Source organism: Triturus cristatus, chromosome 1_2 (genome assembly GCF_964204655.1).
Source record: "Triturus cristatus chromosome 1_2, aTriCri1.1, whole genome shotgun sequence".
Classification (NCBI taxonomy): Eukaryota; Metazoa; Chordata; class Amphibia; order Caudata; family Salamandridae; genus Triturus; species Triturus cristatus.
The window spans coordinates 615,001,537-615,145,715 of record NC_140580.1 but is presented as its reverse complement, the minus strand read 5'-3'; the positions used below and the strand labels follow the sequence as shown (position 1 = coordinate 615,145,715).

The 144,179-nt window shown below is 43.1% G+C and overlaps 1 protein-coding gene across 1 annotated transcript; it reads right to left on the bottom strand.

Annotated features, from left to right (window-relative positions):
• Nucleotides 1-66,712: 66,712 nt before the first annotated feature.
• Nucleotides 66,713-120,003, bottom strand: LOC146867727 (zinc finger BED domain-containing protein 5-like). The gene is made up of 2 exons (XM_085623721.1): nucleotides 119,024-120,003; nucleotides 66,713-66,869 (listed from the first exon to the last, which is right to left on the bottom strand). The coding sequence occupies exons 1-2, from the start codon at nucleotides 120,001-120,003 to the stop codon at nucleotides 66,713-66,715; spliced, it is 1,137 nt and encodes a 378-aa protein (XP_085479847.1).
• Between the last annotated feature and the right edge of the window lie 24,176 nt (nucleotides 120,004-144,179).

Genomic DNA, 144,179 nt, shown 5'->3' with positions numbered 1-144,179 from the left:
TTGCAAACAAGTAAGAGTAGCGGCGTACCCCAGGGATCATCACTCAGCCCGACGCTGTTCAACATCTACATGGCCCCCCTCGCACAAGTAACCCGCCAGCACAACCTCAACATCTTCTCCTATGCCGATGACACCCAGCTCATCCTCTCCCTCACCAAGGACCCCCACACCGCCAGAATGAACCTCCACGAGGGAGTGAAGGCCGTCGCCGAATGGATGCAGAGCAGCCGTCTGAAACTGAACTCGGACAAGACGGAGGCCCTCATCCTCGGTTCCACCACCTCGGCCTGGGACAACTCGTTGTGGCCTACAACGCTGGGAACGGCACCCACACCTACCGACCACGCACACAACCTCGGATTCATCCTCAACTCCTCCCTCTCCATGTTGAAGCAGATCAACGCTGTCTCCACCTCCTGCTACAACACCCTCTGCATGCTCTGGAGAATCTACAAGTGGATCCCGTCCAAAACAAGGAGAACTGTTACACAGGCCCTCGTCAGCAGCAGGCTGGACTACGGCAACGCACTCTAGGCAGGAATCCCAGCCAAACACCTGCATCGATTACAACGCATCCAAAACGCCTCTGCACGTCTCATCCTTGATGTACCCCAACGCAGCCACATCACCCCGCACCTGAAAGACCTGCACTGGCTCCCGTCGACAAGAGGATCACCTTCAAACTCCTCACCCACACACACAAAGCACTCCACAAAACAGGACCAACCTACCTGAACGACAGACTCAACTTCTACACCCCCACCCGCCAGCTCCGCTCAGCAAACCTCGCCCTCGCTGCTGTCCCCCGCATCCAACGAAAGACCACCGGCAGCAGATCATTCTCCTACCTCGCCGCCAAGACATGGAACACCCTCCCCAAGACATCTCAAGACCTGGCTCTTCGAGCAGTAGCTGTTCCCCCCTCCCTTCAGCGCCTTGAGACCCTCACGGGTAAGTAGTGCGCTATACAAATTCCCTGATTGATTGATTGTTAAGGAGTTAAATGTGAAAATTCTCCCTATCGTGAAAAGCCCCATTACATTTAATAATGCTAATTTGTGGAGCATTATTTGTTCTTCTCCATACATATTCATATATAGAGAGAAGATGGATCCGTCCACTAAGTTTGAACTTGGGCCGAAGGAGATTTCTGATTGCACTAAGGATCCCCAAATCAGACACATGAAATATTTTTTTTTGTTTTCCTTAACAGATATTTAAGCTAGCTTTGGTCTTTGAAGAAACAGAAGATAGGCATACAATTATAGTTTGATCAAGTGACCATCACACTGTATTTTAATTTGATCATGCTTTATTTATCTAACCTTGTATTGCTCTAAACTGTATTTCTATTATTTTAGCTAAATTTGCTGAAATACATATGAACTCTACATCTACTTAACTTGAAAATATGGCAATAGTCAATATTGTGAAGACAAGTGTAAGTAGATTTTAAAAGTTGATATTCTGGTAGAACTTCTCTATGATATAGTGGGTACAAAAATAATGTACTAGTAGGAGAAATTTCCATTAAATACACACAATGGAATGTTGCAATATACATGAAACAAGTGAAAGAGAAAAGGTAGCAGGATTATACTCACTTCCTTCAATAAATATGGGTAAATTTCTTGCATTTTATGGAAACACCAGAGTATTCTATAAAGCTTTTTTCAAACCATATTGACACCGGTCAAAGAAGCACGAGAAACAGAGAATGAGAGATCAAGATATACAAAAGGAAATAGAGAAAGAAACAGAGTGGGGCAACAGTGGCTAGTATTGTTGGAATTATTTTAGACCTGCTTCCCTTTTGGGAGTTTTTTCATCATCGCCACTTCTGATATTTTTTAAAAAGAACTAGACATACATGCATCTGCGCAATCATTTGAGGTGATTCTCATTCACGCAGCACTGCTGAGAAGGCTGCTGCTGTAGTCTTCTTCCCTTCCACTCCAAAGAAAAATGATGCTCCACTAGAATAAGTTCAGAAAAGCTGTAAGCAGCTGAAGAGAGCACCAAGTGTAATGATGCCGAGTGACGTGTAGTAAATGCTCACAATGGGGCCGATTCACAGAACTAATCTGAGACAAAATCCTAAACTTACTACTTTTGGTATTCACAAAAGGCATTTAGTAGTAGTAAAGTTAGGATTCCTAACTTTACCAATACTAAACTGAGACTAAATCCTAACTTTACGACTTTCGGTATTCACCAAAGGCATTTAGTAGTAGTAATGTTAGGATTCCTAACTTTACTAATACTAAAGTGAGACAAAATCCTAACTTTACGACTTTCGGTATTCACAAAAGGAATTTAGTAGTAGTAAAGTTAGGATTCTCTACCTAAATTCCTGGAAAATGTAATTTTTTAGATGAAAATGTGCTTTTTTTCCACTAGCCTTTTTTGGCTGGTGCTGTTTACAACACGAAAGAAATACACAACAGAAGCCTCTGACTTGCTTTAAAGTTCCTCGAAACTTAATTAAGGATAAAATAATAGAAGGATTGAGTGTAGTCAAACATGATTTTTTTTCTCGCTAATATCTACTTAATATTTCATTTTAGTATCTCTAAGACTCAGCTCATTTATTTCTCACCAAATTACTCTTGATCACGATCATCCTAGTATAACACATTTCTCTGCTATTATGCTAGCCTAAGTAAGCTGACTTCACGATAATACCTAGTTAAAGTGTGGCACACATCAACACTTTTCAACAAATACAAGAATATTATTCTTTCTATCACAGTATGCAGATGGTTATTAAATATTTAAGTTGTAAATATATGTTCTAAGTACAAAGAACACCAGAAAAATAAACAACATGTGGTATACATTGTCTTTCACTAGATTACACTAGCATATCACTTCTTCTATACTTACTTATTCCCATGTTCCTTTGAGAAAGGAATACAGAGTCTGGTTTGTGGTGTAGGGCCAGTTTGGCCTTATCATTTCTACAACAGCTAAGAGTAAGTGCACAAGCTTTGTTAGACATTTTAGAGTAAGTAATTCTAACTGTAATTTAGTGCATTGAAATCCTATCTTCAGTTGTATTGTTGCATTAATATTGCAATGAATCCCATTTGCTTAAAGGTTGCATTGGTATATTTCTTTCAGAATATTTTTACCCTTGTATAGTTTTTGCATGACTTCTTTCTTACTAAGACAATGTTTACAATAAAATATTATTTCCATTGGCCCACAACATCCTTTATTATGTTTTCTCAACTACTACAGATTTAGAAACTTTTTTGTCACCACCCAGTGACGAAAGTAACCTGTGTAGCTTCAGGTAGGTCTCTGTAAGAGCTCAAGACCTAAATATTAGCCTGACCCTCTCCACTGTTCAAATTTACATCACGTTCTAGTAAATGTACTCTTGGAAATAGCACTAGCCAAAAGTAGTACATAGTAAATTTGCACATGTAGATTCATGTGCATATAGCTTCATGCTTAGTTTGATGATATAGTCATGTTCGATACCCTGCATTTAATATTTTGGAAGGATGCTATTCGACATCACAGATTGTAGTAGTACCCATTTCTCCAACTCTAAAACCCAGTTTTACTAACAAATGTCCCTGTCTCAAAGTCACACAAATTCATGCAAAGCCGTGAAAAGGAATGGCTTGAGATTTTCTTTCCAACTCAAAGGGTATTTTGTGCTGGAAAGGTGTAATTTTCTCATGCACAGGATGTATGAATGTTGACTCTTGCATTTTAGATAGAACACGTCACTGTAAAATAGAACAAAATGGCCAAAAAGATGGGCAAGATAGTGACGTATTTATAACTGAATTCAACAATACCCCACTGTCAGGAGTGCAGGCTGGAAGGAAAGTGCTAATAGATTTTGAGATCTGGTACACAGCCTCTTCACGCAACCGGAGTACAATTTGCCACTACTGTGACCAGATAAATGTCAAAGAAATAAAAGTTTAAATGAAACTGAGAGAAGGAGACTATGATGCATGGAAGTTTAAAATCCGTAATTCGTTTTAGAACTAAGGGGCAGATTTATGAGCCCCTTGCGCCACTTTTGCGTCACTTTTCCCATGTTAAAAGTGACGCAAAAGTGGCGCAAGGGGCTCATAAATCTGCCCCTAAGTACTTAAGGAGCACTCTTCAAATAGCACCATAGGAAAGCAGCAGGATGTAAACAACACATTCTAAACTTATCCTCCAACAGTAATAAACATGCTCTGATTAACCTCTCAAGTGCTGCCTTCAGGAAATTGCAGTTGACTGCACTATCCGTACGGTGCTTGTGATAGACTCATATTAACAGCCTAGCCAGCAGTGATGGAACTAAAGTGAAGTTTTATTGCATATGTGAATCCAGCAGATCTTTTCAACAAAGACTTGTTGAAACGTATTCTACAGGTTTAAATGTCGACTTTTTGAGCCTAAGTGGCAAACTCATGCGCTACCACGGAAACCTGAATTAGTATGCAGTATAAGTGGCAAATACGTGTTGCACAAACATTCACAACAAATTTTGTGTGAGGTCATTGCCAAGTGTTGATATGCTGGAAATGTTGCCAGTTTTTTAAGTGAGACTGACAACCCCAGTCATTCATGCCTCTAACATGTGACAGTGCCTCTACTGGACCTTCAATACACACTCAGAGAAGCAATATGATACTGTTTCATTGACTACTGAGCCGCTTATCATGATAGTGATATATTTATTTGCCTTCTTGCAGGAACACTGGTATAGCTTATTTCGACAGTCACAGGTTTTCAGCATTCTTCACAAATGACATATTCTTTCCGACCTATTTTAATGATGGAATAATACAGTTACAGAAAACGCACTGGTGACAAAATGTGGTCCCAAATTGTGAACCAACTTTTTGCAACTAGTCTTTAATTTTGCCATGAAACCTATTTAATAATAGGTCATGTCCCAAAATCTTCAGTCACCAGGTGTTGCAAAAGTCATCCTGTGCCCTGGGAAGCCCCATTTTCTTCAGACTGGTACTGGTGGGAACTGACTCTGACCATCCCTGGGCTCTGCCTAACCAGGCCCGGGGCCCGGGGCCAGTGCTATGGTGACAACACAGTGAAAACACACATAAATGAGGGTACACTATATTAGAGTACACTTATAATTGGCATGATCTATCCTATAAGTCCCAGGTACATAATAGGGCAGGGAGATTACAATTACATTTAACTCCCGAAGTATATAATATGGCTTGGAATTGTAGAGGTCAGCAGGCCTTTCTGCACTTGCATGTGTGCACTGCTGTGAGCCTGGGGTAATTTCAAAAGCAGCCCTGTGTTGCAGCACTGCTTTCAAATGTAAATTGTGCCAAAACTCGACTTTGGTGGTAGGGACATTTAGAAATTGATAAACTACAATATTCTGGCATATTACGTACCTACAGGGTCTCCCCTAGGTGTCTCAGGGGTGGGGTGTCATGTAATTATAAGGAGACCCTTATAACAGAGCTTTTCATTCCCTGGGGATAAAGAAATGGCACATTTCACTTCACCCATTGTTGTAAAGTGCTTCCCAAAATCGATATTTGTGCTATGAGCACTGTGGAGTGAGGAGCTACACTATCTTCCCATATTCAGGACCCTTAAAGTCTCCCCTAGGTGTCCCAAGGGTGGGGAGACATGTAGTTATAAGCAGGGTCCTTATAAAATATGTTTTATATGCCCTGATAGTGGAGAAATTGCACATTTCATTTTTCCCATTGTAGATCCCCAGCCACATAGGTTAACATGGCAATAGTTTAATAATGAATAACTATCACTAGGAATTAACAAAAATATAATTCAAGGACTTAGGAGAATGACATTCACACATCCAACAATATGCCATTGTTGAATTTATCCTAAAATATTCAGAAAATAAGTTATAAGACTTGCTTGTCTGTAAGCCAAAATTCATCCTTCATGTGGTCTCCCCTTATTGGGCACAGTTAAGAGGATTAGCCAGGCTGCTTTGATGAAGTGATAAGAGGCACACTCAGTGAGAGGCTATCTCTTAGGGAGAGCTATGCTAAACAGGATTGCCAGAGTAGGGTGGAGGGGTTGGCATGGCAGTTCGGGCTGGACTGTTCCCATGAGACATAGGGTCAAGACTGATTTGCATATAGCTGGGTCTGAACTGAGGTGGGAAAGTGAGCTAAAGAATGCTGATGGATTAAACCCTGATCTGTGACTGGGGGTGAGTGTCTGAAAGGTTTCAGCGCTCCGTCCATCATCTCCTTGTGTTTGCTTTGTTCGCCCTAAGTTGGCAGGGTATAGCCAGACGTGGGTCCCTTGCTCACTTTGCCACTGGTTTCAAGCTAGCCCAAGGCCTCTGACCCATCCAGATGGCAGGCTTAAGGCAGGAAGTTGCAAACAGTAGGGGGAGCTCCTTCGGGCCAAAGCTGGAAACGATCCACAGAATTCAACCCATAATCTTCACAGTTGAATTCATCAATGAGATAGGGCGATAGCAGTGGGGGTCATTTTTTGCGCCCTTTTTAAAAATTGGAACAATGGTCGCATCGGACCAGTTCTTTGGAGGGCCGGTCAGTAGAGCTGCATTCAGGACATTTGTCAATAAATGAGCCACAGTAAGATATTAGTTTTAAACATATCTGAGGGAAGTCCGTGCTGGAACAAAACCTCGCCGAACCGGACAACTAGCCACAGCGCGCATAACCTCTTCCAGGTCAATGACTGGGCTTGCAGGACGCTCTGCAGAACACTGGGACACATTTAGGCTGCTAGTGACTAAAATATTGTCATCAGGGATCTCTTAAGTTCCTGAATAAGGGTCAGCATAAAGCTCAGTAAAATAGGCAACCCAGGATTCAGATGGAATAACAGTATCAATGTCTAGTTCTCTTTTTGCCTCAAAAAGCTGTAATTAACTGTTTCCCAAAAAGCCTTGCAGTCCCTGAGTTCACTTGCCTGAACCAGTGTTGAGATTGCTGCCGCTCTGTTAGTGGTCTTTCTGGCTTTGAGGGTGTCCCTATATGGAGATCAATATCTCTGCACCTTGTCCTGATCCCTGGGGGATTGTCTTAAAGCAGCATGTTGCTGGTTGTGCGACTGGGTGCAATTGGTGTCAATCCACTTTGTAGGTGGCTTGCGTCTCCTGTTATGCTGGACTAATAGAAGATCGAATGCTGCCCCACAGATCTGATTAAAACTATTGAGGAAGGCTGGGCTCCACCCCTGTGGGTCACAGCTGAGAGACAAACCAAGAAGTCTGGGTAAGTGGAGACCACTAGCTGTACTAAAAAAGAGGGTTATCAACCTTGGACCATGCTTTTATTACCCCATGATTCTTAGAAGATAATAAACGCGTATGGTGAACCACTTTAGGGATCCTGGTGATCAGTGAGCCGTGAAAAAAAAGAGACAGCAGTCTGTGATTACTAAGGATATAGTCAGCCAAACTATAGTCCAAGAGCCAGGCTCTTAGTGAATTAGAAAAGAGAATAAATCCGATATGACTAGGTGTACCTAGCCCCACAAATTTCACTTTAGTAGTTGTTGAGCTTAAAGTATCAAAAGAGGTACACCATAGTCAAGTTGATTTTATTGTCTTTCCTAAATCACTAAGAAACATTAGATTTAGACAAGAGAATAAAATCAATTTGAATAGGTGTACCTTGCCCACAAATGTCGGTGTTGTAATAGCTGTTGAGCTTAAAGTATCAAAAGAAAAATTGAGATTAAGTTTAGCCAATAGCAGATTCAATTAATCACCAAGAGGACAATGTGCAAAATGGGTGATAGTGACCCCATCCTCATCCTCCGGCTCGCAAATATTTTCATGGGAATACTGACAGATTTTTAATTTGAAATCCCCTTATAGAAACAAAGCACAATCACCATGTATGTTGCTGATATGATTCTCAATGTCATTAAGTAAAGAACAATCTAAGTCAACCTTAGAGTGGTCAAAACATTGCTGCATAGATTCATTAGCAGCACCCTAGTGGCAGAACACTGAGACAGAATCATCTGAAAATATACAGAGTCACACTTTGTCCAAAGTATCTTTGAAAAAGAGGATAGAGAAACAAGCTTGATCAGACCACTCTTGGCCATGCCCATATTACTAGTCAATGCTGGCGTGTAGTAGGTGGCATACCCATCCACACATATAGGGTTAATAAACCATGTCTCTTGTAGGCAAATATTAGCATGGCATTCGATGAACTTAAGTCTGTCTGCCCTATCTCATTTACTAGCTATACCACTGGTGTTCCAGGAGGCTATGGACAGTGTTTGTATAGGATGACTTGTGCTAGCCCTAGTGGGAATGAGACTACACCCAGTGGGCTCATAGAGTCTAGATTCAATATGTGTTTCGGGTAACACAGGCTCAACTGATCGATCGCTTAGACCCAAGGGAGTAACTGCAGCAGGAAGTCAGTCCTTTAGGTCCAATTGGGTAAAAGAAGAAAACCTATTACAGGTCGCCAACGTTGGCTCTGGAAATAAAGAGGTGGCCAGATGCCCACGGGGTCTGTAAAAAAAAAAATAGCCCAATGGAAGAGCTTCAATAGCAGTTTGCACAAAACAGGAAATGTTTAGCCGGTAGAGCATGTAATTAGCCATTCTGGGATCTCTAAAATTAATCACAATACAACCATTGCCATCTGATTTTGGAGTATTACCCACCCAGGAAACTCTGCTCACGAGATTTATCTGGTTGTGACCTAGCACAAGACTACCTACAAGAGTATTAACTCAATGTACAACTTTATTGACCAATTGCTCATGATCTTCATATGAGATCTTGCTTAACGGAGGGACATTCCTTAGTATCACAACAAAGGGGGTAGCCTGTGGGGGCAATTGCAACGTGTAGCACTTATAGGGGCCAGAACGCTGAGTGAAGCCTATAGGCATGTTTCCAGGGGCACCTGAGTTGACTGGCTGAGCCCAGTCCCCACTAGTGTATTCAGAAAGCTTCTGTGAACATGCCCGTGAAACGTGGAAAGGCTGTGGCGAGCTAGAGCTATAGGCGATATCTCTCGTAGCCTGAGAGGAGGTGGTCACTCCACCAGGAACCGAGGGAAGTAATGGGAGATGTATTGGGTGGGTCTTGTCAGAGGTGCAGCCAGAGGGACTAGGCAAAGGAGGCCTTCCAAAGTTTTGCAGCAACAAAGTATCACTCAGTTTCACCTTGACGTCCCCAACCTTCCCTAAACTGTCAATTATAGGAACCAAAATTGCAGTAAGTGAAGATAGTACATTTTTGCATAATGCGCCGGTCAGAGTGACTAAAGAATCTTGTATGCAGCTCAATAATTGAGGTCCAATATCCCGGTATGGATCTGCGGCTGGGGTAGGTGGAACAGTAGAGGGTTCTGGACATAATTTTTTTGACTTAAGATTCAGTTCCAGTCTCTTTCTCTTTCTCTTACCCCCGCTATTACTGGTGATTTCAGGGTTAAATAAAAAATCGTAAATCCGGTATTTGTAAAGCGTGAACTACTCACCCTTAAACACCGTTCTGCCACATCAATTTCTCTGCTAATAACCCCCATAGTTCTTTGCAAAAAGCCATCTAGTGTAGAGCCAGGAATACACTTCCAAGGGGCTGGTGCAGTCTTCCGTTTCCCCATAGGCACTCAGTGGGAAGCTCAGGGTATATTAAAAAAAAGGAATCACACATGGGGAGCCTAGAAGTCAAGAGAAATAAAAGCAATATAGCAATAAAAATCTGTACCTTTTAAGTACAGATATAAAGGGGTTGGCCCAGTCCCAGCTCATCCTGGTACTGATAGGTGCAGATGGGCCCGCTCTTCACCCAGGTCACACCCTGGCGTGGCTCACACGTGTCCCGCACTGCGGGACACCAGGCCAGAATTTGAATAGCGCCTTCGGGCACTGCAGGATGTCAGAGCACGTGGCTTCCTGCTTGTGATTGTCATGGGGCTTGCGATCTGCCCTCACTGGGGAGTTAGTCCTGCACTGCTGGACCCCCAGATGGAATTTGAATAGCGCCTCCAGGAACTGCAGGATGTCAGCGGTGGCGGATTCCTACTGCTGAGTGTTTTGGGGCTTCTGGTCTGCCCCCGCTGGTGAGTTACTCTCGTGCTGTGGGATCCCTGGCTGGAATTTGAATAGCACCTTTGGGTGCTGCGGGATGTCAGAGGAGACGGCTTCCTGCCGCTGAGTGTCCTGAGGCTTGTGGTCTGCCCCCTTGGTGACTTAGTCCCACGCTGTGGGACGCCCGGCCGGAATTTGAATAGTGACTCAAGGTCCTGCAGGATGTCAGAGACAGCAGATTCCTGCAGCTGATTATCCTGGGGCTTGTGGTCTTCCCCAGCTGGTGAGGTACTCCCACTCTGCGGGAACCCAGGCAGGATTTTGAATAGCACCTCTGGCGCTGCAGGATGTCAGAGGCAGTGGATTCCTATAGCTAAGTATCCTGGGGCTTGGGGTCTGCCCCCGCAGGTGAGTTATTAACATGCTGCAGGACCCCCAGCTGGAATTTGGATAGTGCTTCAGGTGCTGCAGGATGTAAGAGGTGGCAGAGTCCTGTCGCTGAGTGTCCTGGGGCTTGTGGTCTGCCCTCACTGATGATTTACTCCCTCGATGCAGGACCCCTGGCCGGAATTAGAATAGCGCATTCGGGCACTGCAGGGTGTCAGAGGCGGCAGCTTCCTGCCACTGAGTGTCCTGGGGTTTGTGGTCTTATCCCGCTGGTGAGTTACTCACATGTTTTATTCACATTTCAGGACACTTGTCGATCATCACTTTCCACATCCCATTTATCCACTATAGCGCTAACTTATAAACTCTAACGATTTTTTCTGGTGTTCATTTTCCAGCCACACCCACAAAATATAAGTTGCCTCCACCAATGGAAGCATTTGAACTGAAATCTTTATTCTTTAGACAATTCAAATATGTAGCAACAGAGAGTTATGATTCTAAGGGGCCGATTCCGATCCTGGAGAAACCGGGTACGAACCGTCGGTCGGAGCGTTTTCTCCGTCCGTCTCGTACCCGGTAAAAACACCATACAAACATGCAAGTACGATTCGTACGGAAACACCATTTCCGTACGATTCGTACAAAACACCGACCGACACAAAAACACATACAAATGTGATACGGGACGGCGCGTACGCGACATGCGGACGGAGTCAGGCAGCTTTTTACGTACCAGCAAGTACGATTCGTACTGACAGCACTCCGGACGGCTATATTTTTATGGCACACAAAAAGTGCCGGAAAAGCTAAGTACGCCGCGAAGCGTGAGGAAAAGGGGGCCCGGTACGTGCCAAACACCCCCCCAGCCCCCCCCGTATGTCCGCGCCGTACCCCCAGCCCCCCCGGATGTCCGTGCCGTACGCCCAGCCCCCCCGTATGTACGGTGCGGACCCCCACCCCCGTATGTACGGTGCGAACCCCTACCCCCGTATGTACGGTGCGGACCCCCACCCCACCCCCGTATGTACGGTGCGGGGGTCCGCACCGTACATACGGGGGTGGGGGTTCGCACCGTACATATGGGGGTGGGGTGGGGGTCCGCACCATACATACGGGGGTGGGGGTTCGCACCATACATACGGGGGTGGTGTGGGGGTTCGCACTGTACATACGGGGGTGGGGTGGGGGTCCGCACCGTACATACACGGGTGGGGTGCGGGTACGTCGCGGACATACACGGGTGGGGTGCGGGTATGTCGCGGACATACGGGGGGGCTGGGGGTATGGCGCAGACATGGGGGGGCTGGGGGTACGCCACGGACATGGGGGGGTGTTCAGCGCGTGTGCGGGCACATGTTTGGACGTCTCCATGGTTGCTATGGAGGTTCGCTCCGTACGGTGTTTTTACCATACGGTTGTGGATTCGGACGGACGGGACAGACCGTACTTGCGCGTTTGGACGTCGGTTTACCGAGTCGTACGTAAAACCGTCCGGGGACGTGTCGGACACTTTTTCCGACCCGAGGACGTGTCGGGGTATATTCCCAATGCAATTCGTATGGTGTTTTTTACATATGAATCGTACTTGCCAGTTTGTACGGGACTTGTACGATTCGTATGTAAAAAAATCCGGATACGATTAGTACAGGGAATATTTCTCCAGGATCGGAATCGGCCCCTATATATCCATTCCTTATTGCACTCCTACAGATACAATCACTGTATATTTGCACTAGTCCTTTAACAAGAACAAATGTTCTATTCTCGTATTTGCATGCTTGACTCCCTCCCCGATGATCTACACAGGTCAACGGGGTAAAGCGACAAGTTCCCAATAAAGTGTTTTCCCGACTTTATTGCAAATCAACTGTTTGTTCCATACTTGTTGTGAAAGTAAAGTGCTTATGCATAAATGAAGTGCTGAGATTCCTCTAATTGACTTGATGTGCACTACTAGCCCCATAGGGTGCTTTCATTCCTTTATAAACTTTATTCGGTAACTACGACCATTAAAGTGCGAGTGCTTACAATACAATGATCCAACATTATACATAAAATAGAACATCATTAAATAGTACAACTCTATAAAAAAAAAAAAAATCTTCACTGTTGGAATATAAGCAATTTTTGTTTCAAATCTATTTATTGACAATACAGTTCAAATAAAGACAGAATATCCATCAAAATTAGCAGGATCATAAAAAGATGAAACATATTAGTATTTTTAAAACATGTACCATATTAAAAAGGAAATCTGAGAAATGTCAGAATTTGATCGTTTTACAAAATATATAATTACATAGCTGTTACAAAGCATGGAATAACTATTTTAAGACAGTTACAGGAAGCAGACTATCGCATCTTGCACGCAAACCTTCTGATAATCCACATTTTTCCAAGGAATTTTGCAACTCCACATGCTACAATAGGCCTTCAATCTGATTTTAAGATGCGGAGCGCTTCCTGGTGGCAACGAGTTCCTAGTAACTTGCAAACAGGGGTTAACCACTGGTGTCTTGGGGAGTTGTAGAGAGGACAAGCAAAGAAAATGTGGCCACTTGTTTTAATCATTGTGGGGCAGCCCGGACAATGCTGTGTAGTGGACAAGGGCTGACGCCAAGCAGCTGTAAAGGAATTCACAGGAAGAGAACCTAGACTAAACTGGATATAAAGTGTTCTGTCCTGTGGGATGGCGATATAATCCAAGAAGGCTTCAAAGGTGTATTGTAGTTTGAATTCCATGAATTCTATCGTAAGTCGACCCACTGATGATTTTGCAACAAAAAACTGTTCTACCTAACTCCAGTATTGGGTTTTAACCACTTCTTTTCTTGGCAATTAGCCTACATCTCTAGTTTCCCAAGAACTTTCCAGACCTATTGCTATTAGTAGTGATCTACCTTCGTTGAGCCACCTAATCTTTTTAAAACAATCAAGCTTGGAAACCTCACAAAGCGCTGCCATATAATGGGAGAGCTCGGGGTTAGCCGAAGACGCAACCAAAATAGTAGGGAGGGCAGCCTAGCTTTGTCCAAAAATTGAGATCCTACCCATATCCAACTGCAATGGATAAAGTGGTGTACTCAGGGGGAGTTAACTAAAGAGCTTAAGTATTTATTTTCTATAGTAAGCAAGCTTTCAGTGTTTTCGAATACCCAGAATTCGGCCCCATAGAGGGCAGAACTCACTACCTTCTGGTCATAGATCTGCAAAGTAGCGGCTATTGGCTTAGTTTGGGAAGTTCCATGTTCCCTAATCAGCATCCCAATGGTCTATCTCTGCTGAAGGGTCCGCTTCATAATGTGATCGTTCCATAACATTTTCTCGGATAGGGTAATACCCAAATATTCAAAGGTAGCCACTCTCTCAAGCGGTATCCCCCCCAGTAGTATTTTGCTCTTGAACGTTCTGTGTCGATTCATTAACATAAGTTTAGATTGTGAGGCATTAACCTCGAGACCTCTCTGATCACAAAAGGCCTTGAAACGATTCAAGAGCAATTACAGACCACTGGGAATTTTGGACACTATCAATGTGTCATCCTCAAACAGAAGTGTTGTTACTTTTACTCCCCCCAGCGCCAGGACGTCAGCTGGCACTTCTGCTAAGTATTGGACAACACCATTGATAAATAATAAAAATAAAGTGGGGGCCCGCACACACACCTGTCTGACCCCCCTTTCCACACTGATCGGGTCTGACTACTGCCCCTGGTCTCCCCAGTGGACCCTGGCATAGTTGTCCTCATAAAGACGGACAACCAACGCCAGGATCTCAGGGGGAATACCCAGCTTCTGCAGGACATACCACAACTTACACCTGGGGATGAGATCAAAAGCAGACTTCAGATCAATGAAAGTGATATATAAACTTTTCAATACTCACAGCTAAAACAAAAGACCTGGGCAATCGTGCTAATCCTCCTTCTGAACCCTGCATGGAAGGGGAACATAATTTCTTCCTCCTCCATCCACGTGGTGATTTTTGCCTGAGAAAAAACTTTCTGTGCACCATCAATCAGACTGATGGGCCTATAGTTGGTTGCTAGTGTGCGATCACCTTTCTTACAAACTGGGATCACCTCGGTTCCCTTCCACAAAGGTGGAATGTGAGCCCCTGCAGCAATACCATTTGCCAAAGCACAGATGTATTTGGACCAATTGGGAATGTCACTTGAAAAAACATCAACAGGGATGCAATCAGGCCCTGGAGCCTTACCCCTTATGATGGATTGTATGCTAAGTGTAATTTCAGCTAAGAAGAATAGTCTTGAGGTCCGATGGCTGCTATGGACAATGAAAAAAGCTTCATTAGCCATAGTCCCATATCCAGTATATACCGCAGAAAAATGGTCATACCAAGTGGATATAGAAATACTGTTAGAGGGTGGATTTGGTTTTTCCGCCCCCCCCTTTTCACTAGAAGCCAAAATTATTGTGAGTCTTTCCTCATACATGCACTACTGATATGGAGCCATCGGTCTTCCTCCCAAGCTCTTTTCGCCTTGATTATTGCTGCCTTGTAATTTCTCCATACTTCTCTTATTTCTGGCAGAATGTTTGCTCTTATGGCAACAGTTAATTTCAGCTTTATGGCCCTACACTTCTCATTGAACCAAGTGGAGCCTGCTCTGACCGGTATGGGTTTGCCCTTGGGCCAATGGGGCATGATAAAGTAGGATATCAGTTGTTTGAAAAAAGCTGAGTGGCACTCCGTGATCTTGGAAAGCCCATCCTGCTGCTCAAGTAAACTTCCCAACTCACTGTAACTATCTAAAAGTTCAATCTTTATATTTTCGATTTTCGCTGTGTCAATTGCAACTCCCATTTAATTTGTCTGTTGGTATTTGAGAGGTAGAGCTCCCTAGTTATAAGCTGAATACTTGGGGTAGTGGGAACCAATGCATGAGGACATTGTGAGCTCAAGAGGGTTATGGCCACTGTCAATGGTCGTTCCAACTGCCATATCCAAGACCTGAGGCCACAATTCGACATCTAATAAGAGATAGTCAATGTGACTCATACTAACTATCCTATTGTAAGTATTTGCCCCCTTCCTATCCGACCTTGTCTGACCATTTGCTACCCTGAGCCCATATTCAAGCATTAATGCATGAAGCTGCAACGCTGTACATGTCCATCTTTTAATGGGTGGTAGATCAAGCGCCGGTAAACACCATACCTCATCGAGCTTGCCACAATCAGTTATATCCTCTATGTCTAGGGGTTCATAGGTGACATTAAAGTCACCTGCTATTATTAGTGGATCAATGTACTCCCTCCCCTCCAGACAGTCTTCTAGCAATTGAATGGTAAGTGACATGCCGCCAGCTTTAGAGCCTTGGGCATAGACATTAAAAAGATCTAGTCCTACACCATTCCTGCCCCTAATGTGGATGGCTAAAATATCCGGGCTATGAATAATAATCTCACGTAGAGTTAATTGAAGATCTATTTTGACCCAGATCACTAGGATCTCATCAGGCAGCCCTTGCTTATTGTCAAGTGCTGAGCGACAAAAGGTTACATACCCAGGTATAAAAACTGGAGTGGTCGACCAAGTTTCCTGTAAAATACATATGTCATATTGTTCTATGATTTGGACCCAGTGCTCAAGTGCCATTTTGGACCTCACTCCAGCTATATTCCAAGATACCACCCTAAGCTTTGTTGTGGGGCCTCCTGTTGACAAACGTAAGGAGTAATTCCCTTCCAAATCACAACTTGGATGCGGGTCTAGTGCTATCTCATGTAATAGACAAGGGTCTTCTTTGACTATACCAGTACCGGTCTGTGAATAGTCTTGGTGTCCTTCACCTGTGCCTGTCTCAGATGTTATCATATGATTGATTATAGGCCTAGCTTTTTCATAGGTCAGTCAATCAACAGTGGCAAGTGAAGAATCAGACCCCATTAGAGTATCAATACCACTGGTGATTTGTGACTGGGGTGAGGTACGAGGGCTATATTTTATTCGGATACTGGTAGCCGTCAGGGAGCAGCATCTAGGCTCCAGAGCTACAAGGTTGTGGGCAATATTCCTATCTTTAAAGTGTAACTCAATGTAATCCATTTTAGAGGTGTGATCAGCAAGTCTTTTAGCCCATAGAAGGTCCTCCCTGATAACTGATCTGCACCCCCTCACTTTATGGATCCAATGTATGGCTTTATTAGTCAGGGTGGGCCCGATTCACAAAAGTAATCCGAGACAAAATCTTAACTTTAAGACTTTCGGTATTCACAAAAGGCATTTAGGAGTAGTAAAGTAAATTTTTTGTCTTAACGTTTGTCTTAAGTTTTGGTCTTAAGACAAAATCCTAACTTAAGGTAAACTTAAGTTAAAATTAAGATAAACCTAAGTTAAACTTAAGTTAGGATTTTATCTTAAGTTTGTCTTAAGTTTTGGTCTTATGACAAAATCCTAACTTCAGTTAAACCTAAGTTAAACTTAAGTTAGGATTTTGTCTTAAGACCAAAACTTAAGACAAACTTTTGACAAAATCCTAACTTTACTACTCCTAAATGCCTTTTGTGAATTCCGAAAGTTGCAAAGTTAGGATTTTGGCTCAGATTGCATTTGTGAATCGGGCCCAGAGTCTTTATATTCATATCATATATGTGAAGCGATTTTAGCCACGTTTGTCATATTATATGCTCCTAGCCAGGTTTTGAGCCTGGTGTTGGCAATAATTCACTTTTTGTCAGTTAGTAGTTGGCAATCTGCCATGGTTTTGCAAACCATTCTTGTTTAGGGCAGAGACAAAAGGGCGTGTGGGAATAGACATTAAGGGAACTATAGGATTTATGTTGGTAACAGAACCTTGGGTACAGCCAGTTTCTGGCTTAAAATGAGATATTATAGGATTGCTTAACTTGGTCAGTAAGTGCTGCAATTAATGTCTTAAGAAAGGTAACTTCAGCCCTTAGATCTAACACAGTTAAGACCAGATCCTGACCCCCTATTGGTAATACATCTGAAGTGCCCTTAGCCCTTAGGTCACTTGTTCTTTCGGTCAGTGTACTCCCCGCAGAAGAAATGCTTCCTGATTTACTTGCTCCATTTTGTTAGTCGTTGCCAGATTCTGTAGATGGAGAAAGCTATTTGTCAAAACGATATTAGTGTCAGTTATTATATCAATGTTATCAATAATATCAGTGGTACCTATAGTTTTATCTGTAGAGTTAGCAACATTAGTGGCAATAGACGATACCCTTTTCCCCTTTTTTTAGTTACAACTGTGTTAACACTATCATTAAGGTTAACTTGGGTGGCTGTGGAAGGGTTTCTATCGCTGTGTGTATTCTGCTTGTTAAAAATAGCGGGTACACGTCTCGCAGGAATAGAAGAGGGGTTGGGATCCGGAATAGGATTGACAGTGGAAGTATAGTTGTTAGGATGCAATACCTCCACTCGAGGGTACTAAGGGGCATATCAGCAACAACCGGCGATAATTATCGCTAAGCGCACTTAGTGCTAGGATAATTACCGCCGGCTAGTGTGGATTTTTATCGCTGAGATAGCGTGCTATTAGCAACGCTTATCTCAATAGCGATAAAAAGCCTCGCGCTAACTGCCTAACATGAGATTATCGCTGGAAACCCAGCGATAATCTCACGCAATGTGGCGTTAGCTTGTTGATAGGGCCCCACAAACTTAGCCATGATATCCACCTTTCATAGGATATCATGGATAAGTCAGTCCTGAAGCAGGCGTAAGGAAAGTAGCGATAACAGGGGTTATCGCTACTTTTCTTGCCGCTATGCTACATAGCGTGGGGCTTGATGATAGGAGAAATGCCGCTTAGCGACATTTCTCCTGTCATGTCAGGTCAGGAACGCCCACTTTGCATCTCATTAGAGATGCAAAGCTGGGTGTTAGGAGTTCCTGTGCTAACGCAAGTTTTCACGCGTTAGCGTGAGCTTGCTAATTAGGCAAAAAAATAATCGCCGCTTTTCGGCCGAAAACGGCCACAAAAGCGGCGAAAATTCTATTGAAAGTGCCTAGTGTATCGGGAAGAGTGAGAGGACTCAAGATTTACTCACATTCCACCAATAAATGATCAATACGATCTAAAACACCATTGGTCGCTACTGATTTAAGATCCAATTTTCGTCTAGTGGCCTTCAGGTAATGCCCTTCAGTCCCTCCCCCCCCCCCCCCCTTGCTGATTTTCTTTTACCCATTAACTTTGGATATTTTGTAATATATGAGTAAGAAAAGACAGAGGATAGTAATACAAGATTAGTGTTAAAAAAGACAAAAAAATACTATATTCAATACAATCCATACGATAAATATGTACAATCAGCAAGCATCTTGGAAGGTTCAGAAAAACTAAAGATTAAAAAAGCCAAGAATAGGCTATAACAATGTCTCAATAGGAGTCCAAAGGCCCTAGGACTAGCCTATTAGCACTAGGATATCAAAAAAATGAAAGCCAGAAGAGAACTACCAAGACATTTTATAATAAAACTCACAGCGATACTACCCCGGGTCGCAAAACCAAGAGAGATGGCCCTGCTCTACCTCTTCCTGGCAAGGACGGGCCCGTCCGCGTGCTTCCAGCGCTGCGGGAGCCCGGTGATGTTTTTATGCGCCTCCGGGCGCTGTCAGGGCACGTCGGCGCCTTCCCAGGTGCTATGTCTCATGGGGGATGGAGTCCCCCGGTGCTGGCCACGAGCAGTAAACTGCAGAGAATTGGCTCCCGTGCTGCAGGAGCCCGGCAATGTTTTTATGTACCTCCGTGCGCTGTCAGGGCACGCCGGCGCCTTCCCATGCGCTATATCTCTTGGAGGCTGGAGTCCCCCGGTGATGCTACAAGCAGGAAGCTGCAGAGAATTGGCTCCCACGCTACAGGAGCCCGGCAATGTTTTTATGCACCTCGGGGCGCTGTCAGGGCATGTTGGCGCCTTCCCTGGCGCTATGTCTCTTGGGGACTGGAGTCCCCCGATGCTGGCCACAAGCAGGAAACTGCAGAGAATTGGCTCCTGGGGTGCTTTCATAAATATATTCCACCACAGCTAATCATACGGATGTAAAATGCCTGTGCATAAGGAACACATTGCTATATATTTGCCCCAATTTCACAGCAAGTAAAGGGAAACATGTAGAGTGATGTACTTTCACAGCTTACAACATACTAATTATTCATACTAGAGTTTAAGATAAAGTTTATTTCACTTCATAGATATATGGCACAAGGACAGAATTTACATGTCTATGCATAATCAATAAGTGCTTTCCTGAATATACTGCACATCAACTCTCTTTATTAGGAGAGTAAAGTATCTGTGCATGATTGATAAAGTGCTAGATAGATGTGTGTACACCAAGGGAAGTGCCTGGGGCAAACTAGTGTTCTCTCACAGACCTACTGTAATAGGTCGAGATGTCACTCAAAATGTACTTTATTGCACTTCATGAATATATTGCACAACAGCAAATTCTACTGTCTTCATGCAGAAATAAAGTGCCTATGCATGATTAATAAAGTTCTGGATGTTTCCTACAGTTGCATATCAAACTAAATGCCTGGTGCAAAGATTGAATTATTTGGCAAACATATTGCACATCGCTTTTGAGGTGTTCCAGCACCTATAATTATACTGATATAAAGTGCCAAGTGTGTAAATAAAGTGCCCTGTAATCAGGAATTGACAAACAATTGGGATTCTAAAAATTAAAAACTCCTTGTCCATTTGAGGTATCCACTGATTTAAACTTATCCCTTTCCATACAACCTTTTTCTAGCACAATTATATGTCTCTACATTCCACTTAACATTAATTTTCCTTCTATATCAGACACAAATCAGAAAAGTATATATTGGCACATGAGCTCTCAGACTATGTTTCAACCTACAAATGTACATGCAGTTCTGCATCTATGTTATGGCCGTATGACATCTGTGTTCCCTTTGATGATACTGTTCAAAATGACTGACCATCAGAAAACTGTTATCTCCATTTGTGATTGCTCTTACGTGTTGAAGAATCCTTACTTTCAATCCCTTGTTTGTGCTGCCAATGTAAAGTTTACTGCATTCACATTCTAATACGTAGACAACATATTCTGTGTTACATGTTATTTTGCCCTGTATTATAATGTTCGTCCTTCAAATGTCTTGTATTCTGCGATGCTTACAGGCTTTGCAGACACTACATTTCACAAATCTCTTTGTGCTTACCGATAGCCAGTTCTGTCCTTTTTCGGGATCATAAAAGTTCTGCTTTAAAATGTTACCTAATGATCTTATTCTACTGGATGTTATCAATTGGCAAGAAGCAATAAACTGTTTCAGGAGCTCATCATTTGCCAGTATGTGCCAGTTATTTAAAAACAAAAATCCATTTATTATTTGATTGTGCTGGTTGCATTTCAAAAATAATCACTGTGTTTTACTATTATCTTTTTAGATGACCTCTCATTTTGTTTGTAAAGTAGGGAGTCCCTCCATGTTTTACTAGCTCTCTGCCAGGCATTACTGGAGAAATTTAGTGCGCACCCAGGTAGGATGAATCTTTTTTGGTATTCTGGTAACTTCCTTCTCATATTCCTCATCTGAGGAACAGATTTCCCTTGCTATTGACATTTGTTCATACAGTATACTTGACTTTAATACCATTGGATGCCTACTATTGTCACGTAGCATCGAGTTTGTTGCTGTTGCGTTCCTATGAATAGTTTGGCAAGGTTTTTGTTATTGGTATTCAATTCAGTGTCCGAGAATTCACAATGTTATTCACAGTGTGCCATGATGAACTTGATGCTGAGATCATTGGCATTTAGTTTTGATATGAACCTTTCAAATTCAAGTTCCTCACCCTCCATAGTATAAAAAGGGTAACAATAAAACTAGTCCAGAGCATGACGTTTTTAATAAAAGGTTATTTATCCTCTTCACAGCCACCTTCTTTTCCACCAACCCCATGAATTAATTTGTGTAGGTTTGGGCCAAGGAGGCGCCCATGGTCCTGCCTTGTTGCTATAAATAGATTTAACTAATGAAGGTGAATACATTGTGAGTCAGACAGTACTGCAGCATTTCTCACATCATTTTAGTGTACTCTAACAGCTCGATGGATCTGTTCCTCAGAAAGTAACTGTGCCACTGGATTCAAGCTATCCTGGCTGAAGAGGGGTGAAACGCCGAAACCAGTCCTAGGGTGCTTGTTTCTGGTCCAGGAAGGACCTGGCTTGGCAGTTCGGGCTGGACTGTTCCCATGAGGCACAGGGCCAAGACTGATTTGCATATGGCCAGGTCTAAACTGGGGTGGCATGGTGAGCAAAAGAATGGTGGATTTAACCCAGATCTCTTGACTGGGGGTGAATGTTTTGATTGGTTCTGCATTCCGTCCATCAATTATGTGTCTTTTGCTTTCTCGCCCTAAGTGCACCGGGCATGCCCAGACGTGGCTCCCAGGCTCACTGTGCGACTGGATTCAAGCTATCCTGGCTGAAGAGGGGTGACACCCCGAAACCATTCCTAGGATGCTTGTTTCTGGTCGAGGGAGGACCTGGCTTGGCAGTTCGGGCTGGACTGTTCCCATAAGGCACAGGGGCAAGACTGATTTGCATATGGCCAGGTCAAAACTGGGGTGGCATGGTGAGCAAAAGAATGATGGATTTAACCCAAAGCTCTTGACTGGAGGTGAATTGGTTCTGCATTCCGTCCATCAATTATGTGCCTTTTGCCCTCAGAAAGTAACGGCATGCAGTCAACCCATCCTCATGGTTAATTAAAGTATACAACAATACCATGTCTAGTGTGACCATGATGTATTCTGACCTCCAGGGAATACCATACATGTTCTCAAAAATTCAGTTGAGTCCTTTAAGTACTATGGTAAACTTGTGACATACGATTGTTAAAACAAGTCAAGGTATCTTGAGGTTTTCTCTCAAAAAGATCCTATGAAACTAACTATTGGTCTTCCGGTGGTATTTTTGTATTCTTATGTATTTTTGGGAGAAAATCCAATGAAACCATCTTTGCACGTACAGGTCTGAGGTATTGGTATTCCTCCCAATCCAAAAGATCTCTATCATACCATACTTTTAACAATCAGTGAGATTCAGTTTCAATTTGTTGCATGGAATTTTGTGATAGATGCATATAATGAATTGTATTCCCCTAGTGCTGTTTTGCCTCCATCAGATAAGTTCTTTAATCCATCATTACAATGTTTCCCTCCATCAGAAGTTTTGATTATTAGTGAGTTGTTTCTTTTTAGCCCACTAATGTCATTCAAGTTCTTGCCTTTGAAGTTTCCTTCATTCTTCATTCTTTCTGTATGCTATTTTTTTCCAAGAATATTTAGATCTTCTACTACTATTTCATGGAACAAATCCGCTTTATTGCCTGCTGGGAAATATATTTATTTATAGTTTAATGTCAATGTCAGTCACGTTTTACACCCAAAAAAACACTGAAATCCACCAGTTATAATTCTGTGAGCTAACTTTAACTTAGGCCCCTGCCATACATTGCTTATGACATCACATGTTAGTTACATCATGCATGATTGGTTCACTGATAACATTGATGGTATCACTGATGACATCTCACATTACATCATTGATGACACAACTAATGATACCACCAATAAAATCAACCAATGAGTATCGCTTTTGCTAAACCCTTATCACACTGAAAAGTATTTAGTGAGCTACAACTACAGTACATTTCCTATACCTTTTGTACTGCTAATGAGTGTAAGCATTTTCAATGTGCTTGGCCTCTTAATGAGGCTTGCATTTCTGGAGGTAGTGGGTTCGTCATGAACAGTTTCAGAAAGGATAAAAGCTTCCCTAGTACTTGCTTCACCAGCTAGCAAGATTCGAGAGTCTGGAGGTAGGTGCTCTCCATGATAAGTTGTCTGCAGGCAAAGTCCATGGGTAGTAGGGGCTTGAACAGCTAGTGGAGCTTCTGTGTCTGGAAAGAGTAGGCTCTCTGTGAACAATTGTGTGCAGGGCGAAGGCCTTATGTACTAGGGATTGACCTTCTAAGGGGACTTGGGTGTCAGGAGGGAGTGGGCTCTACATGAACAATTGTGTACAAGGCCAAGGTTGTTCATTAATAGGGGTGTTGCCACCTAAGGGGCCTTGAGTATCTGTATGGAGTGGGCTCTCTGTGAATATTGAGTACAAACCAAAGGTTATACATAGCAGAGGGTTTTTCGAGTAAGGGAGCTTGACAGTCTTGATCAAGTGGGCTACATGATAATTATTTTAGATATGTATATATGGTCATTTAATTTCTGATTTGCATGATTCTGCACCACTTAACACTTTCTCTGCCAGGCCTTCCCCCTCCCCTTTGGCACACCCTTTTATGGCTATTTGGTGTAGTTTGCGCACAGACCCCCATACCATTTTGTCCACATAAGGCACCCACACCACATTTGTGTCCTTTTCTTCCAACATGTTGAGGATTCTAAAGGTACCCAGGGTTTGTGGATTCGCTTAAGGGGGAACCGAGAAATTAGACAAAATATTGGGGGGTTTGGGGAAATTGGGGGAAAAAAGTGCTGAAGATGAAAGCATCTGGTTTTCCCCTGCAAATGTTATCAACAAAGGGTTTGTGGTGCTAAAATCACCATCTTCCCAGCTTTCAGGAATAGGCAGACTTTTGTCAGAAAACCAAAATTTTCTAGACAATTTTGGCATTTCACTGGGACATAGTCTATTTTTCCTATTTTTTATAGCTTCCAACCTCCTTCTAGTTAGTGGTAGAAATTGGTGTGCAACCAATAATGGACTCCAGAAAGGTCTACATTTCTGAAATGTAGACACAATTCTGTATTCATTTGTTTAGATCCTACAAGGTTTTCCTATACAAAGTAACATTTGAAATAAAAATATTATATTGAAAAGTAGTCGAAAAAAACAGCCATTTGAGCCTACATTTTCACCTGTAAAATCTTTCAACTATGTTAGATCATTGAAAGTAATATACTGTTACATCTGCTGGACCCTTCTGGTTGTGGAGATATATGAGGCTTGTAGGTTCACTAAGATCCTGAGGTACCCAGAGTCAATAACTGAGTTGCACCTTGCAACGGTTTTTAATTGCGTACCGGGTATACAACAATTCATTTATTAAAATATAAAGAGTGAAAAATAGGTATCAAGGAAACCTATGTATTTCTGAAATGGGAACAAGATCTGGAGTTTAGAAGAAGTAGTTATTTGTACATCTCTGAGTTTGTGGGTATCCATATTAGCATGTGAATTAGAGGGTATTGCTTAAGGTGACTTCTTTTTCACACACTGTCTTACAATTGGATTGCAGAAATGCATAGAAAAACAAATGGTAATAACACTTGTTCTACTATTCTGTTTTCCCCTAAGTCTCTCCATAAAAATTGTACCTCGCTTGTGTGGGAAGAGCTACACTCCTCGGCAGGAAACGACCCAAAACGCAATGTGGACACCACATTTTTCCACTTATAACGGACCCTTTTTTGCAATGTGCCTACCTGTGGATTTTGGGCCCTAGCTGAGCCGGCACCTATGGAAGCCTAGCAAACCTGTAAATTTGTATAAACTAGAAACCTAGTCGAATCCAGGATGGGGTGACTTGTGTGGCTCTCATCAGGTTCTGTTTCCCAGAATCCCCTGCAAACCTCAAACTTTGTAAAAAACACATTTTTCTCACATTTCTGTTGTGGAAAATTTTGGAATCTGGGGGAGCTGCGAACTTCCACCCACCCAGCCTTTCCCCAAGTCTGCAGATAAAAATTGCATCTTACTAGTGCAGCTAGGCCTAGTTCCTGCTACAGGAAACAGCCCAAAGCGTAAAGTGGACACATCACATAGTTCCGGTGAAAACTGACCTTTTTTTTGCAATGTGCCTAGCCGCGGATTTTGGGCCCTAGCTCAGCCAGCACTTAGGGAAACCCAACAAACCTGTGCATTGTTTAGAACTAGACACCCATTGGAATCCAGGATGGGGTGAATTGTGTGACTCTCTCCAGGTTCTGTTACCCAAAATCTCTTGCAAACCTTAAACTTTGTCCAAAAAAACACATTTTTCTCACATTTCTGTGATGGAAATGTTTTGGATCCGGTGGGGACCCACAAATTTCAATGCACCCAGTATTACTGCAAGTTTTCTGATAAAAGTGGCACCTTACTAGTGTAGGTTGGCCTAGTGCCCACAACAGGAAATGGCCCAAAACGCACTGTGGAAACATCAACATTTTCCACTGAAAACTGACCCTTTTTCAGCAATGTGTCTAGCTGTAGGTTATGGGCCCTAGCTCACCCGGCACCTAAGGAAACCTAGAGAACCCATACATTTGTCAAAACTAAACAGCCAGAGGAATCCATGATGGGGTGCCTTTTGTGGTCTCACCAGGTTCTTTTACCCAGAATCCCATGCAAACCTTCAAATTTGCCCCTACAAAAACACATTTTCCTCACATTTCTGTGATCAAAGTTCTGGAATCTGTAGGGAGCCACGAACTTCCACCCATCCAGAATTCCCCTAAATCATCCAATAAAAATGATACCTCACTTGTGTGGGTAGGCCTAGTGCCCATTACAGGAAACAGCCCAACACGCAACGTGGGCACCACATTTTTCCATTAAAACTGACCCTTTGTTTGCAATGTGCCTAGCTTTGGATTTTGGGCCCTAGCTCATCTGGCACCTAAGTAAACCTAGCAAACCTGATTCATTCTTTAAAACAATATAACCAGGGTATCCAGGATGGGGTGACTTGTGTGACTCTCACCAGGTTCTGATACGCCGAATCACTTGTGCAAACCTCAAATTTTGCAAAAAGAACACATGTTCCTCAAATTTCTGTGATGAAAAGTTCTGGAATCTGTGGGGAGACATAAACTTCCACCCACCCAGCATTCCCACAAGTCTGTTGATAAAAACTTTTCCTCACTTTGTGGGCAGGCCTAGTGCCTGCAACAGGCAGGGGCCCAAAACATATTGTGGAGACATCAAAATTATGTATCACAAAACAACCTGGTTTTGCAAGGTGGGCACCTGTGATTTTGGTCCCGGGCTAGGTGGCCGTCTAGGGAAACCTATCAAACCCAGACCTTTCTGACAACTAGCCATCCCCCAGAGAGTCTAGGGAGGTGTGGCTTGTGTGGATCCCCAAAAGCTTCCCTACCCAGAATTCTCTGCAAATCCCAAATGTAGTTACAAAAATCAAATTTCTCTTACATTTCTGCCTTGAATCAATGGGTGAGCACAAATGTACTACCACCCAGTGTTCCCCTTGGTCTCCTGATAAAAATGATATCTCACTTGTGTGGGTGACCAAAGCAGAATTGCCTAAAAACGTATATAACAAAATAGTGCTGAGATTTTTTTAGTTCTAGCCCCTCAATCTCTGTTTTTAGCCCCTCCCAGTTGGAGGCCCTTGGCCCACCCACACAAGTGAGTTATTATTTTACTCGGGAGACCAAGGGAAATGCTGGGTGGTAGGAAATTTGTGCCTGTGCGGTGATCCCAGAGAGAAATATGAGGACATTTTGGTTTTATTAGCTGAATTTGAGGTTTGCTGTGTATTTGGAACTTTTCCCCGGGTCCCGAGGCTGAAAAGAAAAAAAGAAATCCCTCTGCTGTTTACAGCAGAGGAATATCTGACTGCTGTGCCGAGGATGTAATGGATTAAGGTTACGTGAGGGACAGGGATGGAGTTCTTACCTTTGAACTTGAGGAAGTTATTACAGCACTTTATCATTGTTGTAGGGGCAAAGACCGTGCATCAGATGTGGTGCCCATAAACACCTTTTGTCCTGTTTTGACTTGTGGGACTCCTGCTTACTAATGTCTCAAATGCTGTCTCTAAAGTGGACCCTCCTATGTCCTGGAAAATGTCAGTTGTTGTCCTCATTTTTCAGAAAGGGAATAAAACTGACCTGTCCTATTATAGGCCAATTTTCCTCCTAGATTCTTCCCTTAAGATGGCAGGAAGAATACTTTCATCATGATTAGAGGATTTGGAAACAGAAAGTAATGTAGTGTGTAATTTTCAATATGGTTTCAGAAACAGCATCGCCACTGTGGAACAATGCCTGACTCTATCACTTCTTATTAGCAAGTATTTGCAGGCCAAACAGGAGCCACTTTATTTTTCCTTCATGGCTCTGTACAGTGCAATTGACTCTGTTAAGCACTCCCTGATATGGGAGATGTTATCAGAAATGTCAGTTATGGCCATAGGGGTGAATGCCCAGAGCATTTTGGAGTCATAAGGGGGGGGGTTCAGACTAGGTTGTATGTTATCCCCATTTCTTCTAACTTTTTATGTGAATCATATTAATAAATATGTGATTGCAGGGCTATAGATGTGGCATACATAGGTGCTTGTGCTGCTCCAATATTGCCCTATGCTGGTGCTGCCACACTGTTGGCTTGCACAGGCAATGACAACTTTTAGACATTTATGGAGAGATTAAAGTTAAAAGTAAACAGGAGGAAAACTTATACATAATTGTGGATACTGTTAAAAAAAGGCCAATACATATTTTCAAACAATGGGAAAAAAACTAGATAACTCTTCTTCTATGGTTCATTATTTAATTCTTCAAATTTTTTGGTCTAAGCACGTGTCTTTAAAGAAAAATGAGGGGAGCCCGTGTTGAGCGTTGTCTGCCGCACAGCCAGCCCGCATTCCTTGGTGGGGACTGCATAGACCAACGTGCCAAGCGGGGCGACAACACACTTGCCATGCTCCAGGAGCCACATCATGTTGATCGCTGTCTGCCGCACCGCCAGCCCGCATTCCTTGGTGGGGTCTGCAACCCCCATAGACCAACGTGCCAGGGGAGGCACCAACACATTTGCTATGCGCCAGGAGGCACATAAGAGGCGGCCGGGGCTCCCGCAGCACGGGAGCCTGTGTTGATCGTTGTCTGCGCACCACCAGCCCGCATTCCTTGGTGGGGACTGCAACCCCCATAGACCAACATGCCAGGGGAGGTGCCGACGCACTTACCACATGCCAGGAGGTGCATAAGAGGTGGCCGGGGCTCCCGCAGTCCAGGAGCCCGTGTTGATCGTTGTCTGCCGCACTGCCAGCCCTCATTCCTTGGTGGGGACTGCAACCCCCATAGACCAATGCACCAGGGGAGGCACCGACGCACTTGCCACATGCCAGGAGGCGCATAAGAGGAGGCCGGGGCTCCCGCAGCAAAGGAACGCGCGTGGGCATGCCCAGGTCACACCCGGACAAAGCCCAGGCCAAAGCGGGCCCGTCTGCGCCCATCTGCGACAGGACGAGGCTGGGCTGGACCGCCCCTCTTTTACCTGTCATCCACCTAATTTTTTTGAGGTGAGTTTTACCCAAAACTAAAGTTATAAACGTTACCACATCAACTACCAACTAGCCATGGTGAAACGTATTGGGATATCTTGCCCCCGTCCCACAACAAGTATAGGCAGCATGCTGGAAAGGGCTGTCAGTATAGTTGCCAATGAGATCGAATTAACTGAAAGGCGCTTGTCCCTGGGAGTTGTGACAACACAATTTGATTCCACAACAGCGGTAATTACAACTAAGCCAGCAGCCTGCCCCTCTACTCTTAGCGTTCAGTCTATTGCCTTGAGCACCCTACCACCTTCTATTGCCTCAGGACTCATAATAATGAGGACTTATCTAATCTACAGTGTAATGGAGTAAGTGTTGCTGAGTCCCACCCAAACTCGGATTCAACGCCAATTACTGAAGCCCTAGGGGCCAAACACAAAAGGAAGCCGGTTAAAACAACCTGTTGAAAAAGGAAGTAACCTTCTTGTGCTAATTTACCCCGCACTGCTCCAAGTTCATGGGTACAGGGCCCCTCACTTCCCGTAAATGCAGGCACAGTTGATCCTACTGTCGAACTTGTCCCTACAAACGTATTAAACTGAACAACTTCCACCCAGACAGAGCCAGTAATTATTGGTTCTGCCCGCAGTAATCCTGGTGATTCTTTTATTGACACTGAATCTATTGTGGGCACTGTATGTGAGCACATTAAAGATCTAATTGATGGGAATTTCACTGCACTTTGGAAATGTTAAGATCGCTTGGACACTTTGACTAATAGAATAAGCTCACAAATCAAAGTTCCCAAAACTGCTGTTTCCAATGGGGTGGATTTGAATTACAATTTGATACCCAGTGATCAGTGATGTGTCTACTTCTAATCCATTGATTGTTACTCCTAATGGGATAAATTTGAATACTAATTCGTTATGTAGTGATGTGTCTAATACTAATTTACAGTCGCAAGTGCCAACATCCATTCCACTTACTGGTACCTGTGATACTTGCAGCAAGGTTAAGGAATGTTTTTAATCAGAATCCACTATTGTTCATGATAATCTACCTACCGTTGGCATCACTAACAGTCTCCCTGCTACAACTTTATGCATGCCACCAGTTGTTAGTGCTACACAGTGGAGTGTCTCAGAAAGAGCTAATTCAGGTGGGGCATGCAACATGGGAGTGTTTCAGCGTCTATGAGTATGGAAATTTATAAACCAAGCAGGGAGGTATTAAGTCTACCCCCGGCAACATGCCCCTATGTCTTGGTACTAACAGGGGTACCTATTCCTAGAAAAAAGCAAGTTGAGACATGGGACCAATTGCAAAATAAAAGTGTAGATTGGCTTGTAAAACATAGGGGGTTCCGGGTTACACATACTAGCGACATCATCATTGTATGCAGGATTGGGTGGCTTGGCTCATCTTTAAAGAACATTGTGGGAGACTGCATTGTTATTAATTTGCGTAGTCCGTTATTGGTGAGATCGCTACTGATGCCACAGGAGCCAAACAATACTAAATCAACTCACATCTGGTCATTGCCGTTTGGCTATTTTTACAAACCACGCCCAGGGCCAAAAATGAAGGATGCTTTCATTTTAAACATGCACAACAGGTTCTCTCTATTATCTGGTCTAATCAGGATTGACTGGAACACTCCCCGATATTAGTTGAGCCCACCTTTATATTAAACATGTCGGTTCTCTCAGGCCGTTATATCCTAGAGACCCACCCTATTACTCCTCCACGAGAGACAACTCTTAATTTAAATATATTAGGCTGGAATGTTTCCGGTTTGGCATCCAAAATAAATACACCGGACTGGATAAATATAGCTCATAAATACGTCATTATCATGCTACAGAAAACTTTGGCCACACAGGAATTATATTTAGAAGGGTTTGAATGTTATAATATTGTTGTCACTATTCCTAAGGTCGAACGTCCCTCGGTGGGCTTTCAATTCGGGTCAACATTAATGCAGGAGGCAGTACGAAGGCTCTTGACACAATAAATGATACATTTCAGGTCTTGAGCTATACATGGGGGGCTTCCATCTGTTTTATTAATTTTTATAATAATGACTTCTTTACAATGCCAAATATGAATTGTATTCATTTGTTTGACTACATCGCTACCTTACAGACCCAAAAGGTTTATTACAAATTAGCTGGAATCTGTTTGGGTGGTGATTTTAACACCAGGATTTCCGGAGGTAATACATTAGACATAGATTCTTTTTTCAATGTGCCTCCATGTAATAGGGGGATAGAATTACTGGATCATCTGTCCAATACTAATCTATCTAATGCCATGGAAATTGAGGCAATACCACATAAGGATATACAGGTTGTGCCAACATATAGAGGCCGAGGCAGTGCTACCATCATTGATTATGCCTTTATATCTCCTACTTTAGAAGACTGCTTGATAAAAGCTGAGGTTGTCCCTACCACTCAAGGTGATCAAAATCCCATCACACTAATGCTAAGATTTGCCCCGAGAAGGGAATTTGCTATAGAGTGTGGGGAAAGCAACCTAGTTTCTTCTAACGACAATTTAAGATTGGTTTGGAGAGGTGTTGACAACAACGATTTATTTCTCAGAATGGTAAGAGAAAACCTGTCACTTATTAACATTTGTTTGTCACTAACCAACCATAACTATGAGGTAATTACTGCTTTTAATAAACTTTGTGGGGGAATTAAATCTATGATATCTAGGCCCATGGTTGAACCACGTCATGGACCAAGATGGTTCAATAGTGAGTGCTCGCGTATAAATTGAAATCTCCGCAAAGCACTTACAAAGAGCCCGAGAGATCTGGCTCTAATCAAATCCTTCAGGTACCAATATAAGGCTACAATTAGTTTATGGAAGGATGAGATTTTAAAGGAGCATTGGGACAACCTTGCATGTACTGCCAGATCTAAGAATGGGAATGGTTTCTGGGAAGCAGTCAAAGATATGAGGTCTTTGGGCCACACATTAACTCCCATAAGCTGCAATATAACAAGCAAATCTTGGGAATCCCATTTTTCTAGAATCTATTCAGCCCCATCACAAGACAATTTCCTCTACAACCATCAAATTGCTTCTAAGATTCAGATATCTTTGCTAGAGGTAGAGGATGCCATCCATCAAAGTTTGGGCAACAAAGCTCCTGGTCCTAACGGGCTCCCTATTGACCTCATCAAACACAAACCAGAGTTTTGGGCGCCCCTTTTATTAAATGTTTTTAACAACTTAACCAATGCTATGATCCCGAGTACATGGTCTACCAGCATCATCGTTCTGATTTTTAAAAAAGGTGATATATCTAACCCAAGATGCTATAGACCGATCTCCCTGATTGATAATACTCTGAAAATTCTCGGGAGGATCCTGTTTAACAAGATTAGGTCATGCACTGAGGAAGAACACATTTTAAATTCTTGTCAGTTAGGTTTTAGAAGCAAAGTTGGCACAGTTGAACAGTGCCTAAACCTTAACTTGATTATGGGAAAATATACCACAACCCACAAATCTCCTATTTATTTGGCTTTTATGGATCTTACCTCGGCCTTTGACTATGTTAACAGGTCACGCTTATGGTCGATTCTTTTAAATTATGGGTTGGATTACGTTTTAGTCCACTTTTTAGCTTATTTACATAGGGACTTAAAAGCTCGGGTGCAGATCAGCAAAAGCGTGGAGGTTTCAGGGGACATCAATATTGGTAGAGGGGTCAGGCAGGGGTGTGTCCTGGCCCCTGTCCTCTTTATTCTATATATTAACGACCTCCACAACTCTTTGATTAAACTTACAAACGATTTTCCCAGAATTAATGGCAATATACTCCCCGCCCTGCTGTACGCTGATGATGCGGTCCTTATGGGCCGCACAACCAATGCACTACACACTTTAGTTCGGGGAATTGTAGATTTTATGGCTGGTTTAGATCTTTGTACCAATTTCAAAAAATCTTTTTTAATGACCTGTGGCCCAAAAAAGCACCTTATCAATACAATTACTATAGGCTCTAAACATTTACACCGCACTCGCACTTTTCCTTATTTAGGGTTGGTATTTGCAGCTAATGGTTCCTGGGCCAATCACATTGCACATAGTAGGAACATGTTTTCAAAAACCATTAATTCTATATTATCCCTCCCTCAACCGAAAAGGGCAGAGGTGATTTTAGCTATCATTACAAAAATGTAATTACAGTGTATTCCCACCGCAACATATGGTTCTGAAATTTGAGGTTTCACAAAGGGCAGTAGCATCCAGGTTGAGGAAAAAAGATTTTGCCATAAACTTCTGGGGGCCCAGATTTCCTCTTCACAGTATGTTTGCCACAACAAACTGAAATTAACATACATTGAGGATAATATCAGGGCTCGCCCAGCTATGTTTTGGCTGTCAATCTGGAAAAACCCGGCCGCGACTCTCACTAGAGATTTAATATTAGATTGCCTCAAATGTGAAAAGTGGAGGGACATACCCTGGCTTGTCGCTGTGAGGGAGAGTTTAAACAGCATGAATCTGGAACATATCTTTTCCAACCGATATAGAGCACATAAATAAAACATCCATTCGGGAGGCTCTGTATACACAGTATAGAAATGTAAGATATGAAAAGGAGGTTTCGAAATTCTCCGTTGCCAGGTAAATGTCCTTAGTCGACGCATCCCACTTGTCGTCAAACTTACCATCAAGTTACCTTTTAAAAACCTTAGGTCGTTTGGAGAGAGGATTGCTCTTCTGTTTAAGGGCAGACACTTCAAAATTTGTACTTTGCTTCCCATTAGGGTACAATGATAATCTCGACCATATGCAATGTCCCAGCAATTATCATAGTACCCAATTTATGTTGCATTTTTTATTTTTCTGTAATTTCTATCAAAAATATACCAAATGGTTTCTGATTCCATTCTTTTAAGAATATTGCCATAGTTGACTATAAGGTAGCCTACATGAAAATTCTCGAGCTGGAACGGGACGATTTAACTTTTTGTATGGGATCCTTTATGAAGGCATCGGTTAGTGCGCGCGCCTCAATGGGCACCCATTGAAGGCAGTCTCCATTAAGTGTACTAATTTGTAAAATTATGATTATGGTTAAAGTATCAGGGTTGCCGCTCCAAACTGTTAAATATTACACTTGTTGAGATGGCATTTATGTGTAATTTTATCTTTTGGTACTGTACTATGTAGCGGGACTGTCATTTATTTGATTTTTTACTAACAGTTCAGTGTATTTCATGCTGCTACCTCATCTATGTTTACATGTCCCTATCGGGAATTTTCTACCTTTTTTATGATGCTGTTGTTTTTATTGTAAATGCACTTTTATTGCTCAATGTATTTCTCTGCTGCTATTTGACCTGTGCTTTTATGGATATATTTATATCCGAATAAAGATTAAATTGAATTGAATTGCAAAAAAACTGTATTTTGAGAAATCAGTACTAGCAGTGGATAAATTCAATCCAGAGTTAGGTCGGAAGCAGGTAAACGAAATTTTGAACATATATAAGTGTAGAGCTGTGTCTCGGGCCCGCTATGGGGCTGGGGTTTGAGGACACACCTGTGCTGCCATCTTACAGGTGGTGGAAAACAGGTTTCTCAAAATATTATTAACTGTCTTGTCAAGATGTGTGAATTATGTCTTCCATTCGCAGTTGGGTTTGTGATTTATTGAGGACTCAATTTCTATAGCTTTGTTATTAATTTTGGCACATAGTTTGGTCTAAACCATCTGCTAAATTAATCTGAGAAATTATCAGTGACTGTTTGCTGTTTGTTTAAGTCCCTGGTTAAGTGTCATTGAAAGCTTATGATCCTAGATAGCTAAAATCACTGATTTTACCGATCATTAAGTACTGCAGACTATTAGTGAGAAAGATTTTAAGTCATTATTGGAGTTCAGGGAGAATGCAGTAAACACCATCTTGTTGAGCCACTGAGGTGTGTGTATATGTTTGGTGGCCATTTTGTCTTTGTTTTCCTTGCCTCTATGAGCTGCCAACCACCATTCACTTATGGCTAGTGTGTGGTGTAAGTGTGCGTTATATTTCTTCACTTACACTTTTAAAAGCAATTTACTAGAACCTTGATAGAAGAGGCCTATGGATTTTTTGCTCATGCTTTTCTTTTTTACTGATATATTTATTTGGGATTTTAACTGTTTGCTGTACAACGTTCCTATTTTGTATTAATTTCCTTGATTTTTGTCTGCTACCATGCCTTCCATAGAGACCTGATGTGCCCTGGAGGAACAACAGCAATTATTTATGTATTTTCTTTTATTTTTGCCTGCCTTCCATAGGGTCCCGATGGGCCCTGAAGGAGCACCATCAATTAATAATTCATTGTTTTAATCGTTGCCTTTCACCCCTGACTCTCTTAGAGATTCCATAGGCCCAGGAGGGGCACCAGCAATTCTCTAATTTATTTATAGGTTTTTGCGTGCTTTTCCCTGTCTCCCATCGATGTCTCAAAGCACTTAATGGATACTAGCAATTAATTAATGTTTTCCCTTCACCCCCTGTCTACCATATCGATCACATGGCTTTGGAAGGACACCAACTAACCTTTTCTGTGTGATGTTGGCATGAGAAAACAAGTTTATGCATGATGTGGGTATTTTAAGCATTTGAGATGATGATAATGATGATGACTTCATGTGTGTTACATTGAATAGAGTCTGATTGTCCAAGCTTCACTGACTTTTTGTTGCTTGTAGATTCACAAGACATCATACACAGTACTGGTGCAGAGCGAAGTCTACAAATTAGCTGACGGTGACACCTGAAACATCCGGTGCTAAGTAAATCTGCTCGTAGTGGTAAGTGCCAGCTTCTACTGCTAAGAAGATGTAAAAATAAGAAAAAAGTTCCTGCCAAGAAAGTGACCAGTGGGGAGGAAAGGAAATAACCTGTTGCCTCCACTGACATCCAGTCCTTGTTCCTTTTCAGGAAGTGTGACGTACCTACTGCCCCCACTCTGGGCATAAAAGATGCTGAACCTAACACAATGTCTCTCAGAGCTGGCGTGACTGAAGTCATGGAGAGCAGTCAATCCAAAATGGAATTGTCTTAGATGTAAATCGAATCATCACAGGAAAGTTGACAACAGGAGCCACAGTCAATAGTAGATCTTCCGGAAGTAGGAGCAGAATAGGAGGTTGAGGCTTCTGCTGAGCATGATGTTGTTGTGAAGACCTGTACCTTTGCCTTTGCAATCTCCAGCAAGGAAAAGAAAGAGTACTTCCACATCTTCTCCAAGCCTCCGTCTGATAATCTGGACATGGATTGGATCCCAGCTGAGTCGGAGAGACAAGGGTAAAGTAAGCCTGCTGAAAGTCTTGCAAGTGAGAAAAGTTGTGATGATGATGATGGCAAGCCTGTGATCGTCATTGTGGAGAGTGACATAGGGAAATACTGGCTCACCTCTATTCAACCAGAAAGAAGCAACAGAGATGCAGGGAAGAGGGGTGAAGAAAGAGGCAAGAGAAGTGCATAAAGTAGCAACAGACATGCAGAAAGGGGAAAGAGGGGTGGAGAAAGAGGCAAGAGGGGTACAGAAAGAAGCAAGAGAGGTACAGAAAGAAACAAAAGAAGTGCAGAATGAAGGAATAGGGGTGCAGAAAGAGGCAGGAGGTGTACAGAAAGAAGGAAGATGGGTGCAGAAAGAGGCAAGAGAGGTGCAGTAAGAGGCAAGAGGGGTGCACTTAGAAGCATGTGAGGTACAGAAAGGCAACAGAGGGGAAGAAAGAGGCACACAAAGTAGAATATATATGCAGAAAGAGGCACAAGAAGTACAGAAAAAGAAAGAAAGGTGCAGAAAGAAGCAACAGAAATGCAAAAAGAGGCAAGAGAGGCGCAGAAAGAAGCAAGAGAGGCTTGCACACCATTAGTACCAATTTAACACCCACATTTAGCAATAAGCAAGAGGTGACCATTCTAGGTTTACAAAGGACCTTCCACCATGCTGTAACACTTATCGCTGCATTTTTGTAGAGTTTGAGCCGTTTGAGCTAGAAACAAGGCTTTTTTTGTACAAATCTACAGATTAGGCAGCAGATGATGAATTGTGTGGCTTATGCGGAAAATGCATAATTGTGAGAACGTTGGTGCAGCCAAACAGTCGCATAATTCCAGTAGCCCTGCTCATACCTCTGACTAGGTCCAGAAGTGCTCCTCAGTGATTCCTTCATTTTTTTGTCTCATTGAGTTCGTTTAGCTTCGATGGAAACGAGGAAGACTAAACCTGAGGTTACCACTCCACAACACAGACTACCATACCACATACTTACTCTCCATAACACATAATCCCACTCTACATAATTCCTATACACTAATTACCACATACTTTCTATCCACATAATTTCACTGCACAACATACCACATAATTCCACTACACACAAACTACATCCACTCCACTTTAAGAAGCATTAATAAAACACTTTTAGATTTACAGCGCTAATGGCACTAACTTTTGCAATTGCGAGACCTATTACATTACAAATGCTTCTTTAACTAGTAGTCGCGTTTGCAGAGTGGTGGAAAAAGGGGGCTGGGCCTCCAATGAGCACTCAGGAATTCTGCTGCATAGGACTTACAAGAGATACCAGGAGGGCTACTTGGCTGCCAAAGTCCCTCAGGAGTAAAGTGGACTACATCCCCCAAACCATAGTGTGCCAGGAGGTGCGTTTGCAGAGTGGTGGAGAAAGGCGGCCGTGGCCTCTAAATTCCTGTCAGCAATCCCACAGTGTGGGATTTACTGGAGGTAACAGGAGGGGTAGTTATCCCCTAAGATCAACCTTGAGGGCCAACTACCCCTCCTATTATCTCCAGTAAGTCCCACACAACAGGATTGCGAAGTTCTCACAGTAGGCCACGCCCCCTTTGCCCACCACTCTGCAAACGCACCTCCTGGCACACTCTTGGTTGGGGGATGAAGTCCCCTTCACTTGTGCGGTTCCTCAGGGGCAAACTAACCTATCTGTTACCTCCAGTAAGCCCCACACAGTGGGATTACTGAGAAATGAAACCCTTAGTCTGCCACATATTGTACCATTCATAGGTACACATATACCCAATACATGTATTTTACATGCACGCACTGCATAGCACTGGATTCTTTATGTACTGTACCACTCACCGGCATATATATACCCAGCAACTACAGCCATGCACAGGCCATGCCCCCTTTCTCTACCACTCTGCAAACGTGCCTCCTGGCGTGCTCTTGGTTGGGAGATGAAGTCCCCTTGAACTCCTGAGGGTCCCTGGGGGCTAACTAGCCCTCCTGTTATCTCTAGTAAGCCCCACACAGCTTGATTGCTGAGAGTGGTCCGTGGCCACACTCCCTTTTTACACCACTCTGCAAACGCGCCTCCTGATGCACTGCTGCTTGGGGGATGAAGTCCACTTTAGTCCTGAGGTCCTCAGGAAACAAGAGGACCTCATCACCCCACCAGCAGTGCACCAAGAGGCTCTTTTGCAGAGTGGTGTAAAAAGTGGCATGGCCTCAGACCACCTCTCAGCAATCCCACTGTGTGGGACTTGCTGGTGATACCTGGTGGGGTAGTTGGCTCCTAAGGACCGTTAAGGACCTATGGGACTTAAGCCCCCAACCCACAGTGCGCCAGGAGGCTTTATTTTAATCTGCGTGGGGGCGGCTCCTTCCCCCCCATGCTGCCCCGGGAACTGCCACATCCCCAGGGCATTGTAAACATAAAGGCGGGAGGCTCATGGCTTAAGGGCCCCGCATGCCCCAGGGGCCACCACCTCCCTGGGGCTACAATATTGAGATGTGGGGGCATATAGCCCCCCCACAACCCCGAGACCACCACCTCCCCAGGGCACAAATTATGAAAATACGGGGATCCATTGTGCCCAGCCATAACAAACCCTGCTTTGCTTCTTTTGCTTTCGGGCAAGGGGAGATGCATGTTAGCAGCTACCCTTGCCTAAAAGCAATGCCGGCTTGCAAAGTAGGTGGGGAGCCGGCAGGGACCTTGGGGGCATTTGGGCTTCCCCACCGGTCCCCAACTTGAAGGCCGGCTCTGCGGGTGGGGTCCCTGTGACCAGAAGTGGCCCAGGGGAGGGGGGCCACGCGGTTCCCCTCCTGCGCATTGTTTCTTTTTTTTAAATGTAGGAATGCCTGTCCCAGGGGATGGGGTACCCGGGGCCACTAGTGGCCTTAGGAGGGTGTTCCCAGGGCCGAAATTGACCTCGGTAGCGGGGCCGCGTTGGCCCTCTTCCCGTCCTTTTTTTCAATGCGGCAGGCCCTAGAGGGTGGGGTCCTTAGGGCCAAAAAACATTGAAAGAACAGGGGGCCACACAGCCCCCGTCTAAAAAAAAAACAAGCTGGCATCTCGCCGGTGGATCCGCCCCCTCCCTACACCACTTTGCAAACACGCCCTCTGGCGCGTTCTAAGTTGGGGATTTAAGTCCCCTTGAATACTGAGGGTCGCTGGGGGCCAACTAGCCCACCAAGTACCTCCAGTAAGCACCACTCAGCTGGATTGCTGAGAGGTGGTCCTAGGCCACGCCCCTTTTTACACCACTCTAAAAACGTGCCTCTTGGTGCACTGCTGGTGGGGCGATAAGGTCCTCTTGTGTCCTGAGGACCTCAGGACAGCAAGGCGATAAGACAATATCAGCCTTTTTTCCCAATTCCTAGGGAGGGAGGGAGGTCAATCTGATCTCCTGGAATGTGACCTCCTACAAGATCATTTGCCTACAGGAGACCTGGGAGATGGAAAATCCATTTTTTTGAACTGCTGTAAATTATTTTTCCTCCCGGGAGAAGGGTCGAGATACGGGTGAGCCAAGGGTGGTTTAATTATACTTATTGCCCTTGATATTTGTGGCTGAGTGAAACAACTGAACTGGAACACTACAGTGGCGCAAGGTCTAACGTTGGTAATAGGAAGAACCAAACAGCTCACATTAATCAACTTTTATAATGCCAAAAATAGGAATCGGGGTTCATCAAGTTTGCCAGTCTCATATATCAGCTACAGGGGGACGATTTTTCATTGAGCAACCTTATTGTGTTAGGTGATTTTAACTGTCATTTATGCTCAGACATTGGACAAAACACTAGGGATATTTCCTCATGCATGATAGCAGAAGAATGGCACATGGAGCACTCTGCAGAGGGTCAGGAATGAAATGTTCTTTTAAACACCTATGACCCAATGTTTACTCTAAAAAATGCAGTAATGGCACCCAATCATCTTTATCCTCCTACCTATAAAGGATGGGGTTGTGCTACCACTATCGATGTTATCTTTGTATCTTCAGCATTGGCGCATATCATACTGTTCTTCAGAACTATTGAAAGCCCCTTCAGCTATCATAACCCTCTGACTTTGGGTATGCGAGCAGCCGAAACTAGATCAAAGCAGTAAGATGAGATGGACTTTAAAACCAACAGACCAGAGGAGACGCCTGCGGTGGTCACAGGTGGATAGCAACGCTTTTTATTTTTCCTTTATAAAGAGAGGCAAGAGGAGATTCTGAAGTGCCTGTATATCTCACCTTCAGAGGAAGATGTACTAAGATCCTTTGACACCATAGCAAAGTCAGTGTGAGCACTCTTAACTGTTCCACGAGTCACAGTCTATTCGGATCGACCAAGGGGGTTTGACAGTGAGTGTTTTCAAGCACTGAGAAAACTTAAAGTGGCTCTAAAAGAGACTCCCTGTAACAGACCCAGGGTAGCTAGTTGTCGAATCTACTATAAAAAAGCACTAAAGGAACGGAGGTCTACCTTACCAAAACAGCCTTGGGATGAACTTGTCTAGGCCAGTGCTTTAAAAGATAGTTCTTTCTTTTGGAGAGGCATCAATAGACCCTGTTTCTCTGAACCCGATAAACTCAGTCTATGACACCACATTACACAAAACCAATAGAAGAATCATTTGCAGGCAGTTTATAATTATGGGGAGGGTGAGCACTGTAATAATGCCTGAAAGCCCCTCCCATGTGATTCTCATATTAACTTTCAGATAGATGAGGTAATAATAGGCATAGAGGGAGTGACCAATAACAAGGCTCCTGGCCCTGATGGGTTTCCCCCTGACCTGTTTAGAAGTAATATTGAGGTGTGGGCTCCAATTTTAACCAGGGTTTTGAATGCGGCAGTGTCAACTGACATGCCCGAGTCTTGGTTTACTGCCACTATCGTACCCATTTATAAGAAGGGGGATAGGGATAACCACAATTGCTACCGACCTATTTTGTTGATAGACTTGACCATCAAGGTTATGGGTCGGGTCATATTAAATAGGCTAGTGGAGTGGGCAGACAAAAATTGAATCATCTTGGAGGTCCTATATGGCTTCAGAGTAGGCAAATCCACAGTGGTACAATGCCTGAACCTCTATCTAGTGATAGCTAAATATACAATCACTAAGGCAGGATCCATTTATCTAGGCTTCATGGATCTCACTGCAGCATTTGATAGGGTGAATCGCAGTAAATTATGGTCCCTGCTACATAAATTAGGAGAAGAGCATTCATTACTAAATGCCCTGATGTTTTTATATGCCCATACCTCAGCCACAGTACATTTTACACAAGAGGGGGATCTCACCGATAGTTTTAAATGCTCTAGAGGGGTGAATCAAGGCACTATTCTAGCCCCTTTTTTATTCACGCTGTATATTAATGGGCTGAAATCTGCCTTGATATCCCTGCAGGCTGACAACCCAAGAATTGGCACTAGACCAGTGCCAGTTCTGCTGTATGCAGATGACACGGTAATTATTAGGGGTGGGCGGAATTTGCGAAAGCGACTTTCGCATATTATCGCGAAAATGTTTAAAATCTCCGCAAACATGCGGAAATATCGCGAAGATGCAGAAGTTTTTTTCCCGCCCGTTCGCGGTATTTTCTGCGTGTTCGCGGCTCGCCAACTTACCCATGCGGTTGCTTGCGGGCGCGGCCATCTTGTTTTCACTCTTCTCGCGGTGCATGATCGCGAGAAGAAAGACGTGATCGCGCGACGCATGACGTTACTGCGGGCGCGAACTGTCGCGAGACAGCGCAAATGGCTACCAACAATCCAACATCTTGTGGAGAACGCAACCGGATCGGAAAAACTTGTCGGTGAACGCGGGGATTCAGGTAAGGCGATCGCGCGCGCGCGAGAATGTATTATTTTACAGCGCGAGCAAGAACCAAATTATCGATAAACTGCGGAATGCGGAAATTTTGACATTTTCGCGCTCTCCGCGGAACGCGAAAATGTCAAATTACTGGCCTTCCCTATCGGTTTCGTAGCACAAGCCGAAGATAGAGGGCCCTGTGGCTGCGACAATAGGTCTCCACAGGATATTTTACATTTTGTCTTTTTATGTAAATATTTTATGTATCCCCGGCAACTTTATCTTAAACCATGTCTAAGAGACATGGATTTTAGGCAGGCTTAAATTGCACTTTTGCACATGCAGCATCTGCAGAACGAACACACTTTATTCGTGGTTAAACACTTTTTAAGAGCAATGGTTAGATCTAGGAAAACCAGAATTGGTCAAGATTGAGAGGTGTATTTAAGAATAGCAACATGTGGATATAGGCACTCAGGGTAACCAGTTGGCTCTTATAGTCATGTATAATTTTTGGGTCCTTGAAGAGGAGAGTATATTGCGATGTAATTTTAAAGTTGTTATAAAATGGATTATGCTTTTTATTGAATAAGGTATTTTAATGCATTGTATCTTTTATGGCTGTATGCTTTGCCGGCTAAAGATTGCTAAATAAATTACAAAAATACTTACAACTAAACCCAGCACTTGATATCGGTGTTAATCAGGGGGGAACTGAGCTTATCGTCTATGAACGGGGGAGTGCCTGGATAGTTCCAGAGAGGGTGTACTCCGACAAGTAATCTACATCTAGCATTTTTCCAATTTTGTACAGCACTTCAGAGAAAGCTTGCAATACCTTCAATCACACTCTCTTGAAAACTACTATGAATTCTAAGCAAATGGGCCAAGTACCCTTTCAGCACTTGGCTCTCAGGAATAACGTGGTCCGAACAGTCAAAGGTTCCTTTGAAGGAGGATGGATACTGAGAAGTGGACAGGGGCTCACAAATCAAAGCACACACAGTAGCAGCAATAAATGATTGTTCAGTCACTTTCAGGATAAACAAAGTGTTTTATTTTACTGCTAACAACCTAAAGGGAAATGCAACATTCACAAACAACTACACTGTTCCCCTGAGGTCTGAGTTCTACAGTTTCCTAGGCAATTAACTATGTCCCACTCCCTCCTTACTCTAGCAATAGTGGTTATTTCCCATTGACTATATTCAAAATTCAGGGTATATGCCACTGGTAGTCCCAGTCTCAAGAGTGCACTCGAACTCTACTTTTAAGTCAAAAGTGTTCGAGCACTACAGCACTATCTAGCAAGCAAGTTCCTTCGGGGCTGACTGGCCCAAATTCAGTATTGCCTTCAGCTTCAAGATCAGAGCATCCAGAGTTCCTGAGTGGACCCCCTCTCTGGGCACTGGAGTGGCTGGCTAAGGTGAGTTCATGCACACAGCCCAGGTGGGCTGCACTCAATCCTCAAGTTCCTCACATGTGGTCTTACAACCACAGTGGCCAGATCTTCCTTGCTGCTTCTCCATGCAATGTAAGTCTTTGTTCCATCCATGGTGTGGGGGAAGGTGGTGCGAAGGTCCTGATGCTGATCCCTCATCCCAGGGTAGGTGCGTCGGGTTAGCCAGATGGGCAAAGAGACACCAATGGCTCGCTTCATGGTGGCCCTCTTCTGGCATACAGGGTTTGTCAATTTTGCCATTGATGCAGCAGCCATTTCCTCACACCTCGCTCAGGGAGTCATCTAGACAGGATTCCCCATTAGACCTCGCTCCCTCCAGCTCTCTCCTAGTCCTCATAAGGCACTCGGGTCTGGCCAAGCAGGCAGGTGCTAGTGACCTGATTCCCTGGGCAGGTGGTTCTGGATTCCCTGAGTGAGGCCCCTCACTCAGCAGGGTGACTAGCAGACCTTGAACCCTAAACCTGGTCACAGACAGACGTCTTTCAGAACATCTCCTCGTCACACAGCGCAACTGGCTGCTTGACAATTTTTCGGGTCTTAAGCTCCCCTTCTTATTGTCTATTTCCAGACACCAAATGTGATTTAGGGACTGAGTGTTTGAAGTTTATGTTGAGGGTCTGCTTCCTTTCGAAATCCCATTCCCCTGCGCTCACCGACTCTAGAGAACAGTCTGTCACAACCAGGATGATTCCCAAACTGATTACCCCCTACACATGCCATGGGAATGACTATGGTTCACACCTGGCTGTCTTTCACAGTGATATGTTCATTAAAAGGTTAGCCAAGGGCCTCATCCTACTCTTTATGATTCTCTTATCAGACCTGTCTCCTTCTGGCGATGTTACCAGGCCTCTTCCTTGTGACTGTTCTCTAAATCAAAGAGCACCTTTCGAAGTTTGAGGGAAGCATGGCTCTACCCTCTCCAGTGTGTCCTACCCAGTTTGTAGGAATGCAGCAACACACAGATCTGTCTGAGGATATTCCTCTACTTCCTCTCCATGTTTCACCATTCAGATCTGGGTTTCCCAAAATGGAACCCTTAGTCTGCCACATATTGTACCATTCACAGGTACACATATACCCAATACATGTATTTTACATGCACACACTGCATAGCACTGGATTCTTTATGTACTGTACCACTCACAGGCATATATACACCCAGCAACTACAGCTATGCACTGTTCAGCACTCCACATCAATCTGATGTAGCCCAAGTATTGAGTTAAGCACACAGCAGTGTAACTTTGAGTAAGTGAGCATGTAAGCCTCATTCCAGTGACAAAGGAAAAAAGTACTTGTTCACTTCTACTGATCACTGCATGGTATGCTGCCACCACCGCTATCATGCTGGTTAACTCCTGGCAAAGGCAGTAGCCTTACACCACCATGAGGGTAGTGCTTTAGGTGCCCCTCCCGGTCCAACAAGACTGCAATCAGTGAGACTGCCTATGTCATGGCACACACTCAAGATCTGTGTTTGCCTATGAAAGCAAAAATTAATATTAGGGTGCCACACATCAGTACAGTTGGGGCAATCAGGGAATAAAATTGAAAAATTTGCAAAAACATTTCAGACTTGAAGCCTGTATTAGAAGAGTCGGAAACACCTAGGGCCCGATTCACAAAGGTATAGTGAGGCGAAAATTGAACTTTACGAATTTCATATTCACAAAGGGCATTTACTACTCGTAAATGCCCTTTGTGAATACTGAAAGTCATAAAGTTAGACTTTTGGTATTCACAAAGGACATTTACGAGTAGTAAATGCCCTTTGTGCATACCAAAAATCATAAAGTTAGACTTTCGTTTAACTTTACCTTTGTGAATAAGGCCCCTAGTGTTTTAGAACATTTTGGGCAAGGAATTCACACAATTGGAAATTGGATTGCCACAGCAGAAGGAGGTATTTTAAAGGCTATGCTTATACCAGTACGAGAGATAGGGCTTTGTTTATTGTGCCTGTTTGCTTTATTTATGTCATGATTCCTGCCACTGCTCCCCTCTTGTGACTATCACAATACACCGGCAAGACTCATGAATGAACAAACATCTTGTACCCCGAATTCTGACCATATAACATGCTGTTGGTAATTGTTAGGTGCAGCTGGTGTTCTCCAGTTTGTTTGAAACGACTTAATAGCTTTTACAAATGTTTTACCATGCAAATGCAAGGTCAGGTTTCAGGCGCCACGAAAACATCCAGAAAATCCACCAGAATAAGCATCAAGCAACCAGCATAGATGACCTCGACTTGCACCTTCTGGAAGACAGTCCTTATCAAATTAATTCCCTGGCCTGTTCCTTGCTATAAGCAATTATAATGCAACCTTTGTGAACATTCTAAAACACCTTCTAGAACACAGCCTCATCAAATGATTCATCTACGCCTGCTCCTTGCTATAAGTAATTATAACATGACCTTTGTGAACATTTTAAAACACCTTCTAGAAGACAGCCTCATCAAATTAATCATCTGCTCCTGTTCCTTTCTATAAGCAATTAAAATGCGACCGTTGGTAAAAACTCTAAAGCACCTTCTAGAAACCAGCCTCATCAAGTTTATTATCTGCACCTGTGCCTTGTTACGAACAATTAGAATTTGACCATTCTGAACTTTCTAAAGCAGTCTTATTTAAAGACCGTCCACACTTCTCCCCTTCGCTTAGCCTCTTCATCTGCCACTTACCAGTTTCCCAGCTTCCAGGACTCTGTCTTGCCAGCTCCTTGATCCTCCCACTTCGATCTCGCCGCAAAGAACGTCCTGCATCAGTCTGTCACCTGGATGGGAAAAAAAGAGAAGTAGAGACACATTAATAGACTTGATTTTGCCACATGCTGAGCTCAGTCGCAACATCATGCTGCAAACAAAGGTAAACAGTGTTTTTGTTCAACTTGTGCATACCGTTGGCAGGGCTCTGCCAGAGATGACTTGGGTGAAGATAACCCCATCCAAATTTGCTTGTGGGTTTGAGGCTGAAATCATAATCACTACAGTTTCGAAAACTTTCATAAAGGAGCCTTCTACGGTCAATCTAAATTAAAAAAAAATGAAGGTTGGTTGAGGTTTGAAAAGCTTTTGTGAGGTGATACCTTAATAGATAGAGTTAATACTAGACTAAAGTCTTATTATTTGTTTGCTTATAGGTATCAAATCTGCTGGTACCATTCATCAGACTGGTGAGAATGTCTTCTGCACTTTTGCTGTTCAAGTAGACGAGCCAAAGCATCATTGACTATTTGTGCTCTATCCATCCCAACCCCCTTCTCCCTGGGATTTGCCACTGGAGCAGTGTCGCCTCCTGTAAACTGAGGGACAATCTCAGGAGGATTCAGGAACTAGCCTCGCCGTCCCATTGGAATCATCTGGAATCCAGATAGGTGTCTTAAAGCAATTTAAAGGTTGTAGATATTACTTACACAAGAAAAGGGAAACAGAAATGAATAAAACATTTGAAAAAGGTATAACATTGAATCACATCATGAATGATGACTATAAAAAGTCATTGACATTTCAAAGTTTAAAAAGAAAGAGAAGGGATTCAATGGATGATGAGAGTGCCTTTTGAACAGAATTTATGTGAACCCATGATAATGTGATGGTTAATATAACCATCAGATGTGGGACTAATGAAGACCATTAGTTAAAATGAAAAATGTATTAATTTAGAAAGATGAATGTACAACGAAGAGTGTAAAACTTAATGTTAAACTTACACTCATTTTAAATGTGCTGATTCGCAATAGTCAGTCATAGTTGTCCGTGTAGGCCATAGAGAGGCTATGAAGCAAGCTTTCTTTAACTAGATGTCAATTTTATATTGCTAAAATGTGCACAGCATGGTTTAGGAGCTTGACCTCAAGAAAACATGCTGAAAAATGTTGTCATAAATGTAGAATATTCTTGTTTCACAAATGTAGTAACATATAAGCAACATTTTATTCTTGAATTTCATAAACTTCCTTTTTTAATGTTTCATATCAGCAATTGAATAGAATAACTATTGCATTTTAAATAACAATATTTGATTTGTAGTAGGAAGAATTCATTACCTAACAGAGATTTTCCTTTTAGTTAGTATTTAATTGTTCTCGCAATGGAGTCAAGCTATCCTGGCTGATGAGGGCTGAAAGCCCGAAACCAGTCCTAGGATGCTTCTTTCCAGTCCAGGAGGACCTGGCCTGACAGTTCCGACTGGACTCTTCCCATTGGGCGCAGGGTCAAGACTGATTTGCATATGTCTGGGTCTAAACTGGAATGGCATGGTGAGCAAAAAAACTATGGATTGAGGCCCAGATCTCTGTACTGGGGTGAATGTATGACATTGTTCTGCATTCTGTCCATCAATTGTTCTTTTTGCATTTGACAACCCGAGTGGGACGGTTATGCCCAGACGTGGGTCCCGTGCACTCCATGCCACTGGAGTCAAGCTATCCTGGCTGATGAGGGCTTAAACAGAGAGGGGAAGAGAGCCATGCCTGTTTTTGTGGCGCACCACTGGGGACTGCAATTCCTGTCATCCTCCTGATCCTGATAATGCACTTAAAAGCGCTATGCCGGCCTGTGGCTCGTGTGGTGCCAATTAACCTGAACTACAACCTGAGCACAGAGAGGGGGAGAGAGCCGTGCCTGTTTTTGTGGGCCACCACTAAGGACTGCAATCCCGTCATCCTCCTGATCCTGATAACGTGCCTAAAAGCACCATTCTGGCCCGCAGCGGAGGGAGCATGCTGGGACATGCCCGGGCCACGGGCGGGACCGTCCATGCCCGTCATTGCCCTGAGGAGACTGGGCTGGGCCACCCGCTAACATCTGGAGTTTCAGAGTTAGTATATTTCCACCATAGGAATGGGAAAGGGGACATGGCTAGACGCTAGCGGCCACGGGCGGCAGTCCGGGGGTGTTTCTCTACCATTGGAGAGTGTGTGAGCAGAAGTGCGATGAAGCGGGAAGGAGCGGGGGTGTTTGGAACACGGCGAAGGTAACGTTCACTCGCTGCGTCTGTAGTGGAGATTAAGGCACCTACCGGCAGTAATTGAAGCTGCTGGGCGCTGGGCAATACTCAAGGAGCCCAGGTGTATGCCAGGAAGACACTGGGGAGCACATCACGTAGTGCAGCTGACACGCTGGGGAGAGGTAGCAGGGAGCCTCCAGCGGATCTGGCGGGCTGGAATTGGGGGCAGAGGCAGAACAAGCAGGGCTTGCCTGCATCAGGTGAAGGAGGTGGGGGCTGAGAGGAGAGGCTCAATCAGAGCTGAGGAGCAGATGCGTGGATCAAGAGAGAGGGGAGGAAGTTCTCTGCATATGGAGACAGAGACCCTCAAGGAAGGTGAGGTCCCCTCCAGGTACACGCTGAGGACCAGGAATATCGAAGGTAAGGCAAGTTTTCTTCCCATTTCACCAGACTCCCTGCCTGATTTACCACAAGGGGTGAAGACTGTAATTAAGGTGAAAAGAGGGTGACAAACGGTGTCCTCGCAAGGCAGAGGGACTGGGGGAACCATGAAGAAAACCAGTGAGGGAAAGAATATAAAGAATTCCTGCCTCCAAACTGCGAGAGTAAAAGTGACTCCTTCACTTAAATCCTTTTTTCGTGTACTGCCAAATATGCAGAAAGATAATGCAGTAAGTGCAAGTTCTAGCCCTGAAGAGTGCATTTGTGAAGATACAATGGTGAGTGCTTGTAACTTGGGGAAAGTCAATGATATTGAAGCCACTGCTGGAATGGGCCCTTCCAGCATTTTGAGTAAGTCGAGCATGTCGGGAGGGGAGAGAAGGGCCCCGCAGCTGGATATAATAACAGTTCCAATTAGCAATAGATATTCAGCTTTAACAGCAGCTGAAGAGCCGGAAGCACCTTCACCATTACAATCACCAGCACCAGAATTGCATGGGGATAACCAGAACTGTACAATTAGTCCAGAAGGAAGAGCATTAGAGACAGAGATTTCATTGGCTAGTATCTTATTGGAGCTGAAGAAGGATATCAAAGAAAGTTTTGAGGTATCAGAGGCTAAACAATTAGATATACAAGCATCTTGCTCTGAACTAGCTCAGAAGCTGGACGAGGTTACCACCCGCACAAAAATTCTGGAGGAAGAAGTTAGTGCTGTTAAACAGGATGTTGTGAAAAACACAACTGAGATCTCTAATCTGGGGAAACAAAACCAAATGCTAAGAGATGATATAGAGAGAATTGACAATCATTCTCGCAGGAATAATATAAGATTCTTAAATATTCCTGAAAACGAAGAAGGGGCAGACATGAAGACTTTTATAATCTCTCTTCTTCGCAAAACGATTTTGAAGGACAAGGAGGAGATAAACATTCAGAGTGAAATATAGAGGGCACACAGAGAGCCGTTTTGACGTACACAGAGAACCAAACCCAGAGAGATCTTGTTAAATTTCCTTTCCAATAACATCAAGGAGGAGAAACTTAGTAGTGCTTTAAAAAATGGCCCATACGTGGTTAATGGCTACTCCTTTCTGGCTAGGTCTGATGCATGTAAGGTTACAGAACCAAAGCAGGGGGAGCTAGGCGGAAAAATGGAAGAGCTTAGAAGGCTGGGGGCGAAAGTGCAGTTAAAATTCCCCGCTATGCTCCGTATAATGTGGAATAATAAAATGTATAACTACCGCTCAGTGGAGGACGTTGAAGCATTAATAAGTAGAATGAGCAATGAGAATGCGTCACCGTAAAAAAATTGCTCTCTAGCTCTCCAGCACTCTAGCAATGTATAAATAAGTAGTGTGTTAGTAAATTCCCCCGGAAGGCACGCCTATAGGCATTATTAAGCCTAGTAAGGTAGGAAGGGTTCCTCAGGGGGGCACAGTAGTGGAGGGGAGGGGGAGTGGGGGAGCATGGGTGGGGAGCAATGGGGAAAAAAACAAAAAAATTCTCAACACATTTTATGCAGGAATGTCTTTTCAGTGCAGGATTGAAACTAGGAAGGGAACCTATTAAGAAAGATGATTTCAATTAACATCTCGAGTATCAAAATCATTACTTGGAATGTGAATGGCATGAGGTCTAAACCTAGGCAGAGGAGAATACTTGATTATCTAAAAAATAGCCAGGCACAGGTAATGCTGTTACAGGAAACGCACCTTATAGGAAATGAGAGTAAGGAGTTGTTTGGGAGGTGTGGCTGGGTTCAAAATTTTATTGCCTCAGACCAATTATTTTGCTGTAAGGGAGTGGCCATTCTGATTAGGAGCGGTTGTGGAATAGAAATGAAAGAGTCAAGCACAGATAGTTCAGGTAGATGGGCATCAGTCCGGGTAAGGTGGGCTGACATGGATTTCTTATGTATGGGATATTATGGTCCTAATGAGGATAATCCTCAATACATTGTAGACCTAGGATTGAGGATGGCAGCAATTTCAGTTCCCGTAATCGTAGGTGGCGATTTCAATGTTTTGTTAGACCCCATGTTAGATCGGTCTACAAGAAGAGAGAGTATATATGTCCCTAGAATGAGGAACGCTCTGAAAGGCATGATATGTGATTTCAATTTAGTCGATGTATGGAGGCATTTGAAGGGTAAGACAAGGGGCTACACGTACCATAGCAAAAAACATCATCACTTTTCAAGACGTGACTATTTTTTTCAGCAAATATTAAGAAGATCAAGCATTTCCCTGCTCATATCTCAGATCACTCACCTGTAATGGCAACCATATAAGCTCTGAGACCACAACCACCTGGGAGATGGACTTTAAGGTGTGCACTGCTTTTAGAAGAGGGGGTGGAGATAGCTTTGAAGGAAGCAGCGACGGAATATTTTGTTATTAATCAAGACACTGCCCCCTCGAGTATTGTTTGGGATGCCGTTAAGGCGTATATCCGAGGAATCCTAAAAAGCCTAAACTCGTTAGAAAATCGGAAAACACGTATAGAACTAGAGAACAGTGAAAAGGAGATTGGGATCCTAGAGGAGGCTCTACATTCCGTGAGTTCAGGGGAAGAAAAAGCGAGGATGGAAGAGAGGTTGCATGAGGCACAATTGGATTTTAAAATGAAAATAGAGCAAAAGTGTAAAGCTAGATGGCAAGCGGCAAATATAAAAGAATTTGAATATGGTGAAAAAGCAGGTGCCCTGCTTGCCTGGAAAGCGAGAGTGGAAAGGCCAAGGAATGACATAAAAGAGTTAAAAAGTGAAAAGCCGGATATTCTCTCAGCTGTATACGGAAAATATTATTGCTGACCTCACAAAGACCAGATGCTGGCTTAGCACACTTGATCTTCCATCACTGAGTGAAGAAGGAAAAGATATTCTAGAAGCCCCAATAACAAAAGAAGAGATAAGAGGAGCAATAAAAAAGTCTAAAAATGGGAAGGCGGAAGGGCTTGATGCTCTACCGGCAGAAGTATATAAAAATATAGCTGTGAGATGCTGTTTAATTTGATATATAGAGGGGAAGTGCAGGCTCCAGAATCGTGGCGTGAAACCACTGTAGGTTTAATTTTGAAACCTGCTAAGGACACCGCTAAAGCAGAATCACATAGGCCAATCTCCCTGCTAAATGCTGACTATAAGATCTTTGTCAGCATTTTGGCGGGGAGACTATCCAGAGTAATACCTCAACTAATACATGAGGATCAGAAGGGGTTTATTCCTGGAAGGCAAATGTGTGAGCTAACCCAACAACTAATAGGATGCATCGACATAGCGACAGAAAGATCTATCCCCTTGGCGGTGGTCACATTGGACGCCGCTAAGGCATTTGATCGAGCATATGGGGTTCGGGCCTCACTTTATAATCACATTAAAAACATTATATAACAGCAAGGATTCTCTTAAACGTAGCCCTTACTAAGAGTTTTAAGATCACGAGAGGGACACGACAGGGCTCTCCAATTTCACCCCTGTTATTTAATTTATATATCAAGCCATTTGCTCAGGCGCTCCGTCATGACAATCAGGTGAAGGCCTTCCGTATAGGAATGTTCGGAAAAAAAATCTCATTATACGCGGATGACCTAATCATCTATACAACAGACCCGGTCACAACGATCCCAATGGTAGAGCAATTGGCGGATGATTATGGGGCCCTGTCTGGATACTTGGTAAACAGAGAAAAAAACGGGATTACGTGTTGGAACATCCCGGATTGGAGGGGGAGTGTACAGAGAGAGATTAGATATTTAGGTATTAACATTCTCAATGCAGTGCAGGATGTCCCACAGCATAAATTGGAAAGAATTACAAAGGAAATTGAAAAAACTTTAGCTAGGTGGAAGAATCTTCCGCCGATGGTATACGGAAGGGTCAATTTGATTAAAATGGTCATTCTACAGAAGCTTACATTTCTTTTTAATTGCATACCTTTAACGTTCCCGAGTAGGCTAATAGATAAAATACAGGGCAAACTGGGCAGTTTTGTTTGGGCAGATAGGGGAGCACGTATGTCCTGGAAGAAACTTAGGCGTAGATTGGCAGAAGGAGGGCTTGCACTACCAGATGTAAAATTATATTGCATGGCATACCAGTTCAAAAACTGTAGGGTCTTATTATGCACAACAGGGCACAGGGTGTGGGGAGGTTTGTGTGAGGAGATGATTAAAGAGTGGGAAGGGAAGGGATTTTTGTTTATGCTTGGCGCACAAAATCTTTTCAAAAAAGTAAAATTAAAATGTAGAAGGCAGCTTTGATTTTGTGGGTAAAGATCAGGAACATATTAGGAATCAGATATTATTCAGGAGAGGCTCCAATATGGAACTCACCTGGTACACACAAATTTTTGCAGGATCAACTGAGTGTCCCACTTATAATAGAGGTTTGGGGGGACCTGATAGTGATGGATGAACTGGTCCCATGGGAAGTATTATGGAGTAAGACGGGGATCTCTGTCTCGGTTTAAATTCCTCCAGCTAAAGTCTTGGGGTGAAGCGAATATATGTGAGACTAAGAGTCTTTGGGAGTTTGAAAAAAAATTAGAGAACGAAAATATATCAAAGAAGGAAATAAGCGGATGGTACCACGCACTACTGACTTCTGAGGAGAAAAAAATCAAAGCCCCCTATGAAATATGGGACGAGGTGATGCATACTCCTGATCCACAAAATGTATGTCAGCTCTCCTTCAGGTTACTTTACAAAACAGTCAAACCATCAAGCTTGAAGAGGAATCATTTCTTTACGGCAAATAGACTATATTGGACTCCAAAAAAGTTAGCAAAGTTTGTGACTGATGCCCCCCCGCCAAATGTCGCAGGTGTGGATTGATTAGTGCTAATGATAAGCATATGTTTTTGGAATGCCCTCAGTTAGAGGAGTATTGGTCTGAGGTCGAAAGGAAAATTAATGAAATTCTTGATACAAACATCGAAGTTAGCCTCTTACTAGTAATGCTGGGGGTAGTAGATCAGCCATGTAATGACATCACTGGGGATAAACAGGCCTTGCTATTCTATCTAATTCTTCTCGCTAGGTGGGAAATTTGCAAGAAATGGACTGAACCCTCCCCACCACAAGGGATGGACTGGCTACAAGCAGTAAGAAGAACGGCGAAAATAGATCTTGACCTGGAGTCCAATACATATCCTAAGATATGGGTGGCCTTTAAGAATTGGGATGGAGACATAAGTGTATAACCCCCTCTGTCCAATGATTACACCTGTGTTTTCTGCGCAGCCAGGACACTGGAAGGGCACGAGCGCAGGAGCTATTGAAATATCGCATAAGCCTGGAGAGGTACAGATCGGCTGACAGGCTATTATTTGCATATAATGGTGATATGAGGACAAAAAAAGAAAAAAAAAGGAATGGGAAAGGGGAAAGCCAAAACTGCTGAACAAGGTTGAGAGATCATTAACACGTTAGACTCCTTTCTGAAGAGAGCAGCGGATGTGCTCTCGAAAGGGATTGAACTCACGGAGCGTCATCTCTCGTTTGAAGAGGTAAGGATTATTCCCGACCTAAATAGAGTGTGTACCCCCGAAGACTTTGTGAATCATAGCACAATGTCTAGCATTTATGCATTGGATGACAGGGCAAAGCCCTCTGAAGCTGATGGCAGCCCTATAAAGGAACTCCTGGGCAAAACAAAAGGGGGAGGGTAAATAAACCAATTACAATCAAGCCTCAAAAACCCACCAAACAAGCCAACATTTCTCACTTGGATATACATTTGGATGCACACATGGCTACTGTACCCAGAATACTCCCACCGCTGTCTGATGATGACTTATGCCAGAAGCTGGAATTGATATTTTCAACACTCCTCCAACTGGTTTTGAGTAGACTAGACAACACAGACAAGACTTTAAAATCACTCTTTAAAATGGAGCTGAGCGAGGGATGGGGCATGAGGTTAGTCAATCCCAGTCCCAACTACTACATGAGCACTCAGTCTCTTTAACTGCTCCCACGCTGTCTCCACAGGAAACCACACAATCTAAACTAACTGAGAATTCATTTGACCCCTTTAACATCCAAAGTGATTGCCATATGATGGAGCGCATGCAAAGGAGGTCTACCATAGTCCACCAGCCCCCACACACTCATTCTAACATGGTAGAAGAAGGATCCCAAACAGATAGGATGAGAACTTACAATGTCCCCAATGTGAACATCGAACGTGAAGGCGGTGGGGTTGATGACGATTACGTCTGAGGGCCTATAAACTCTCAGAAGCCACAGACAGCCAAACAATGAGGAACATTAGACATGCCTCCGGCAGCTTGACCATTTGTTATCATCTAAGCTAATACCCCTGTACTGAATCCACTCAACAGGAATCCACGGAACAGCCAATGGACAAGGTCTTACACTTGTTGACTACATTTCATACAGGAAGAACTAAGCTATATAACCATCTAATTATGGCTAGAAGAGTAAACTGGGTGGGACATGTGCCTAAAACTATAGGGGGGACTGTATAGTTATAAATATCAACAGTCAACGATTGGTAGGAGAATTATTGAGTGTATTACCTAACATACCATCGTTCGACACCCAGATTGTTGCACTCCCGCAAGGTTTTTTTCTATAAACCTTTAAGATCCACTTTAAATATGCAGACTAGGGTGAAGTCTGTTAACCCTTTCTACTTTTCCAATCTTGATCTAATGAGTCCTACAATATCTGTTACCAACAGATATGGGCCTTTGGGAGAGCTGGAAGCGTGCAATTGACTCGCAAATTAATTTTCAAAGAAATGATAGTATGGCTTTCGCACAGAGGGAAATTGTTTCAGTCGGAGATGATTTAGAATCCTTAAAAATAATTTTGGCCGGAAAAAAACAAAACCAACTGGCTAAATTTGGTGATGCATTTTGATATTTTGTGTCTCAAAAAAACCTTGGAAATTGCTCAGATCAATATAGATGGGTCCCACTCTTTTCAGACAGAGGCAGTACCCTCTAGAGCTGTCCATCCCAGTGGGGGTATAATAACCCTAGTAGCTAACACTGTTAATTTTAAGGTCATCAAATTATTAAACTCCTCACCCTACTAGCATATGCTCCTATGCAAAGGCCATAAAGGACAGGACTGGATCTTGATTAATAGTTATAATATCAACTTTGAAGGTAACTTGGCAACCGTGTTAGAACCAACAGAGAAGGACATTGGTCACTTTATGAAGCTCCATCATAAATCCCTTGATATTGGTTGGATGGACGATTTCAATGCCCACAGATGTTGTAGGGCTGATTCCACAGTGTGTGGTTTGACCAATGGTCAGGGGGACCTTATCCCTCATTTCAAGCACTACGAATATGGTAACACACTCAACAGACTATTGACAGTCAACGTCCCTGAGATAATTAACTCACATGACCCTGAATCGAGTCACCTAGATCATAGGTTTTCCTCTCGGTCATATTACTCAACCATAGATCACGTTTTGGTCTCAGAATCCATCAGTCTTTTTTTTGTTTTTTTGTTTTATAAAAGCACAAACTAGACCCAAGACATCGGGTATCAGAGCGCTTTACATGAGCACCAGTTTCGTTACAGATGAACACATTCATTTTTTTTTTTTAGGCACAGGGAGATCAAGTGATTTGCCCAGAATCACAGGATGTTGAGCGTCATGGCCAAGACTCGAACCCGGTTCCCCAGGTCCGAGGTCAACCACTCTAGCCGTAAGGCTACATCCTCTCCTAATTTTAACGCCTTTAGCGATCATACAGCCACCACCTTTCAAATGCTGTGGGGACAAAGGAGAACTTCTCCTAAGACATTTATACCAAAGCCCGTAATTGTTAGAAAGATGGAATTGTTCTTGAATGGGAAAAAAATTGACACCACAAACTGGGAAAATTTATGGCAAAATGAACCACAAAATCCTACTTTGCCTAGACTTAGACGTATCCCGTAAAGAATTATTGATAGCTTTTGATCAGATTTTAGCAGAAATTCACCTTCAAAATGCTTTGAACAAATTGCTATAAGAGCCCCGTGGAGAGGTATGCTGATTCGATGATGCCTGTGCAAAAGCTTTGAAAAACCTTCACTCTGCGTTGAGGACCAAACTGAGAGACATTGATCTGGTTAGATCATTACTTCTCTCATATAAAGAGGCGAGAGCAGCTAGGGTGAGGGACCTAAAGGAGGAGACTTGGGACAAATTTCAGCAAGTGGCTGTATTAAAGAACAGTAGAGAATTTTGGAATGCAATTAATACCCCTTTTTTAAAGGATGAAACAGAGATCATTCTAGAAATACATATGACTGAAGAGGCCTGGGTGACACACTTTGAAGAGGTCTATGGGAAATCAGGGGATGAAAATCAATCATTATTTGGCTCCTCCGTGATTATCGCTGATGACATCACCCTCTTTGCTCTGGAAGAAATTAGATGTGCTTTAAACCAATGTAGTAGATTTAAAGCACCGGGACCGTAATGGGTCCCAATTGACTTCTTTTTCAATCAGTAGTTGTGAGCGCCATTACTCACAAATGTTATTAATGCTATAGAACAATCAGGTGTCCCGCCTTCCTGGAAAAAGACGGTCATAATTCCAATTTAAAAAAAGCGGGATAAGGCTATGCCAAAAAATATAGGATAATCTCAATGTTAGCAGCACAACTAAACTAATGGCCTGTTTACTCCTGAATAGGTAAGAGACTTGGGCTCCAGAAAGGAACATAATAATCCCCACTCAATATGGTTTCAGAAAAGGAAAAGGGACAATCGACCAGCGCCTTAACCTACATCTGCTAATAGCATAGCATACAGTGACTAAGAAAGGCAATCTTCATGTGGCCTTTATGGATTTATCGTCCGCCTTCAATTGTGTGGCCCACTCAAAGTTGTGGGCAATAATGTAAGGTATGGGAATTGAGAGGACAATAATTCATTTTATTTGTGAGATTTATTCTCATGGTATGGCCTGTGTCTATTATGGGAGAAAGGGTGAAAGCACTAGACACTTTAGAATTACCCGAGGCGTTAGACAAGGGTGCGTCCTTGCCCCTTACTTTCGTTGTGGAACTGGCCCTGGTTAGGTCCACCACAGATGTCCCCTTTATTAACTCATCCCCTGTCACTATACTCCTCTATGCAGATGTTGCAGTGTTGTTGGCACGTACTGGCAACTCACTGCAGAATCTCATAGAGGAGTACACACAATTTATGAATGATGTGGACTTGCGGGTAAATGAGTCCAAGTCTTTTGTAATTGTGGCAGGAACTAGATTAAAAAAATACCCAAGAATGCATATAAAAGGCAGAAGATTGGAGGTGGTGGATACCTTTTCTTACTTAGGGGTGCTATTCGACAGTAAAAACACATTGCAAAATGTCTTGGCTAAGAGAGGGCTATTAATGGAGAAGAGTATTGAAGCCCTATTTAGATTCACACAAAAAACTTGTATCCAAACCAATAGACACAATAAAAAAGATTTATGAGGCAAAAACAATATCTGTTGCCATATATGGGGCAGCCATATGGGGTATGATAGATATATCAATTCTTCAACAAATTGAGGAAGGCTTTCTGAAACGATTGGCGGGTGTACCGCAATCATGCTCCACCTATAATTGCCACTACAAGTTAGATGTACCCTATATTACTGACCAGGCCAGAGTTGAACTGATCCTCTTGTGGCACTCAGTTTGGAGAAAGGAATCATTAAACTTAACTAAAGATATTGTGAAGGATTGCCGGAAGTTAGATGGCATTGGCAAGATAAAGTGGCTTCAATATATTAAGACCACACTGCACTCTATTGGCTTACATTAACTCTTTAAGAACCCTAATACATGTCTGACTGTTTCAAGGAAGGACCTGAAAGGACAATTACTAGATAAATTGGGAAGAGAGAGGTGGGATCTCAATTGCAATAAGTATATGTTTAAACAATATCATTAAGCTCCTACCATAAACAAAACTGCAACTTCATAATTATCCTTTGTCTCAAACCTTCAACATAGACATGTATAAATGAAGTTTCAGTTGAAGTACATCTTGCTCATGCTAGGTCATCCTTCCAACATCTTTGCCATTGATGCTCTCCTTGTTTGTCCATGTGATGTACGACCCCCCCCCCCCCCATTGTGATCTCCATTTAATAATCTTCCGTAAGCTATATACTGAGGAAAGGAATAGCTACATTCTCCCGCTTATGTGCAGACTTAATTTTAGACGATGCCGTCCCGCTCTCTATTGCCTCCAATTGTTACCTGACCCCTTTACATGTTATTGCTTGCATATGTTTTTTTAGACAGCCATAAAAAGCAGGAGAATGTTTCCGTAGTTTGGAAATACAGGGAAGCAACGGGGCAAGAAGGCTCAGCTACGTATGTATACACCTATCTATGAATTGTGCTTTTTTTCTTTTTCAGAGCCGATCTATTTTTATTCTCCATTTAAATTCTTAACTGTATTCTTTTATGAATTATATACAATCATGTGTGTTTTAATTGATAATGATTTTAAAAAAATTATTATTTGTTTGCATTTAGAATACTTTTTATGACGTGTCTGCTTCAGCGAAATAAAGTTTTGATGACTGACTGACTTACTTTGAGGCAGGGCCGGACTGGGAACTGAAAGCAGCCCTGGCAAATTTTGCCAGACCAGCCCCCGCCTGGCACGCAGCGAGCGAGCCCGACTGCTACTAGGGGGATTGGGGGGGGGGGTGTTCTCCCCCCCGAAAATTTTGGAAAAAGACAGACCAAAATGGTGAATTTTACAGCACCTTTTTCATTACATATTCAATTGTATCAACTTTCAAAGCACAGTAAATAGTAGATGATGACCTTAAAGAGCACCAGGTTACCCACCCAGTCATATGTACCCATAGACATTCTTTCAGAGAGCACCAAAAATAGACACAAGTAGGGAATCAGAGAGAACAAAGTAAAAGTGAGACCAGCCCCCACATGGTGTGTAGCGAGCAAGCAACCCCTTCTAGGGGGAGTTGTCCCCCGAGAAAATTTTGGAGACAGAAAGGCCAAAACAACACATTTTTCATTACATATTAGATAGTATTAACTTTGAAAGCATAGTAAATGATTACCTTATGGAGCACCAGGATACTCCAACATAAATCATAGACATTCCTACAGAGAACACTAAAAAATGAAATGTCTAGCACGAAACATGAATTTAAATACAACCAATTTATTCTTCATATAAAATAGCATTAAGACATTTAAAAACGCACTTAACCTCAAACAATTGTGCAAAGGTTCAGAGTAAAAAGTGTACAAGACAATGTGCAAACATTAAAGGATTTTTATATCCTGAGTTTTGTAAACAGTGCTCAAATGAAGCATCTTATGTGAAGTGAGGCCTGAAACTGGAAATTCACACATAAGCACCGAGGCACTAACCCAGGCCTGATCACAACAGGCCAGAAAGCACGGAAACGTCACACATAAGCACCCAGGCCAGTAAGCATTGAAATGTCACAAATGAGCCTCCAGGTCACTGAGGCCAGAAGCTATGGAAACTTCACACATAAGCACCCAGGCCAGTAAGCATTGAAATGTCACAAATGAGCCTCCAGGTCACGGAGGCCAGAAACTAGGAAACGTCACACATAAGCACCCAGGCTGCCAGAAGGCATGGAAATGTCTCACATGGTACCCTAGCCAGAAAGCATGAAAAATTCACACAAAGGCACCCAGGCCAGTGGCACTGGAACACTTTTCAGAGTGTGGGTGCTGCCATCAATGTTGCCTGTACATCACTGAAGTCATGGGATTGTGAAAAATTCAAGAATCACACAGGCCTTGCCTATTCCGGGACATATAAAACTTAAAAGTATATGCCAAACTATTTAAATACACTGCACTCTGCATACTGCATCCTGCCTTATGGAAAGGGCTTGCACTAGTGATGACATCCTGGTGACATATGTAGTAAAAGGGAATATTTTTAGGCCTGGCAAAAGGTTCCTTTTGCCAGGTCAACGTGGCAGTTTTACAACTTCACAGGCAGACTGGAATGACAGGCCCTGGCCTTGGCACATGTTTTTAATAGGCTACTTACGTGGGTGGCACAATAAGTGTTGCAGTCCCACTGGCAGCCTTTAATTTACAGTCCTTCGGTACATGTAGAACCACATTTCTAGGGACTTACAAGTAAATTTAATTTTCCATTTCGGAGTAAGCCAATTTTACCATGTTTAAAGGAGGGATCAGCTTATGCAAATACGATTTCCGGAGTCCGTGACAGAGTGCAGAGCAGCATCTAGAGACAGCACGGGCCTCACTATCACCGACGAGACGCGAGCCTCTGATGTTGCAAGAGCCACCAGGTTGCTGTTACTGTTAGTGACAACAGGGCAATGTTCAAAATGATTTTAATAATGCTTGAGTTGAAGGCGAGCCAGAGCATCAGGTATAAATACAGCACACAGATCTGTCTCAGAGAAGGAGCCGATAAATGGGTGAGCCCACTTTGGAATGAGAGGGGGTTTGGACAAGTTTACAAAGAATCCAAGATGACAGAGCACCTTGCATACCCGAGAAGTGACATTCTGCATGATCCTTTATGAATCATCCAGTCTTTCAGGCATGAATGGACAGAGATCACCAGCTTGTGGAGAAATCCCATGAATGAGCTCAGAGACTTGGTGAAGACACAGGGCAGATTTAAGGCTGGTAAATAGGACCCAAAATGAAAGTATAGCTCCGCCACACCTGCCGAAACACCTTAACCCAATGTGTGCGTTGTTTGTTACCACATTATATATACAGAAAGGAGAAAGCACTACAACATGTACAGGTAGTGTAAAACAAAATATAGGAAGGACATTGTATTCAATTAGAAATCATCTCATTTACTCATTTGTTTGTGGTGATTATAGTTATTCTCTAGCAGAGTTTCCTGGTTATATGACTTACATTTTGAAGGATCAACTCTTGCATTTATTCCAATGTAGTTGAGTAGCTAATGCCTTAAAGAGGTCCACAGATCACATCCGTGATTATGAAGACAGTGCCAGTGCATCCTGCTCCAAATGCTTCGCTTACTATGTAGAGCTTCTAGGGGGTTCCTGAACTGAATCCGCCTGACCTCCATGATAAGTTGTTCTGCAGCCTCCTACTCAGATCCCCGCTTAGCCCTCAGCATTGTGTCATGTGACTGGGGCAGCCCTCAGGCCCCTAGGGGTCTCGCAGAATGTGGTCAGAAGAGACAAAGCTTTGGGCTTCATCTTGAAGACTATAGGGTTGCCTGAAGACCCTGTAACCTGAGGAAGAGCTCTCCGGGACGAGCCTGTGGGAATTATTTCACCCCTAAGAGATAGCTTTGCTGTCAGTTGCCTGGAACTAGTCATCTGTAACCGGAAAAATCTCTCTCCTGGCTTAGAACTACACAATTCTGAGTCCCCTGAATAGAATCCCTATGTGAACAAAAATGAATTAAATAAATCGTCAAACCATTTCTCTTTCTAATCTTGTGTGTGGGGTGACATTCTGGTTTGGCTTGTGTCTTTATCATTTGTATAGGCTCAAATGCCGGGGCCTCAAATTAGGTCGGTGGCCGAGGCCTAGGATTGTTTAACATGATCATGGCGACAGGTTTAAAATGTCCTTCAGCAGGGCTTTAAGTGGGATAAAAAAAATGGATTGGGGTGGGGGAGGGCTCTCAAAGGGGCATGGTTGATGTCATTGAGGCGGTGGCTTAAAATACCTAAGCTAATAGCCTGTGCTTAGCAGAGTGTCCGCCCGACTGGTATTTTGATGCATCTGTCATTGCATCCAGATACATAATACAGCAAGTAACATTATACCTACAACAAGCCAGCACTATTGGCTTTGTCAATGGATGTTAGTTGCACAAGATAAATAAGCGCCAACTATGGCTTCGTAGTATATAATATTGAAAATGCTTCAGTTCTGAAATGATGAGACTGAAAGAACGATAACGAGGCTCTTTGAAGTTGCAGTAAATGCAGCGAAGGGTGGCACTGCTGAAGAGTTGAGATTTTTTTGAGGGCGAGGGCAAAAATGGAGACCCCGATAGGGACCCGTCTCAGTGCATGCTTTTTAGAACTACACCTGCAGCACCCGGCCCACTTAAAGCCCTGTTCCTCAGCAGAACGAGACTGAGTGTGTGAAAGCAAACGCCTTCCATTTCTGCCCTTGTGCTGCCCCTTCCGTGTAGCATTGATGCTGACTAACATTATCCACTATACAAAAGCCCAATCAATTGGCATTGGCTGCTCCTGTTTTTAAATGAGTTTGTTCCACAGCTGGGCGATAACTATTAGTCTGGCAAGGAAGTCTGTGACAGTCCCAGAGATGATGGAATCTACACTGGGGAAGTAAGGCAGTATTTATTGCGCTGCACAACCAATGTGCTGCTATTTCACACGCATCTATTTGCAAGGAGGCTCATGAAGGTGGATGTCACTGTATCTCCCACTAGAAGGCATGTGGCACTGTGTTCAATGGCATCATTTTACAAGTAGCGACTGAATACACAAAGCGCTTCCAGTTAATTTGGAGAAATAGAAGAAGAACACAAACATAAAAAGAAGAGGATACACTGCGTGGGTATTCTGATTTATGTACTGATAGGCAATATTCTGAAGCATGCACGTCATTTGCTTCATGGCTGATGCTCACGGGGCTCCAGCCAGATCAAGCAAGAAGTGTCCCCACCTGCTGAGCTATTCTCACTTCTATTTCGAGATGAGGAAATATAACTGCCTGAATGGACAGTTTCTCCGCGCCCTGTGCTGGCATCACAGTAGCATGGGAATCGGTGGTTCAAATCTCGAAAGTATGTGCATCAACTAATATGTTACACTTCAGTTCTGAGACTGGTACCACCGCAGCCAGAATCTGGTGCCTAGTGTAAGCGACTAGAACAGACTGCTTGGTAATGAATTACGGTGGCCAGAGATAACATCTAATCAGATGTTTAAGGCATCATTAATCATGGGGGCGGCGTCTTGAGGCCTTTCAGGGTATCCCACGAACAATGCCGAGACGCCAACATCCCGCCTAGCAGATCGCAGACTGTGAGAAGAACCAGCCCTCGAACACTGCCAGTCTGAACGGGTCCTGCTTTTTTAGGTCGAGCTTAGAGCAGCGCATGCACTGTTGCTTGCTCGACTTTTAGTAAGGGGGTTTTAAAAGTGCTACCCACAAGCTTTTCCTGGCCTAAAGTTTGTGTGCACGCTCGCGTGCACGCGCGCCATCTGCCTTTCTTATCTCATTAAGCCGTCAAGGCTCAATGCTTGTCAATTAGAGGCAATCACTGCTGCTTAGCCCTGGCCCAAAAGTCAAACAAACGTCTGCCTTTCCATGTGTACGTGTTTTGGGATGTACCAAGTCATCAGGCAATCCGTTCCTCATTACACAGAATGCCTTTTGCAGCACACTGAAAACTCTGGAAAAACGTCGGTACTTTCTAATTAAGGTTAATATTGCTGATCAGAGGCCCGTCTGTGTCTGGCTCTCGCTGATCTGACTGTTCAGGCGCAGCAGAAAGTCCACGGTTCTTTTGGGATGCAAAATGTGTACATTTCGATAGTGTTTCGTTTCAGTCACTTGCTGCTGCTGGCCTCACGGCTTGCTTTTCTCCTGCATCACTAAACATTTCATGGCCTTGGTGGTAAGACCCTGCTGCTAGGTGCAAGCATCTTTTACCACCACATCATAAAAGCAGGTTTGTGTAGGTGGTAATATGTGGCAAAACTATCTCTGCTTATTTGTTGTATTGGTTTTGATGTGTTCTGTAGTTTTAATTTAGTTTATTTGTGCTGCATTATTGCTATGTTGTACTGTACTTGATAGTATGCGTCATTTTGTGATTGTTTTTTGCATTGTGTCCTGTTAGGATGTGTTATTTTGTTTTTATTGATGTTATTTTGTTTTCATTTATGTTATTGTGTTCTGTTATATCACTGCTCCAGCTCTTTAACTACTTAGGACGCCTGTCAGCCCAAAACTACGCCTTAAGTGATCACGATCATTGCTCAGTTACGCGCTACAGCCCAACACATCAGCACCAGTGGCCTTTCTCTGAAGACTTCAAGTGCCCTTCGAGCAACTGACAAGAGGAGTTTAGATTTTTTTCCAGCATAAAAATGCAATAAATGTCAATGGCACATAGAAGTGATGACACTCCTCTTGGGTGCCACTTTCTAATATCTCACAGCAGATGGGCAATGCGATTTGAGCTAGCGCCAGCAACTGTGTGGGGGCAGAAAGCACATGTAACAATCTCTGCAAATACACAGTTACTGCACTATATGTTAAACGTCCTTTTTGCTTATAGGCTATCTCTAAACAGGTTACCACCAGAGGCCCAAATGATTAGGAACTGAGCATCATGCAAATCAGTTTATGCATGTACAGTATGAAAAAAGGCAGCTGCTGCAGCACACAGGCAACTCAAACTGGGCCTAAGCAAACAAAGCATCAGAGAATAAAACTTGCAAAGAGCATTCACTCTGATTAAGCACACCTATTGGCAACTGACGAAACACACAGAATTCAATTGAAGGGACCAAAGGATATGTTAAGCTTCCTTTTTTTTCTTTCCTCACAAAACTCTGTACATTAAAGAAGGGTCTTTAAGCGATTGATTAGTTTGGGGTTCTCTGGAAAATCTATGGAGACCATCATCTTTAATTTTCTGTGATTTCTCCATGGTTTCCTTCTACTGTTTCACAATCTGGTGCAGTTTACTTTTTAGAAAGCCATCAGGCAAGGGATTGTTTTCTCTAGTAGGATTGTAACTCCTGCCCGCTGGTTCCTAAATGCTGTCCTCCTTGCTTGGGAGCAACTAAAGCCCCTCCCCCCACGTCAGGACGATGCGTATGTGGCCGGCAATGGCCGCAATCGAGGAGCCCGAGTCTGAGGAACTACAACGCCTTCCTCACCACGGGTGCTAGATTATGTTAAACTTTTTGATTAATCTTGGGAAATTCGACCGCATCTTCCCAATGGATGTTTGCCTTCACAGCTAAAAGCTGGAAAAACAAGCATTGGCATAGCCAATAGGTCTCGCTTTTGGGACCTTATAAGTGTTTAGCAATGCAGCACTTGATGTTGTTGCATCAAGAATATTGTGCTGGATAACTAAACACTTATAAGGTCCCAAAGGCGAGACCTATTGGCTATGCCAATGCTTGTCTTTGGTATCTCAGGGAAGGAGAGCCTTCCACTGCCATCAAAGTTGATGGTCTCTATGGACTGAAGGAAAATGACCACACATGTCAATCAAAACAAGAACCACTCCTCTACTGCAGGCACACAGGCCCATACGAACCCAAAACAGACTACATTAATAGCTGCATTCTCAAACATAAGTCAGTTCGTAAATCTCCGTATACAAAACATGGCTGCTGCTAAAGAAAATAATTCAATACAAGTTCAATGTTTTGCACGTGCAAGTGAATTCGAGCTTCACCATTTCAGAAATGTACATCAACAGCACAAGATTCCCTAACGCAGACAGCACAATCACGAGATGTGCATCAATCATGTGCACTTTCCTAACAGGACGGGCGCAAGGCAACATAAGAGGAAGCAGTGCAAGCTTCCCTCTCAGGCAGGTACATATCACGGTCTGCAGTATTTTTTTTTTTTTAATGCAGAAGGCCAGTATAGCACAGCGACAGTGCATGCTTTGCCAACACGCATCAACACATTAGCATGGGCAGAATGACTGCAAGGTTTCTTCACACAAATTTCAGTGAGTAGGATAAGCTACCCTCACCTAGTAACCGTATAGGAGAATGCAGATTGAAAACAGCTAAAGCCATGGCAGATTTAGTATGCCCACAAAAGAAATGTGCATGCATTTAAATCCAAATGAGAATCATTTACGTAATTCACGATTACAAAATAGATGTAGAAGTACTTCTAAAGCATGAATGTGTCTTGGGCAGCAATAAAGGTCAGGAGCTCAAGGTACAGTTGAGATGGGTAACCAACAAGTAAGGTGGCAGTATTTAGTGAACAAGGGCTTCTTCGGGATCTTCTGAACTGCAGGATTTGAGCAGTTTTTAGGTCAGTCTGGATGCTGCTCCAGAACCTTGCTATAGAGGGCAGCGTTCCAGTCTTTTGGCCCAGTGTCTCCTAGTCTCCAATTTGGCAATGTTTTGGCTTCCTGGGCACACTGTCCACCTGAGATTGCCAAGTTCTGGTCTAGGTATGCAGGGTTGTTTCTGAAGTCCGTTTAAGTGACGCATGATGGTTTTAAACATGATGCAGCTCCACGGACAGATTCAGCATGGCTACTTCAGTGAGGGGTTGCCTATTTTCTACATGCCAATGAGGAGCCCAGCAGCAGTATTTACGATTAGTTTAACATAGCTGCCAAGGTTTCAGAATGTTGTGTGTGAAATTTTCACAATTTCAGTGTAATTATGAGTGACATTTCAACTTCTATGAGTGACACTTTCTTGCAAGCAAAAATCAAGCAATGAAGAGGAGGGAAACATAGAAATATCAGACATTACACCCATTGGAGCATCCAGAAACTCTAAGGCCTTGCAACTGCTGCAAAGCACCAGAAATCAGGAGAGTGAGGCACACACTACAGCCAGCAAGGACACTGTATTAGACTTGACTATAGAACTGCTTGCTCAACCCTAATAAAAGTGATTAACAGCACTGTTGAGCGGTGTATGCCCCAGTGGGCACCCTGCTGCCTGCTGCCCAACCCGCAGCACCAGATGACAGCAGCAGGCGGTGGCTGCCACAGAGCTACTACAAACACCAGGCTCTTCACTACGTGACGCTGGATGCACTGAAAGTTGGACCAGCACCAGCGTGGTCACTGCGCGCTAGATCTATAATTATAGGCTGCCATGACTAGGGCTGCCTGAAGCTCCAGAGCTCTCTTGGTCCTAAGAGGAGTTATCTCAGGCCAGTTCCCTAGGAATCACTGTGCGGCCTTAGTCCGCGTCCCACGCAGTGTGGGTGCTGCAAGATGGCATCAGGTTGACCACTGCTTAGAAAAGGTAGCTGCGTCTGATACCCGTTCTGCACACCATGTGATCATTGCCCAGACTGACCAGATAAGTTGCAGAGCCAGTGGTATCAGGCTAACACCATTGGCGCTGCGAGGCACAAGCAGGGACCAATGTAAAAGTATTAAGAAAGCCACCACTGTAGACTTTGATACGAAGTGTACAAATACAGGCACAGAGATGAACGTATTCAGCAGATGGAGCAAGACAGGTGTGAATGTGTGCGCATTATCAAGTATATGGTACCAGGTAATGTAGCACTCCAGTACTGTAGTCAGGGGCTGATGCTGTTCCTCCGTCTTTGGGTTTCAAGTATGATGATCAGCTTGGCTTTCTGGAGTATCCAAAGCTGTTATTGTGTCTGTTAGTGAACAGAATGAATGCTTTTACCGTGTTACGGAGTCTCGTGTCACCATAAAAACAATTACAGAGGTTAAGCCCTTCCTAAGCAGAGCAACACATGTCCGGGATTTGTCATCCCTGTGTGCAATGTAAGAAGGACCTGAAAAAGCTCCTCAGAAGGTGCTAAATCAACGTATGCTCCTTATGTGCAGCGATGCTTGGAGAGCTGTTTCAGACACTGGCTTACGTCTGCCCCTGGGGATAGGAACACCTGTTATCTAGGCCACTAAGGCATTGGCTACAAGTGCCATCCCTCAGGCTGCTGCCACTGATGGCTGTCCTCACTCAGGCTGGAGGCTGCAATGGCGGAAGTACCGCTCGCCAGAAACTCATTCACCTACAATCCACCCATTCCGGAAATGGTAAATATGTGACGTATGTGCGCACCAGTACAGTATATATCTACAGCCAGTTATTAGGAAGAGGATCGAAACTGCCGATCCTCCGCTTTAACTTCACTGCAGAAGAAAAAAGGTATTTTTTTCCATGTTGCATTTCTATTTTTGCAATATCTTGCTACGTCACGTCTTGTCTTTTTTATTTGACACTTTCTATGCATGGAAAAAGCTAGTGTCATTACAAATAATGAATTTCATAATTTTTACCTTCTTGCCCAATACATTGAGGCGGCAGGCCGTGGCTCCAGGTCGACCCCAGGGCTCTGGTCCTATCACCCAGACAGCCTAGGAATGCAGGCACTTCCGCTAAACATGGACAACAAGGACAGTTCAGGTGGTTCAAGCCCTGCTCCTTGGTCATTAAACCATACACATCTCGCTTTCATTCTTTTCCTGCTCTGCCTCCGACCAGCACTTTTTTCTGTCCCTTGTAATCTGCAGCGGCTCTCTCGTCCAGCCCTGCCGCTAATTTAAAAGTCTGAGCTGATCACGACTTGGTTGTGTGCCTGTGCCTCTCTGCTAGTGTGTATCCCTATGTCCAAGTGATGCTCTTTGTACCTGTGTCTGGTTGTGTGCCTTTGCCTCTCTGTGTCCCTATGTTCAAGTCATGCTCTCTTTGTACCTGTGTCTGGCTGTGTGCCTGTGTCTCTCTGATTGCATCTCTATGTTCTAGTGTTCTCTTCTATTTCTTGTTGTTTAGTTGTGTGCCTTATCCTTTCTTTCCTGCTGGTGTCCCTCTGGTTCAGTTTTCAGAGTGGGGGTGCTGCCATCAAGGTAACTGCACTGAAGTCACAGGGGTTGTGAAAATTGCAAACATCACACAAAGAGCAAGTGTTACAAATGAGCCACACCCCTTCAGCAGGAGAGGAGGGAGGGTGTGGTATGTAGCCAGATGTGTATTAAGGCGCACACTCACAAATATACTACTAAAGGACTGTGTAGTAGCACAGTCATTTACAGACAGCACCTTTTCCATCGATATGAGCATTACATGTGCACAGGTATCCAGTTTTACTTGTGAAACTACCTACATCACAAACAATAATATTTCTGGAAATCTGTTTTTAGCAAATATTTGTTGTGTGCATCACCATGTAAAGTCTTGTGACTTTGTTTTGATCCTAGTAAAATCGTTGTTTCCTTCACACTTCTAAATTACAAAAAGTGTTTTTCTGGTTCCCTAACAGCTGACGGAGAAAGTAAAGAAAACACCAATCTCCAGGTTAAAAGAATAAGCATCGATTTGTCTAAAGGGATGGCCTGGCGTTGTATTGCTCATTCACTTCTAAACTCCACGGTGGTTATTTAGGGGTTGCAGCAGAACCCCTGCAGCCCTACACTCAGTGCCTGTGGGTTGTAGCATTCCTCTCTATGTTGTATCTTTGTCTAGTTGTGTGTCTCTCTCCTCATGTCCATGGGTTCTAGTGTTTCTCTCTTTGTCTGGTTCTGTGCGTGTGTATTTCTGCTCCTGTCTCTTAAGTTCTAGTTTCCCCCCTCCTCCTCTTTGTCGGGTTGTGTACCTGTGTCTCTCTGGTCATTTACCTCTGTTCCCCTCTCTGCAACTTTGTTCAGTTGTGTGCCTGAATCTTTCTGTTCTACTGGTATCTCTCTTCTCTTCTCTATCGTTCCTGTCTCTATATCTTTATCTGGTTGTGTGTCTGTGTCCCTCTGCTCATATCACTGTGTTCTAGTGTTTTTGTCTTTCTATTTGTCTGGTTGTGTGTTTGTGAATCTATGGTTGTCTCTAAGTTCTAGTGTCCCCCTCTCTTCCTCTTTGTCGGGTTGTGTACCTGTCTCAGTCTGTTCATTTACCTCTGTTCCTGTCTCTGCATCTGTGCTCAGTTGTGTGCCTGTATCTTTCTGCTCTACTGGTGTACCTCTGCTCTATCGTTCCTCTCTCTGTATCTTTATCTGGGTGTGTGTCTGTGTCTACCTGCTCAAGTTCTCCAGAACAATCCGTAATGTATGTGAACAACTGCGCCCCACGGTCATCTGTCTTAATACAGAGAACCCCTTTCACGGCTGCGATGCCAGTTCCAGCAAACTCCAGGCAGGCTCTGTGTTTTGGTGATTAATAATCACGTGCTGTCGCAGGAGCCTTATTGCCGATTATAATGGGTAGGCCGGGGCCTAATGGCTTTTGCTTTTAATTGCGGCCCGGGCCTGATCACGCTGCTCTTTCCCCCCCCCCCAGCCTGGCCATGAAACTCACGCTGGTGATGGCCTGGGCTGTCACTCACCTTTGGCTACGGGCGCTGGGCGGCAGACACGGGGGCAGGCTCCACTCCATCCATGCCTGCCAGTCTTTCAGTCGTCTCTGCCACGCGCACTTTTTTTGCCCGACCCGCCGACCCCCAATGCGCTTGCGCTGTCTCCAGACTCCACCCTAAGGGTGAATGACTTTACCGCGGCGCGCAGACTAAGCGTAGACGTCACTGCGCGACGCGCATCACGGTGCACCCACCCAACCCAGGTTAGAGGTCACAATTGGAATTTTAATAAATAAAATAAAATCGGGTGACATCAAGAACACGGTCCCGGACGGTGCGTGCAGCCCCAGTAGCAGCTGCATTTTATGCAGATTGTGCTTGTTTGCTCGGTCACGCCTCAGGGGCCAAATCGGCCCCAGCAACAAAACCGGCCCCCTGTCACCAAACCGGCCCCCACCCCATCCAGCCTACCGTGGGATTGCCCGGTGCCCGGAAGTGCCAGTCCGGCCCTGCTTTGAGGTACACAAAACTCCTTCAATCAAGCAAAAGGGTCTAATTTAGTAGGATGGGCTGCACACAGTAGAGGTACTTACAGGTTGATAGAGAGCTACCGGTAGCTCACAAGCTACTAGTTGGAGAAGCCTGGCATACACACTGTTGGATTATTTCTTCCAATTAAATTTGAGAGGTTGGTTAGACTCACCTTCTTTTTAAACCTTGTTGATTAACGCTGAGATTGATGCCTACTGGCTGTCTAAAAATCCTGTAGTGCTGTCCACTTTATTGGTGAGGGCACACCTAAGTGGAATTGGGCCTGATATTTTAGATCACAGCAAATATTAAACAAATTGTACATGTGACAAATTTTCATCTTGCGCAAAACAACCCAGACTAGATTTGTCACAAAAATACATTGTACGCTGAACTGCATAAAATATACCTGCCGCACGAGGTTTACAATATTCTTGTGGGTGTTTCCTTATGTATATACAGCCTAGTATAACAGATTCCGAAATTTCTCTGAAAAAGTGCACTGGATGGCAGCCCTCGGCCTTTGCACGGAGTCTAACAGGAGTGTCCTTGGCGCCCTAACTTCCCTCTTGCTCATTCTCCCAGGCAATATAAATATTAAACTACTTCTCAGATGTTCGTAAACCTCTCATGAACCTCATAGGTTTAGTGGATATCCCACTGCAAGAGCGTATTCACCACTGATCTCTGCACAATGTGAAATTGTAATACATGAAATAAGCGTTAAAATAACAATGGGTGTACATTTCTTTTGAGAATTCACCCTGTTGAGTAGACAAGCAATTTTCAATGAGAGAGCTTCCTAAGAGTGAAAAGTAATAGAGGGATTAGGGAATCTCTAGGCCCACAGGGTGAGCAACATTTGTCTTTGAGGGCAAAATCAATGCCACGCGTTCTGAATACCCAGGGAGGAATACGATTTACACAATTAACCTAAATGAGAGTTTTTTAAAAACTCACCAGGGGGCATATCATCAAGGCCATGCGATAATTATCGCTCAGCGCTCTTAGCTCGAGGATAATTATCTCTGGCCAACTCTGAATTTTATCGTGGAGATAGCGTGCTATCAGCAACGCTTATCTCCAAAGCGATAAAATTCAGAGCGCAAGCTGCCAATTGTGCGATTATCGCTGGAAATACAGCAATAATCGCACAAGGTTTGGCGAAAGCTTACTGATAGGGCAAGGCATACTTAGCCATGATACCCACCTTACATAGGATATCATGGCTAAGTCAGTCTTGAAGCAGGCGTAAGGAAAGTAGCGATAATAGAGGTTATCGCTACTAAGGAAAGTAGCGATAACAGAGGTTATCGCTACTTTCCTTGTCGCTCTGCAGGTTAGCGTGCCCATTGATAATTGCAGTTATGTCAGGGCAGGAATGCCCACTTTGCATCTCATTAGAGATGCAAAGATGGGCGTTGGGGGAAAGGGCGATAATGCAAGGATTCACGCGATAGCGTGACCTTGCTGATGAGGCGATAAAATTATCGCCGCTTTCCGTCCGAAAACAGACGCTAAAGCGGCGATAATTTTATCTCCGGGGCTTGATGATATGCCCCCAGATCTCTTAAAAAACTGCCATGTATCAGGCACACAGTTCACTCTTTTGTGCTGCTAAGAATTTAGTGAGCCTATCAGTAATTATTTTTTTACTTTTCATCAAATTTTATTTCTTTTTTATTACGCACGCACACTCACACACACACACACACAAAATGCTTAATACTTTCTATTTAAAATGACATTTAAAAAGACATGTTTGACTATAAGAGACAGTGCTAGATTCATGTAGAACATTTATACTGTGTGGCCAATTCAGCTGAAATAAAAAGTAATTGCAAGTACTTAGTGAGCTCCCCATCCTATCGTAACTTAATCAGCAGGATAACCATGCTGTGATTAATCGGTAGCATTGCATGTCTGCAGGCAGGTAAAAATCTAATTGCAAAGTAATTGGAGAAGCTCTGAACGGGAGGAGTTTATTGCACGATTCATATATGGGGTTGCTCTATAAATCAAAATGCCAACCTTTGTGGTTTCTAGAAAGCTGGCTGCCACAGCAAAAAAAGAGAACAGATTTAAACCAAGCATTGCATGAAAGCAGAACTTTACTCAGAAAAGGGGATTTTCTTGGCTTTATGTAAATTGGTTCTGTAGTTTGGAAGATATTACCTTTTATTAAAATGGATATCGATTGAACTTAAAATGGTTAACACATGAGGATATTGTCAATTTTGGATCACATTTGTTTGGATACATTGATTGTTGAAAAAGGAGATCAAAGTTATTTTTCTTTCTTGAAATTAGCACTTTGGTTTAAAATCAAGATTTTTGCACTGTGGAAAAACAAATTCTACTGCAGAGGCAGGGCACTTTGAGAGATGTCTGCCACTGAATTAGTGCTGATGGACACTCAGCCATGGGAAATTGTGACAAAAAAATGGGAACACCTGTGTTTGGTATGGTAAAGTTGTGATTTTCATGAAACTAGTTCTCTTGTAGCTGCCATTTTGTGTTAGGAAAAAAGATGCCATTTTGACAACAACAAATATAATTCACAATTTTTATGAAAATTAATGAGTTTTACAAGTAAAAGTTTACGTCGGGAAAATGCCACAGAAGGATGCCCAAGCAGGTGCTACAGGTCTGGCTGAAGATCAGAACTTGTAGACAAACACTGCTGCACACACCCACAGGCATTGTCTTCTGTCGAGTGTGTACAAACTTAAAACAACTTAGGGTACATGTTACAGATTTAGTGTAAAAAACCTGCTGTTGATTCAACAAAACTGGAAAATTACCGCCCTATTTCCTTCTTACCATTAGCTGATAAGGTTTTGGAAAAAAAACTGAAAATCAACAAATGAGCTAGTATTTGTGAAGATAACACTTTGCTGAGATTAGTGTCAGATGGCCACCCCCACTCCTTTAGAATTGTCGGTAGCATTAAACAGTATTTATCATCAGCTCTTGTTAGCTAGACTCGCTGATTTGCTGATTGGGGGCACAGTGATGACCTGTATATAATCCTTTTTATCTGATAGAGTACAATCAGTGTTTCTTGAGTCTTACTACTCGGAGCACAGGGAAATTAATCATGGAGTTCCACAGAGCTCTTCTTTGAGTCCTACATTGTTCAATATTTACATCATGCTCCTTGCCCATCTTATTTAGAAGTTTGGGATTAAAGTGATTTCTTACACAGATGATACCCAATTTATCTTCTCCTTTGGGAAAAAGGCTTCGATTGAGCCAGCCATATTTGAAAGGTGCCTGTCAGAGATGGTAAGTTGGAAGAACATGAATTGTTCAAAGGAGACTGAGATTCTGCTCTTTAGCTATTCTGTTTCCGAGTGGTCCAATGACTGGTGGAAAAAAAACGTAGGGAAGTATTTACAAGCACATTGTGCTGCTGGTATATCACTTTCCCATATGAAAAGTGATGCACCAGCAGCACAAGGGGCTAAACTAAAATAATTCCCTTAGGGATTACGTTTTTTATTTTTACGGCGTTTTATAAAGCGCAAACTTGACCCGAAGGTATCTTGTATCAGAGCGCTTTACATAGCACCTGTTGCGTTACATGAGGACACATTAATTTTTGTTAGGCACAGGTAGATTAAGTGATTTGCCCAGAATCACAGGATGTTCAGCGTCATTGCCGAGACTCGAACCCGGTTCCCCAGATTCTAGGTCGACCGCCCTAACCGTAGGGTCAATTCCTCTCTCCAAAAGTTTAATAATTCTCTCTCCTTTGGTCATCAGATCTCTTCTCTGGTAGGTTCTTGTTTTGCCACGCTTCGGGCTTTAAAGACAATTTTTGAATTTGTTTCGCTGGACACGAAGAAAACCATTGTTCATGCTTCCATCACCTTCAAATTTAATTATGCTAATACCCTCTATTTTGGTTTGGCATCATATCGGCTCAATCGCCTCTAGACTGTGCATAATGCAGCTGCCCGATTAATTTTGGAACTTCCCAAAAGGCAATCACAGTTCCTCTCCTGAGAAAGCTGCACTGGCTTCCTAATAAATAGCGTATTATTTGCAAATCCTTAGCCATTCTTTTTTGTGCTTTTCATCTCTTAGACCCTTGAAATACATTTGTAAAAGAGTTTGAAACTGCCAGCCTAGGGGTGCCATAACAGGCTTTAGTACTAAGTTGTCTGCGGTTTCGCCTTGGAACTAGGGGTGGACGCTCTTGTTTGGTTTTCGCTGCCAAGGCTTGGAACTCATTTCCTGTTGCTCTATTGTGCCTGGAGAAGGAGAGCTTGTTTAAATCACAGCTGAAGACTTGGCTTTCTTGACATGGATTAATCTGCCCATCTGACTGTTGGTTCCTGTCTTGTGTCTGAGCATAAGGAAACTTTTGGCAGCTGTGCGCTTTTCAAATCCACTGATTGATTGATTGACATAGCAGATGAATTAAATTCATTAACAAAAAAACATAAAAGTTAACTTAAAAACACAGTTAAAAGCTATAGCTATGCACCACATACATTGCAAAACATAACTTAAGCATAACTCAAGTGGTCTGCCATATTTTGCTCTTGGTAGACCCCATTTTTCATGTGTCATTGGCAAAGGGGTACACTGAGGATGGCATGTGATGTGTGTTATGGAGTGAGTTGTGGGCGTTGCATAATTGGTGAACTTAAATGATTTTTGATGAAGCATAAATAAGCTTTAATAGATCTTGCACCATGTCCTTGTATTGATTATACCCTTTTATATTATATCACGTATACCATTTAAAATAATAGTATCATAATAACAGTTATGACATCCACATCATATTATTTGTGGAAACACAGTGGAGTGGTTAGTTATAGGTAATGTAGTTTGGCTGTTGAGTTGAATACACTGTGTATGGATGCACACAAGTTATAATAAAATGAATGTGTAACGTAAATTATATATTAAAGTTATAATTATAAGTTTATAATATTATATTTTTGGGTACTTTAGGTTTAACCTGTAGATGAAGAATAAATAATGTAAAAATAGTAATGTAAAAGTGATGTGTAAATTATAAATAAAGGTATAACTATAAGTGTAAAGTGTGTAATATTTGTGCAGTTTAAGTTTGATTTCTATGGACAGAATAAATAAAGATCTCCTAACTATAACAAAGGTTTAACTTTTGTTTTTTCATTGAATTTCAATAGTTTGAAAAAATATGTTTGAAATTGTAGAGTTTACTGTCGTTGAGTGGCTTGTCATTATGTGGAGTGTGGTACAATAGAGTGGAGGAGAATGGCTTACAGTGCACTTTTGTCGTGTGTGGTGCTGAAGAGTGGAGTAGAGTGGAGTGGGATGACATACAGTGGACTGGCATACAGCGTAGTGGCATACAGTGGAATGGTTTGGGAGTGGAGTGTGGTAGGGTGGAGTGGAGTGGTGTTGCATATAGTAGACCAAAGTGTCATAGAGTGCAGTGGCATTTTGTATAGTACAATGACATGCAGTGTATTGGAGTGGACTGATGCAGTGTAAAGTCAAGTAAACTGTCATAAATTGGAGTGGAGTGTAGGACTGTGGAGTGGTATGTCGTAGAGTGTTGGAAAGTGTTGTAGATTGGAGAACAGTGTTGTACAATGAAGTGTATGGGTATAGAGTTGGGTAGAGGGTTGTACAAAGTAGTGTAGGAGAATAGAGTGGAGTACAGTTTGGAATAGTGGCACAGAGTGTAGTAGAATCTTGTACAGTTGAGTTGCATAGAATGGTGTAGAATGTGGTAAAATGGAGCAGTGTACAGGGGAATGTTGTATAGTGCATAGAGTGGTTAAACTGTCCTGCAGTTGAGTAGACTAGAGCGGAGTACAGTGGAGTGGCATAGCTTAGAGTGGAGTAGTGTCTTGTAAAGCAGAGTGGTGTGGAGTGGAGAAGAGTAGAGTGGACTGGCGTAGAATACAGTGGAGTAAGTGTTGTAAAGTGGAGTGGTGTGTTGGTTAGTGGATTGAGTGTACAGTGTCACAAAATGTAATGGAGTGAAGTGGAGTAGAGTACCACAAACTGGATTATGGTCTTGTACAGTGGAGTGGTGTGGAGCAGAGTAGAGTGTGGTACAGTACAGTAGACTGGAGTGGTATGGGTTGGAGTGGCATACAGGGGAATAGTGTGCAGCAGAGTAGTTTAGAGTGGAGTGGCATAGACTGGGATAAAGTGGAGTGACGTACAGCGAAATAGCTTACAGGGATATGTCGTACAGGGAAGTGGCATATAGTGGAATACCATACAACAGGCTAGCATACATTGAAATAGCGTACAGTGGAGTAGGGTAGAGTGGAGTGTTGTACAGTAGAGTGGCACAGAGTGGAGAGGCGTTGTTGTATTCCACTTTAGGTGTCCGTATATAGGTTTTCCTGAAACATGTCCTTATATAGGCACAATTCGCCCTTATATAGGCATAAGATCCCAGTCCTTATTTAGGCATTAGCCATGTTGTCCAAATACAGGCACGGTCACCTACATTCGTCCACCCCAACGTCACAACGAGTTCCTAGAAACCAGACCCTTACGTTCTTGGGAGTTCCCCTAGCACAGGATTATTGATTTCCCCAAGAACTCATTTATTATGCATGACCCGCTATTCCTTAAGGGTTCATTCCTGACGTCTTCCTCTGCCCTACTTTACGTCAATGCTAACATTCCAAGGCACCTACCAGGTATAAATATACCTTCCCTTGCCCAAGCAAGTAGGAGGAGACCTCGACTTTAGAGGAGCCCGTGTCCCGGCCTGACGCACTGACAAGAGACACTTTCATCCCTGCTTGCAGAGAATCCAGCTTCCAGTGTTCTGACTCCCTTCACGGGGTGTTAGAGTTCGAGACCCGGAAAGAGATTCCCACCTCTCTCATTCTCAAGGTATGGAGCTGACTAGAGCCTAGAGGGACTCTTGGCATACTAGACTTGGCATACCAGACTATAGCATACCATACTATAGCCTACCATACTATAGAATACATCACCTACTTCTTACCTTGTACTACACTTAGGTTAGGTACACTGGAGTAGAAATAGTTAGAGAAGCATCTTATAAGTACTCACATTTTTATCTTATGTTATTTATGTATATGAATATATGTGTCATAGCTAAAAGATAATGCTAGTGCAGTATTATTTCTTTCTACTGCTTACGCTGTACATAATATATCTTGCATACTGTCTTACGATTGTAACAGCTCATATCTCTTACACGAGAAACAAGACTGTAGAATATATCCTTTTATTGAAACGCCTGTCTATTCTTTCTGTGTAACTCTGAAGAAACTAAGCATGCACGATTAGCTGAGTGAAACTGTTATCTGTTGTTTCCACGATTCTGAGAGTGTTCCGATTCTAAAGGGAAACAAAGTTGTCATGCTAATGTGGTTGCCAGAACCTACTCCCTTCTTGTTTACAAGGAGTTTCGAGTGGCCTCTGAGTTAGCTGGCACAAATTAATTAAGTTTAAAATTCTCGATAGGGGCATACTGACCTCAGTCCTATGCCAAATCTATGGGGTATATTATTCCAATGCGCAGAGCCTATTAGGGAAGTAGGAACTACACTACAGAGTACAGTGCACTGGCACATATCAGAGTGGCGTACAATGGAGAGGCGTCTAGTGGAATAGCGTGAGGGGGAGTGGCATCCAGTGACGTGGGGTGAATTGACTGGTGTAGAGTCAAATAGCATAGAGTTTAGTGGCATAGAGTCTAGTTGCATACAGTAAAATAGCATATAGTGGACAGGCGTACAGTGGAGTGGCATAGATTGGAAAGGTGACGAATGGTGTTGGATACAGGGGATTTGTGTAACAAGAAATAGCGTTGACTGGTGTGGTGTATAGTGTTGTGACATACAGTGGAGTGGCATAGAGTGGGGTCGCGCAGAGTGGAATGGAGTACATTGAAACAGCATACAGTGGTGAGGTGTAAAATGCTGTGGAATAGAGTGGAGTGGCGTACAGTAGAATTGCATATAAGGGAGTGGCGTAGAGTGGCGTGGCATACAGTGGAATACTGTATAGTAGAGTGGCGTGGAGAGGAGTGGCATAAAGTAGAAAAGTTTATGGTTTTTAGCTCTCGTAAACACTCTAGATCTTGTCCCACCTTGGATGGAAACCAGATAGAGAGAGTAAAAACCTTCGATTATCTGGGGGTTCGACTTTCTGATAAGATGAACTGGAGACATCATCTAGATAAAATGCTATTAAACCACAAGCGTGCGGCAAGAGCCATTAGGAAAGCACAGACCCTTTCATTGAGCAAGCCGATAGCCCCTGCCCTGGCAGTCTATGAGAGCAAAGCAGTGAGCTCGGCTTTATATGGTGCGGAGCTTTGGGGCTTCAAGAACACTGACGACATTTCCAAGTCCGAACACAAATTTTATAGAGAGCTAGTCTCACTTCCCACTAGCACCCCTTTGAAACCAATTTTATTCGATATGGGCAGACGTTCATTTAGTGACATTGCCAGATCCCGCACCCTGTTTTTCTGGGCACGTCTTCGGCGGAGCTATCTGGGTATGCAGCCGCACTAACAGAGGTTTTGACATTAGACACGGGCAGCAAAATCAAATGGCTGACCAATCTCAAGAAACTGCTAACTGATCTAGGGCTGTCCGGGGCATGGGCACGTCAGATCCCTCCTCCTAAAGAGGACCTCAAGTTGTTATATTGGAATTGGGTAGCAGAACGGGAATTGAGATCCCCCCTTCTGGGGAAATTAACCGAGGAGTACCTTTCCCACAAACAATATAGCTGCTATGAACCATACTTGGAGTTTATCCAAGCACCGAGAGATAGAACTGTGTTTATCCAATTCAGAATAGGCTCCTTACCTTTAAACTCGTACACAGCCAAATGGAGCTCATCAAAATCTCTCTCACAATCATGCCCATGTTGCCCCGCCCCGGATGAAAGTCTTGCCCACTTTCTCTTTGCTTGCCCAGCATATAAACCGGCAAGAGCTAGATGGTTAAAACCAGTTTGCAGAAACCTCAGGACCACTAAGCACTTGGTCGCCCTTCGAATTTTAAAAACCAATGGTACTCTATCATTGGTTTGCGGTGTGGCCAAGTACTTAGGCTGCGCATGGCACAAGCGTAACAAATGAAAAAATTATCATAAGCCCTCCTGAAGTGATAATGTTTTATGGTCAAACCGATTTTACTGAAATGTTGTCATTAGATGGAATAATCTAATTAATACTTCTTAAACTTTTATCTAATTTTAACCATTATATAATTATTGTATCTTGTACCTCAAGATCATGAATGTTCTCCTCTGGGAGCTATGTATAAAGACCAATGGTAACATAATGAAGAACGACAAACTTATATTTAAAAGGACTGTCATGGTATTAGCTGGAAGAGCGCAAGTAGCCATTTCACACATTGCTTGTTAGGACCCATGACTGCTCAAATTATTTTGTATTATATCTTAAGGCAGGCTTTGTTGCTTATTATGCTTTGTGCATTTTTTATATCTTACTACAAAGGCACAATGGACTTTCAGAACTTACACCTCATAGGGCATCTTTCGATTATCTTGTACTGTATTTCACCTAGGGATATGCATTTGCACCTTTCGCACACAAAGTTGTGCGCTACTTTGCCTATTTGCACAATTTACTATGTGAATCTGAACTGTACTTGCAACCATTGACTATGATCCTTTGCTGCTCAAATTTGTTTGTACATTATCCCCATCTACTTTAATGTGATGTTTTTATCTTCTGCTTTTATGGTGATATACTTGCACCGAATAAAGCTTGCTTTGACTTGACTGAATAGTGTATAGTGGAGTGGCATTGAGTGGAATGGGGTACAGTAGAGTGGTGTGGAGTGGAATAGCATAGAGTGTAGTGGCGTACACTGGAATTGCATACAGTGGAGTGGCGAAGAGTGGTGTTGCATAAAGTAGAGTGAGGTAGAGTTTAATAGGGCGCAGTGGGGTAGCATGGATTGGAATGCCTTAGAGGTGTGTGGATTTCTTTGTAGTGAGTTAGAGTGTAGTGGAATACAGTGAAATAATGTAGTGTGGAGTGGCATAGAGTGGAGTGGAGTAGAGTGGCATAGAGTGGAATAATGTACAGTGGAATAGCATACAGTGCAGTGGTGAAGAGTCCAATGGCATACAGTAGAACGTGATTGAGCTGGGTGGCATACAGTGGAATAGCGGAGAGTAGAGCGTCATAGGGAGGTGTGGCATCGAGTGGAGTAGCATAGAATGGAATAGTGTACAGTACAATGGAGTGGTGTAGAGTGGAGCCGTGTAGAGTGGAGTGAGGTAGACTGTAGTGACGTAGAGTAGATTAGCATACAGTGGAGTGGCGTAGAGTTGTATAAAGTGGAATAACGTAAACTAGAGTGGATTAGAGTGGAGTGCCATAGAACAGAGTGGCATAGAGTGAAATAGTGTAGAGTGGAGTGGTGTAGAATAGCGTGCGGTACAGTATACTGAACAGCTTACTCTGGAGTGGCATACAGTGGAGTCAAACAGAGTATAGTGGCACACAGTGGAGTGGCATATAGTGGAGTGACGTACAGTAGAATAGCGTACAGTGGAGTGGCATAGAGTGGAATGGTGTACCGTGAAACAGCATTCTGTAGAGTGGTGTAGAATGCAGTGGCATAGACTGCAGTTTGGTAGAGTGGAGTGGCATACAGTGGAATAGTGTGCAGTAGAATAGCGTACAGTGGAATAAAGTGGAGTGGTGTACAGTGAAGTGGCGTACAGTAGAATACTGCACATTAGGGTGGTATAGAGTGGAGTGGTTTTCAGTAGAAAAACATATAGTGGAGTACCATAGAGTGAAGTGGGGTACAGTGGAGTGCTGTAGAGTGTAGTGGCATGGAGTGGCAGAGAGTGGCATGGCATAGAGCGGATTGGGATAGAGTGTAGTAGAATAGTGTAGAGTGTAGTGGTGTACAGTGGAGTGGTGTAGAGTGGACTTGCCAAGAGTGGAATAGTGTACAGTAGAGTGGTGTAGAGTGTACTGACATAAAGTGAACTGTGGTAGAGGGGAGTGGCATACAGTGGAATAGCATACAGTGGAGTAGAATTGAGTGGAGCTGAGTGGAGTGAGGTAGGGCTAAATGTACGAATGTAAAGAATTGTGATTTCCTAATTGCTAATCTCTGCAAATAGCAATTAAGAAATCTCAATTCTGTAGGTATGTACAATTTGAGGCCACAAATTGCAAGTGGCTGCTCAGTCTCATCACAGTTTGGGAAATTGTCATTAGCAATTTCTAAAATTGCGACTGGAATTGCAAATTATGAATGCAACAGCAGACAGACACCTTCTGGTCATGGGTAATCACACATGAACCAGGAAGTGCCTCACAGTACCTGCCTGTAGCCCAGCCTGAGTGAATGTGGAGTGCAGCTGCCATTTCCAGCACAGCTAGCATAACCCCTAAGTTCCATTGGCATGGATGGCCAGCTAAAGTGGAAAAAAGTAGCAGGAGGCAGAAAAAGGAAAATTAACTTCTCAGAAAAGGAATTGCAGATCCTGACTGGAGTGATGTGACAACTGTGAGGTCCCAGACTCTGAAAAGTAAAAGATATGGAAAGATATGCAACAAAAAAGGAATGCTGTGGGACTCACTTACCACTCCATCAATAAGATCCGGAAGAGGTGGTATGACCTCAGCTTGCGTACAAAAGAAAAAGTGACAAAACAACTCTCAAAGTCCTGGGCAACTGGAGGTGGTCCCCCAACTGTACCCCTTTCCCACTGCACTAGAGACCATGGTTGAGACCACCCTGGAGCCTGAGGTTGTTGTGGGAATCAGGAACATTGACACCTCAGCATCTAGAACCTCACAAAGTAAGTGTGAATTCTTTGTTATCCTCACATCTCAGACCTTACATCTATTTCTGTCCAAGTCCACATCGAACTGTAGCATACATCAGACAGTTGTTGCATAAGTTAGTCACAAATTTACCTTTATATTGCATTATGGCACATGTAATCAAAAACCCAGCACAGGAGTTACAGCTATATATTTATTGGGGTACTGCTTTCAAAACATACACATTAATATCTCATCATATCAGCAAGCAAACAGAATTTCATTATTTCCCACAGATCTCCCTAAGGAACATAGTGATGACACCAATGTGGAAGGAATGTAGGACTGAAACACATCAGCTGAAGAACTCATTCCCAATGCCAGTCACAGAAGCACCATTCCAGCTTAATGCAGCACTGCCTCATTGTCACCACAGGCAACATTAACGGAGGATAACAAAGTCACTCTGCCTATCAGTCCCATCCTGCACTCATGTGTAAGGCAACAACATCAGTTTGTTCCAGGGTGTGTGGGGAGTCAGCACAGTGACGCACATCATGCTGTAGATCCAAAAGCCACAACAGAGTTATTTGGAGACTTTGAGAGTCCATGATTTAAAGTCAACCTCTGCAACACAAGCAGTTGAAACTCATGAACAGAAAGATGCAGAACATGCAGCAATGCATGTCATTTGGCCATGACAACACAGGGACACTGGGACACAATCGCCAACCATGAACACCAAAATAGACAGCCTCACCTCCACCATAGACACATTATTCCAGCACATGAGGAATGACCATGCCTATCAAAGGAATTGAGACCAAAGTGCTGCAACTAGAATGGATGTTCTATTGGTTGTTTGGACAATGCCACTTTCACCCTATCCAGGAGAACAGTTACCCTGCAGGTAGAAACGGGACACTTTAGTGGTGGTGTTCCTAGGGGCTAGGGCAGATCACATCTGCAGTTGAAGTGCTACAAAAGAAAACACACAAATAGCAGCTGGTGTTGGAGATGCCCCTCATGATGGTGAGGACATCTCAAGTGTTAGCAGCATCTATGCCAGTGATGCATGTGCTCTGGGGCGCAGCAGTACCCGTACTCCGGCTGGAGAACAAGTTGGGGTAGGCCATTTTGGACGTAGCCACAGAAGGCAGTGAAGAACACATCATATTGTTTAATCATTTGGCAAAGTTGTTGTTATTTTAGTGATGTAACAAGTATTTGCTTGTCCTTTATTAACTACTTGGATGTAATACAGTTTCAAACGTAAACAATGTATATAGTAGCCTGACATTAAAGGTTGCTTTAGTTTCCTGCATTAACTCTGCTTTCATCATTTCAGTGAGAGCACTGTTACATAGATATTACCTTTAGAAATAATGTGTTGCACTGTGATCCCATTGACGCCAACCCTGTACTGCTGGACTCTGATCTTGAGGCTGCTGAAGAGATGGTTCAGGATTTTCCTCTTAAGAATCAGTGTCCTCCAAAGTTATGGGTAGTTCGCTTCTGGTTGCTATATTGTGCAACATGGCACATGGTGCTATAATTTTGCAGGCTGTCTCAGGAACATACTGTTGTGCACCCCCACTCATGTGAGGGCACCGAAATCATGATTTTAGCTTGCCAATGTTCATTTGATCACTGCCTTGGTGCATCAATGAGCAATTTTGCATTGCTTTTCATTATGGTTTTCTGGGGCTAGGCATGCAGTCAGTATCCAATACCTTGACACATAGGCACTGCTACCCGGAACAAAAAATAGAAGTGTGAGCATGGCAAAATCAGAAATTTTGTGGTCACATTCATATGTTTCATTGTGCAGCATCACATTACATAATAAATAGCAATCCTCAAACTCTTCTCTTTCCAGGCATAGGTGTATTCCACTGTGGCTGAAGATGTATGAGCCATGGGTGCTTCCTGGGTATTTTGCCCGTATATAAGTAAATACATTATGTGCATCACATTCAACTTGAATATTGGTGGCATGTGAGTTTTTCCTATTCTGAAACAGATATTCTATATGGGCTGGAGGGGAAATAGGAACATGTATTCCATCAACACACCCTAAGACATGGGTGAATTTGGCCACCCTGTAAACGTTTATGTTTTTTATTTTGGATTTCCTGTGCATTCCTGGGTAGGTACATGTACCTGTTGATGTTTAATTTAAGAGCATGTCATCTGGAAACGTCTGAAAAAACATGACACGACACTTAATGACACATCCCCAGACACAAAAATCACTCCCTGGTAGCTGCCTAAGGCCAAAATGTGCAGTGAGCACATCACCAGCACATGGATGGTGATGGAACTGCTGTGCAGTGTACTACTTTTGAGATGTATTTTCAGAAATTCACTTAAATCTAATATCACTGCACTACTTAGCTTGTATTTTTCAAAGATTTCATCCTCTGTTAGAAAATGGTACACCTTGTTCAAAAAATATCCTCTCCTGTCTTCTCCTCCTCCTCCTCCTCTGCTGAGCAGTCAGCAGTCGCATCCTCCTCACAGACACATAATGAGCAGCCATTGTGAAAACGCATGGTACATTCTGGATGAACTTTTATAGATTGCACACAGTTACCACCTGAAACTAATTTGTGCTAAATTTCATGTGCAAACAGGTGTTTTTGCAACTAGTCGCTAATTGCGAAAGCCTCGCACATAAGATGTGTGACTTGCAAATAACAGTCACAAAAATACTGAGTCGCAAATAGGTTACAACACTTATTTATGTTAGTGAATGGCATTCGTACATGACAAAACATCACTCTTTTGTTCGCAAACTTATTTGTGACTGATTTTGAAAGTTGCAAAATTGTTGTTCTTCTAGCCTGTAGTTTGTAGTGGTTTATAGTGGAATAGCATACAGTGGAGTGCCATAGAGAGCAGTGACATAATGGAATAGCATAGAGTGAAGTGTAGTAGACTGCGCAGGAACTTGGTGGCAGGTAGCGTCTGTCTTGGGAGTTCAGAGAGAGGTGCCGGCCATGTAAATAGCCTGTCAATGCCTGCACCACTTAGTAACTTCCGATTACTTCTTTTTGGTAATATTGAAGTGCCCGTTGCCATCTACTTACCTGCAACCTTCTCTTTCAGGTCTACTTTGGAGTAGTGCATCAGCTTCACTGCAGCACGTCCAATTGGCTGTGGCATGTGTAAGCCTCAGGGGAATCGTTATTAAACAATGGTCCCCATGGGGGAAATGCAGCCCTTGACTTCCTGAGCAATAGTGTTATACCAGGGATAGAAGAAAACCCTTCAAATTAGTAGTTTTCAGTTATAGATTTAGTACATTTTGTTTATACACATCCCATTTATGAATATATAAATCGATTCAGACAGTTTAGTATAATACTTATACAAGGAGCTCCTAAAAAGTGACCGTGTGATGAGAGTGATATATGGTGAATAAAAAGTGAATTTGTGCTATGTACAAAAATATATACATGTGGCTAATAATGACAATAGAATGTTTGAAACGAGTGTTGATATCCACCATCAAATACTTAAAAAGAAAGTCAACATATGTTATTTGTCAACATTTCGACCCCTAAGCATAGGTATTTAAAGCAGGGTCATCATCAGGACGCAAAATGTATATAACGGGGACACCAAAGGACTCAAGCAGAAACTCCCACAATCACATAAATGCCAGACAGCATATCTTGGAACAACTTTAAAGTTGATATTGGCATTCCAAGACCGGTGGCAGTAAGAGTCTCATATATGTAAAAGTGTCACACATTGTTTCAAAGGACAACTTCAAAATTGGGTTCACGCATGCTGGGGATCGCACAGGTAAAACTGGATAAGTCAGGATATCATGGTTTCAGGAGGATTGTTGGCAGAGCCAGCACAGGCAGAGAGGGAGTGTCTCAACAATCTGCTTAATGGAAAAGGAAGTCAGAGAGTTGGCCTGGCAGATAACGAGTGGCCTGGAAGGCTAAATAATTTTGCTTCACAGATGTTAAGAGAGTGAGGGGAGCAACAGGCCTTGAATTCACAGGTATACACAACCACTAGTGTGTGTATTAATGAGGTGGAAGGAGGGGCTCTATATTGGCAAGCAGTTAAAAGAGAAGCACCCAAGCACAAGAGCAGGCAATGAGCCAAAACAAAGGGAGGGAACGCCTACTGTCAATATAATGTCAGTGCCTAATACCACAAATAACCCGCCTAACAGAACCAAATATTTGCTGCACTCAGCAGGTATGGAAAGGGCACTAGGGGGGGGGGGAGCCTCTGTAAAGGAACTAAATAAAGGTGCAGCCTCTGTTCAGTACACACTGATAAAAAGATAATTTCTTAATTCATGTAGAGCACCAAATAAGACCATAGTGAAAACAGTAACGAAACTGAAGAAACCAACCCCCTCGCTAAACTCCTTTTTAAAATCATGGAGAAGAGTAAGAAGGATGGGCAGTCCAAAAAGGCACCAGAGGACAGAGCAGAGAAAGTTAGATCAGAACAGGCCTGTACCCCACTTGGGAGGGAATAACAGATGGATTATTAGGCCTTTTAATGATATTATGTCTTTACATCGCGGATTTTACTCCGCGATGCATACACAATGTGGTCGTTACAACGACCGCATGGTCACAATGCACTACCTGTACAACGCAAGTCGCTACAACGACTTGTGCTAGATGGCGCGCTGGACTTACTGAGTATCCTTTATTGTTTGATTAATTAAAATCTTACAATAATACAAATTCATATAATAGTCCATTATATACAATTTATAAAACAACAAATCTTTAAAATTCTGTAAATCTTTTGAATGAAATATATATGATAAAATGCATTACATTAAGGATTTACAAAATATGATAGTTATTAGTTTTCTGTTTTATGCTCATCTAATTTTTTCCATGGTCTTGTGACTGTGTAATGTTGTCTCTTGTAAAAGGTACTAACAGATTTAAATTATAGTCTCTCGTAAATATAAAGTCTACAAAAGGATGATCCATCATTTGTTCCAGTAGGTAACTGGTAAGAGTAGCACACATATTCTTCCTTGAGTTCAATGTAGGGGGAATATATATATTGACCAGCATTAAAGATTTTTCATGATCATTCGTTTTATAACTTAACATTACCGTTTGGACATTACATTTATTCGTAACCAGCTGCTTGTGTTCCACTTTCAGGACAATTGATATAAATATTGCTAAACCACCACAGGGGCGACCGTATTTGTTTTGCTTAATCGCAGGCTCAAAGTACCCTTTATATACATGTAGAAGAAAAGGGTCAGTTGCCCATGTCTCCTGCAGTAAGATGATCTGAAAGGAATTAAATATTGTAGTTTGGTTAGTGTTATCTAACTTTTTACTTAATCCATTTCTATTCCATGAGCAGATTGTTATTCTTTCGCTTTCATTCCTTAGTTTTTTAGACATATCTTGTTGATTATTTTGTCATTGATTATCATTTCCATGCAAGGCCATAATTAGTTCCGCTGTAGAGGGAGATGTAACAGTTATTATTGTTAATGACTGTGAACCTTCTGGATTTTGTAAGAATCCAACACATTCAATGTCGTTAGATGACACATTAGCTAATGATGGGATCGATTTAAAGAGGCAAAGAAGATTACCTCTATTCAGCGTGTCTTGCTCACCTCGCGAATCATATACTGGTTTGAAAATTATTTGTACCGGCCCTTTAACTGGAAATTCCTTTTTGATGTGTTCTTCAAATACTTGCTGGGCTTTATTTATAACTTGTTTATTCTCACCACATCTTACTATAACTAGGTGGTCCCATTTCATTGTGTGTCTTTTATCCTCTATTTGATCTCTCAGTTCTGTTTGTTTCACAGATTCTTGGATTACTTTGTTATCCGGTTGTATCCAGTTTGAGAAGAAGTGGTGGCACGGTGGTCTTAGTAATAGTATGATTTACTATTCCAACTTCAGTGTGTGCAACACTAGGGAAAGTGTTGGAATAGTAAATCATACTATTCCTTATCCTAGAGCGCCATCTAATGCAAGTCATTGTAACGACAAGGTAGTGCATTGTGACAACATGGTTGTTGTAACGACCGCGTTGTGTTTGCATCGCGGAGCAAAATCCGCAATGTAAATGTTGTTTCCCCCTTTTAATACTCACTGTGAATAGGTTTGATATACTTGCAGAAGCAGGAGAGGTGTACTTGTTCTAGAGGTGCACATGACTGACACACAGAATAAAGTGGATGGAGGATGGATGGAGTGGCAGAGTTAGATAAGATCATTGAAATGGGTAACGCAGACATTTTGTAGAGGGCATTCTCTTGGGCCTCAAGTCTGAAATCACACAGAGATTTTCGATTTCAGATAATAAAAAGATAGGAGGATTGTGGCATGCGCTGGAGTCTAAGTTGTATGAACTGGCTGAGCGCATACGGGTTCTGTACGAGAGTATGGACTGAGTCAATCAAAATAATGTGGAGATAGGGAAATTAAAACAACAAAACAGGTCATTTAAGGAAGATGTCAAGAGACAGGAAAATTACTCCAGATGGAACAACCTAAGACTGGTGAAAAATCCAGAAGACATAGACGCTAATGACCTACAAGGATTTGTAATTAGACTACTGAGGAGTGGAGCACTGGAGGATGAACCTAAAATCAATCTAGAGACAGAAATCCAAAGAGTCCATTGAGTCCCCTTCTTAACAGAACTCTAACTGAGAGGCCGCTAAGATGATTTTGGCAATTCTTTTACCTACCCATTGGAAGAGCAAATTTTACATCATGTACTAAGGAATAAGGGACATCATCAACGATAATTTTAACGCCGTATTAGCAAGGACACGCTAACGCGTGAATCCATGCTTCTTCGCCCTTTCCCTTAATGCCCAGCTTTGCATCTCTAATGAGATGCAAAGTGGGCGTTCCTCTCCAGAATAACGGGAGAAATGTCGCTAAGCAACATTTGTCCTATTATCAAGCCTCACGCTAGGAGGCATAGCAGCAAGAAAAGTGGCGATAACCTCTGTTATCGCTACTTTCCTTACGCCTGCTACAAGAGTGACTTAGCCATGATATCCTAAGGAAGGTGGATATCATGGCTAAGTATGCCTTGCCCTATCATCAAGCTATTGCCAAACTCTCTGAGATTATCCCTGGATTTCCAGCGATAATCTCACGTTTGGCAGTTAGCGCTTGGAATTTTATCGCTTTTGAGATAAGCATTGCTAACAGCACGCTATCTCAGCAATAAAATTCCACATTACCCGGCGATAATTATCCTAGCGCTAAGAGCGCTTAGTGATAATTATCGCCGGTCCTTGATGATATACCCCTAAATCTTTAACATACAAAAGGTTTGCCTATCAGATCAGGTCGGATATAGGTTGGCTAACTGCGCAGAGACATTGGAAACTAGGGAAGGAAGAACTGCAAAAGTTTGGAACAAGACTTCAAATGCCATTCTAAGAATAACATGGAAAAATGAAATGTTCAATTTGAGAGCGACATCGGAGGTAGATGAATTAATCAATAACATGAGAGTGAGTTCTTAAAGGGTAGGAATGCTCACATTCAAGAGTGGAACCAAGGTGGCAGGGTTTTGACATTTTTCTTTGAATATACATAGGTCATCCCCTACTCGAGGTTCCTAAATGTCAAGAATGGCACCAGTTAAAGTAGGGGGTTTCCTCAGGGGGGGCGCGGTGGGGAGCATACAGGGAGAAATATTTTTTATAAGTGGTAATCCCCAGGAAACATGTAAGGAATATCTTGCAAATCTTTTTCAGCTAAAACATGGGGGGCCCAAGGTGAGACAAAGATGGGAAAGAATAACTGGAGGCCATGGATGAATGCTTGGGGGCTCAAGACAACTGTAGTTACCTGGAATGTGAATGACCTGAAGTCAAGGAAAAAACAGAATATAATTTTTGATCATCTAAAACCTAATGGGGCGCAGATCATTATGTTAAAAGAAACCCATTTGGAGAGAACAGATTGTAAGGCATATTTTAGTAATTGCAGTTGGTTACAAGATATTATCCGTTCATAGCAACAGGGTAGCATGAAAGGGAAGGCAATACTAATAAGGAAACAATCAGGTGTCAGGTTATTAAATGATAAAACAGATGATGCAGGGAGGTGGTTAGTCACTTCTCTAGGGATCGCTAAGTTAAAATGGTCATGAGCCATTTACTACGACCCCAATTGTGATGACTGAACATATTTAAATATTCTGGAATATAGTCTACTAGACTCCGAGGGCTACGGACAAATTAGAGGGGACTTCAATATTGTCTTAGATAAAGGTAAAGACAGGACTTCAAAATATAAATTGTTCTAAAATGGGCCTTAACCTGTATGATAAAATGAGGGATTCAAATTTAGTGGATGTCTGGCGGAAAATGGCTGGATCACAGAATAGGTACACTTTTTATTGTAAAAAATATTGGCATCATTCCCAAAATGATTATTTTCTTATAGATGGAGCTATCAAAGATATGGTTGAGTCAATCACCCATCTCTCAACCCTATTGTTGAATCACTCCACTGTGGCTTTGTGTCTGGAACTCCCCGTGGCTATAGGTAGGAAGATGTGGACTCTAAATAGGATTCTACTGGCTGATGATGATATCTATAGGGAGCTGATTGACAAAACTAAGGGGTTTTTGATCAAAACAGAGGATCGTATGGATGTTTGATCATCTGTGACAAACACAAGACTTATATTAGAGGCATAATATGTTAAGCTTCATATAAACAGAGGGTAGAGTCTCACAGGGAGGGTGAGATGCTGGTAGATAATATTCAAAAGAAAGAAAGAGAAATCCAGGCCTGTTATGCATCTGAATCCAGTAATTTGTCAACTCTACGAGCAGAATATGAGAATATGCAAGGTGAGTACAAGGCGAGGCTGACTAAGAGGATGCGAGATGGATGGAAAGTAATTAACATGCTACATTTTGAATATGGGGAAAAAAGTGAACATTTGTTAGCTTGGAAGACCAAGGCAGATAGATCTAGGAATCTTATAGATACCTTAATTGAATCTGGGATAGGGCCAGTTTTAACATGTACCTAGGATGGTGAAGTATTTAGGAGCACTATATGTGGAAGATACCAACCCAGATGTAGATGAGTTAAAAAGATATGATTGCAAGATAGACAACTTCCAACGTTAAGCAGGGAACAGGCTGCGGCCCTGGGTTCTGAATTTACTGAAGAAGAAATCAATAGACAGATTGCAAGTTTTATAAATGGTATAGTGGCAGGACCGGATGGACTGTTGGCACAGTGTAACAATTTATTAGGACACTTTGATCCCTGAATTTAAAAAATGGTTTAACTTTATAGACATTAAAATTATGGAGATTCCTCCCAGATAATATGAAGCCATCATTGTGCCGATTTTAATGTCAAATAAGGACGTAAAAAGGCAGAGTCCAAAAGACCAATTTTACTTTTAAACTGCAACTATAAATATATATGCATATGTTGATTGGAGCAATAGATATTACAGAAGCATTGGACATTCCAATGACAGTTGTGGCCCTTGATGCCGCTATGGTATTTGATAGAGTCAACTGGGCTTATTTGAGGAAAGATTGAATTTAATTAAGGTATCATCACAACTTCGCAAGCTCTATAAAAAGCAACATCTGCAAGGGTCATAGTTAAGGGGGCATTAACAGTGATCTTTGTTATTACCTTAGCGACTAGACAGAGTTACCCGCATTCACCTTTTCTATTTGATCTCTATATAGAACCTTTTGATCAACTGATTAAGGCTGAAAACACCATTGTTCCATTCAAGGCATTTGGGTTTTTGGTGGAGTTGGTATTATATGCAGATGACCTCTTGCTATATACAAACAACTCAAATTATTCAATTCTTAAATTAGAAGAACACACACAAAATGTTGTGAACATCTTCTGGTTATCCAATTGTGGGAGGGCTCGGCAGAAAAATAGGTGAGGAGGCTGTATGTACTTCCTAATGATGAAGTATTTTTATTGTTCTTATAACATGTAAAATATAACAGCGCATTGTCAGTAGTTATTCTGGTGTGGCTTTGAGGCTTCTTTTTCATTTCTTCTTTTTCAGTTTATGTGTCCAACAAGAGGGGGCCACTCGGATGCTCAAAAGAAAAGAGAAACAGTTTGGTGTCCAATAGTCAGAACAGCTGTCACTTTAAGTGAATAAGGTGCATGCAGCCTATTCCCTCCTGTGAGGGGCCTTAGTGCTTTCCTCACTTGGAGTTGTTCCATGTTTCACCTCTGCCTTGCTATGGGGGCAGGTATCCTGATGGCTGTTTCACTCCCCTACCCTTCCCCTTTTCATACAATACCCTAGAAGAGGTATTAGTGATTGGAAAAACAGGGCATGCACTCTTTCTAAAGCTAAGACTCCCATGATTCGAAATGCTTATAAAGGCTGAAGCTGGAATGGGTTTTAAATGTCTGTGACGGACGCGAAGGAAAGAGAAAAAAAGGGAGGAGGAGAAACAAAACCCCAAGACCAAGTTGTGCACATTCTACCTGTGTCCCAATACCACCCGATCACTCTCAAAGCTATCCCATCCTTTCCTCGCTTATGCCGCATCTCTCCTGCATTGCTGCCGCTCATCCTCTCCCGCTGTGGGTGTCCACCACTCTTCACTCCACAAGGCTGGGGCCTCTTGGATTCAGCATTGTCTTAGTACTGGTCAGCAATCCCAGCTGGCGTTTCGCTTCTTGGACCATCATATCTCCTTGCCCTCTTGTCCTTAACCAGATAGTTCCATCCTCTCCCGGCTGAAACTTTGTATTCTCCCTTCTGCGGACTCCACGATTGGTTGATCTGGCCACTCCCCTCTGTTCGAGACAATGATAGTCCCTTTTTAGTGTTGGTATACATTTTGTTCTCATGGTCCCTTTATTTTTACAGGTCAAGAGAGGGTGACTGGAAGAAGTCCTGGGAGCCATTGGTGGAGCATATGGTAAGTAGGGGGTTTAGGGAGTATCTCCTCACACTGTTCAACCAAGACAAGATGTAGGTTATGACTTGGAGTGACGAGGAGATAATCCATGATCCGAAGAAACAGATAAGGTATCTGTGTGTACATATAACACAATTTAGGAGACTGCCTTAGGAAGAATCTGGAGAAATTCAGCATTTAGGTCGAGAGTTTACTAAAGAAACCTGCTGCTGATAATCAATGCAGGGTTAATCTTGTCAAAATGATATTTCTTCTGAAATTGACCTTCCTGTTTAATATTGTGCAAATAACATTCCCCAGCACCCAATTAAGCAGGATTCAAGGCAAAGTGAATAGTTTCATTTGGACATATAAGAGTATAAGGCTGGCATGGAAAAAAAGTGAGGAGAAAGGCAACAGGGGGGTCTGGCCCTGCCTGACATTTAGAGATACTGCTATGAATTCCAATTTCAAAACTGTTGAATGTTAGCAGTGGAACCAGACAATTCATAGGGTACTGGTCCCATCGCAAGTTGGACAACTTTGCACACATGGGTCGAGGTGCTGGAAGTGTGAGTTCCCACTTACAGACAAAATACACGCTTGTAGATTTCCCTACGCTGGCACCCTTCTGGAAGGGAGTGAGTAAGATACTATCCAAAGTGGATGGGCATCAGATACAGGTAAGCCAGCCACTTGTCCTATTCAGGGGGGAAGTTAGGGGAAATAATGTAAAATAAATCTAAGATTAAATTTGATTTCTATATGGTGCTATTAGTATACAGGGAAATATGCAGGAAATGGATGTCAGCAGTGGCATAGAGTGGAGTGGCATATAGTGAAATAGCATATAGAGTAGAGTTGTAGAGTGGAGCGGCGTACAGTAGAATGGCATAGCATGGAATAGCATACAGTGTAGTTTTGTAGAGTGAACTCGCATAGAGTGGACTAGCGTAGAGTGGACTAGCATAGGGTTTAGGGCCCACACTGGAGTGGCATACACTGGAGTGTCCTAGAATGGAGTGAAATACAGAGTTACAGCATACAGTGCAATAACATACAGTGGAGTGGAGTACAGTGAAGTTGGTTACAGAGGAGTGGGGTTACAGTGGAGAGGGGTACAGTGGAGTAGCATGAATTGGAGTGTTATATAGTTGATTGCCATAGAGTAGAGTTGCCGAGGTCGAAATAGCATACAGTGGAGGTGAGAAGAGTGTATTGGCAAAGAGGGGAATGTGATACTTGAAACAGATGTAGCCTGCAAATGGGTGAATGGATGAAGTTGTACCGTGGCAAGAATATATATTATGAGCTGTAAATTATCATTTTTGGTAGTATGTATAAACACTGTAAGAGGTGTTCAAATACTTAGTTATATATAATGCCGTGGTATACCACAGGACATGCAGATGAAAGTGCAGTAAGTAATTGGCTAATGGCTCTATTTACAAAACATAAAAGGCAGCCATGTTGTTTTCAGCAAACTTTTGCTGTGTGCTAGGGTAGCAGATTAAAAATAGGTAAGTAGTAGTTATTTTTTAATGTTACCTACCTATTACTACTTTATTAAAGTGGTGATAGTAAGAGAAATGTATTTATATGACTCAAAATATATATATTTTTCCAGCACTTTACGGAGAACAGCATTCTTTAATTTAAAAAAAATATATTTATATTTAGCACTGTAATTTGTAGGACTTACTAAAACATTGAAAATATGCAGTAATACACTATATTTGTAAAATATAGTGTGGTACACTGTATTTTTAATCTTTTCAAATATTTCTTTTACGTTATTTTAAGTATCAATGTAATTCCAATGCAGTACCGAGGTACTTATATAGACACTTAAAAATAAATGCAGGGAAGAGATCTTGTTCAGTGCAGCAAAAAGAAACAACTTAGAATCAAAGAAAACGACAATACAGTGAGAATGATTACTACCTACAATAACCAACATAGTAGATTCAGTAACACCTTACAAAAACACTGCCATATTATATACAATGATCCCATCCTCGTTAAATTTGTACAGCGCAGGCCGCAGATCACCTTCTGAAGGGCAAGGTCACTGAAACAATCTTTGGTTAGCAATATGCTACCCCAGGGACCAGGAACTAAGTCTAATACAATGTGGCTGAGCCGTAAAGAAGGTTTTGTTAAATGCACCAAGTGTAAAGCTTGTGTGCATGGAAATAACGCTTCCAGTTATGCCTTAGGTTTTTCCAAAAAAGCGCAAAAAATAAAAGGTCATTTTACATGCAAAACAGATTCTGCTGTCTATGCGCTTCAGTGCCCTTGTGGATTAAAGTACGTAGGCAGCACCATTCTTCCTGTACATAAGCGAGTCCTACAGCATTTAAGAGCCATTAAGAACGGGGATAATTCCTATCCCGTAGCCAGTCATTTTGAGCGCACCATGGTAAAGTTGTGGGTGGCTTATCCTACTTTGTAATTGATGCAGTCCCATTTAATATCAGGGGAGGTGATCGTGAAAAGAAATTGAGGAGGCTTGAATCAAGTTATATAATTAAACTCAATACAAAAATGCCGGATGGGCTTAATATGGAGGAAGATTTCCACACATATTTGTGATTAGTCCTTTCCAATTGCTTCCTATTCCATCCCTTCCTGTTTGGTTTTAACTGTTTTTATATTCACTATAAGCACTTAATGAACAGAAATTGGTACTATAATTGGATGTATTCTTATTCCTAAGAATAGGCAGCAGAAAAAACATGTTTTATATATAAATATTGGGTTAGCCCACTTGGGCTTAATTCAGATTCTTTGAAAATTCTGCAAATTTTGCGCTTTGTGCATGGCTAAAATGGTGCATTAGCAGGACAGCCCACTGGGGCTGTCAGTCTTCCGTCAGTCAGTCTTCCGTTTTAATATGCTGTGTGGTAAGAGCCTTGAAATTATTTGTCAATAGGCTGTACCACTTGGTTATACTAGGGTTGTTTTGTTATCATGTTAACAACCGATATATCAATTGTTAGCCCATTTGGGAAAGCAGTACCGATTGTGATATGTTGCCATGGCACCGTCCGGACATAACGCATCCACTGCGATAAGCATTTTCATATGTATTGCGGTGTGAGTTTAGTCAGTGTTGGTCAATTATAACTGCGCAATTTAAGATTTTAAATTAATTTATCCAATTTATTATCTTTCAAAACCTAACTAATATGAATTTGTTTTTTCTGATTGTAATTTTTTATTGTCTATATGAGTATATGTATATATGTACCATTCAGAGAACTACTAGACTCTCTTCACATTCTATGAAATTGTAGTTTTCACGTGACACATTCTAAATCACTGTTAAAAACGGCAAAAAAACAATATTGAATTTTAAGTGAGCAAGCCTGTTAATCTAATCGTGTTCGGGAGGTCCGCAACGTTGATATATATATATATATTTTTTTTTTTCTCCAATGGCCCCCGCTTTTTAGAAGGCACTCAACAGCTCACCCATTACTCAGCAGTACGATGTCTGATATTCAGCCCTACGCGTTTCGAGGCCATCCGCCTCTCTTCAGGGGCTCACTTCACAGTTCTGGTGCTTGCGACATCTCTATGGTGCATGCAATTTATTACATTAATGACGTTAGTACGTTGTAAATTGTAGTTGCATGCTGGGACATGTGGTCCCTTAGAGATATATTGTTACCCTTAGTGGGCTTTATGCGCCAAACACGTTGAAGACACTTTCTTCCTATGTAGGAGATCGCCTGCCGGTACACTTTCCTTTAGTAGTTGGGCTCACTGTGCTGTTCGGTCGGGCTTGGTTCCCAGCCTCAGCCTCTTTGTTTTCAAGATGGTGCTCTTCTTCACGGCTGGACGGCCTTGTAATATTTTTTCTCCAATGGCCCACGCTTTTTAGAAGGCACTCAACAGCTCCCCCATTACTCAGCAGTACGATGTCTGATATTCAGCCCTATGCGTTTCGAGGCCATCCGCCTCTCTTCAGGGGCTCACTTCACAGTTCTGGTGCTTGCGACGTCTCTATGGTGCATGCAATTTATTACATTAATGACGTTAGTACGTTGTAAACTGTAGTTGCATGCTGGGACATGTGGTCCCTTAGAGATATATTGTTACCCTTAGTGGGCTCCATGCGCCAAACACGTTGAAGACACTTTCTTCCTATGTAGGAGATCGTCTGCCGGTACACTTTCCTTTAGTAGTTGGGCTCACTGTGCTGTTCGGTCGGGCTTGGTTCCCAGCCTCAGCCTCTTTGTTTTCAAGATGGTGCTCTTCTTCACGGCTGGACGGCCTTGTAATATTTTTTCTCCAATGGCCCACGCCTTTTAGAAGGCACTCAACAGCTCCCCATGCTAATTAAGCCTGCCTTGTGGTCCGTAACCTACTATAGGATTAAAAGAAGCCTGAACACAGCAAAAGAACATTTGAACTTACTAAAGACACTCGCATTATAAACTTTCTGTTCCAGCATGCACTTAAACCTTGCACTGAGCACACGCCCACTGAGGCACATCCTTGACCTGAGGACTACCTCTCTGCCAAATTTCAAGTAATTCTGTTCAGCCGTTCGGGCTGTAGCTGTGTCTAAAGGTCCTATGGAAAAATGCATGGGGAAAACGCGTTTTGGGACCCCCCTTTTTTCTCAGCCCCCGCTTGACGAATCCCCCCGAGACTTTCAGGGTAGGAGCGGAGCGTAGCGCCCCATTAGTTTTGAAAAATTCGCGAGGATTCGTCGACCGGCGCCAAAGTTATTCCAAATAGAATGTTGCGGATTTCCTATGGAAACACGGTCCTAACTATAACTATCTACTGGCGACCGCCAGTAGATAATATATATATACGCATACTGTATGTCTATGTGTATATGTATATATACCTATACATATATAAAGGCAATCTGCAGAACGTAAAGGGTAAAGACAACGCACCTCGCTTAAAAAATAAAGGTAATGGTCCCCCTATTACGGACGCAATAAAATATCAAATTTGGTTATAGAATTAACAAGGTATGTGAAACTGTCTATAAGCACCCTGGAAAATAGATTGGATACAATTTATACTGGTTTGGAGAGAGTTATTGGAAATCAGAATATTATTCTCCAAAAGTAATATATCCCTGGGTGTCAATAGACAGATAGTTGACAGGGATAGGACAAATAGGGTTGAGGGACCTTTTAAACCAGCCGTAATTACACATAGTACCTCATCAACAAAGGGAGGAGTAACCAGTGAGACAGGGAAGGGAGGTTCAGAAATACCCCAGGGGGAAAGACCTGTACAAGATCCACAAGTAAGAATATGCTCGACAACTTCTAACACATATTTAAGTTCACGTAATTCACACAACCTAAATTTACCCCCAGCATCTACCCCCCTTCACAGTGATCCTGGCTAATGTTCCAGCTCCCTCCCTAGATGAAAATCAGACCTGGATCTCACGGAGGAATAAAGCTATACACTACTTAGGGAACAGAAAAGGATTTACTATGGAAATGTTTAGAGCTTTTAAGATGGTTAGGCGTGTTGCTTGGGTGGGTAACAGTAGGAAAGTCTTTCGAGGGGATTGTGTTGTTCTCTCTTTTGGTACACCGTCCCTGGTTAGGGAAGTTTTAAACAGAGCGGGGGATAAGAATACCACTGATACAAGTATAAATGTCCTCCCACTGGGTTACTTTTACCAACCTAATTACCCTAACTGGCAAAAAGATAACTACCCTGCAATACAGCCTACCGATCAAATGCTCTATAACCTGGAGGTGTCAAATAGATATGGGCCTCTCCGTTCACTGGATGAGAACGATTGACTACCCGATAATAAAGGTCAGATTACTGTCATTAATGGTCTTGATAAACAAGTTACCCATGAACCATGTATCATTAAATATAATAATGTTCTGACAATAGATCAGAGGGAGAGTATGGACAGTAGGGAAGGAGTTACTGGGTTAAATACCAGGATCAGTGAAATATCAGAATCAGAAACGATCAGTGGTCCAAGTCGGGACAAGCGTTCTGGGGACGATTTGCCTTCTCAGATTAATCTTGCTTCCAAATTAACATTTCCTAAAAACATTAGAGTGCTCTTTTGGAATATAGCCGGCCTCCAAAATAAAGTGAACAATTTAGTCTGGACTGATTTTATTGACAATTTTGATATCCTGTGCTTCCAGGAGACTTGGTTGCTGGACGAAGTCCACATAGATGGATATAAGACATATCATACGCCAGAAATCCAGTCAATACATGGGAGACATAAGGGTGGGATTTGTGTATATATTTCTAACCTATTGAAGGTACACAAAATTGAAATGGTAAGATTCTCAATATACTACCAGATAGTATCAATTAGTCTGATCCCAAACTGTGTTTTGCTTGTAATAAATTGCTATAACAATGCAGAAAAGGGACAACTGGGGGATATCTTAAAACAGTTCAGCGATGATCTTGGTAAGCTAAGGGCCCCAAAAGGCATAGACATGATTACTATTTGGGGTGTAGACCTCAATCTTCTCAATGTTAGTTTATGCCCATTAGCCGGGCTTGGTGTTTGCGGCCTAAATACAGAAGAGGATGATCCTTTGTTTCACTTTGAGCATTCGGAAAGGGGGAGAGGTTCAACGAATCTTTGTTCTTTCATGATTTTGGTTTTGCTAACTGATTGTGCTCCCCTAGAGTGGACTTTGACTATACCTTTATAGGCAGGGGACCCCAATCTATAATAGATTACATAATTGCCACAAACTGTTATGCTAATTGGATTGCAAATTATAAAATCCACTCAAACGTCTTGAGTGACCATTTGCCTTTAAGCATCGACATAGTTTTACCCAATGCTGCTGAACTACAAACAAATAATAAATTGGTCTGGACTAAAAATATCTCCCTGGCCTGCCAAAATCGATATACTTTGCGCTGGGACAGTCATGATCCAGTCGAGTTGAACAAGCAAATTATATCGAATGCTTATGAACCAATTTTAGTGTATCTGCAGGAAAGTACTTCCACGAAAATATTTTGAGTGCATTCTCCCAGATCACTCTGACTATTCAAAATATGCTCAGAGTAGAAAAAAAGGGTACTTGCGATTCTAAAAACGGATGGTTTGACTCAAACTGTACAAAAACTTATACCCGACTAAAAGAGGCCCTTCACAGTACAGAGAGAGATCAGGGGGAGATTCGAGAATGCAGGACGTTGTATAATCTGGCTAGAAAAATCCAAAAGAAAGAGCTAACAGACAAAGCGTGGGCAACTCTCCATGAAGCATCTCTGAGTAAGGACTGTTCCACATTCTGGTGGGCAGTGAATGCACCATTTTTTTACTAAAAACAATGTTGCGACATTTTCGGTCGCAATAGATGAGAAAACTTGGGTAGATTTCTTCTCAAGTGTTTATAGTACTCAGGGGGATGTGGAAATCACTATAGATTCCATAAAATCATCAGGGGAGAGATGCATAAATGCAAGCCAGGGCGGTAAGGCCCCAGGTCCTGAGGGGCTGCCAATTGACTTGTTAAAGTCAATACCCTTATCATGGTCGCCACTGATTACACTGGTCCTTAAAGCCTGTTGCGCGAAAGGTTTTATTAAGACCTGGTCGGAGTCAGTAATAATACCGATTTTGAAAAAAGGGGAACGGGCAAACACAGCATGCTATCGTCAGATATCCCTATTAGATTCCCTGATGAAGGTAATGAGAAGGGTTGTTCTGGATAAATTGCACACTTGGGCAGAGGAGAATAATATTTTAAGTGATGTGCAATATGGTTTTAGAAGGGGTTAGGGACAAATGAGCAGGTGTGAAATCTCAGCATTTTAATCGGAAAGTACACTCAAGTAAAGGCGGGGAAATTCTATGTGCCATTGGCATATCTTACAGCCCCATTCGACTGTGTTGTACACAACAAACAGTGGAATATTCTGATGATTTTAAAGATCGATCCGTTACTGGTTCAGTTTTTAAGACAATTATATTCCGGGGCTAACGCTAAAGTGTGGTTTGGATCTAAAGGGGAATGTACCGCACCGTTTAGTTTGGAGAGGGGGGTGAAACAAGGCTGTGTCTTGGCACCGTTCCTGTTCACGCTATATACCAACGCCCTGGAACAGGAACTCGAAGAAAGGGCGAAAGATCCACCTTATGTCAATAAACAGCCAATTGTCTCCCTCCTCTACGCAGACGACGTGGTACTTATGGCCCGTATGCAGTTAGGCCTGCAGAAAGCCCTTGCCACTTACACTAGTTTTATGGATAATTTAGGATTAAAACTAACCCTGGGCGTAGTTCGCGAAGTAGCGCTACGCGTAGCTACGCAAAGTGCATTTCGCACTACGCGAGCTACGCGTAGCACTTCGCGAACTGCGGAGTGCCCTGTTCGCACTGTACAAGATGCCTTTATCAATGATTGCACAGTGCGGACAAGCATCCGGCACTGTGCAATCATTGAAAACGGCATCTTGCACAGTGCGAGCTGTAGTTTTCTGCCGCTTGAGTAGATTTTTACTCGAGCGGCAGCTTTCTCAACGCGGACTGGTAGTTTCTCATCGCGAGCATACGCGACCACTCGCAATGAGAAACCTGACATCCCCGCGTTGAGAATCTCGCCCGGAGGTTTATTTTCCACGCTCGCGATTGCCAACTTGATGTTGCTGATCGCGAACAAGGAAAAAGTCTCGCCGGGATGTCATTTTGCTTGCTCGTGGTCGCCAACTTGACATTGAGGACTGCGAGCAAGCAAAAAAGGACCGCTGCACTATGGTACCCTTCGCTACGCGTGTTTGCACTGTGCCACGTGCAATTCGCGTAGTGTGAAGTAGCGCAAACTTCGCAAACTACGCAAGCATAGCATAGTGCTTTGCCCAGCCTTAATTAAAACTCAATGCTAAAAAAACATTTGTCATGACCTGCAGTAGGGGGACAAATAAATGCAGTAGCCTAGCTTTAGGCGATAGTAGAGTAGACTCCACTAATATTTTTACCTATCTGGGTGTTTTATTAGAACATACAGGTCCCTGTAGGCCAGTGGTAAAGAGTAAGAACCTTCTCTTTATGAAGTCGACCGCAGCTGTCGTGAACTTTTCCAAAAAAATGGGTAAAAGGCGCTGGGGATTCTTCTAAAAATATATTAAGCAAAGTGTATAAGTATTGCGATCTTTGGGGCGGGAGTTTGGGGCTTTTATGATGAATCCCCCATTCAACGTATGGAAAATTAATTTTTAAGGTTTATTTTAGCAGTACCAACTAGTTCCCAAGTTTTTAATTGCCACTGCGAGTTGGGTATTCCCTACATCTCTGATGTTATCAAAATACAACCTGTACTGCTTTGGCACAGAGTCTGGACCTCCAGCAGTACAGGTTTAAATAGAGAAATAATTAGGGATTCGATGAATTTGGACCACGCAAGCAAGATTACCTGGATGAATTATGTCAAAAAATGTATGTCTGATCTTGGTCATTTGAAGTTTTACACTTCCCCAGAGAAAATGAATTCCATTTCTAGGAAGGAGTTTATATTAATGTGCGTGACCCATCTAGAAGGCGAAGGCGCGCCAAAGGCAAGCCCGTCTGCGCCCGTCCGCGCCCTGACGGGACCCAGGGCCACCCCTCTTTCTTCTGGCTCTCTGATCCCTAAACTCACGTATTCACGTTCTGCTCTGTATAGCCTCCAAGTGCCTCTAGGGCCTCATTGGTCTCGCTTATGCTGTAACGATGTCCCTCTGGTCTGCTCCTCTTGCGCCCTAGCTCTTACATCCCTCCCCTCGGAGTGGTGTATCGTCTCTGCCTCCTTTTGGAAAGCTACTCCCTCTTCAGTGACAGCACACCCCCCCGATCCTGCTCTCGCTCTTAGTTTTATTAACCTAAATTGTAGATCCTTGCCCAAACACAAAAGGGACATATTTGATCTTCTTACACTAACTAGTCCGTCTGTTTTTAACTGAGACCTGGCTAAATGACAGCTCCGGCCCTGATATCGCTACTGCTCTCCCCGATGAATACACGTTTGTGGGACGTAATCGAACATCGGGGGTAGGTGGTGGCATCGCTATCATTTACAAGAGGTGTTATTCCTGTAAATGGGAAGATCTGGACATTCCCAATTGTGAAGCTGGCAGTTTTAAATTGTTACTATCCCCTAATTTGACTCTGTCAGGCGTCCTTTTATATCGTCCACCTGGTGCGGCCGCCGCCTGGGCAGCCTCCTTTCCTGAGCTCATTGCTCCCTTTCTGTTGGAAACTACCAATTTTATGTTGTTAGGTGACCTTAATATTCATTTTAATGATACCCTATGTTCTATTAGCACACATCTTATACAGGACCTTGCTGCTATTAACTTAAGTCTGCTTAATTCTGGCCCAACTCATAAAGGCGGTAATCTTCTTGATCCAATTTTCACTAATTTGGATACTGTAAATTGTTTACCCTCTAGGCCTATTATTTGGTCAGACCATTTTATTGTAGAGTTCTGTATTAAAATAGCGGGTGCTACTTGCCTCTCCGACAATACTCATCCCTCTAGAATCCGTAGGAACTGGCAAAAACTTAATTTGGAGCACCTTAATAACTCCCTTTTAAAGACCATGCCTCAACTTCTTAACATCCCCACGGATGATGTTATGACAATCAGCACCTGGCTTACGTCTGCGCTCGACCTCTGCCTTCCAGCACGCAAATGTAAGCAAAATTTTCTGCACCCCCCTGCCCCCTGGTTCAACGAACAATTAAAAATGGAAAAGTCCCGCTGCAAAAGACTGGAGCGTATTTGGAGATCTAACTATTCTCTTGCAGATAAAGAAAATTATAAAACTGCACTCCACAAATATCACGCTCTTTGTAAATCTACTAGGGCCGATCATGTCAACAACACTATATTGAAAGCCCAGAATCGCCCCAAAGCTCTTTTTAAGGCAGTCCAGGAACTATCAGGTATGGCCTGTGCTCCTAAAGCCCCCTGTTTGGATAGCACTCAATGCAATTCCTTGGCCGACTTTTTTATGCAGAAAATTGATAACATCTACGCGGGTTTTGGAGCCCCACTATCTGCCCCACCTTCATCCAGCCCACCCTCACAGAACTATGACCAACCACTTCTTCTGGATGATCCGGTTCGGTTACCACTCCCCCTCTTAGATAAGTGGGTCCCCATTTCTATGCCCATTTTCCAGAAATTGTTGGCGGAGATCAAATCTGGTTCTCCCCTAGATCCCATGCCCCCACAGATTTTTTGTTCTCTAGCCCCTGCTTCACTTGACTGCATTTTGGCTCTTCTGAATGCTTCTCTCACCGAAGCTATTGTCCCTAATGTCTGGAAACATGCGATGGTCGCTCCACTTTTGAAAAAAGCTAACGCAGACCCTAGTAATCCAGCCAACTTCCGGCCGATCTCCTTACTTCCCGGCCTCTCGAAGGTGCTAGAGAAGCACGTTAATCGTCAACTAACTACTCACATTGAGTCGGCGAACGTTCTCCACTTCTCCCAATCTGGTTTTCGGATGGGCTTTTCCACTGAGTCCACCCTTCTGGGAGTTACGGAGACAATCAGACGTCAGGTGGATGGAGGAGAGACGGTGGCACTCATCCTTTTGGATTTGAGTGCCGCTTTCGACACCGTCTCTCATACCATCCTCCTTTCTGCCCTGAGGTCTGTTGGAATTTCTGGCTCCGCACTTGCGTGGATTTCCAATTTTCTCTCAGACCGCACTTTTCAGGTTTTTTCTCCTTCCTCGGTGTCCTCTGTTCATAATATTCCGCACGGTGTCCGCCAGGGCTCTATTCTTAGTCCCCTATTTTTCAATCTTTACATTAGACCTGTAGAGTCTGGACTACCTATTTTTTCGTATGCAGATGATAGTCAAATCATCTTCTCTCTCTCTGCTAATCAACACTCACCCTGTTCCTCTCTCAGTTTAGGGCTCACGAACATTGCCAATTGGATGACTACCAACAAATTGAAGCTGAATGGAGATAAAACGGAGTTGCTCCTGTTTGGGCCTGACTCCGCTCTCTGGGGCCCTCAACATTGGCCTCAGCAAATGGGTCCTTTACCGGTCCCGGCAACTACAGCTCGCAATCTTGGGGTCCTCTTTGACAATCAGCTATCCATGAGACAACATGTGATTAAAGTCGCAGCCACCTGTACTACTATTATCAGGTGGCTGAGGAAGATTACGTGGATGCTTCCTCAAGACACCCAGAAGCTTGTGGTCCAGGCCTTAGTGACATCTCGGCTGGACTACGGTAATGTCCTACTTCTGGGCGCCTGCAAAGAGGTCTCCCGGAAACTCCAATTGGTACAAAACATGGCTGCCCGACTACTGTGCAATTTGCCCAGATCTGCACCTGTTTCCTCTGCTCTGCGCAGCCTGCATTGGCTACGCATAGAATCTAGATCTAAATTTAAAGCTTTATGCTTTATGCATCGCATTAAAGCAGGTAAATCTCCCCATTACCTATCCACTTTAGTTCACCAATACTGTCCCTCGCGTACTCTCAGATCCTCCTCTCAGTGTAGATTCACTGTTCCTCGTTTTAAGCGCACCAGAATTGGTGGGCGCTCTTTTTCGTATTTGGCGCCCTCACTCTGGAATTCACTTCCTATTCCTTTGCGGTCTGAAATGTGCTATCTTAAGTTCCGCAAAGGAGTGAAAACTTGGTTGTTCTCCTCATAACTCTCTCCTTGTACCCTTGCCTGTTCTTCATTGCTATGCTTCAGCGCCGGGAAACCTACGGGTAGCTGTGCGCTTAATAAATCTATATATAATAATAATAATAATAGAGTCACTAAGAGCTGCCCTGGAGATGAATAAACAGATGGTAGCTCAGCATCAGTTGACCCTGATAACTTACAAAATTCAACCATATCTGTTATGTTGTATATAGGGTTACGACAGGTATGTTTTATCTCGGTTCAGGTTTGGTAGCTTTCATCGATTAGTTATCCAGAGGTTAATGACTGGTCTAGAGAACTCTGTCATTGCCCATGTGACAACGTTTCACCTCAATCAACTATTCATGTCATTCTATTTTGTAAATTTTATGCAAAAGAAAGAGCTAGATAGATCGTACCCTTGCTAAAGTTGGGGGGATGGAAGCAATGTAGACCTGCCTTCTGTATTTACAACTTTTGGATAGTGCTTATTGTTTAGGTGTCATGACTGGTATTTTGAAAAATATATTGAGAATACCGAAAAGTTTAAATGGTTAACTCATATCGAAAGTATACCAAAAAGTATTAATTTTGTGGGCCATCTTCTTTTCCTTAAATGTATTTGATAGAGATTGAGATGCATGGAATAACAATTTTTTATTGCGGTTTATGTGCTTGTTTTATGCTATTGTACACATGAAACGCTCCTTTTAAAAATTGTATGCTTTTATGATTTTAAACGACAAAAGTCGAATAAAGTTTATATTGATTGATTGATATATATATATATATATATATATATATATATATATATATATATATATATATATATATACATATATATATATATTCACTGAAAAACCATAGGTTTCACACACGTTATAGTTAGGAATTAGCATTTAAAAAACCTTGCAAATTCAGTGAAAAAACCATAGGTTTCACACATGCTATAGTTAGCTGGAGATTTTACTCAGAAAAAAACAATGAAATTCCCCCGTTATAGTTAGTGCAGGCAACTATAACTCACGCGACCGCAATCCTCTGCTGATGCTAATACTGTATTTAGACACTTATTTGCCCATGTCTTCTTCCATTAAATTTTAGCTATACATATATTACAAATATTTTTTTTTCATAAAGACACATATGTCATCAGCAGAGGATTGCGGTCGCGTGAGTTATAGTTGCCTGCACTAACTATAACGTGGGAATTTCATTGGTTTTTTATGAGTAAAATCTCCAGCTAACTATAGCATGTGTGAAACCTATGTTTTTTTTACTGAATTTGCAAGGTTTTTTAAATGCTAATTCCTAACTATAACGTGTGTGAAACCTATGGTTTTTTCAGTGAATTTGTACGGTTTTTTAAATGCTAAGTTACTTTACGCCGTTCGTGGCGTGCGCGCCCACTTAACGCAGTTCGTTCCGTGCGCGCACTGTGGGCACGCGGTGCGCTATGCGCACCGCGTGCCCACGTTACGCTTGATGGGCCATGTACGCACGATGCGCTTCACGCACCGTCCGCACATGGAGGACATATTATGCGCTTCGTTGTGAAAGGTAATATTTTAAATGTTCCTTACTATTATTATGCCATGCACAAAAATTGCCCTTCGGGAAGCTTTTTCACACGGGGTGGGGAAAGAGTGGATAGTATGTGGATACTGATCATATGCCATGCTCAAAGGGTGCCCTAAGGGCACCTTGTGCACACGGGGTGGGGAAAGTGTGGATAGTTTTTAAAAAAAAAAATCATTTTTACCGTACGCGTACGGTAAGCGTAATCGGCGTTTTTTCGAAAAATAATAACATTGAATTTTTTGCATTGGGGGTTCTTTTGAGAGACCTCAATCAAGGCTAGGTGGTTAGGAGCTGTATAAACAGCCCCTTTACATGTTTTTTGCCTTTGTTTTTCCTCCCCCCCTCAGAGTGCGAGAGAGAAAATGGCGGCCGCCGCTTCCTGGTTTCGACCGATTCGAATGTTTACTAAGATCTAACAGCCAATCAGAATCGCGCTCGCGCACGGCACCGTACGCGTACGGTAAGCTTACCGTAAGCGCACGGTAAGCGCACCGTAAGCTGGCTCAGATATATATATTGATTTAAATGCTATTTTCTCAGGATCTACTGAACAGATTTACACCAGACCTACAAAAGGCACTTCCTTGACCTGTAGACTACCTCTCTGCCAAATTTCAAGTAACTCTGCTCGGCCGTTCGGGCTGTAGCTGTGTCTAAAGGTCCTATGGAAAAATGCATGGGAAAACGCGTTTTGGGACCCCCCTTTTTTCTCAGCCCCCGCTTGACGAATCCCCCCGAGACTTTCAGGGTAGGAGCGGAGCGTAGCGCCCCACCCATTTTAAAAATTTCGCGAGGATTCGTCGACCGGCACCAAAGTTATTCCAAATAGAATGTTGCGGATTTCCTATGGAAACAGGGTCCTAACTATAACTACCTACTGGCGACCGCCAGTAGGTAATATATATATATATATATATATATATATATATATATATATATATATATATATATATATATATATATTACCTACTGGCGGTCGCCAGTAGGTAGTTATAGTTAGGACCACGTTTCCATAGGAAAACCTCAACATTCTATTTTGAATAACTTTGGCGCCGGTCGACGAATCCTCGCGAATTTCTCAAAATAGGTGGGGCGCTACGCTCCGCTCCTACCCTGAAAGTCTCGGGGGGATCCGTCAAGCGGGGGCTGAGATAAAAGGGGGGTCCCAAAACGCGTTTTTCCCATGCATTTTTCCATAGGACCTTTAGAACGAGCTACAGCCCGAACGGCTGAACAGAATTACTCAAAATTTGGCAGAGAGGTAGTCCCTAGGTCAAGGAAGTGCCTTTTGTAGGTTTGGTGTAAATCTGTTCAGTAGATTCTGAGAAAATAGCCTTTAAATCAATATATATATCTGAGCCCGCTTACGGTACGCTTACCGTACGCTTACGGTAAGCGTACGGCGGCGTGCGCGAGCGCGATTCTGATTGGCTGTTAGATCTTAGTAAACATTCGAATCGGCCGAAACCAGGAAGCGGCGGCCGCCATTTTTTGTATTTCACTCTGAAAAAAAAGAGTGAAAACAAGGAAAGGGGGCAATGAGGAGAGTTACAGACCCCCTTACATTTGTGAGGGGGTCAAAGAAGGACTGTAAAGTACAAAGAAAACATTTATTGATTTTAAAAAAAATCACGGGGTACGCGTACGGTAAGCTTACGGTAAGCGTACGGTAGAAAAAAAAAAAAAAAAAAATGAAAATCAGATTTAGTGTTTAGATATTAGGGGGCTCTAAAAAGAGCCATTGTGTTTATGAAATGATTTTTTAGTGGTACCTACAAGTAAGTACAGATTTGTTGACGTGCTTTCTTGCTTTGTCATCGCACCTCGTGCCCACCGTGCGTGCACGGCACTAACTGCGTAAAGTGGGCACGCGGTGCGCGAAGCGGACCGCGTGCTCACTGTGCGCGCACGGTGCGCGAAGCGCACCGTGCGCGCACGGAACGAACTGCGTTAAGTGGGCGCGCACGCCACGAATGGCGTAAAGTAACTTAGCATTTAAAAAACCGTACAAATTCACTGAAAAAACCATAGGTTTCACACACGTTATAGTTAGGAATTAGCATTTAAAAAACCTTGCAAATTCACTGAAAAAACCATAGGTTTCACACATGTTATAGTTAGCGGAAATTTTACTGATAAAAAACCAATGAAATTCCCCCGTTATAGTTAGTGCAGGCAACTATAACTCACGCGACCGCAATCTTCTGCTGATGACATATGTGTCTTTATGAAAAAAAAATATTTGTAATATATGTATAGCTAAAAATGTATGGAAGAAGACATGGGCAAATAAGTGTCTAAATACAGTATTAGCATCAGCAGAGGATTGCGGTCGCGTGAGTTATAGTTGCCTGCACTAACTATAACGGGGGAATTTCATTGGTTTTTTATCAGTAAAATTTCCGCTAACTATAACATGTGTGAAACCTATGGTTTTTTCAGTGAATATATATATATATATATATATGTATATTTTCACTGAAAGAACCATAGGCTTTGCAGACGTTATAGTTAGGAGTTAGCATTTCAAAAACCTTAGCAATTCACTGAAAAAAACATAGTTTTCAGGGACATTATATTTAGCTGGACATTTGACTCATATAAAACCAGAGAAATCCGCCCGTTATAGTTAGTTGAGCTAACTATAACTTGCGCGCCCGCAATGCACTGGTGAAGACGTCACATATTACATCACTCATGACATGGTCAGTGACATCACTGATGACATCTCAAATGACATCACTGATGACATCATCCACCTGATAATCTAATTCACATACTGATGGCCTAACATAAACTTTGATACACGCACTCTAAAACGCAGACTACTATTTTTGAAACCATACACACAACAATGCCAGATACTACATACCACCCACTATTTCCTAGGTCTGTGATAGCTTTGCATCTAAAAGCTACATAGCAGACCTTTTCCCCACTGCCAGAGGTAACATGGCTGCATACCCTGTCCACAGCACAATGTAATGTGCTACGACCCAGGGGCAGTATCATGCATAGATAATGAACACACGGACACAGATAGATTGTGGAAGTGGTTACGGGCACGCGCGCTCGACTCCTTTTTATTTTATTACCAGGGTCACATATCCAGTGACGTCTGTGCTGGATGTGTGTAGGGTGAGTGTAAACCAGCCCTCAGGGAATGGTTGCTGCTAGCATCAACTACAACAGTAATCCTTGGATCACACACAGAGATTCAATAATAAAAGGGTCAATAGTTTGTGCTGCAGTAAGGTAGGGACACTAGATGTGAACTAATACAAATAAGATTCTATTGAAAAAGAACCATAACTTGTGGTATACTAAGATACAGGCAGTAGATCTGAAATAATACACAAAATGATTGTATCATAAAGGGTCCATCAGGTCTAGTGCACGTAGATAGCCACATCAAAAGCATTCAGCATGTGCACAGCCAACAATGATGCGTGCTGCGGGCGGGCCGTACTAGGAGCAATGTCTGTTGCCTACAACACTACATCATCTGCAATAGCGACTCGATCTGAATTGTAAACACTGCTGTCTGCAGTGTAGGCCAGAGAGCGGTCAGCAAGGGCCCACAGCCACGTGGCGTTGACTTGAGCTGTCCTGTTTGCCGTACACGAAGAAACATAAAACGTGTGCGGACCCTGTGATGATGCGTATGAGTGGTGCGGACAGAGCGCACTGGAGCAATGTCTTTTGCCTACATGACTGCATCATCTACAATAGCGACTCGATCTGAATTGTGAACACTGCTGTCTGCAGTGTAAATTGAAGGCAGTAGTGAGCACAGTCTTCCACTTCCTTTCCACAAAACACAACAACATAAATTACACAAAACTCTGCAATAAATAAATCAAAACAATTCGAAGTGCGATCTCTGCTGTCCACTGTGTACATAGTTATTCAGTGTTCTTTACCACTACCAAGAAGAATTTGGTCATTGTACTAGACCTATAAGTCATCGTAATAAACTTCTTCAAGCAAGTATACTAAAAGGTTATTGTGCATATTTCAATAGACGTTGTAGTTAGTTGCCTACTGGATTCTGTAATTAAACAATCATCACTGAATTGTCAGCCCTGCTGACCGTGGTCATTAACGCCTCACAGCCACGTGCCATTGGATTCGGAAGCACACAGTTGGTTGCACCTGATCGGAGGGGGTACACACAAATCATCACAAACTTTAACTTCTGACATCCTCAATCACAGAATCAAGACCCCGTTTCACTGTTCCAACCTGCTGTACCACGGTGTACTCCACCGACTGCAGTCATCAAAGCCCAATAATCATGTGCAGCAGTTAGCTACGGAAGAGCAGAATCTGATGCAGCTCAACGGAGGGAGTTCTGTCAAACCAAGCAGCAAGTAATATCAGTAATCGTCCATTCTGGGATCAAGACACCGTTCCACTGTTGGGACCTAGAGTTACTTGTACCTGACGCAGGGAGTACCTTCATCTCCACTCCCAGATACAGTTCTAACATCGTCCATTGTGGGTTCAAGACCCCGTTCCACTGTTCGGACCTGCTGTACCGCAGTGTACTCCACCGACTGCAGTCACCCAACCCCAATAATCATGTGCAGCACTTAGCTACGGAAGCACAGAGTCTGATGCACCTCAACGGAGGGAGTTCTGTGAAAACCAAGCAGCACGTAATATCGTTCATCGTCCATTTTGGGATCAAGACACCGTTCCACTGTTGGGACGTAGAGTTGGTTGCACCTGTTCCAAGGGAGTACCTTCATCTTCACTCTCAGATGCAGTTCTAACATCGTACATTGTGGGATCAAGACCCCGTTTCACTGTTCGGACCTGCTGTACCGCGGTGTACTCCAGCGACTGCAGTCAGCCAAGCCCAATAATTATGTGCAGCACTTAGCTACGTAAGCACAGAGTCTGATGCACGTCAACGGAGAGGGACTTCTGTGGAAACACAGAAGCAGCAGGTAATATCAGACATCATCCATTCTGGGATCAAGACACCGTTCCACTGTTGAGACCTAGAGTTGGTTACACCTGGTCGAAGGGAGTACCTTCATCTGCACTCTCAGATGCAGTTCTAACATCGTCCATTCTGGGATCAAGACCCCGTTCCACTGTTCGGACCTGCTGTACCGCGGTGCACTCCACCAACTGAGTCAGCCAAGCCCTATGATCATGTGCAGCAATTAGCTACGGAAGCGCAGAGTCTGATGCTCCTCAACGGAGGGAGTTCTGTGAAGACCAAGCTGCAGGTAATATCGGACATCGTCCATTATGGGATCAAGACACCGTTCCACTGTTGGGACCTAGAGTTGCTTGCACCTGGTCGAAAGGAGTACTTTCATCTCCACTCTCAGATGTAGTTCTAACATCATCCATAGTGGGATCAAGAGTGACACTGTTCCACTGTTGGGACAGAGAGTTGGTTACAGCTGGTCGAAAGGAGTACCTTCATCTGCACTCTCAGATGCAGCTCTAACATCGTCCATTATTGGATCAAGACACCGTTCCACTGTTGGTACCTGTTGCACTACTGTGTTAGTAGTATACAGAGCACACCACAGTGCTGGGCCTCAGTCTGGGCGCTGTCTGCCTGTGTCATGGTAGCCAGCGTTGATCTCAGGAGTCTTTCCAGCTTGCAGACCTCGGCCCAGGAGCTTCTGCCGGCTCGTGATGGGCCCTCTTTCACATAAGACGGTGTTGAAAGGTGAACTGTGGGGCATATGTGCGTCGCAGCGGCCATGACTGTTTCTGGGTAGCAGCAGGCTGAGAGCATTATTCCCGCAGCCACCTTCCCTCACAGCGTCAGCCTCGTGGCGGTGTAAGCTGCGCAGACCTGACAGACATGTTCGCCATTCCGGAAGAGAACCACACCCAGAGAAACGTGTCTTTTATTCATACCCCTACGCTAGCCTTGCGTACACTGAGCCAGCCCACTAAGCTAAAGATCTTTGGGGTGAGGGGGCACGTACGTGCTATGTTTTCGTAATCTTCCCTTCTGACTGTACTATAATGGTTGTGTCCACTGTCGACTTCACTCAATAGACCATCAGTGTATGTTGACATGTACATGTCTGTGCTCTGCATACGCACATCCCCTCAACACTTTGCATTGTATACTTTAATAATCGAGAATCACTTGCCCCCTTCACACATACTTTGCTCCCATCTCTCCCCGCATTCTGCATTGTGTGGCAGAGGTGCCATTCCATGTTTGGTTTGTGTACATGGCTAGCCACGGTTCCCACAGTACATAGTGTCGTTGGGCCCGATTCACAGAACTAACTTAAAACAAAATCCTAAACTTACTATCATTTTGGTATTCACAGAAGGCACTTACTCATTTTGGTATTCACAGAAGGCACTTACTCATTTCGATATTCACAGAAGTTAGGAGTCCTAACTTTAGGACTCCTAAATGCCTTCTGTGAATACCGAAAGTCTTAAAGTTAGGATTTTTCTCAGTTTAGGTGTAGTAAAGTTAGGACTCCTAACTTTAGGACTCTTAAATGCCTTCTGTGAATACCGAAAGTCTTAAAGTTGGGATTTTTCTCAGTTTAGGAGTAGTAAAGTTAGGACTCCTAACTTTAGGGCTCCTAAACTGAGAAAAATCCTAACTTTAAGACTTTTGGTATTCACCGAAGGCATTTAGGAGTCCTAAAGTTAGGAGTCCTAACTTTACGACTCCTAAACTGAGAAAAATCCTAACTTTAAGACTTTCGGTATTCACAGAAGGCATTTAGCAGTCCTAAAGTTAGGAGTCCTAACTTTACTACTCCTAAACTGAGAAAAATCCTAACTTTAAGACTTTCGGTATTCACAGAAGGCATTTAGGAGTCCTAAAGTTAGGACTCCTAACTTCTGTGAATACCGAAATGAGTAAGTGCCTTCTGTGAATACCAAAATGAATAAGTGCCTTCTGTGAATACCAAAATGGTAGTAAGTTTAGGATTTTGTCTTAAGTTAGTTCTGTGAATCGGGCCCCTTGTGTCTGCTAGGTGTACATATTGTTTGTCATGTTGTATGTGATTATACAAAGTAGCGCATTTATTCACGAGCAGTGGTTTCTCCCATTTACATATCGCTGTCTTAAAGAGGATACCGAAGTTTTTCTCACAGGTGAAAAGTGGGACCACAATGGCAATCATTCATTACTATGCAAGAATATCCAACTGCACAACGCTTCTAAGCTTACAGCCCCCAAAATTGCGTGCTTTCCCAAAAGCACGCCAACTCCCACAATCAGACCAACATTCACACAGCTTTCTAACGGCAGTTATCTGGTTCTTAATAACATGGACTGCTACGGAATGTGAGCTGGCATACTGTATGTCTTTACTGTTTCAAACCAGATAACTTCCTCTGGCAATCTCTATTCCCACCCACACAAAGTAACTCCCAAAGTTCAACTTGGCCTTCAATACCTACCTTGAAAACAGATTTTATTAAACGGAGCAAACTGAAAGCGCTTTTGTTTCAAACAGAAGTGTCCCTCACTTCTCCAAAAGTAATTTATCGACTGCAGAAAGCACAAACTTCAAGTAAAATACACTCCCTTTTAAATACGAACCTCCCATTACACTTTGTGAATTGTTAAACAATTTTCAACACATCTGACACTTGAGGTCTGGCACACTTTTTTAACATTGTCTTCTCCGGCCTTCTCACAGGCTTTCAAACTGTTTTTAGTCTAATACTAGACTTCATTCATTCGATCATCTCTGGAATAACAGCAACAGTGCCCATAACTCTCGCTCCATTTGTGGCCATCCTACTACTATTTTAGCCTGTTAAAAATGGCTATGCTCCCTGTGGTAACAAAGCAAAAACCAAAGGAAATGATGGACGGAGTGTTGAACATTGCAAGCACTCACCCCCAGTCAACTGATCTGGATTTAATCCATCACCGTTCTTTAGCCCACTCTGCCACCCCAGTTCAGACATGGCTATATGCAAATCAGTCTGACCCTGTGCCTCATGGGAACAGTCCAGCTCGAACTGCCAAGCCATGTCTTCCCTGGACCGGAAACAAGCTTCCTAGGACTGGTTTCTGGCATTTCAGCCGTTTTCAGCCAGGCTTGCTTGAATCCAGTGGCAAAGTGAGCAAGGGACTCACGCCTGAGCATACCCTGCCAACTTATGGCGAACAAAGCAAAAACCAAAGGAAATGATGGACGGAGTGTTGAACATTGCAAGCACTCACCCCAAGTCAACTGATGTGGGTTTAATCCATCACCGTTCTTTAGCCCACTCTGCCACCCCAGTTCAGACATGGCTATATGCAAATCAGTCTGACCCTGTGCCTCATGGGAACAGTCCAGCCCGAACTGCCAAGCCATGTCTTCCCTGGACCGGAAACAAGCTTCCTAGGACCGGTTTCTGGCATTTCAGCCGTCTTCAGCCAGGCTTGCTTGAATCCAGTGGCAAAGTGAGCAAGGGACTCACGTCTGAGCATACCCTGCCAACTGCCTGAAGCTTGTTTCCAGTCCAGGGAAGACATGGCTTGGCAGTTCGGGCTGGACTGTTCCCATGAGGCACAGGGTCAGACTGATTTGCATATGGCCATGTCAGAACTGGGGTGGCAGAGTGGGCTAAAGAACGGTGATGGATTAAACCCAGATCAGTTGACTGGGGGTGAGTGCTTGCATTGTTCAACACTCCGTCCATCATTTCCTTTGGTTTAGCCCTGTGGTAACAAGCATGTCCGACAGAATACGCCTCTACGCGAAGCTATATCAATACCGTGAAAAAATGGAACAACTTTTCGGCTGCCTGCCTCTATCTATTATCGGAGCCACCTACAACATGACATTTATTTACACATATACAATCTGCGTGCAACCATCTTTTTATTGCAAAACTTGCCCAATCGACTGGCGAATGGATCTATGCCCTGCCAAATCCCAGTAAACGCTCCTGCTATCCAGCAGGTAATGGAGTATCTTGAAAACCATGAACTTGATTGTTCGGGCAGGGGAGCAATGGCGGATGCAACTCAAAAAGGTATCCTGGCGGAATGGGATTTCTGCGCAGCGGCGAAAGATCTCCTGCAACGTGCGACTTTTGACAACATCGCAAATTGCCTGCCAATTCAAATTGCCGCCCCAACATTCGAAGAACATTACTGTCCCTTCGAGGATATGAATTGGATCACTTCGCTTTTCTCATACGATGGCAACAATCGCCTCTTGGAACATTACGCATCTCGAGACGCTGAAGAACTTCCAGACTACAATCTCCAAGACTTGTAAGAAATTCACTTTACTCTTGGATTGATTCTTTCCAACTTTTTTGAATTTTGCCTATTACATTTTTTAATACACTTCAATTGAACTATTTTTGTATAATAACTTTCTAAGTATGCTTAGGCATTTGAACTCTGTTTTCATTATTGGCCCTTACGTCTCCACACTAACCAGGGATGGATGATGTATGGCCTATGCAAATACGCTATTTGCTTGCTAAATTAGCCTAAACCCGACATCCATTTTGAAACCATATCTATTCTTTGTACACACGTCTCTCTGCCTGCCTCTTATCCACGAAGCCCTTTCACACAAATTAGCTCATCCTCAGCCTCTGCTCACGAACTGGCGATCAAGATAAAAAAACACGGCATTGTTTAGGAACTGGTTGGCACAGTGTGGTAATCGTATCCTACCTTTATTTTCATTCTACAATTTGCAGTCTTTAATGTCTAATAGGTATTGTTTATGTCACATGGAACTGTAACATGTAATGTGGAATTGACTGATGCAGAAGCTTAGCTTCGAATACAGCAGAAGCAGTTGGAGTTTGCCTCAGCTGGATGCCTTAGCTCTTGCACCAGTGGGTCCATTTATGGCACTTAAATAAAGAGACTTTTTATATCACTTGCAGACTCCATCGCTTTATCCCACACAGCCACTTTCTTAAACACACCTGATTTCACCATTTGACTTCTGTGGCATTGCAACATTCTGCATTATATTCTTCACGATTATTTATTTATTCCTGCTCGCTAAAACAGTCCATTTGAGTCTTCAGACCGGTAGGGGTGAGTAGTTTGCTTCCCACTCCCGCTATAGTCTAAACCAGTGGTTCCCAAACTTTTTTGACCCGTGGCTCCCTTGACCTAATTGGCAGTTGGTCGTGGCTCCCCACCATATTTTTCCGGGTGGGAGGGTGGGGGTGGGGTGGGAGGGGGATGTAAGCCCGACCTCGGGAGTACTTCCTGTTGTCTTCCTTAAATTAATTGGGATGCAATGAAGGTATTATAATTATATTTGTAACAAAATACGAAGATAACAGCTGTTTAATAAAAATGTGTTAAGTGTGAAGCGATACAAGATTAATAGCCAAATATGTTTCCATGCAACTTTTTTTAACCACACAATAGTTCAAAAATTTCTATATAATAAAATATCTTTTCAATGGACAGGTTAAACAATAGAGTCTGAAATTTACCTTACAAATCCTAGTGAGATGGATGTGCTTGTTTTTCCTTACATAACTCCTGAAATCTTGGAGTTATTTTTGAGATCGCAACACGCATTTCTTTTTCAAGGTTAATTTTTGCCCTATATTTAGACTTTATCACTGCAACTGCTGAGAAACCAGCTTCACAAAGGTACGAAGTAGCAAAAAGGATCAAAACATGCAGGGCTCTCTTGCTTATCATTGGATATTCATCACCAGCTTGGCACCAGAAGTCAAGCAGTGACTGAGACTGGAACCTTACTTTCAATGTTGAGTCACTTGAAACATCAATAAGCTGTTCTGCTTCCTCATTGCTGAAATGCTGAGGTATCTCAGCATTGAAGGGGTCTCTCACCCATTTTATTGGCTCCACTTCATCCTCTGGAAAATATTTATCAAGGTAAAAACGGAGTTGAGACAAATACAGAACAAAAACGGTCCTCAGTTCCGCCTTTAACGCCATCTCATTCTCCTGCAGAAACTGGTCCAATGAAGGAAAACATGTATAGTCACCTTTGCTTATACTACTTTTCCAAAGGATCACTTTCTTCTTAAAGCCTGAAACTTTGTCTGACAGTTGCAAGATGTTAGTATTATTGCCTTGCAAGGACTTGTTCAGTGCATTCAGTTTTTCAAATAGATCAGAAAGAAAAGCCATTTGTATTAGAAAGTCTGCATCAATAAACTTGTCAGCAAAACAATGTTCATCATCATATAGATACGAGTATATTTCATTCCTCAATTCATACACCCTAAGCAGGGAGTTACCTAGAGACAGCCACCGAGAACTGCTGTAGAACAAGAGACATGAGTGTTCCGCACCCATGTCCTCACACAGTTTAGCAAAAAATCTTGCTTTCAATGGTCTTGTTTTAATATAATTTACCACTCTGATGACAATTTGCAGAATACCATGCAGTTCTTCACTGAGGTTTCCTGCTGCCAGTGCTTCTCTGTGAATTATGCAGTGTGTCCAAACAGCATTAGGAGCTTTAGATCGTATGCGAGCTTGAAGTCCTTGGTAGCATCCTGCCATGGAACGGCCCCCATCTGTACAAACTCCAACACATCTCTCCCAGTCAATTTGATTCTGTTGCATAAAATCATCCACAACCGCATACAAGTCTTGGCCTGTCGTTCCACCTTTGATTTCTTTACAGAACGACAAATCCTCAACAATTTGTTTTTCGTATAGAAACCTGACATAGCAAATAAGGTGGGTGTCTTTGTGGTTGTCTGCTGCCTCATCCAGCTGGAGTGCAAAGTCTTTGCCTCTTAGATTACAGATGAGCTGCTCGTTAATATCTTCAGCCATATCATTTATCCTCCGGCTGATAGTATTATTAGAAAGAGGCACTTTCAGCAGCTGTTTACCCTCATCATCGACGAGCATGACTGTTACCATCTCAACAGCAGCAGGCAAAATCAGCTCTTCTGCAATTGTGTGGGGTTTTTTACTCTGTGCAACTAGATAGGCCACTTTATATGAAGACAGGAGGGCGTTACTATTAATTTTGGTTTGTTTTGAGAAAGTGGACTTTTGTAGTTTGGCTTCTGCAACTTTTCTTACAAAAAATTCCCTTGGCTTTCCGACCACATTTGGGTGAAGACTTTCAAGATGTCGCTTAAGTTTACTTGGAAGCATGGATTCCAGAGCCAAAACTTTTAAACAGATTGCACATTGACGACGGTCCTCGTTATTAACCTGGACACACGTGAAACCATAATCCAAATACCTGTCATCGTACTTTCTGTACTTGGCCTTTCGTTTCCCGTCCTCTTTTTTGTCAGAAGAACCTGCAACTTCACTTTGCTCAGACGAACTTGACATTAGAAATCTCTTCATTGTCAATCAGAAAGATGGGAATCAGTTCCTCTCGTCTTAATTATTCGGATTGAGAAGAATATACAAAATACATAAAGAAAGGTCTTTCTATCTGTAAAGTTCCTGGCCGTCTTTTCTTTTCCTTTGCTGAAGTATTTCCAGGTTTCTTGCGGGTCTCATCCAGTCTCCACGGAATAATAAGCCTGAAGTACAAAACATCCAGGTAAGACAAGTAGAAGTAGAACTAAAGTTATTCTCTGCCTAATGATGGATCTATTATTTCTGTTATTTTGCAATAGTAGCCCATGATGATGGTGACCATTTGGACTTATTATTCTTATTGGCACCCCGCACAGACAGAAAGAGCATTCAGTTTTTAAACGAAATCTAAGGTCAAATAAAATGGCAAATGGAAAGTTTTCTGCAATTTAGTGCAGCGGTTGCAACCAACAATAGAAAACATGAGCAACTCTGACTTAGTTCAAACAGTGCTGGATTCCTGGGTGGACCGGCTTTAGAACTGGTGGTGCCCAGTGCCACAATGTTTTTTGGCGCCCCTCTCACAATGACCACCTCCGACACGGATGCCCTCCCTACTACCCTTCAACAGTCTCCATAACCACTCTCTCTCAGATGCATTTAATACATTTTATAGCGTCACTCATAAAAGTGAAGGCAGGGCCGGCTCTAGGGAGGTGCGACCGGTGCTACCACACCGGGTGCTGACTTCGCACAGGGGCGTAAATGCACCTGCTGCCCCGTTTCTGGCCTCTAGCAGTGTCCAGGCAGCAATTAAAATGTCAATAAAGCTACGGTGATTAATGTTCTCCCAGGCGAGATCAGAGTTTTGCCTAATAGAAGTTTTGACCCAAAGTTGTTATTCTTGGTTAGGTAGTGCAGAGGGTTGATATGCCTGCTGCACAGAACATTTACCATGCAGATCACCAAGCAAAATTCATTTTGCCAGTTCCATCGTGATTCTACCATACACTCAAATGAGAGAGATATTTGTGGGTACTAAAAGCAGAGGTTAGTCTTGCCGAATCTTCTGCCCAACCTACATTTTCACCCGTATCACCAGCATTATTTTTACTGTAAAAACGGCGCACGTTAAAAATCGGACATAAAATGTAAGCCAAGCCAAGGCCTTCTTCTCTCTGAGAGAAGTCATTGGCTTGGCTTACATTTTATGTCAGATTTTTAACATGCGTCGTTTTTACAGTAAAAATAATGCTGGTGAAATGCCGATCACAGTTTGGGAACCACGGCCTTAAAGGTGACAAAAGGGGCAAAAGGTGAAGGTGGCAAGAGGAAAAGCCAAAGGCACAGAAAGGCAAAACTGAAAAGAGGTGCAAATGGCAAGAGACAGAGGTGAAAAAGAAGGCTAAAAGAGAGAAGCAGATGTGGGTCTCAGATTTAGTGCAGCAGCAGCTGGGGTCAAAAGGGCGAGGCCGGGACAGAGAGCCAGGCACAGCTGAGGAAGGCAGGGCCAGCAGGACTAGGCAGGGACACTTTGGGAACCACGGACCTATTGGTATTGTAAATGACAATTCCTTTTATTATTGCAGGTTTTTTGAACACATAAATAAAAGGCATTGTCATTTACAATGCCAATAGCTCAAAATCTCACAATTGCGAGACCTATTGCATTGCATTGTCTCAAGCAAAGTGAGTTACATATACATTCTGCCTCTCTCCATAAAATTGGCTGCAGTTTTTGAACAATAGAAGTACTGTGGGGGAGAGAAACCGCAGACACACCCCACAACTGTTAGTCACAGAGCCAAGCAGAGCTGAAGGCACATTCTTTGTAAGAACCGAGAAGGAAGGCCACTGTCTTAAGGCGAGACCTCGAGTGTTGTGCTTGGAAAAGGGCCCTGCTCTCAGTTTCTCCTGCACATTCTAGCTTCATCCAACAAACCATAGAAAAAGATTTGGCAAATTGACACAGTTAAAAAAAAAAAAGAAAACAGGATAGCTTTACTGAATGGACAGTAGTGAATGAACGGCGAAATCTCAAACCTGAAATGGTGGTTGAGTGGCACACTTTACAAATCAAAGAATTAAAGGTTTCTGAAGGTCCTGGAAAATTAGGCAGACGCCCGAGGTATTTATCTACCAACAGTAACAACCCCCCTCGCAAAGGAGCTATTTATTTTTCCTTTTGGAATTCTAAAAGCATCTTGCCAAGTCGGAAGTCTTCACAGCCCAGGCTTTATGTACATGCATGCAGGGTGTGTTTTTGAAGTTGCGGGCATTATAATCCTGTTTCGCCAAAATCAGGCTACATGCCCTGTCTCGGAGCACGGCACACACAGTGTGTTTCACTGCTGACATGTAAACACTGCCCGTTTCCTTTTGTGATTTCTGATACTCGACAATACAGCTCCATCATGTAGAATGTACGTGTACGTGTACTTTATATGCTCTTGTAGCCTGCACACGTCACTGTTTCCTTTTATAACGTATCGTTTGCTACCTCTTGTATTTTATTTGCTCTTGATACTTGCACAATTGTCACTATTGCCTCATGTAATGTAACGTTCGTTTTTGTAACAGGCTCACTTGTAATTGTTCTCCTTTGTATCTTTACTTTGCCTATATTGTGAAGCGCTCTGACACCTTCGCTTCGGGTAAAGTCCGCGCTATATAAAAACGCATTAAAGTAATAAATAAGTCTCCACAGGACCCACAGGAATCCCTCCCAAGACAGTCCCAACAACTTCACTTACCTGATGTTGGAAGAGGGTCCTACAAGAAGACGGCGGGCGGCAGAAGACGGCGGGCGGCAGAAGACGGCAGCATTAACTTCCTGCAAACGACCGAGCTCCCAATGAGTAATGGAGACTGCATACAACGCGTATACGTACGCACGCATGGCGGCAGTGCACCTCTTGGGACAAACCATGTCCCCAGTTTTTGCAGGTGAGTTCACATTGTGGTCGCGGCGCCCCTGGCTCCTCATTACAGCGCACCGGGGTGCCGCGGCGCACACTTTGGGAACCACGGGTCTAAACCCATACTAACACCACTTGCACAGCTATGCTACAGTGACCAGTATGCTACAGCGCCCAGAGCACATCAGTTTACAGCAATCAGCTCATGGTTTCATCCCTGTCTGTACTGGCACCTCACCTCAGCACCATCTCACTCTGGTCAAAAGAGCACTTTCACTCTGCTAGGGGTGAATACTTCACTTCACACTCCCTGTATAGCACACCCTAACCACCCCACAGAGCTTACACCGCTATACTCTAAACCCATAATAACACACATTGCACAGCTATGCTATAGCGGCCAGTATCCTACAGCGCCCAGAGCACATCAGATTACAGCAATCAGCTCACGGTTTCATCCCCGAGTGTACCGGCACCTCACCTCAACACCATCTCACTCTTGACAAAACAGCACTTTCACACCGGTAGGGGTGAATACATTGCTTCACATTCCCTGTGTAGCACACCCTAACCACCCCACAGACCTCATAGCTCTCCTACCCTCCTCTTTCCTTCTCTTTTTTCCCTTTTTTCCCCTTACTTGCTTCAACGGAATCACACAATGGCTGCCAACACTTCCTGGTTGCAACCGCTCGCAGCCAATAAGCAGCAAGCTCATGCTTGTAACGCCTCAGCCAATCAGAAGGCAGATTTCCCAAATATTGATATCTGTAAATTTCAATATTTCTCCAAAACTACTGAATGGATTTACACCAAATAAAGAAGAGCGTGCTTTCCAGACCAAGACCCTTCTCCCTGCCAAATTTGGGGTAATTCCGTTCACCCGTTCGACCTGTAGCCTTGTCTAAAGTTTCCTATGGAAATTAACATGGAGAAAACACGTTTTGGGACCCCCTTTTTTCTAGGCCCCCCTTGACGAATCACCCCCAAACTTTCGACATAGGAGCTGATATAAACAAAGAATTAGTTTGGAAAATTTCATGAAGATTCATCAAACAACACCAAAATTATAAGCAAAACAAAAAATGCTCTTCCTATGGAAACTTGGTCCTAACTATAACTACCTACTGGCGACAGCCAGTAGGTAATAAATATATATATATATATATATATATATATATATATATATATATATATATATATATATATATATATATATATATATGGCGGTCACCAGTAGGTAGTTATAGTTAGAACCTCGTTTCCATGGGAAAAGCATTTTTTGATTTGCTAATAACTTTGACGTCATTTGACGAATCTTCGCGAAAATCTCCCAAAAATAATTCTATCCAGGTCAGCTCCTATCCTAAAAGTTTGGGGGTGATTCGTCAAGTGGAGGTTGAGAAAAAAGGGGGGTCCCAAAACGCGTTTTCTCCATTTTAATTTCAATAGGAAATTTTGAGACAGGCTACAGCCCGAACTGCTGAATGGAATAACCCAAATTTTGCAAAAAGGTAGTGCTTGGCTCAAAATTTTAAATGGTGTAAATCTGTTCAGTAGTTGCTGAGAAAAAAATCAATTTTCCATAGGAAACTTTAGGCAAGCCTACAGCACGAACTGCTGAACGGAATTACACCACATTTAGCACATAGGTAGTGGTTGGTTCAGAAAGCAACCTTATGTAAAATGGTGTAAATCCGTACAGTAGTTGCTGAGAAAATCCCAAAATAATAATATTGAAATCTGTGGCCGAGGAGGGTTCGTGAACCCTCCCGACCACAAGCTTTATTCTAATTGGCTGTCAACACTACAAACCAGGAAGTGTTGTCAGCCATCTTCTGACTTGGTAGAACCGAGTCACAAGAAAACAGAGAATTAAGCAGGAAAAACAAGAAAAGGGGGCAGGGTAAAAACACCCTGACCCCCTAGGCCTGCTCAGGGCGTCTCACAAGGACCCCCAGGCCAACAAAAACCATTTTTTTGTTTTTAAAAATCGTCCGAATTCGCACCGGAACGCCACATTTTAAAAAAACGAAGCGCCTGCTCCCGCACTTCATTTTCAAATAGCCCCCGGGTGGGCCAGGTCCCAGGGGCACTCATAAATTATGCTGCAGGGGCCCACGGGGGCCCCCGCAGCACCGGGGACCACCCCCTCCATGGGGCCTATTAAATTAAATGCGTGGGGGTCCCAAGCCCCATGCTGCTCCGGGGACTGCCACCTCCCCGGAGCAATTATCTAAATTGGCGGGGGAGCCTCACAGGCCACCCCCCGAGCCCCAGGGGCCGCCATCTCCCCGGGGCAAAAAAAAAAATTGTGTGGGGGGCTCAAGCCCTCCCCACACTGCCCCGGGGGCCACCACCTCCTTGGGACACTTAAAATTGAAATATGGGGGTCCTTAGCAGACCACCACCTCCCCGAGGCTTCACATATGTTGCTAGGGGGGCCTTTTGGCCCCCGTCCAGGAGCCCACGATGGCCCTGGGGACAGCCACCCCCCAGGGCTGGCTCATGCAGTGTCCCGGGGTGCCCAACCCCAGGACACAGCTGTTTGCTATGACAGGGTGCGAGCCATGCAGCTCCCACCCTGTCATAGCAAACACTGGTTTGGATTTTGTAAGCGAGAGCAGTTTTCCAGCTCTCGCTTACAAAATCCAAACCAGATTGCTTTTCCACAAGGGGAGCTACATGTCAGCAGCTCCCCATGTGGAAAAGCAATGCCGGCTCCCGCAGGAGCCGGCGGGACCATGGGGGAATTGGGCTCCCCCAACAGTCCCCAACGGAGTGGCCAGCCCTTGGGGGATGGGGTCCCCTGGGCTAGAAGTGGCCTGGGAGGGGGGCCACGCAGCCCCCCTCAATTAAAAAAATAAAATAAAAGAGGCACTGCCCCGGGGGATGGGGTCCCCTGGGCCCAATAGAGGCCTCAGGAAGGGGGCCACGCAGCCCCCCTCCTTAAAAAACATATTAAATAAAAATATATATGTATGGCCATGCCCCGGGGGATGGGGTCCCCAGGGCCAAAATTTGCCTCGGGAGGCGAGCCACACAGCCCCCTTCCAATTTTACTTTTTTTTAAAGTAAAAAAAAAGAGCATGCCCTGTGGGATAGGTTTGCCAGGGCCCCAATTAATGTTAAAGAAGGGGGGGGGGCCACACAGCCCCCCTTGTAAAAAAAAAAAATGTAAAAGCCGGCATTGCTGCTAGGCACCGCCCCCTCCCTGCAGCACTCAGCAAACACACCCCCGTGCGTTGTAAGTTGGGGAATTAATTCCCCTTGAATACTGAGGGTCACTGGGGGCCAACTAGCCCACCAGGTACCTCCTGTATGCGCCACAGAGAGATGTTCAGAGACCATGCCCCTTTTTACACCTCTCTGCAACGCAGCTCTGTGGCGCTTACTAGAGGTACCTCGTGAGCTAGTTGGCCCCCAGGGACCCTCAGGACTCAAGGGGAATAAATCCTCCAATTTACAATGCACCAGGTGGCGCGTTTGCACAGTGGTGCAGGGAGGGGGCGGGGCCTGACATAACAAGTGTGCAAACGCACCCCCTGACACATTGCAAATTGGGGGATTAAGTCCCCTTGAATACTGAGGGTCCCTGGGGGCCAACTAGCCCACCAGGTACCTCCAGTAAGCGCCACAGGGCTGCGCTGCAGAGAGGTGTTAAAAGGGGCATGGCCTCAGACCACCTCTCTGCATCGCAGCCCTTTGGTGCATACTGGAATTACCTGGTGGGCTAGTTGGCCCCCATGGAGCCTCAGGATTCAAGGGAACTTAATCCCCCAATTTAAGACGTGCCATGGGGCACGTTTGCACATTTGTCACATCAGTTCCCGCCCCCTCCCTTCACCACTGTGCAAACGGGCTCTATGGCACATTGCAAGTTGGGGGATTAACTCCCATTGAATCCTGAGGGTCCCTGGGGTCCAATTAGCCCACCAGTTACCTCCAGTAAGCGTCACAGAGCTGCGTTGCAGAGAGGTGTAAAAAGGGGCATGGCCTCAGAACACCTCTCTGAAACGCAGGTCTGTGGCGCTTACTGAATGTACCTGGTTGGCTACTTGGCCATCAGGGACCTTCAGGATTCAAGGGGACTTAATAGGGATGTCATAGTTAGAAATTAGCATTTAAAAAAAACATTGAAATTCACTGAAAAAACCATAGGTTTCAGCAACGTTATAGTTAGCTGGACATTTCACTCTTACTAAACAATAAAAATTCCCCCGTTATAGTTAGTTCAGCTAACTATAACTCGCACCCCCTCAATGCACTGCTGATGACATCACATATTACATCATTCGTGACATGCTCAGTGACATCACTGATGACATCACTGAAGACATCTCAAATTACATCACTGATGGCATCACTTCGATGGGCAGTACTTTTGCCCTGAGTATTGCCTGTCTCTACATGGGGTATGTGGAGGAGGTACACATCTGGTCCAACAATCTTTTCTCTAACAAGATACGGAAATGGTTAAGGTACATAGATGATATTTTTGTCATCTGGCATGGAGATCAGGAGAGCACTACAGACTTCATGACTTGGATTAATAACATCAACCCCTTTCTTAAATTAACCAGTTCCTCTATTAACAGGATGGTCTTGTTCCTTTACTTCAATATCATGGCCAAGGACGGAAGATTAGAAAGCTCATTATACAAAAAACCTACAGATCTCAACGGGTAACTGCACTTTAATAGTGCTCATCCCCGTTCCTTGAGAGAGAACCTCCCTATAGGACAATATCTAAGAATACGGAGGAACTGCTCAAATTTGCAGGATTATAATGAAGAGGCAAAAATCCTCACAAACAAACTGGAAGAGAAAGACTAACCAAGCAAGGTGATTGACCAAGCCAGAAAAAGATCCCGAAAAATACCACGGGAGGCATTGCTAGAAACTAGCGCGAAGAAAGAAAACACAGCACTCATCTGTGTTATCCCTCACAGTTCATCTTCGAATAACATCAAAAAAATCATAAAGAACATGCATCCTGACATTGAATAAATTAACATTCGAGATACCCATGTTCTCGTTCAGGAGAAATAGAAGCATAAGCAACACTCTGGTCCATATGGAGAGTTGGGAACCCACACGAGATACTCAGCTTACTTTATGAAGCCAACCACCAGTGAGGGGCCATTTCCCTTGCGGCAACTGTGCGGTGTGCCCTTTCACCAAACACACTAGGAGTATTGACTTCGGCATGCAATCCGACTGGGAACAACAAGACCACACAAATTGCAACACCTCAAATGTGGTCTACATGATCACGTGTCCGTGTGGATTAAAATATGTCGGAATGACAACGCGAAAAGCGAAACTTCACATAGGTGAACATAGAAGCACTATCAGAAGAGGAATCACCGCTGCAAAACTAACAGCCCATTACTTGGAGAGGAAATACAATGATAAAGACCTAATCTGGACAATAATTGAAAAGGTGAAGGAGGGCACCAACATCACTTAGAGACTCCTTGAGAGAGAACAACGTTGGGTCTATAGATTGGGTACTAACAGCCAGGGATTAACTGACTCAATTCCATGGAATGCCCTAAACAGAAACTGAATATGTTGACAACAGCCATCACTGTCTAAACTTTATATACCCCGAACATAAATTCTGCAGGGTACAAAACATACAACTACCTTAACGAGAAACTGCAGGTAAAACTAAGATTCTCCCCCTGTTTTTAAATTAACAATCTTTTTTTAAATTAACAATCTTTTTGAGAAAAAGGGTGATGTTCAGACCAACCTGTAAAATATAGGTTTGAGTATGCTCTCACAACGATGTAAATGTGATTATCAGCGATTTATTACAAGCTTTTTCTATACTGCAAACATTGCAGGTAGTTTATTTTGCCAATTTTTTACCCACTGGCGGGCCCCCCATTTCCAATCACCGGATACACTATAACTCCTTGGCAGTCAGTCTCAGCAGCCTGTATAAATTACACGCATGAGACGAGTAACCACATTTCCCATGAATCCATGGGTTACTGGCACTCATTTCCGGGTTGCGCACCAGAAATGATGCCTCCTACAAGCTCTCCGCCCTCCTGCACCACCCACTATCCAGCGGCTACACAAAATGACTGGCTTCCTCATACGGGCACACAAGACAGCCTGGGGCAAATGCCGGGATACACGGATACCGAATAGGTTCTTCACGGGGCAGGACCTTTGGAGTAGTAAGTCGATCACATTGAGACATCTACAAGCAGAGGTAACGCAGGAGTGTTTACTTCCCACAACAGCGTTTGACTACAAGGCTCCCCTACTGTGATCCATGTGATATACTTTTTCCACTCTAATTGGGTAAGAGCTTAACAAAGTACTTGAACATTAATGTTGGCACAATCGATACAGAGAGAGACACCTACACCATGCGTGTTGTATTATTAAGACGTGTGACCACTGCTCATCTGTATGTGTACTTCTTTCACGGGTTGTTTGAGGGTGTATATGCTGTACTTGGAATAGGCAAACTACACTTGAAAGCACTATTTTCGCTATGAGATTATGCACACTGCCATGAGGGCAGATGGGGATCAATGGATCCACCTTGGCTCTGCCTTTCAATCACTAAGTCACTGATCATGGAAACAAAGGAATGTGAGCACCTATGCATGATGGGCGCAATCGTACATCGTGACTGTGATTATTGTAATGCATAGTTGTTTGTCCTCTTTTGTTCTCCTTACAGGCGGAATTTTTTCATTTTCAAAAGAAGGGGAATAAGTATTCTCCCCATTGTTATTAATTTATTGTCATTATTGCCACGAAGGTTACAGCTTTCTGTACCTTCAACACTAATATATATGTGTCCAATTTTGGTAAACACCAGGGAGGGAATGATTACGATGCCCTGACGAAAGTCCAGGACCATTTTTTGCCACAGATCTTCGGGCTGAAACATGTTGGCAGTTTATTAGGGTCATAGGACCATAACCTCCAAAAGACCCTTTTTTATATTTTTTAACGTCCACTACATCACCGTGAATATAAGGGATACCTGGGGATTGTAGTAGGATTTTTATCTTTAAGTCCCCCTGGCCTACATCTTTTAAGAGCTCCCTGAAATAAGGTCGAGCCCATCCTGACTTTTAGGGGTCAGGGTGAACCCGATGATGAAGCATGACACCAATAGGGAGCGTGAGGGCTAAATAAGAAAAAGGAATTACATCCTTTCAGCATTGAGCAGTATACACCACATAAGGATTTTAGGAGTTTTAAGAACCTCTATGGGTCTGGATACAATATTGTGAGTACAAGCACACACTCACCCATACAGCCACTCTCACAATCTCACAATCACTCACTCACACATTCAGTTACTTATATGCTCCAACACTCACACATACTGCTTTTCACATATGCAGTTACTCACCCATATACCACTGATACATCCTCTTACTCACTGACACAGCCATATGCACACTCACTTGCCCATACAGCCCCTCTCAGATGTACTCATGAACCCATACAGCCAGTGATTCACCCACTCACTCATGCATGCAGGTAGTCACACACCCCTCATCCACCCACACAGACACTCATACACCCATACAGGTACTCTGAAAACCAATCAATAACCCATACAGCTACTCATGTATCTACCCATGCAGCCATTTACACAACAACTGACAGATTGATACAGACATTCACACAAATGAGTCACTCACCCATACATTCACTGAGACACGTATAATATCTTTCTTATACAGTCAGTCACGCAACCACTAAATCATCCATACAGACACTCATACACACATTGATTCATCAACACACTTTGGTGTATACATTTGTAATGCTCATAAAAGTTTTAGAAACACTCACAGTCCTCAGATGATGTCATCAGTGATGTCATTTGAGATGTTATCAGTGATGTCACTGACCATGCCATTAGTGATGTTGTTAGACCTGGCACCATTGGCGTGGGTCTCCCTTCCATTTTTTGCTGTTGTCTCCTCTGTTTTTGCTGGTAATAGATGCTCTGAGTGCTGTGCCACTGCCATTCAGTGCCACAGCGCGAATGCTCCCTGTGTAAAGATGACATGTGAATTGGTATATCCAGGATTGGCTTATTTGGTTTACCTGTTAGTCCCTAGTAGTGTGGCCTGTGTGTGCCCAGGGCTGGTAAACCAAATGCTGCTGGTAGGCCTGCAGCGCTGGTTTGCGCCACCCACAGAAGCAGCTTGTAAAGTGTGTCTCAGACTTGCCACTGCAGTGTCTGTGTGCAGTCCAGAACTGCCATCTTGGTTGTGAAGTGCACCCACTTCCCAGCCCCTGAACCTTCCCTTGGCATCATGTAAGCCACTCCTATGGTACGGTGCATTGTTTGTGTAAGGTAGGATATGCTCTGATGTGTGTAGCATGTCCTGGTAGTGAATTACACCCAATTTCGTGTTTCACTACTGTAAGGCTACCTGTTCTCCATAGGCCAGAATGAGAGGTTTGGCTATTACATTCTATAGTACTAACTGACCCACAGAACATGGTAGAAAAACGAATTTAGTATGCCTGAGCTCAGAATATTAAAATACATCTTTTAGTGAAGTTTATTTTTATATTCTGTGTTTCAAAATACCACTTTTAGAAAGTAGGTATTTTCTTGCCTAAGCCTTCCAGTGTGCTCTGCTGTTATGTGTATTGTCAGACCTGGGTTGAATAGAGAGATCTGCATTGGAGTATGGGGAGGGGTAGCTCCTGGACCTGAATAGGGCTGTGCCTGGCAAGGTGAATGCTGGCTCCACCTCCCACTGTGTGTCTGATGGCAGAACCCCTCTTTCTGAAAGGAAGGATGCAGCCTGGTAAAAAAAAGTGCTCCATGGCTGGGCAGAACTGGTTCTGGCTGGGTTCAGTGACTTGTGACTCTTTAGAACAAAGACTTTTGGGGTATAAATATCTGTGCTGAAACCCCTACAATTTGTTTGGCTCCTGGACAACAAGAAGAACCTCTGTCCGTGTAACTGAAAGAATCTGCAGGAGGTGACTGTTATTGTGCTTGTGTGCTGTTTCTTGGACTGGCCTGCAGTGGTTACTACTGGACTTGGAAGAAGAGGAAAAGGACTTTGAAGGAACTTTTATTTTTGTTACAGCAATCACCCAAGGGTTAGAAGAGAGCTAGCCTCCTGCTGGAGTCTCAGGCACATCAGACTCCACCACTCCACCACTCGCCTCCTGTTTCCTCCCAGCGAGGATCTCTATCTGCAGGTGAGGCTCCTGTGAGTTCCAGGGCCTCTAGCTCTACTGTGGAGAAGAGAGTGCTGAAAATCGTCGCTAACGCCCGTTAGCGAGCCGCCGCAGCTGCAGAGTGTAAGGAAAATCATCGCGCTGCTGCCGCTGAGGGCTCGCTACCGTAGATCATTGCATCACCTGTCGGTGGGCTGCCAAATGCTCGCTAACCCAAAGATTATCGCATTGCATGTTTGCGGGCCTCAATACGCTCGCTAACCAAAGATCATCGCATCGAGTTCATCGCTTCACGACATCGCAGAGCGGACGGCGAGTGTTCGCCATTTTCATCACATCGCATCAGGATCGTCGCTCCCTCGCGGAGCTCCATTTTCTTTCATCGCAACAAGATCGCACACGCAACAGGCTCGGCGCATCATCCTCCCTTCGCGGCAAGGATTTTATCGCATCGCCGGCTTAGCGTGCAGAAGTTTGTCGTTTTGTCCGGCCCACAAACCAGCACATCATCCTCCCTTGTGGCAAGGATTCAACGCATCGCTGGTTAGCGTAAGGAAAATCATCGCTACAACTCCTTAGCGACATTTTTGTTGCTTTGCTACAGAATCCAGTTATCTTGTGAGTAAAAGGGTCGCAGAGACCACTGCCTTGAACTGAACTCCTCTTTGCACACTTTGAACTATTTTTGCAGCATTTTTAAGAGTAACTCTATATTTCTAGTATTGTGGATTTTTACTGTTATTGGTCTTGTGTTAAGACTATATATAAAGATACTTATTTTTTTATAACTACTTGTGTGGTGTCCCTTTGTAGTGTTCTTCACTGTGTTACTGTGTATGTTCATAAATGCTTCACACACTGCCTCTGAGATAAGCCTAGCTGCTCGTGCTACGTTACCACAGGGTTGAGCAGGGGTTATCAAAGGGTGTAGTCTGCTTACTCTGACTTAGGAAGAAGGGTCCCTACTTGGACAGTGGCCAGCCATTGCCAACTAGAGACCCCCATTTCTAACAGATGTATTATGTGAGGTCATAAGCAGTGTTTTGTGCGGACACAAGTTATAGTTAGCCCAGCTAACTATAACTGGTGAATTTCTCTGGTTTTGTACGAGTGAAATGTCAGCCTAACTATAACGTCCCTGTACCCTTTGGTATTTTAGTGAATATATATATATATATATATATATAACTGCCTCTCTCCAATGATCCCCAAACTAACAGCATAGGAGACACCAGTGACTCTGATTTTGTGATTTACATCTTTTTTATTATTTGTATTTTGTCATGCCGCAACACTCAACACAAGACGCCTCTGCATTTCAGCTTACGCCCTTCAACCGGGCAACCATATATATATCCATATGTATATGTGGTATACATATGAGGTGTGTCCTCTGTGCACATTTGTGGCATGCAGTGCAGTGCTAGAATTCTTTTCTGCTGTGCATGTGGAAAATGTATGTTGGGTGTGAGGGCACTTTTAATGTGTGAGTGGAAAAGAGATGACGATTAGGAGGGTAAGAGGATATAGCATGTCTGGGTGCATATGCACATATAACTTACAAACATCAGCCATATAGACTTCGTCAGTTCTGTTAATTATTTTCTTGCTTTGCTTACCAAATTCTCCACGATAAGAGCTGTTTGAGCTCCCACGTACTCAAAGCAATCCAGTACCTAAAAGGGGAAGTAGGTTTCTTGAGGATTGTTAAGGTTAACTGTGGTATTTTGGCCCAGATTTTCCTGAAAGAAAAGTGCAGTTGGTTCAAGTATAGCAAAATCAAGAAAATAATACAATTAAGAAATGCATATTTTAACATTTCCAAATCTTTTTTTGTTGAAAAATGCAAAATACTATTATTACAAAGACACTAAAATTAAGTAAAATGGGATACAAGGATTAAGAGTTATGACAGTTTTAAAATAGAAAAACATAGAAATACAAAAATCAAATGTTATGCAATAAAGTGTTATTTACCCTATTCTATGCATACTCAGGGTTAGACCAGTGATGGAGCGAGGGCAGCATAACCTAGAATTTCACTTCGGTCAAGAGTTTTACCTAAGCATGTGTTCACCTTTATGGAAATCAAATTCGGCCTGTGGGGAAAGTGAGAAGCTCTGGCCAAGATGACTCCATTAAGCTAGGTACACTGATTTTCTGGTTCTGCTATGATGAGCCATGTTTCAAAATACTAAGTGTTGAAATTGTAGCTGCTGAGTTTCAGCAGCCTTCAGGAAAAGGTTGGCTCCTTTTCCTTCTCTCACCAATTACCTTCTGGCAGAGCAGGGATCTATGAATGTGGGTACATTGTTTGTAAGGTCCTACTGCAACCCAGATTGACTCCTGTCAAACAGCAAAAAGTTCACACTGAAACATACCAGCCAAAATATTCCTCTTTCTGGTAGATGCAACACTTTCAGAATTGGCAAGAAATGCAGTAGTGAGGTGAGGCAGGCCGGGGGGGTAGTGGAGTCGGTCATACGACGGCAAGGAGTAAAGTAAATAAATAAACAAAATGACTTACCTTGCGCTCACTGCATCGCCGAGTTGGCGATGCAGTGAGCACAAGGTAAATAGTTTTATTTATTTATTTACATACTTTCCTCCTTGCCGTCGTATGTCTGAATCCACTACCCCCACCTAGCCCCACCTAGCCCCACCCCGCCCCACCCCGCCCCACTGCCTCACAACATTCCCTCTGCGAGCCGCCACTGTCTACAACTTACGCTCTGTTTCTCCAGGTTTATTCAGATTTTTCAACAATCACACTGCCAAATAATACTAAAATACATTTTAGGACAAGCAGGGTGCATGAGAGGGGTTAAAGGGGCAGTGGAAATGGAGACTCAGTAACAAACACATCAAAATGACAATGGCAAAATAACAAAGAAAAGACATTGCGTTTTCACTGTCAAATAGCATTTTCCCTTCTGATTTTGGACCCTTCGGAGAGCCCCTCAATATGAAACCCCAAATGTCTTCGCAGAAATTAGGAGGCTACGGAAATTAGTGAGCAATACGCTCTGTCCCACTGGCTCACATGTGGTATTTGACATTTAAGGGAACTATGCTATTTGTAATCACGTCCACAGCTGGATTAAGAAAATGTCAAGTTTCCAATTAAATAGACAAAATGCTTGCCATATTTTCAGAAAAGGCACATGCAGTGGGGCATGTTTGGCAGCTGCTCACAGCTCAGTGGTCAGAAAGAGCAGATATTTAAGTCTGCAAAAACAAAAACCAGGGAAACATACAGTGGAACAATGTATTTCCTACAGTTCCTATACAATATCAATGAATGTTCAAGAAAGATGTATCTGAGGCAAGGCTAGGCTGCATTATGAGCACGGAAGATAATTATTGGAAGGACAATGTCTGCTAAAATGTTGCTAATGCAGAACATGGATGTAAAGCAGTGGAAACTTAAAAGCCACTTGTAGTTTCAGTTCAGCAAATCTGAAATAAATCGTTTGCTTTGCCCTAATGCACTTGCACAGCACTACTGGCTGAGAAACCCTGTAGTGTGAATCATAATGTGCACAATAGGAGGAGCTTACCAGCAGCACTATCTGAGGCAGTCACAATTTGATTGGTTGAGTATTATTAGATCCCATAAAATAGATAAACATGTGTGTAGCCTGCTCAATTATTACAAAGTCTATGTCGAATGACAAGCGAGGAGAATCCAATGGCCTGTGTCGCCTGGTGTGGTCCATAATAAGGCTATTAGAGCTTTCTGCCCATTAAGGGTGGAATGTCCGAAATAAAGGAAAGCCTCCTAGAAGACAGAGAGGGGAAGATTTACAAGAAAGTGACGCATCTATAAAGATGTGTCACTTTCCCTGCGCCACCCTCAGAAACCCTTGCGCCACTATGGCTGCACCGTATTTACAATACGGCGCACCATGGTGCAAGGATTGACAGATGCGTCAGAAATTCTGATACATCTGTTGAGGCAAAAGTCATGCATTTCTGGAGTCGTGTCGCAAGCACGCAGCAAGTCCAGCAATGCAGGGGGAGGCCTATCCTCATTGTACTGTGTCACTCCTTACGCCTGCTTCAAGCAGGCGTAAGAATTTGACGCAGTGGCGTCCTAGAAGTATTTCACTGCGTCACTTCTGCAAGGCTTTTTTGCATTGGAACGCCCACCCTGTAAACATTATACCTGACGCAGGTATAATGTGACGCAGGGCTTTACAATGTGATGCATCTCCCTAGATGCATCACGTTGTAAATGGGCTGCATTTTTATGCTGCTGCTGCGTCACAAAAAGTGAAACCCCAACCCTACATACCTCAGCATCTTCAATCAGTGCTTTCTTGCACAGCTGCTGGTTTTCCTTGATGTCAGTTTTTGCTAGGGCCATGCACCCACGCAGACAGAAATCCAGAAATAACTGATACGAAGAGACAACTCGAGCCATGACATCAGCTGCCTCTCCCTCTGCGTTGACAATTGACTTTCTTTATTGGGCAAGTCATAGTGAGAGATACGGGCTCTAAATATGTTACAGTTGGAATCGTAGGAGTGGAAATGTAGAAACCTCTGCTCAACATTCTTGAGGAGCTGTGCTGTTTCAATCTCCTGCACAACTCCACATAACCTAGAGAGGCTGGAGAAAGCATGCCCAAGGCTGTCCTTTAGAGCATTGTAATGTTGGTGGGCCTATCGCTCCACTTGTAGCCTTTCCATCAATTCATCGTTTTCTAGGGTTGTCTCGTTAATTTAAATCTTCTAATGCCAGTTAAAACACACACTGATCTCTCATTGAAACCTAAAGATTTAATCATAAATTCTAGTACAGATAAATGTATGGCCTCTGTAGATTCTTACTTCCATCAAATAAATACACAATTACATGTAAGACGTATAAAATGAGGGCTTGCTTCTGTCTCTTCCCTTCAAGGTGAGCAAATAGCAGCTGTGCATTTATGTATGGAAAAAAATACTATAAATTCGGAATTGCACAGCTGATAAGAGTAGACCACTGACTCCTACATTTTGCGGCATAACGACTGCCCTTACTGGAAAATATAACTGCCGTACAAAACTTCAAGCATTAATTTCCAACTGTCAAATAAATGTCTTTACAAAATAGATTCCCAGCTGCCTGTCAAATTTAGTTTTTCCTGCCTCTCCCACAATTATGTTGAAAATAAATGAAATAATAATGACGCAATAATTGCTCAAACTCTTCAAGTTTGACTGTCTCACCTATTACTGCTCAAAAGGAGATTTCTGAGCAATCGTCTACACAGCAAGGGGCATTATATAATTGCGCATACAGTTATGAATAGACCACAGACACTTCTGTGTTATGAGTGTCAGAGAAGCCTGTCATAACTCATGGGGAAAAGCTTCTATTAGAATAGAAAATGGTGATGCCCCACTTTAGAAGAGGTTACCTAAATTATAGACAATTAATGTTTCACTGAGATCTACATGTCTTCATGATGCATTTAAGTGTCATAAGATTCTACTTGAATGAATGTTATTTAATTGAAATCAGTTTTGTATTATAGGAAATTTACATCTTTGATTTCCGCTCAAGTGTTTCCACATCTGTTTAGCTGGACTTAGCACTATGTGCGATTTATCCCAGGAAAACAGGAATAAAGTGTTTGTGCTCCTCGTTTAAACATGGTTGATTTGACTTTGCTTTAATTGATTAACATATTTAACTCTTTTACAAGTCCTTAGTATCTGGTGTGGAAAGTGCATCCAGGACCTGGAAGTTAAATTCCATCTGTGAACTGCAGCACCTTTTATGTCATCCACAGAGTGGGTCTGTAAAACATGGCTCCACATCTACCAATGTAGGCTGACTCAGGCAGCTGAAAAACCTCTATAAAACATGTCAAAATTACCCTTTTGACAGACGGGAAACACTGCTTTTAAATGTGTAACCCCTATATACTTGTTGACCACAAGATAAAATGCCTGATATTTAAAAGTGTAACATATGCAAAAATAAAGTTGGCATTTTCCTCCAGTGACTAGCCTCCAAATAGTATTTTCACTGTCTGGGTAGTAGCTAGATCCTAGATGATGTCAAAGTATAGATGTCCAATTCTACAAAAAGCAATTTATATTTTTCATCTACTGGTACAGGACACAGGAGAAAATCAGAAAATGGAACCTGGATTAATTCAACTGCTGATGGAGAGGGTGCGGCACCTCTAGGACCCTTCTCAACTTCTTGTTGCAGTAGTCTAAGCTGGGGAAGCTCTGGGACGAGGCCCAGAAAGATTTAAACAGAGCCTTTCACATCCAAATCCTGCAGAACTCTGCAGTGGTCCATCTCGATCGAAGGCACAAAACCCTGACTCAGTTGGGATCAACCTGCTCCAAATAATTATCTACAACCCTGGTGGTTACAACCCAGGTCATATTAGCCAGCAGAGGAAGTGCTTAATGCAAGACATTTCTTGGTGGCATGGAAATCTCTGGGGCATTCTCATCATTGGAAAAACTACTCTGGGGATTACTAATGCCCCTAAAGCTTACGAAACCAACTGGCGGCTCTTTATTCAGCTTCTGACTCACAAATTACGCTACCTACTTTGATCTCATAATGGCAGGCTTTCTGCTTGATACCGGATGAGCTTTTCAAAATACTACCGGCTCAACATATGTAATCCTGCCCCCTGTCCACTCTTCAGCTTACCTCCCAAGAAAGGGTTGGGATAGTGACACCATGTAGACGTCTAAAACACGTCACCTTTTCTAGAGCATCAAGAGGGTGGGTTCGGAGGAGGGAGGTTATGGTTTATTAAAAGGTTACATTTTTATCTTGCATCTTTCCAGCTCCTCGTCAGTGGTATGGCTGTGGACAATGGTATGTGTAAACCAGTGCATAACCACTTGTCACTAAAACAGGCCTCCAGTCTGGCTTGTGAGGCAGTGTCTATGAACATGCAAATATCAGATCATGACACATTTAATGCCATTCTTCTTTATCGCCCCCAGGGCCTAAGGGTAGGTTCATAGATTCGATCGGTACACTATTGGAGGAAGGGCTGTGTAATAAGTCTTTCACTGTGATGGAAGATTTCAACTTCCATCTTGAAGATTTTACCAATACTGATAATATCAAACTGCAGCAGATATTTAGTGGAGGGGATCTTAAGCAATTAGTGACAGATCCTACTCACTCTGCAGGACATATTCTGGATGGGATCTTCTCAAACAATCCCTGCCTGACCTATACTAAAATAGTCCCTCTTACTTGTACGGATCATGCGGTGATTCTTTTTGATCTTAAACAAACTGATTGTCATCTTCTTAAATCCTCCACTAAGGTAGCCACAACTACTAGGGTTTGAAAAAATATTGATAGCTCAGAATTGGTGAATTTGCTGAGAGTCTCACAGCCGGTTCCATCATTAAATGTTGAGCTGGATACAACCTCCTACACGGTATGGATAGATGCTGCCTGCCGGAATTTAGCGCCAGGTAAACAATGCATCCTCAAACGGATAGTGCCATCTGCTCCTTGGTATTCTGAAGATTTAAAAAAACTGAAACGTGAATGTAAAAAACTAGAACGTAACTGGAGGGAGAGGTATGACATTAATGATAAAGAGATCTATAAATTATCTCTTGCCAAATATAAAAAATTGCTCTTTGAAAATAAGAAAAAATACTTCAGAGAACAAATTAAGAGGGCAGGACCCTCATCTAAGGTCCTGTTTAGCACAATTTCTAGACTCACTACTCCTGCTAGCCCTAAAACCGAAAGTAATCCAGAACTCTGTGAGACTCTGGCCGCTTTTTTCTTACAAGAGGTAGAAAAGATCTTTTTGTCCTTCTCCCTCACTCCCACTGATGCCAGGAAGGCTGCTTTAAAACAACCGCGCGATGGTAACAAGCATATTCCAATTTTAGATCATTTTATATCTTTTAACTCATCTGATGTTCTTAAACATTTTCTCGATATTCGATCAGGTTCCCCTTTGGACCCCTGTCCAGTTTCTATTTTGAAACAGGTTCTGGAAGTGATTGTGGAGGTCCTTACCCCATTGTTTGCATCGATTTGCGATAAAGGCGATTTTCCAAGTGCCTGGAAAATCGCTTCCATCCTTCCCCTTTTAAAGAAGCCCAACTTAGACCCACTTGATCCTTGTAACTATAGGCCCATCTCTCGGCTCCCATTTCCTGGGAAAATGATCGAGAAGGCCATGAATGGTCAACTCAGTGATTTCCTTCAAACCAACTCATTGCTTGACAACACACAGTTCGGCTTTCGTGCTGAACACAGCACTGAGTTGGCACTGATTAAATCCACTGAGGAGATCCGAAAGACCTTGGACCAAGGAGGTGCCGCTATACTCATTTTATTGGAACTTTCCGCCGCATTCGATACGGTCCATCATGTTCTCTTGATGGACCGGTTATCGGCAGCCGGGATCACAGGCAAGGCTTGGGACCTTCTCAAGTCATTCCTGACTAACAGAACTCAGACAGTAGATCTTGGCAGAGATAGATCCAAACCTTTTTCCCTTCCCTGTGGGGTTCCGCAGGGCTCTTCACTTAGCCCCACATTGTTTAATGTGTATGTGGCACCGCTGGCCGTCCGGATTAGATCATTTGGATTCCAGCTGTTGACATATGCAGACGACACACAAATTGTGTTGTCCATTAAAAAAGGATCTGAGGCTGAGATTGGGTCCAGATGTAACAACTGGATGCAGGAGATCTCAGCCTGGATGGCTTCAAACTGTTTGAAGCTTAATGCAGATAAAACAGAGGTAATTATCTTTGGGAATACTGCTAACCTCTGGACCCCAAATTGGTGGCCAGTAACAATGGGCTCACTCCCTGCACCGGTGGTGTGGGCTAAGAATTTAGGAGTAATTATTGACTCAGAACTTTCTTTCAGTGACCATATTAGTAGGGTTGTTTCTTCTTGCTTTTTCATCCTTCGAACCCTCAGGAAAATTAAACTTCTTCTCCCTGAAGGCAGCCTGAAGACAGTAGTCTCAGCGCTCATTCTGTCGCGACTGGACTACTGTAATAGTCTCTTTATCAACATCCAGGAGAGACATTTGGTTAGACTCCAGATCGTGCAGAATGCGGCAGGTTGATTACAGGGACACCTAGATTTGTCTCTGTAAGGACGGGTCTCAGGACACTTCACTGACTGCCCGTTAAACAATGAATTCAGTTCAAGGCACTGTGTATTGTTTATAAGGCACTCAGTAAAGCTGGTCTGAAACATGCCTTTCAATGCCTTTCAGTGGTATGTGCCTGGAAGAGATCTTCGTTCAGATCAGGCTAAACTAGTTACTCTTTACCGCTTTAACAAAGCTAATTGGGGAGGTAGGAGCTTTTGCCATTGTGCTGCTAGGGCATGGACTGGCTTGCCTCTCCAGCTTGGAAATATCACCGAGCTCCTTCCTTTTAGGAAACAACTAAAAACCTGGCTTTTTATATAATCTTCTTTTTTAGCATAATGGCTGGCTGATCTCAGGAGGGTAATTGCATAGCGCCAGGACACCTCCGGGTAACAGAGCGCTTTAGAAATCTTTTTAACATAACATAACATAACCTTTGTAAGGAAATGGCTAGAATTTTCATTGAAAGTGTGTTTTCCATATTAATAAAAACTTAAATTCATTGGTAAATTTAGTTTTTTAATAATTAGGGAAAGTAATCAACTTTTAGAACGATGCCCTTTCTCTGCCTGACGCAAAAGAATGATGGATTTTACCCAGATCTCTTGACTGGGAGTGAATGTTTTGATATGTTCTGCATTCCTTCCAACAGTTGTGTGTCTTTTGCTTTCTCGCCCTAGGTGCGCCAGGTATGCCCAGACCTGGGTCCCAGACTCACTGTGCCACTGGATTCAAGCTATCCTGGCTGATGAGGGGTGGAACCCTGAAACTAGTTTCAGGTTGCTTGTTTCCGGTCCAGGGAGGGGCTGGCTTGGCAGTTCGTGTTGGACTGTTCCCAAGAGGCACAGGGTCAGGACTGATTTGCATGTGGCCATAAGAGTGGGGTGGCATGGTGAGCAAAAGAATAATGTTTTTAACCCAGATCTCTTGACTGGGGATGAATGTTTTTATTCGTTCTGCATTCAGTACATCAATTGTGTGTCTTTTGCTTTCTGACACTACTGGTAGGCTTATATGAATGAGCCGACCTGCAGCTGCCCAGAGAGTTCTTGACCCTAATAAGTGTGAAAACAGCTTTCATAGAAGAACGACGGTGTAGGCCTGGTGTAAGGATAGGCTGGGTGTTGCACATGTAATCACTAACAGCTCACGAAGGGCAGTTGACTTGGGCGCAAAAACTTCATTAAATTCAAAAGGACAGAGGTGAAGCCTGCTTTTTAATGGTTTAGTGTAAGGAGAGACCTGACGAAGGTAAAGCTTTTTTTCACCAGGCCCTCACTAGCCAGGTTGGCTCTGAGCCCAGAGGGAGAGAAGCTACCTCAAGAAGCAGATTGGCATGGACACATAATAGTGGGCTGCTCATTTCCATGGCCAATCATCTGGGTGGACACAAGGGATCTACACAAGGGAGAAAGTGTTCCCTCCATCTTGGATAGTAGGTGTGAGGTTTACTGTGGAATTGTTTGCAGAAGGGTAGGGTTAGTCCTGGGAACATTTACCCCATTGGTTAGGAAGGGCCAGTATTCAACCCCACCCACTGGCTAGTTCAAACCATAAATGTGGGGCCCACAGAACCCTTCTCAGAACACTTTCTGACTGATTCTGTGGACGAGCTGACCTCCTTTGTGGTTACAGAACACAAAAAGGCTGAAGAGCCAACTTTTCCTGAATTTGCAGTTGCCTAGTCTCAACTGGATCAGCAGTGGGCCTTTCTCAAGGTCTTTGCTTGATCAAGTCCTAAAGTCCTGAGAACCTCCCCTAAAATATGAGAGACTTAGTTGAAGAGCTGAGGGGAAAGGGACTTAACCCTGCAAGAGAGCTTTAGTTGAAGAGCTGAGGGGAAAGGGACTTAACCCTGCAAGAATTCTTACTTTCAGCTGCCAGATCCGGCAAAGGCATGACATTGCAGGGCAGAAGAAACATGTTTGTTGTGCTTGGAGCATCTTCACAGAAGCAACTCCATTTCAGCAGGCCTTCATTAATCTGTCCTTGTGAAGCCCTCTTTCGATACAACCTGCTGCTATGCCCACTGGAGGAAAAGGACTTCCATTTCAGAGACAAGAGGCTGATTTAGAGTTTGCCATGAAAGGTACTCCATTGCAATGGCAATGGAGTACTCTCTCGGCCAAACAGAAGGTCTGGCCACCTGATACACATTCGGGCAGACCATAAATATGTCAACGATGAAGGCTGTTCCATGTCCTTCCCTTACATACTCCTCCAACAACCCAACAGAGTTTATAGTGGGTAGTCTCTCTTTTCCACATGAAAAATCTTACTGTAAGTGACAGTACATTTTTAAATGATCCCTAAACGTTGGTAGAACACTCCCGTGGTGTAGAGATCATTAATCCTTCTTTGGGATTTCGTTTTTGAAAAATCAAAAACAGGTTATTAATTTGACAGATGGTGTACATCTAAACCACGCAATAATAACAGGCCTGATGCAAGAAGAGGCTACAGTGCTCACAGAGCGAGCTTTGTACTGCACAGCAGATAATTTCTTAAGACTTCTCTGTGGATAGTGGGTGAACACTCT

Excerpts from the sequence above, each read along its gene's own strand:
- LOC146867727 (XM_085623721.1), bottom strand. The coding sequence starts at position 120,003 with ATGGTAACAGTCATGCTCGTCGATGATGAGGGTAAACAGCTGCTGAAA. Across the intron at positions 66,870-119,023 it reads CTGAGGACCGTTTTTGTTCT|AAACAACCCTGCATACCTAG; the intron begins GTATTTGTCTCA and ends AACGGACTTCAG.